A 144,179-nucleotide genomic window follows, 5' to 3' on the forward strand; every position below is an offset into this window, starting at 1 on the left:
GATTTTGATTAAATACAATTTTAATTATAAAACACAAAAGCATATTGTGTTTTTTGGAAACAGTCATATTTTGTAATTGTGACTGCAGGACAATAATCAGAATTTGATAAAATATATAATATGTATGGTGTATTTTATTTGGTAAGCAATAATTAGCTATAATTGGCAGCACTATACTTTGAACATGGTGAGCTGATCTGCTTGTAATTAGTATTAATACAATTATTTTTTCCGGATTTCATGTTATTTTTGACAAAAATACAATAGAATGATTCGTGCTAGTTCATTATAATGAGAACTGATTTATGTTTTACTGGTGTATTTCCTTTTATGATACTACATTAAAATGTTATGTTTTTATTTATATAAATTGTAATTTAAAATCCTATTAGTTAAAAAAACTAATAAAGTATTGTATATTTATTATATTAAATTATATTTGTTCTAAATTATTTATTTTAGAACTCAAAAATAATGAGGTCTGAATGAAAGAATGCAGTAAAATAGAAATTAAAATGTCTATAAAGTCAACAGAAATATTTGGAAATGAAAGTTATTACTATATTGCTATAAAGGGTTCACCCTTTGCAATGGATTGCATTGCATTTGGATTAACAGATAACGAAAATCTGGCAATTTCCAAGAGATTTTCTTATACAGAAAAAAATCTTGTAAATGGTGTTTTAATCAATGGTTAGTATTTTATTAATTATACAAATTTTATAAAAATAATATATATACATAGTCCTTTGTATATCGTTAAATGTACAAATTAAATGTTCAAAATGAAATAAATGTAATATTTTATATTTTATAAAAACTATATTAATTAAAAGATTTTGATATTTACGTTATTATAAAGTTCATTTTTTTGTTTTAATTTCGATATTATAAATTTGTACAGTATAATAAATATACTAAGAACCTTTCTTAATAGCATTCTGTTTATTTATAATTGATATATAAAATGGTAATAATTTAATAATTATAGGACCACCGCTTAGTGTTATAAACGCTCTTTCTGAATTGGGTTACAGAGTTATTTGCAGTACTGGTGATACAGAAATTTTATGGACTCTTCAAAGAGAAACTTAAAATATTTTGATTAATATTTTGTTTTAGGGAATGGTAAAACAAATATCAGAGTATTATAATGAAAGATATTTTATTATTACACGATATATGAGAATAATGATGATTATAAGTTTTAGAAAAAACATACTTTATTTTCAATTTATTATTATATAATATATAATTGCACTGATAAACATATTTTTATAATAAATATCTGATAATGAATTTATGTTTTTATTTTATAAAAATAAAATAGAACTTTTATTTTTAATATGACAACATCTAATACTTAAGATAGTGAAAATAAAAAGATTATACTGAATATTTTTTATAATTTTAAATGTTTTAAAAAATAATTTATCTCAGAATATACTTATAATAAAAACTTGAAAGAATAATCTAAAGGAAATTAATTAAAGTAAAGATTACTATATTACCTATATGCATAAATAAAAGTCAAAATATAATAAATTAAGGGCAATATATATTTGTGTAATAATAATTACATTTCATAAAAATATTTAAAGCATATAATTTTGAGGTTATCACAAAATATATAATATAATAAATATAATGTATAAATTAAACTTATATTTTAAATATACGTATAAGACTTTTATAGATTCTTCCATTTGTCATTAGTTTACTAGTTATTAATATATTAAAAAGTGATCTTATGTCAATAAATTTTATGCTAATATTTGAATTCAGTTATTTTGTTAATTATTAATTTTGTACTATTAAATCGTTGATAAATCTTACAGAAATTGTAAATAGTTGTGCGCCTATAACATTTGTAGTTAATTATTATAAAAATATAAAGATTATTAATGCAAATTTTTTTATTTTTATCTTTTCTTACAATATAAAGTCAAAGGAATAAATGAAGATTAATGAATTTCAGATAGTTCGTTATGGAATCAACTACCCATGTCCACCATAACAGCTCATGCTGTAGCTATAATTTGGGAAATACATTTAGGCAATCTTTATCAGAATTAGATTTTGAACGTGGTATATGGTATGCAGGTACATATTACAATTTTAATACAAATAATTCGATATATTTAAATTCATATTTTGAAAAATATAATATAAAATACTACTTATAAATTAAATATAATTAATGTTCTTTCATTGAATATTATATTACAGCTCAGTATAATGATCTAGACAGAGTAAGATATCTTTTAAACAAGGGTATATCTCCAAATGTAGAAGATAATGCAGGATACACTGCTTTACATTATGCAGTTCGTAATGGTCATGATGAAATATGTAATGAACTTTTGAAACGAGGAGCTAATGTCAATGCAGTCACTAGATCAGGAAGAGCAACACCTCTACATAGAGCAGCAACTCAAAAATATATTCATATAGTAGAGTTATTATTGAATGCTAATGCAGATACAAATATGCAGGATGTAGATGGTTTTACTGCATTGCATAGGGCATTGATAGCAAATTGTGATCAAATTTCCAGGATGTTAATTCCCAAAACAAGAATGGATTTAATAGATAAATTTAATTATACTGTAAAGGATTTATCAGAAAAAATTGGCAAACAAGATTTATTTTTTTAAATTAAAACTTGAAAATTTGAACTTAAAACTACAATTAGTATATTTTTATTATTTAAATTTTATTTTGTTTCTACAATATAAAAGATTTTTAATATCATGCTTTTGCTTATATTAATATAAATAGCCTTATATTGTACCAAATACTGTAATTTATTTTTAAGTAATATTTTTTTAAAAATTAACTTTTTTTCATATTATATAAGTTTAATAATTTCAGTAACAAAAAGAAAATGAATATAAATTTTGATTAAAAAAAATATTGACATAATTTATGCTTTCTTGTTTTAATACTTACAGTATGTGAGTCAAGGATAAAAATCATAATTTATGATGCACATAATAAAGATTAAGTATTATAAACAGATTTAAAAAATGAACCAAGATGTATTGATCCCTAAATACTTCTTTTTCTTAAAATATAAATTAAAAAAAATGTATGCTGACTGGCATTGAACTGGGACATATAACTTTTATATTATTCGTGATCAAATTACTAAACAAGTCAAAAGGAATCTTGATCGAGCAAACTTAATAGATACCATATAACCTTTGCTTCATTTCACTTGCGTTTAATAACAAATAAAGTTGCGTCAGCCATATTGACGACTTGTGCTCTTGATATTCTTTTACTAGTGTGACATGAGAGGTATTCTATAAAAATTTATAAAATTTTATTTACATTTAGTGTTTATCAGATTGAGGGAAATGGCGGGCAACAAATTGAAATCGAAGTCGTTTTCATAAACTCCCAGTCCTCAATTCGCTTGTCGTGACTCCCAACCTCGCCATGAGAAATACAAATGCATTCGCTCACTTCTACTCGGTGCTGCCCCCTAACGTAGACAATTCTTCGTGGCATCGCGGTACGCGTCGACACACAACTCGTAACTCACATCGCAAATCAGGTCGCAAACCACATCAGTGGCCCACTACGATATCTGATTGTGTCCACGCGTACCACAGGTACTGGTATGGCCCGACATGCACACATAACTTCCTGTTGGACATCTGATCACTCAAAGAAGACCTACATGAATCCTATACGTAGTATACAAGTTACGGTAATACCGGCCATATATCGATGGTGTACGATCGAACGCGTGTGACGTCGTTGATAAAGTGTACACCGAATCGTATCAATTAAAAGTGTCTTGCCGTAATTATTGACTAGCCTAGTAAACAATAGAAATAAAAAAAATGCAGCATTGAATAAAATAAAAGGTAAAGTTAGTAATAACACTGTTTAACAGTAATAGCATTAATAATAATCTAGTGCTAGTATGTAAACTGAGTATCTTGTGTTACTGTGGTATATATGCGCATCTACATCTGTTCAAATTGTATCTCCTTTCAATCTTTTTACTTGTCAAGGCTAATTTATACGATTAAATATTGTTCATAAATGTATGCAAGTATAATACTACAATGAGAGCTTCATAATTGTCAAAGTGCATACGATACGTAACTGGTTTGTATGACGTCACACGGTTTTCAATCAAGTACACACAGCCGTATATAAGAGCGAAAAAGATACAGAAAGAGGAGTAAGGGAGAAGAGAATCGCCAAAGGCAGAATCGAGCGAGCGGGATGTGCGCCACGTAAAATCCCCGCGCGCATACGACGCTCCAACGACTGCGACGTAGATGTTAAGCAGAAGGGGAGAGAAGCAGAAAGTGGGGTCATCATAAAAGTAGCAATACACAACGTAATAATAAAATTAAGGTAAGAAAAATTGTACCTCGGCAATTTGTGCCACCTATTATTCCTTGTATTCGTATCTCTAGTGTTTTATGTTGTACATATTTATACAACAACAATTATTAATCGTATAATTTAGATATTCAAAGCACACTTGCTTAAATGCCACGAATGACTGCGTTTTTAAGATATCCTTGGGACTAGTGATTAATATTAATTGTAGCGAAAGATTATCGCTACATTTATCTTCTTCTATCAAAATTACTTAAAAACTAGTTATCTCCGTGAAAAACAGAAGGAAACAAAAGATATGATTATAAAAGAGCTAACTAAAAAAAATTCGAGATTTTGTTAAACATAACCTCAACTGTAACTTAATTGACAAAATGGTTTGAACGAAACATTCTTTTTGTTGTCGAAAAAAAATTATATTCAAAATATTATCACAGGATTTAGTATTATAAGGTTAGTGTTAGTCTGATTCAATTATGCTGCATTAAAATCAAATATTAAGTATCGAGGTTAATTTAAAAACTGTCGTTTTATCTAGACTAATCAACAACGACTAGCTCTCGCGTCGAGCATATTTGCCAGCCTCAAAGAAAGAAGCATTTCATACATGAAAGTTTGCTTATAATTTAGGCAGACTAACATACATAATATAGGAAAGGAACGAACATAACAAATATACACGTTATACTTAAAAATCTTTTATTTTATTTGTTTTTCCTACCATAGAACACAAACACCTTTTTTACACAAATGTGAATAGTAGTGTGTTTGTAGTTCATCTCAAAGTTACATTTAATTAAATTTTGTACATTTTTTTTGCAACAAATTTCAATTAACTAATTTTTTATTTGCAAAGTAATAAAACTTTGTTGTTTTCGGTTTTTTCATCTTGTTGATTGCAAAATCATCGAAGAGTATTGTTCTGTACCAGACTTCCATTATCATAACCTATAATTGCGTCATGCTTTCTCTCTTTTTTATTTTGCTCATTTTGCTGCTTCTCATCATTTTCGTTTAACATTACAATTGTAAAATAACTTATAATGAGATAATGATAATATAATTGTATGTTCGATTTTTTATGAAGTATGTATGAAATCTACTCATGTTTGTTAATGCCCATAACTGTCCGAACAACTTTATTAAACATGAATTAATCATTTACTTTCAAATGAATCTTCCAGTACTTTTAACATATTTTATTTTTACATTTATGAAGTTCAGTATGCGCTATTTTTAGTTGCAAAAAAATATGAACCACTTAAGTAAAATTACTATTAAAACTTCTTATAAAATATTAAATTAGATAGATTTTATTAAATTATTAACTAGTTTCGGCAGTGAAAAACGAGTTGCTTAAATTGTAAATTATATAAGTAGTATACCAAGCTATACATGATAAAAAAAATCAAGTAATCTTAATTAATCTAATTAAGTAAGAATATCATTTATAACGAAGCGTAGATGAAAAGTGAACGAAAAATTAAAGAATTTACTTCAGTAGAGTGCAAATGTTATAACATAGTGAAAGCGTTTCAACATTGTAAAATAAAAATACTTCTCATATTGTGAATTTTTCTTTCATCATACTTTTACTAGTCTTATATTTATATTTCCACCTTATTTTCTTGCGTCCTTTCGTCTTTCAATTTTCTTGATCTAGCTAACCACATTCGCGTACATAAAGTAAAGCGCTAAGTACAATAGGTATAAAGCAACATAAAAATATGATAGTTAACGCGCAATTATTTCTTTTTTACTTGCAGGTGTCGACGCGCTAATACTAGCAGCAGTAGCGACATCAACAACACAGTGAGAGCAGCCACGAAACGAAGCAATCAGCGACAACGGCCAATCAATGTCGCAACGTGATTTAGACGATAGTAGAGTGCGTGTGTGCATTTGAAAGAAAGACAAAAGAGTGGCGACCACATGAGTTCCTTATCAAAAACCTTCTCTCAAAAATAATGTAGTGCTTTTTTCCATGCGATGACGCAAATTTTAGCCATAATGTTTTTGCAGACGTTAATGAAGAAAAAAACAACTGCCATTTCGGAAGCTGATACAAAATAAAATTTTGCTTCATTTCATCGAATTAGAAAGAAAAATGTAATGTGATTGGTGGACACATAAAATAATAAACAATTTCAAGAGAAGGAATCGACAAATTACAGCATAAGCAGAAGCAGAAGGAAAAGTTTGTTTTCAATTGTCTTCAGATTTGGTAGTAACAAAAACTTACTGTGATATTTCAGATACAGAAATCTATGTGAGCTTTATACAATTTTAAGTGAAAATCTGTACGAGGAATAAATATTACATGTCAAATCTTAGTTTATTACTTTTTTGTGCTTACTTTTCTTTATTTTTCTTGTGTCTTTTCGCCGTTAGTTCTTCATTGTGTTTGTTCATGAAGTGATTGATATGTTTTTCCTTATCTTTTTCATATTTTGTTATTTATTGTAATTGTCATATGTATTCAAGTCTTTCATTTGCTAAGTGACGTTTGCAGTTAGTGTCAGTGGTGTTTTATTCCTTCTTAAAAACGTGTTTATAACCAAGAGAGAGTGAGAGGGGGGTGTGGAAGAAAGATGAAGATGAGAGAGATTGAATGTAAGAATACATGAAGGATATTATTTATTTAATTCTAAAAGTGTTGAATATAACAAAAGTAGTGACAGTGTTTTATTCATTTCTGTGGTTCACAACTTACTTTGGTGTTCCACTACTACTACCGGCATTATCACCATTGTTACTACCAAATAGAATCAAAGAAATAGGAAATATTGAAGAAGAAAAATTTTTTTTAAAAAAATTTTGAAGGAGTGAGAGCGTTTTCAAAGTGAGCATCAGTGTGTGCTCTTGCATCATTTTCTTGCAAACTCTGCTTTTATTACAACGGATCATCTTCAGCAATTCCTCACCGTGCCTATCCTCGATGAGAGGAGGCACATGTCCATTGTTGCCACCGAAAATGCAGGGTGAGTCACCTTAACAGATCATTATTATTCATTTTTTACATTTTTCTTAGAAGTCAGCAGATTTTCTGTGCTTATACATTTTATTTTTTCACCTTTTGGTGACATTTTGTTCTGTCTCTCTGATCGCGGCCGCATATTGATTTTGTGAGTTCGTTTCGATATATAACCCAGTCCAGAAAACAAAAGACATGGATTTACAAAAAATACTAAAAGTACAGCTAATATCTGGATGTGATTAGTTAGTAAATAAAAAGAAAAACTAAAATTTTAACTCATACTAATTGAAACATCATTAGATTAAACCTTGATTACACGCTGTTTTAAGACTTTATTCGGTGGCCTAAAAGCCTTATTCTTTTCTCCCTTTCTCACTTTGAGCCTTTTACACGATGTGTAAATATTCGTATCCATTATTCAGAGAATGTAATTAATTGTGTTATTTTTCTAAATTTTTCTTATTATATAAAAGTTATATATGTAAAATTAGAAGCATACAAAAAAAACTATAAAATTCGCATGTAATCAAAAATTTTGCTTACCGTTTATTTGAAAAATAAAAAAAAGTATCGATTATTTTTAATGAAACGATGATCTTACCTCGTATTATTCAATGATGAACATTTCAATGAAAATGGATGACATTCTTTAAAGATATATTTAGCTATAAAAGAAGTTTGAAAATGTATCATATATAGGGTATAAATATATCATTTAGATTCATAAAGTAATCCTATCAAATAAATATTAAAAAATAGTAACCAATTGATTAGTATATAAATTCAATGTGACATCAGCTGATATTTCATTTATTATCGTTATTGGTATAGAAAACAATATGGGTCATGAACGAATGATTGTTGTTTTCGTTTTATCGTTCATAATTCGAAGTTTACAAGTCATGTTTCAACGCGTACAGTAGTTTTGAATTTTTGTTTATCAAATAAATTACTTCGTATATAATGATAAAGCTTAAAGTATTATTAATCATTAATGTTTTCGGATATTAAAAACGTGCGCATTTAAAACATTTATCTTACTTAATTATATATTCATAGTCACTGAAAAATATTAAATAACTAATTATGTAATTTTGTATTTGTGTAAATATAGAATATATTTCATTAGCATGATTAAAATGAATTAGTAATATCCATAATATTGTCACTATTGTTACATATACAATATAATATGTATTTATAAGCATTTATAAGTGTATAATTTTTTTATTGTATTTTTTTATTAATTTTTTTATTGTATTTTTTTATTAATTTCTTTATTGTATTTTTTTATTAATTTTTTTATTGTATAAAATTACATGTATAATTTTTTATATAGCACATTTTGCAAGTTTTTATAACACGTTATGCTTTAGGGAAAATAAAGAATTACAAATGTATACATCCAAATGATTCACTGGAATAATTATAAAAAGTAGAGTAGGTGTTTTCTTTAATTAAAGAATACTTCATACATATATTACTCCGAAGCCAATAGTGAATAGTATTTACGCCTTTGCTTTTTTTCAACAGATGAAAGATAAAGAAAGTGTATTTATGTACATATGAACCTTTGCCATCGTAATTCAAGGTAATAACGGTAATTAATTTGTTCAGTATTTATTTATCACTACCAACATCTAATACCATTTTCACTTAATCTCTGTACGGTTCTAGTATACTAATTTTTATAATGACTTTCACAATTGCTTTATTATCTAAATATTTTACATAGCCTTTTCAATGCTTAACAAACGTGAGTAAATAACATAACTAATCATTAAAATTATAATCCATTTATATAGTTACGTGACTTGTATCATCAAACAAAAAGCATTTTCACGAGATTTTAACGAACTATAGGCACATGTTTTTACCCTATTTACGTTAACTTTAGCATGCACAATCATTATTCATATTTTTGTCAATACATATCACATCACTGATCAAATATTTTTATGAATTCAAATTTAAGGTTTAATCCACATCCGGTATCATAATTTTCTGTTTATAATAGTAAGTTTTGAAAGCCTTTGTTAATTGAAAAATTTTAATATTTTAACAAACCTAGTCTTACTAACAACATTTTTGAGATTACTATTGATACGTCATATTGAAAAAAAAGAAAGAAAGGAAGGAAGCGAAAATAAAGTTTTATTCATTGAATTTTTAAATATTTGTTGCTACAGTAACTACCAGATACAAATTTATGAAAAACGAAAATTAATATGCTTGATATAATAATTTAACTTCTGATCTCTTTTATTTATCCTTAAAGTACTGACAGGTTTCTAAATATGGAAAACAATTGTATTGTATGCCGAGCCATATCATAATTCTTATGAAGCAACTCCCGATTGCGTAGCTTTATGACGTCGAAGTGGCTTCATGGCACAGTTTTCCTCCGCCATTGTCGAGTTGATCGCACTTATCTTGTAACTCTTTACAAAATTTATATTTTACTCTATATTACTTTAATTATCATTGCTACTGCTTCTATTTTGGCGAAAAATGTCTTCTAATGCAGTTGAGATAAAAATCTTATTATATACAATGATCTAAGCATCTTCTGTATTCCATTCTTATATATCGTTCATGTTTTTCTAGAGTTAGAATCGCTTTTATTAAAGGATTGATAAATGCGTAATCTTAAATTTGTTTCAACGATAAACTTTTATTCTTATAATAAAGCGTTTTAATGCCAAGATGTTCTACTGAACTACATTAACTCCCACCTTTCCATTTGCTACTACTTTTGAAATTTTTGCATATTTTTTAAGACAAAAGTTTTGATCCGAGATGTAATAATTGTATCAATATTGCAATACAAGTATATTTTTATTTTTTATATTTTAAGTTACATTGAAGTATATAAATTATTTTTTCTTAAACGCGCATGCGTATTCATTATTGATTTAGGTGATTTGTTATTAAATTTAAATTTATTAACTACAATTTAAATTATTATTATACATCCAAGGCAATTACTTTCACATTGTTATTTATATTAATTTATTATTTTGAAATAAAAAATTTTTATTGCTTTCTATTACTCGAATTATAAATATTTTTTTTTGACAAGATTAAGTTTATTATTACAGATAATGATATAATGATTTTTAAGTGATAGTTGTATATCTTAAATCACTATCTTTATTTTTAATTTAGTATTTAATGATTTAAAATTGTTAAAATTCAGTAATTTTAAAAGAATGTTTTTATCAAATAGTATATAAGTAAATCAATAAAATTATTCATTGGCATATATATGGCAAAATTATTGGTTATGGCATTGATATGGCATGCTAATTGGTTTAATTAAATAATGATTATGTTAATATTACTTAATGATTTAGAAGTCAAATTATTATAAATAATATTGAATTTTCATAGACTCTATCTTACAAAATTGAATATGACGTAAAGAAATACTGGTTAAGTCGAACAATTTCAATTTAAAATTATATTTTCTTATTTTACAAGTAGATAAAAGTAAATGTATTATTAACACTCATAAGTATTATTCAATATTTAATTAATATTTACATTATAACATATTTCTTATCCTTTAAACTCAATTAATTCGGTAAATTTTAATTGCATTTGACTTGCAAACATGTCTCTTCTGAATATTTATCGGATGGTAAAATTTAAGCAAGACAATTTATGTTTTTCAGAATTTAGAAAATTGACAGTATACACTGTTGTTAGAATAATAACTTTCTACTTACTTAATTTCTTGACTGTCTATGTTGAACGCGATTGCGTAGGTAGGATTACAAATAGATGAAACACATAATTACAGAACCATAAATAAAACCCATGTGCAAGCGAAGCTTTATATTTCATTATGAAAGAAAGATTCGATTGCTATATTTTATTGAATAACGTATAAATTTTAAGCATTTATATATTTTAATAACAGAGCATTTATTTAAATGATTACATATATGATTTAAGGAACAAGTACTTTTGTTATATTGTATAATCCTCGTCGGTACAATAAAATATTTTTTTAATCATATGAATTAATGAAATATTTATCTAATTAAATAATTGTTTATAAATTTTGATTTTAATAATGAAGTCAGATGTAACGTATTTTTATCTTTATCCTTTATCAATGAGCACTAAAAGTCAGCTTTTATATTTTATCAATTTTTATCAACTTTTCAAATTTTTATATCAATAATACAGTAGAACATTCATTAATATTTATCGTGAAAATATCGCCCGTATAGCACACTTATAAAATAAACTAAAGGAATATTTTTTACAGTGAAAATGTTAATCGTATATAAATTTATAAAATAAAGCAAATTAATATTATCTAAGATAAGTAATTATAAAATACTTGTTAAAAATTATCGTAACCATTAGCGACATTTTTTATGATTTTTGTTTTTCCATATATAATTAAATTTTCACTGAGAAACTGAGATAAATAATAAATAATACTCTTATCGTTGTTGATTTGTTGAGAAAAAATAATAATCATAAATAATAGAATACACCGAATGGGGGGAATGAAAATATCGTTGAAAGTTTTCTTGCAACTGCTGCGCATGCCTTCTCTTCACCTTTCACATTCATCTAAACAAATGACCAAATGTTCATGCGCACGAGCATGATTGTAAAAAATATCGATTTTATGAAGTACTATTTTTCTTAGTTGGGGTTTGCTTATTATTGTTTACAATTATTCTTTGAAGTTATTTAATACTAAAGTTGAACTTACTAAATATAGTTTCTCAAATAATCCTTTTTCTAAAAAACTAAATATCATCAAACTAAATATCATCTTAATTATATAAAGATAAAATTAACATAATTTAAAAATTTTTTTGACTTTCTACTATTTAGTTGCACTGAAATTGTTGATATATTCTTTCAGTAGGCTCCGATTCATTATTTCTGTTAAGTTCATATACTTTAATTAGTCAATCAAACGCTCTAGTTTATATTCATTTAATTTTTATTCTAATTTATTACTCTATTATATATATTTATTTACATGCTCGTTATTGAAATAAGATTTAAAAATATTCATAAAATTTATTTAATTTATCAAAATTTGCTATTTTACTTTAAAAAGTTTAACTTCAAAAATAAAATTTTTAACAGTACGTAAATCATACACATTTGATAATAACTTCTTATTCTTATTGCAAATTGTAGGTAAATATCTATTTGCACCCACAGTTCATTTAGAATTAAATTTCTTTGCATTGTCGTTGCTATTGTTAAAAAATTTATAAAATTACAAACTTTCTGTTTTGCATTCCATCAGTTTGTACCTTTCTTCGTTTATTTTTTCAGAAATCCTGTGTTCTACTAATTCTATTTTTCTGTGGTCTCTGTTTCTCTAAAGCGTTTCACTTTTTTATTTTCGGTTTTTTTTTCACTACTATAGCTTAATACTTTCTTTTAATCAAATTTGTACAAAATTATATATATCTATTCTTGTATTTATTTGACTGTGAATTTATTATGACTATTTATGAACTGTAACAATTAATTTAATTATTAATATCTGATTTTCTGTTATAAATATATTTTATGATTATCTGATTTTTGCTAACAATATTAAAGTGTTAAACGTATAATTTTTAATTTTTTAATTTATTAAAAATTATTATTAGAAGATAATATAATATTTTTTTCAATTTGTAGTCCAATGCTTAAAACAAATTAATACAAGAATGGCAATACGTATCAAATCAGAGAAAAAACTTAAAAAGGCATAGCGAAGTAAACTTATAAAGTGAAAGCTTATCCGTATCCTCGATTATATTAGCGCGATAACATGGGTCACGACATCGAACTCGTAAATTCTTCTTCCCTTACTTTTCAGCTGCTCAAGCTATAAGTACATTCTTTGAGCAATCTATCGCACGATTTTCAAAGTGAATTCACATTGATTTTGTCGCAATTTCTTCTATAAATTCATATGTAACTATTAATTATCGTTTTACATATAGAAATGAATAAAATAGATTTTTCTTTGATTTAACATAAATTTAACATAAATGATTAATATTTAACATAAACAATATTTAACATAAATGATTGTGATATATTGACAAATTTAATTACTATTTTTTAAAAGATGATTTAATAGTCTATATTTGAAAATGATTTGGTAATGGTATTTTATAAATAACAAAAATGTTATACGCTTATCTTGTATAGTAAAAAGTGTTATTGAGCTGAAAATAATGTGCTTACCCAGTTGTTTGTTGTAAAAGTATTATCTACATTGATATACAAATATGCTAACATTCAATATCTAAACGTATAATTTTACTGTGTTTTAATAATTATATATTAAGGCATGGGACAATAATCGTTACAATATTGTAAATAAATTAATGCATATTTAAATTAATGGTTGTGAATCGGTCATTCGAATTATAATTTAAAACCATGTTTTGAACTAGTATTGAACAGAAAACGTATGATTGATATCGCGATGAGAACGAGGGAAACTAATACAATCTAAGTCCAGAATGAAGATTTTTAATCGAAATTAAATCGTTCTTGAGAATTCTAATTATGAACATGGCTCGTTCCTATTGCAAAATTCAAAAACAAAATTCGTCAATTGACTTTCATAAACCCTGTTAATAAAGTAATTCGACATTTATTACTTCCACTGTTTATACTTACTACAGACACTTTAAAATGTGCACATGTGTTACTTTGTTTACAAATAAAACCAAAAATTGATTTTTAGAATTTCCTACACGAATTATAAACTTCAACAATTAACCTACTTGTGTAAAATTTACTAATATTGAAATATGTTTTTTTTACAAAAGTAATCAGTAATACTTTTAAGTAAAAATTAAGGAAAAAATTTATTTATATATAATTCAGTATAAATTCTTTTTATATCAACTGGATTATGTGACTTAAAAAAACATTGTTTAATCAAAATTAAATAATGAGAAATTAAAAATATAACAACTAACCAAACCAATAATGTTTCTTTCATGCGTAAATGCCGTTTTTTCTATATGAAAGTCGCATTTTAATTATAGAAGCCTCTATCACGGTTAGGATACTTCAGCAAGTGCTTTATCTCGCCTACAAAGTAAACGAAACAAGTGAAATTCTTCGTATTAGTGTTAGATTATATTGCTTTTCAAAGAATAGCAATTCTTAATGTTGTAACTATGTTATAATTATAAAACTAAAATAAAAAGATGAAATAATAAAAATGTAATATATTTTACTTCAATAAGTCTATTGTTCAAATTAATAAAATATTATAAAGAATTGTAAGCAAAAATTATATAACAAACATTTTAGCTTGTTTCATTTTCTTTATTTATTATATGATAGTTTGTTTATTTAAATTTAATTTTAACTAAAATAAATATAATATTTATTACAATGAAACAAATTTAGTTTTGAAATATTTTCTCTAATTAATTTAAAAGAATACGATAATAAAAAAAAATTTTGTTTAAAAAATTTATTTATTGGTAGAAGGTAGATTGGGAGTCTCGTTAATCCATTCATGCGCGTCACTATTTGATGACAAGGCATTTGACTACCTTAAGAGAGCCATAGTTACTCCCGCCGTTTACCCACGCTTGCTTGAATTTCATCACATTGATATTCAGAGCACTGGGAAGAAATCACATTGCGTCATCACCCGCGAGAGTATGATAAAGTTTATACAATTTATTTTAAAATCACAAACTTATTTACAGTGATTTAATTATATTCGGAAGAGTATGGAGATAATTAAATTACAATACAAATGATATTTTAAGCAAGGTGCTACAAATCAATAAATTAAAGTATATGAATTTACTTGAATGTTACAAACTTCGAGCTTGGTTATTGAATTTGTCTTATTTTATTATATGTACTAATTTTTTTTATTATTTTTCTATGTTTTTTATTGATTCAATAATAAATTTAAATTAATTGTATTACATATTTACTGTTTATGTATTGTATATATATTGTATATATATAAATTTAAACTTGGAAGTTCATTAAATAAATTAGATTTTGATAACCTTTTTCATTAACTCAAGTCTCTTTTAATGATATAGTTTTTTTAAAGATTAAAATATAAAATATCAAAACGAAAACTTTAATTAAGAATCAATAATTATGATTCTGTTTATGAAAATAATTAAAATTAATGTTTTATTTATCATTTCCTAAATAATAAAACTTGTATTATTCTATATATAATATACATACAAATACTAATATACAAGGCATAAAATTCAAATTAATGACTTAATCGTTTATATACAGTTTATTAATATATCTAATCTACTTTTATTCATGTTCAATGCTATTATTCATTCTGTATTTTTACCAAGTAATTTATAAGTTTTAATATATAAGTAATATATGTAATATATAAGTATATATGTAAATATGTAATATATAAGTAAAAAGTAATTTATAAGTTTCATAATTTATTGAAATATGTTTAGGAATCTATTATTGTTTTAAAAAATGATCATATTATTAACTTAAAAAAATTGAATACTTAAAGGATTTAAAATATAAAACAATATTATATTATACTTACAATTACCATACCGTTTCTTTCTTTTTTACGCGAATATACAATATTCCAATAGATTTAATCTTTATACCTAATCTTTATACCTAAGACATGAGCTTCATAAACTATTAATCTTTTTATGAACTTTTTATTTTTATACATTTATAGATAGCTTAATAATTACTTAAAATACCTTTTACGTAATTGTTATACAATTTTCATTTATATAATTCATGCAATTATTTTATTATATAAAAATAATAAAAAATTATAAATATTTTTTCATAAGTACTGGTTGAATTTTCTTCACATTTTTCATTAAATATAAAAGAATTTAATTTGTTTTTTATTTATTTTTTATTATATGTGTAAATATAAGAATTAAAAATTATTAGGTATTATTAGATATTTATAGTATAATATTTAAACATTCATGATTGTGTTTTTAATGATCATAAAAGTATTAATTCGGTATAAATTATAGTTAATGAAATTATATGTAAATTGATGATAGAATTAGGTTAAAACAATTGGTTATAAATAATGAGTTTGTCGAACTTTAAACAGTAATTTCATATTTTTACTAATTTTTGTTATTTTTTTCGATTTTTAGTCAATAATATTACACCTATGAAACTATAAAAATATAAATATAATTTATGTGTTTAATTTATAATCATTAAAAAGTATTAAGATTAAATTAGTTTACTTATAAATGTACTTATATATTTACTTATATTGTACAATTTTCATATCAGTATATGTATTTTTGGATTTTTTTCAACAATTATTCAATTTATTGTATTTAAAAAACATTTATATTGTTATTACTATTATTATATATATAACAATACAACATTATTAATAAATATTATAGTGTCGATATTATTAGCATAACTTTTAAATCTAAAAAATACCCTTTACAATATATAAACTGATATGATATACCAATAATATGCTATTTACCCAGAAATTTTTTTCAAAATTACGTTCATCTTAACGAATTTTTACTAAAATTTTTTATATTTGCTTCGCTTAAATTCAATTATGTTAAAATATTCTCAAATATAATAAGTAGAATGAATTCATGATATAAAAAATCTTCATACTAAAAATACAACAAATTTTTAATTTTTTGTAATAAATATTTAATTTTATTTATTTAATAATCGGGCACAATAATGTATAATATATTCATATATAACAATAAAAATTGGTGTTTACATAATAATTTTAGAGCATTTTCTATTATACTGATAGAAAATAAAAATACAGGTTAACAGTCTTAGTTTGTAAACTACAATTTTTTATGTAAGTAGACAATTTTAGATCATCAACTTGGAATCTAACTTATTATTATTCAGAGTATTCTAATATATGATTTTAGTTATTTAATCCTTTAAACTGAAATATAATTCAAAAGTATTTTAGGAAGTTTTAACATAAAATCGTTTCATTTTTAATTCATACGGATTGAAATATTTAATATCATTTAATGCTTGTAATTTCAAACTTTTTATTCAACCAAATATTAAATAAAGTATGATAAATGATAAATGTAACGTTTTTATTTAATCAATTTTTTTTATTATTTTACTCGTATTACATTATTATTAATTAAGATATAATGTTTATAATATATATTCTATATAGATAATATAGACGTTTTTCTATCTATTACCTGATGGTGATTTTGTTTACCATGTATGCAAAAGAATAAATAATTAAATATAACATCTATATTTTGTTCTTGTAAAAATTATATATTAACATTTTTTACTGTTACTTAAATTTTATTTGCTAATACATTTTTGCTTGTATTTTTGTTCAAATTTCCTTAATCCGATTTCATCTTTTAGTACAATATTATTACTTAAAAATGAATATTGCTTCTTTGAATAAATAATTTGTATTTTTATCAGAATAAATAATTCTTAAAACATTTGTTGGCTTTTCCTATTTATTTCACCTTGTTAAACATTGTTCAGTTAAACTTAAACAGTCTACAAGAAGATGCATTTACCCTTCCAACCATACCTTGAATGAATTCTCGCCACATTACCAATGACGAAGATTCAGACCTTCTCAGCAAATCTTCCATGGACAAAATACGAATTCACTTCCGTGAAGCATTCAACAAAAGTACAGCAGATAAAAGTATTGGAAGAATAATTCAAAGGGGCTACAAGGGACAAAAACAAAACGTACCAACCAAGGATAGCATGTTGTATTTGTTACATCATCGGAACTCGCTCGCAGTCATTTGAGAACCTCTCTCAAGGAATTACCCAAGTCTAAGAAGAATTATAAATCTATAAAAAACACACGTCAACTCTGTCCCAACAAAGGCAGCAAATCCGTTAATAAGACATACTCAATTCACCTTAACACACAAGCAACAGCAGTATTGGATCATAGCGGACGAACTTCAATATAATTTCACACTCGACGATGCATTGCATATGCATGACAGAAAGTGAATCCATGCTCAACATTTAATGGGCCAATAACCTCTGTCTTGATCATCAAACTGTTATCAAACACAGGTGTTGACTATGCCAGTCGTTCTTTAACCATAAAACTCTAGACAGAAAGAAGTAAGATTTCGAGAGACGGAGTTGTCGTGGCATTCCGACACATTTCAAAAGCATCCTACAAACTGTACACAAGGTTCATAAGAACAATAAAAGATAGTTAAGATCACATCAAATGACTACTCTCTATGGGAATTCAATCAATCCGCTAAGCATCACATGGGAGGAATTTGGGAAGCAGTGGTAAACTCCACCAAGAGACATAAGGCGCACCATTGAAAAAACGATAGTTGAAGAAATCACCACACTGCTTGCCCAAATTGACACAACCATCAATACTGGCTATTAGACTGACCATTCAGCATTTACTGGACATTCGTAATTGGGAGTCCACTTACTACTATCCTAGATCTATTTCTAAAGGACTTGTCAATTTCAGGAACGACCCGCCGGAAGCCTATGAGCAAGTGCAGAACAACTCTGGTCACAGTGTTCGATACACTACAACTCTTAAGTTCAAAACGGCACTACCCATGGAATAAATCCCATGGTGGCTCATTGGTGCTCATTACAAACGAACGATTACTTCCTTGCAAGTGGCCACTCACCAGAGTGAGAGCAATTCACGAACTGGCAGTCCGACCTAACCAAAAGAATGACGGGAATCATCAACTATAGAGCTGATGGCGAGTGGAATGTTCAGGATTGAACCACCCAACAAAAAATAAGAATTTATTGTTTGTTAAAATACGATTTCGATATATCACATTTAGATTAAGGCGCAATATTCAAATTATACGTTACAAAAATTCACTGGAAATTTAGCCGCGCACTTTGTTCGCATAGCAACAAAAGAAGCTTCTCGAATTTATCAAAGCTTGCTTCTAGAGAATTCACTAAAGCCTCCAAGAATTTATAACACTAAATGTACGTAATCGTATTTAAGAAGCACCAAACGGAGAAGAAAAACAGTCTTGTCGAATAACTCAAGTGAAACTAGTGCCAGTCATATCAGTGAAAGTTGAACTCGTCTAAGGGAATCCGTGCAAGGTATATTCATTATTTACATTGATTATTCTATTATTATTATTATTGCTGACCAGCTATCGGTGCGTCCTCCGCAACGTGACGCTAGTCAGACCGCATTGAGGACGACGACATAGACTGGCATCTCCAGCACCTTATTCATACTACATGTAATTTTCGCAGCCTACGTCTACACTATCGGTTAGACCCTCACAACTTGTTTCTTATCAGACTACTAAAGAGGGCGCCGATACTGACTAGTGGTCCCCGCCAAATTATCATTACATTCGCGGCCCGCACCTACACTATCGATTAGGCCGTTGCAACTTGATTCTTATCAGACCGCTAAAAAGGTCGCCGATACTGACTGGTGGTCCCGCCAAATCATTACTGTGGTACTGCGATCATATTATCGATCACGCCGCAACGAGTGGTTCTGATCCAACCACATAAGAAGGCGTCGATAATTCGTAATAGTCCCCACTACCTTCACGAGCCGAATCTTGCTCAGTAAAATCTATCGCCGATTCAAACGCCTAAGCAGTCGCGAGCCGGACAACGCTCAGTACAATTCTAGCGTCGACTCAAGCGACTAGGCATTCATGAGCCGAACAACGCGACACTAAATTGATCGCTGATTCAATTAACTAGGCAATCGCGAGCCGAACAAGGGTTCTCCGAAAAGCCATGGTCGAATCTAATGTTTAATGATTCTCTAACTTGAGAGACTTCTTTAATTTAAGGACTAAAGCACGTGCCCAGTACTCCCAATTTACCTTCTTAGACTTGCACTTCTAGACGACGTTCCAACGTAATGGATAACTGCCTAGTTACTGCAAACTCAACAATTTTCACTACAATCAGTAATACCAACATCATTGTAAGAAGTACTTGAATAAAGGTCACTAAACCCAATTGTGTTTGCTCTAAGTTAATGTATTAAGCCCCCCCCACCCCCATCACGATTAAACCGGTGGTACGATCTAATCCATCCACCGTGATTTGCGATCATACCGGTCATCATATGAAGTTAAATTACAATTATTTGACATTAAAACTTTTTATGGTAATCCGTTTCGCTTAAAATATGTTTGCCTTTTATCAATTTACATTAAAAAATATAATTTATTATTTTTTAAAAGATAATTTATATTGGAAATTTAAAACTATTGTAAATATAAAAGGTATGCATGAAATTAACTACAATTAGTTGATTAATTAATTTTTTTAATCTGTACTTTTTGTGAAATCGTATATTTTTATAAAGATACATTCAAAATAGTTATTTAAATATCATGTAGAAAGTATCTATTTAAATTTCGTATTCAGCCCTAAAATTGTTTGCCATAATAATACATTAATTATTATATTATAAAAGTATTTCCAAAAATAAGGCAATCAAAATAAAAATATTTTGAGTGGATATATTCTCTACAAAATATTTATTATTTTAATTTATGTACATACATTTTTCAATTATATTTAGTAACACCAAATGAAAAATAATATATAAAATTGATACGATCAAATAATATTTAATAAAATTTCTGTTAAAATAGTGAGATTTGTGAAGTATAATATAAATCATGGTGCTTTACAGTCATTTGTTTGATATTTATATATTACTGTTTTTAATCATATTCAGATATTCTCATTAATCTATTTAGGAATAATCTTATCTAAACTACTGTATTATCACCAATTTTAGATACACAAAAGTGACTTGTACATTGAAAATTAATTAAATTATAAAAAACATGCAATTACTACACTAGCATATAACAGTAATGTAGTACATACTGACAACGAATTTCAGAATACAATATTATGTATTCACTATCACCGTATGGTGATGTATTCAATATCACCGTATTTCCATTAAATAAGTTATTTTGTATTTAAATTGTTGGTTTAGTTTTATAATTCTGATATACATATTTAGTAATCGATATGTGTAATCTTTTATTTATCTAAGTGGAAGCGTATTAAATATCTATTTGTGTTACAAATTTTCTGTCATTACTGATATTGTGTCATTGTTTTTGCGATATATATTTGAATGTTAATATGAATATGTTGATAATATAATATATTTTTATAATTTGTCTAAAATATACTTGTCGATTACGTTACCTGTTCGAGAATTTAATTTCTTTATATATTTTATACGTTTTTATGTAATTCATACATTTATAAAACAATTATATACTCTTGGCATTATTTCACTTTTATATGTTTGTACTTATTTGATTTTGGAAATATTTTACATATATGCAACTAATTTGTTTTTCATGTTTCTAGTCAGTTATAAGCATTAATTAAGATTTAATACCTTCCATATTCATGAATATACTTTTTTATATCCATTCAAATATTAATTATATGAAATATATATACATTGATTGTATAAGATGCTATATTCAATTGTTTCTTTTGTTATCAATGTTGTTCAATCGGTTATTTTATTTATCTAAAATTAAACATTTGAAACTCTATAAAATTATTTAATTTAGATTTAATATTAATTTCTAATTATTAACGTTTAATACTGACAAGTATAAGGACAATTATATTCAAGAAACTTATAAAAACCTTTAAAAATATATTCTTTAGATAATAATTTATATTTAAGTACGTATTGAGTACATGATAATTTATACATCATATTATTGAATTCGCCTTTAATAAGAAGATATGATTTTGATAAATAAATTTTTAAGAAATAAAACGACTAAAATGAAAGTTAACAAAAAATTTATTTAACTTTGTTGATTAAAAAAAAATTACGGTAATATTATTTATAGTATTATTATAAATTACTTTCCTAAGGTCTATAATCAGAATTAAATGTCTTAGTACAAATCAAAAATTTATTCCTCTAAATAAAGGAGTAAAATAATATTGATAAAAAAGTGAATATGTCCATAATGATTAATAATAATTAATTAATCATTATCAAATAATTTTTTATTATTTGTTGGTTAAGTTATATTGTACTGTTTAAAAAGACCAATTTGATATAATTGTAACCATTATAATTATTATAACGTTAAAAAATAATTGTGCTTTGTTTATAATCGTAAAGATCATGTTTACACTTGTTACTTTTACACATTTACATTATTTCATAATATTGGATATAATATTTTATTACCAGTATTTTATTACCAAATAACCATAAATGTCATAATTTTTTGTCCTAAGTTTTAATGTTATTTTTAATACATAATTCATATTTTTCTAAAGAGAATATAAAAAAGTCTACTTTCTTGCGATAAAGTAATCTTAAGAAAAGAACACAATGTTTAAAAAAGGTAGTGCGTAAAGGAGAGTAGTTGGTATTAGCAGGGTTGGTATAGTACTGGTACTAGCAGGGCAATAGCGACACGTGCAGCTCCTTTCCCATTCTCGTACGAACTGGATGCGCCGATAGCGCATCGGTGGCTGTTACTATGCCGCTATTTGTCGTGACGGCAATAGGGCATAGCTTTGTCGGGTTCATTTGTTATTGTTTCTCGGAATTATAGTCGTATGTCGAGTTTTTTGGTTAGAAGCATTCGTTGAGTCCGTTGACCAATGTTTACCAAACAATGCTGCACGCGCTCATACCTCTCCCACTTTGTATTCCGCTTAAAACTGTTGTAATCCGTAACAGGAGTGCTAGAAAAACTATGGATTTTTCTTATGTTTAATGAACAGCAGAACACTCCTCCCATTCAACTCCCATTCAAGAAATTTTGGTAGTTTTAATTAAGTTTTTTTAATTAAGTTTAAAGCAAATTTTAATTGTTTTAATTAAGAAATATTCTGTTTTATTCCTTCGCATTCTATAGAAATTTTATTTAAAAATTCTTTTTCTTGTAAGTTTTATTAACAATACAATGGTTTCATGTAAATTTAATATTTATTGAATAAACAAATAAATATTTGTTTGAAAAAATTTGCTTTTCTCTAATATCCGATATAGACATTAACAGATTTTCTACTATTATTATACTATTATTATACTATTTTATTGTTATATGATACTTTAAAACTTATTCCTACAAAGTATTTTCGTTTTATTATATTAATATGTGTTAAACTTTGATCAAGTATTTAAAGATTTTTTTATATAATAATGAAAATGTTTTATAAAAAACATAAAACAGATATGTACGTTTGAGAAAGAATAAAACAAAGTGGAAAAAGGAAAATTAAATTGTAATAAATGAGATAATTTATTTAACTTGGAAAATTCTTTTCAAAAGTACAGGAACTCATATTCTGCTCAAAAACAGTTATTGGATACATCGAAAATTCCATTACCTATTTTGTTTTATGACTTATGTGTATTTATCTTGTTATCATCGTGATAAATTTTACACTTCCATCTTTTTTACATTACGGTACTTAATTAATTATTAATATTAATAATTAATCTATACTATTTATTTAATTTCTGCAAGAATCAATGTATATTTAAAAATGAGTCATCATTCATTTTTTACATTAATCACCGAGGTTACTTTTTTTCATTTTCTTTTTTTTTAAATAAATAAGAAAGTAATTGAATCATTATTGAAATTAACATTAAATAATATCTGTATGATCTTATTTAATATTACATTGTCCTTCAAAATACTTAGTTACCGAAAATAATTTTTAAATAATTTACATTGTAAATAATTAATCACTAGAAGAAGAACAAGATAAAATTAATAACTTTCTTCTTTATCTTTAATGAAACTAATACAGACAAATTATTGATAAATTCATGGTTTATGGATTCTTTAAAATTTCTATTTTATTCCTCAATTGAAAAATTTTTTTAAATTTACTCATTCTTTTTTAGAAAAAATTTAAAAGCTTTAAAAATTATTTCTGTAACGTAAATGATGCTACATGATTGTTGCGGTAAAAATAAATTAAATTTTGAAGTGCACAAAATTTCACAACCACAGTCGCAAATTTAAATCGGGTAATTAACTGATTATATTCTCATTTCCTTAAATTATCCCGAAAATGGAATTAGATATTTTTGAAGTTTGAAAAAATAAAATTATTTATCATTTATTTTATTTTAATGTATTGAAGTTATTTATTAGAACACCTGAAATACAATTATGTATTTAAGTTTTGTATATTTATTAAGTTGTAGAAGCAATAGATGATTCCAATTCAAGAAACGAAATAATGAAAATCATAACTTAACGTTATTTTGCTCATATATATATATATATATATATATATATATGGAATGTGAAATTAAGTTCAAATATTTTTAACTGCATAAAGCTTGTATATTAATATATAAATTGATGAAATAATTTAATATGAAGTTTATTGGCTACAAAATATAAATTTATTATACTTCATGTAGACTTCATATTTTTAAAAATCTTATATTCAAACTCAAAGTTTGAAAGCTTTATATAATTTTTAATATATTTGATTTTAATTAAAAATGTTTATTAAAATATATTTTATCGATTTAATTTATAGTATTTATTAGAATTAAAGAAAATATATTGTATTTTATTTACTACAATTATTTCTATATTATGGTTTGTCATATTTAAAACATTTATGTTATGGTTGTAATTAAATTAATAGTTTTAATTCATGATAGATGTCATTTGCAAAACAAGCGATCGTCCGCAATCATGCTGATAAAAGTAATGAATATTAATGATTGCGAATTACGAAAATTGATTATTATAATGTTTGTTAAAAAAATAATTCCACAAATCTGACTCGTCAAAATCGTGCAAAATCAACTTAGAACAAAAAACCACTAAATGTGTAGGAAATGCTGGCAAGTAAAGGGTTAATACACTGATTCAATAATTAATACATGTCATTATTACTGCTGTTTATTCCATTTATTTTACTTTATTTCCAAGTTGAAATTATTAACCGTGATGAAATTACAAATGACCTTTATATTTCTTAATAATCTTGTGGCGTTGAGATATATCTGTTTATTGGAGAACTAGACGATGATCAATTTCTTATTCTTGCATATAACTGGTGAAATTATGATTTACTGTAAAAAGAAATAGGTTATAATCTATTGAATATTATCACTTTCGAGGTTATGGTTGTGTAGTGCTCTGATCGAACACTACAATATTATTGTGTTTTAACTCAACACGTGTGCAGTTGCCTCTAAGGAATGGCTCGTGTAAGAGCCTAAATAGAGGTTATGCGAAGCTGTGCGCCACCTGTTGTGGGAACAACTTATCGTTGGAGGAAGTGAAAAGCCACTTCGGAAGCTTCGGTAGTTGGACCTTTATCCGTCAGTTTTCAAGGTAAAGCCGAGAGATCAAGAATCAGTACTAGCGGTAAGGATTTACTTGCAGTGTATCGTGAATTTTCCAGTCTCTCTTCGTTGGCTTGATGTGAAGTTCCCTTTGAACAATTGCAGCTCTTAAATTCCTTCTTTGTCTCCAAGTGAGATTACAAGTGGTCTAGTCCTATGCAATCTAGTCTTGATGAGATCAATTTCAACCGTATACTAATTCACAATCGTAGAAAGAACTTCTATTAGACTCAGCTGAACGACTTGTCTCTCTGGTCCTCCTCCGTGAGAGTAAGTCGTGACTTATCCTTTAATTGTGTGTGAAGGTTAGAAAAGAATAAGTGGTGGTAGATTACGTTGTCCTTTGTTAAATGGTTCACTGGTCCCGTTCCACTTGGGACCCCTTCTTCTTATATTAATCAACCAATCAGAGGTTGATCTTGGGCAGCGCATTAGATTATGCACGCCTTCATTTCCACTTCCTTCCGGGCTCAGTCCCGAATATACTAATCGGGAAAGTGTCGGAAAGTGGGGTGCCTTTACCATTGGTCACCTCTCCTTGGTCGCCTCACCTTTCTCTGGGACTTGGATGTGGATGTTCGATGGACCAGATGTGGCATAGCCAAGAACAATGCAAGCATTGTCTTAAAGGCCGAGTGCGTACATATGGCCATGGCAGGTTGTTGCACGTGCGGGGTTTTTGGGTTGCAGTGAATTTAGGAAATGTTTTGTACTCGATGCTTTACGCATATCTGATATTCGTTTTGAATCTACTTTAGGGTTCTCCCGGCAATAAACCCATTAAGTTCTACTGCACTGGAAGCATGAGCACTTTTCACTGGAGTTTTCCAGATGTTTTATGACACTAGTGCTAAATAATTATGAGCAGGAAAGTTTTGAAGTCTTAAATACAAATTTCACGATGTTACTTGCCAGATGTTTTATTGCATTAAAATAGAGAGTCTCGCATTCTCAAACAGGGTTGACTTCCTTCGGGGATTATGTTTGCCGTACAATATTAAGGATATTGCATGTGATGTATTAATGAAGTAATACTTAAATTCAATGTATTAATAATTATTATTGTAGTTTGTATTACATTGATGAGCATTTTTTTTTAATATTTCAGAATTATTTGCCTTGTTTGTTATACTAGAAATTATTTTATGTTTAAAATCATTTTTACATTTAGACTTATTACACATAATTTAGTTTGTATGAAAATTTTATTTATATATTTAAATTATGAAATAGGGAAATCATCTTATTGTAGAAAGGTGAAATAATTTTTTTAATTTGAATTTATAGAAAATAATTTTTAAAAATTATTTGCAAATATTCCAGAAACTTTTAATGAATATTTATAAATATATTAATAAAAGTAAATAAATGTTAGATTATTTTTATAATGAATAAATATTATAAATAAATAACCTATATTTATATAAATAAATATAGATATATATGTATATATATATATATATATATATATATATATATAATATCTTTAAATCGAAATTGAATTTATATCTCCACTTACCTTATTTTTGAGAAGCTATTTAAATAGTAAATGTAGTGTCTACTGATTTCTCGTATTAATTGTAAATACGATAGTGCAGTTATTAGCAGTTTCATTGAATGCTATTTCGTGGTTACATTGTAAGTAGAATTAGATTGAATATTTTCTTTAATAGTAACGGAATATAATGTTTTAGTTGTACGTATGAAACACGAGAGAAAATAATACTAAGGCAATAAGAGACACGCAACCAGCTAGAATGTAGATTCGAAAATTTACACTTTTGCCAAATGGATGTTTTTTACTATTTTTCAATTTACCAACCTACTTATTGAGTTATTATTGAATAATGGACCGTATTATGATCTAAAAAGTTTTTTTATTTTATTTAATACGTTTATGTTTATTGAAGAAGATAATTTATAATAATGATTTTTTCTTTATTTATTGATATCATTGTACTTTGTTAATTTTGTCGTTTAAATTTTGTTGTATAAGAATACAGCGGTGAAATCTTTGAGTTATTGCGTACTGTTTCGTTTATTCTTGCAAAAAACTGAAATGTATTCGCATTAATTTAACTGATTTTATATTGATATATTTATAAGTATTTATTAGTTGAATGAATATTTCTGAGATATTTATAATGTAAATTATTGTCCTATATCTTCACTTTATTACTTCGTAAATTAGCTATTATAACTATATCTTATCATTTTAGGATTCCTTAACATTTATATATTAGATAATATTAATAAACGTGAATCTAAAATAATAAAAATGATGTTCGCAAATGTTTTCTTTCTGTTTCAAATGTATAAATGAAAAGTATATTTGTCAAATATTACCGTTATTGTTAAATCATTTAAAATTACTAGCAATTATTTTTCTACAAATTTTACACATAAAAATGTATGTATATGTATAGTTTTGTTAAATAACCACAAGGCATACATTTGTTTTAATAAACTTTTATAATTTTTATTAATTTAGCAATTTGCTATAATTGATTTATTTGATGAATTCCTCAATCGTTTATATCATGTAATAGATAGTAAAAATGTGCTCTTATTATCTAAATTTCGAATAAATTTATTCCGGATATAAAAAGAAATCCAATAAAATAGTTGTATCCGTGATATAAATATGTACAAATAATTATACATGTATTTGTTCGTTTCTATATGTACAGAAGTAAAAACGAGCAAAAATTCTTTAATATAGATAATACTAATCTCGGTATTAAAAAAAAAGGAACTCATCAACAACACTAAAACATAAATTTACTGACATTAAATTTATTTGAGATATAGAACCTAGAATGAGAAATTTTACCTATCACATAAGACGAATGATTAGCATAAAGTTATTGTATAATAATAATACTATTATTATATATAATATTATTGTTATTTTTATTAGTATATAATTAATTGTTTCTAGAGAAAATTGTTTCAATGAAAAAGGATTTAAAACTTTTCAAAATAAAAAGTATCAAAGAATTTAACAAATGGCATTACAAATTTTAATTGGTCTTCTAACCGAAATCGTCAACTTTAATTATAAGGTGACAAATTTATTTCCTTTATTATCGTAGTACACATTCATTCTACTTTGATTTAATGTCTTAAACTGTATTTTAACTTATACTTTTAAACTATAAATGTTTTTATTTGAAATAAAACATTATAAAGATGTAAAAACTGCAATTTATATGATATTTATAACAGATATTTATATGTGGATAGTTATTAATATATCTTTATACAAAATTACAAGTATTTAATTAAATTAATCAAATTACAATTTATATGTTCTTAAAATACTACAAGTTGATATGAATAATGTAATTTGTAAATGCAAAAATTATAGTTTTTACACTACCATGAAATATTATAATGATACCAAATATGAATAAAAATAAATGAAAGAATAATGGTACACTTAATTAATTTGGACTATCAATTTTAATATTATAAATATTTTTATGGTTGTAATAATATAATAAATAAATATAATATCTAGATTATCATTTTAAATGAATAAAAAATTTTTTGAACAGCATTATATAAGTTAAATAGCTAGCTAGATTAAAATGTAGAAATATATAAATGATTATATGAATATGAATAATTAATATATACATTAATTAATGGTCAACAAATATTGATTTAATAGTAGTAATTATATCCAAGTTGGACATAGATAAAATGTGTAATAATTAAAATTAAAGAGATACCGATTTAAATGCATACATACTATGAATGTATCGAAACTCTTGCAAGCGTTACATCATTTTTAACAGCTATTTAATAGCTCTCTCAGTCCTTCCCTCTCTTCCTCTCACCATTTCCTTTTTAATATATGTTTATTTCTATTTTAATTATATTATTATAGCCGCAAGTATATTTTAGTATATTTATTTATCAGAACAGGCTTACTGTAAAATTTTTATTAAACATACTTTCAATAACAACAAAATATTAAAACTTATTTTAATTATTGTTTGTGATGTAAGTTAAAAAAAAATTTCATTTAATAATCAATATAATTATAAAACATCTAAACTTAATGTGACGAATTTATGAAATGAAGTAGGCAAAATAAATTTTTTAAACCAAAATGACTATTCAAATACTGGTATATATTTAAATTTGGTTAACAAATGGTTGATATTGTAAGTCTTATTGAAAATCAGCTATAATGATTAGAGAAAATGTATCAGAGTATCATGATTTATAGTGATTAATAAAAATACTTTATTCTGGAGTTAAGTGTCAAATGACAAAACGCATTATCTGTCTCCTGATTGTAATTGAATAGCTATAACTAATATTGACTAATTACAAAAGAACTAATATATTTCACTTGATGTGTAACGTAGGAAATTTCAGCTATCTTGATTCTCCAACAATGCATTTAAAACGAGTTTCTGGAGTAAATTGAAATTTAAGAAAAATTAGTTTGCTTTGTCAAGTAAATATTATAAAGATCTTTATTTTATCAATTTTAACATAAATAGAATATTTAAAATAATTAAGTTAGATATAATAAATGAGAAAGTGTTGTTAATACATCAATGGGCCTTTTATTGCCTAATTTCATTTGCAGCATGTCATAAATCTTTGCAAAATACTATAATTTTTTGTAATCAATTCTTTGCAAGTCATGTTTTAACATTTTCCTTTTTCTATTTTTATAATATATAGTAAATATAGTTTGTACTGGTTCTAACTAAATGAAAAGAAACTAAAACAAGTTTTCGAAAATAACTAAATTATGAATTACACCAGAAACCTTTGTTTTTATGTCAAATGTTATTTACGATTGCTTACGAAGCTTAAAATAAGATTACTACAATGATGATTTACACATTCAAAATTTTCCAAAAGAATATGATTTTTCGAAAATTATTAATTATTTTACACTCGTTTCCTATCACTACATTTTATTTTACATATTGCTTAATTAATAGTTTTGCCATTAAAAAATTCTCAAGCTTTCACATTATTCTACATTGCGTAATTCTAATTAATAATAAATATTAAGATAACTAAAATGTATTTATAATATAATCAGATTATAATTGTCATTGCAAATCCTTCTCACACTTGGAAACATTTTTCAAACTAATAAATTAATTTAAAAGAGCAATCAAAGGAGTATTGGCATGTAAATTGATTTAATTAATCTGAAACTATTGGCAGTTGAAACAGCTGTTAATGTTTATTAATTTTTGGGTGTAATTAATTTTTTACGTAATATCTAATAATAATGTTAGTAAAAAAAATATAAATTGTTTCAATTTTTGTTAGTTATCTTGTTTTCATTTTTTAGAAATATAGGTTTGAGTTATTTTTTAAGAAAAAAATGTATAATTTTAAGGGAAATAATTATGACCAATTTAATCGTTGAGAAATAATATGAATATAATAATAAATACTACTGATATTTAATTTAATATTTGTATGAAATAATATGTATATGTAGTAAATAATATATATATATATTAAAATATGTATAATATTAATGTGTATTCAAACAAAAATATCTCTTTATTATAATTAAATACGTATGCTATATATTTTATTTTTTTCATTTGTTTCGTATTCAAATTTATCAGTACGGATATTAAATACGTAGCGTATTATCTGTTGATATATTAAGTAACTGTATATTTAGATAAAGTATTAAAATAATTTTAAGGCAAAATATGCATAATATTTTTATTTAATATATAATAAAATTGTAAATGAATTCAAATAAATGAGCAAAAATATATTAGTAAATTTATCAACTATATAATAATAAAAAAGCAATATAATTTTTATTTTCATAATTAATACTGTATAAAAAAAATTTAAGATTTGTGAAATACGAATTATTTCATAATTAAAGAACATTTTAGAATAGATTTTAATTTAATAATTTAGTATACATGCTATATTAAAAATGTAATGAACTGTTAATAACGTACAATTATTAGTGTGTATTTAAATACAATTCTAATTTAGTGTCTGAAGATCATTTCACTATAGTGTATTGATCTTTTTATCAAAATATTTAATAATTTTTTTAACAGTTTCAAATTTTCTTTCTCCTGAATTTTCATTCATTGGTTTTTATTTCCTACTCTTCAATTTCTTTTTGTTTTGCTTTGCTAAGAATGTTTGAAATTTCCTTTTATTTTAGTATTATAAACGAATATATAAAAGTCATAGAATAACGAAGAGGATTCTTCACTAAAATATGTATGTAGTGAAATTGTGAATTATTCAAATTAAAATATATTAATTATTTTAATATTCTATCTTCTTATCCTACACTTTTTGTAGTTTTTTATCGGTAAATTTATATGTAAGACTAGCCAAGTAATTTTTATTTGTACTCGATATTATTTTTTATTTTATATTTCATTGAGTAAAATATGTTATAAGTTATTATTTTAATCAATTTTATCAATAAATGTCATAATATCCAATAAATGTGTATCTTGTTTCATTTCTCTTTTTTCACATTTGTCTTTACAACGTGTATATTTAAAGAAATTTTTGGAAATAGTTTATACAATATTAATACGTAAAAATTATCCGTGTATTAATTAGAAAATTCTTTTTAAATTGAATTTACTAAGAGAAATATTATTATTTTATGAATAAAATTAATTAAAACTAAATTATAACTATTTATTAGTTGTGTACATGAAAACAATCTTTTTAGTAGAAATTATTTCATTTAAATATATTAACGAAGATCTGAATAAGATGGTAATAGAGAATTATATTGGATTTGATTTCAGGGCACAAAATCCCCAATATTTGGAGTTAAAAACGTTGAATTTCTCTGAAGTCAGCACACTCATTATGTACGCATTTGATCGATAGACATATCAAGGAAAAATTCAGAAGCTCCGCGAAAATTGTATTATCAATAATACATTAGAAGGAAGATGGTCCAGGCAAAGAGCAAAATAAAGACTAAGAGTTAAGGGTAAGGGTTCATAAAACTAATTTTCTAAAATGTGAGCCTCAACAGTTAAATGTCCTACCACCTTATTGTTCTCTATATTGGCTTGTGTGCGCATATACTGATGATGCAATCTCTATCTACTGCTTTCTAGCGTTTGATTTATCCCTTTTCCACTCTTACTTTTCTGTTGGGATTTCGATAAATTTCGGCACAAATTCAATCAGGAGTTGGCACAAGTCTTCAAGTTATTAGCAAGAAAGAGAAATAGTTCATCGTATTATATACAACTTCCAAATTCATGCTCCTGCTAACTCGCAGCATCTTTTTTAATTTTCTTTTATTTATTTCAATTTTGATTTTGATTCTTTTCCCTTTCGGATTACGATTTGACTTGTCACTAAATTTTTCTATTTTTAATCTATTTTTAATGCACTAATTAATTTTCTTTCTTGTACATCTCTAATTATATATACTATATAGTGGATTTGATCAATTTTAATTTTACATTTAGCTTAAATAAATTGTTTTAATAGACTGATTTAAATGTTTAATAACTATTAAAGTTAATGTTTATTGGATTATATAATAAAAATATTTTTATTACGTACTATGAAAAATAAATGCAATATTGAAATCCTGTTTTCAAATTGACATTTTTAAAAATTGTGTTCAAACAGAATTAAAAAATAAATTTTAGTATATTAATGTATCGAAACAAATATTTTATATATTTATGTTCATAAATTTGTTAAAACTATAAATTATTTTGAATCTATTAAAATGTAGAAAACGTAGAAAACGTATCTTCTTCTTTGACTAGTAAATTAGTTAATTGTAGTATGAAATTATAATAATATATCTTCACATGATATTTTCATTTATAAGTACTAAAAACGAAAAACTAGGTAAATTTTTATTTTAACACAATTATTATAATTTTATAAAAATTTATTATTATTATTTTTTATATAATATACTCCACTACATTTTTTAGAATTTAAATAAAAAATATTTTTTTAAATATTTCTCGCTGTTAGAAAATTAGATTCTAAATTATATAATCTTATTATATCGATATGATATTGCTTAACCTTTTTAAATATACAATTTATTTAAATTCAAAAGTAATTGTCTGATTATTATATTTTATTCCAGGTACAATACAATTCGTATTAAAATTGATATTGTATGTCATTTTAGTTAATACAAACATATTTTATATATTTGATATTTATTTCAAATTTGATATAGAATAAAAATTACTTTACTCGCGTTTATCTATATTAAGTATATATCAATTTTTTAAATATATTAAAAATTAATTACATTTTATTCCGATTAAAATGATATGATTTATATTCTGAGGGAACTATATTTCATGTTAATTTTTATGTTTAATTTTTATTTATGTTCTTGTACTTGTTTAAGTAATAAAAAGATTAGATTTAAAAAAACGCCATTAAACTATATTTTTATTTAAATCAAATATTAAATTTTAAACAATCATAGATTTAAATACCGATTCTTTTAGTTTATTATTTATTATTTTTATTATTTATTACTTTATTAATTTAAAAAAGTACATTTTTTTAAGTACGTTATAAATAATTCTAAAAATAAATGATCATGATATTAAAAAAATGTGAAATAATAAATATACAGATACATGTAGCATAGATATATAAATGCATATATAAAGTTACCACCGTATTTTTATTATCTATGAGCAATAAAACGATAAGAAATAACTATCCGTAAATGTCGTCAAAGCTTTTAATATAATTTTCTATTTTTTACATTAACTATTGCGATAAATATCTCTGTCTCTCTCTATATATATATTATTATAATTTGGAAGTTTATAAGAGATAACTCGTTTATTTTAATAGGTGTATTTATATACACTTGTAGAATAAAAATTTCTCTTATTAATTTTTTATTACATATTTTTCAAATTGATTATTTATAGCCCTATCTTTCCCACTTATCATTAAAATTATTCATTATGTTTTTTATCAGTCTAGAAACAGTCAGATATATATCAGATATCATACTAACGAAGTCATTATGTAAAAAAAACCGTAATGAATATGAAAGCCATATTTTATTTTTAATAAGATTGTTTTCGAAATAAATTCACTCTGCTTTTACAAACATATTTGATTCAATAGTAAATATATTAATATACCCTTTTTCGTATGTGCATATATGTATAATTTTTCGTACATGCATAATTTTAAGGAGCCTTTCTTATGTTTAACAAGTAAAGTTATTCATATGAGGGTTGATGCTGATTAAAGTTTAATGTCTATTGTAATTTGAGTATATATTTTTGACAACAAGCAAATTTGTAATTTATCTAAATTTTTAATATGAATTTTTAAATATAGTGCATGAAAATAGTTAAGAAAAAATAGATATTGTTTTTATGATAAGAAAATAGTGTTTTAGTTTCATTAATGTTAATGTCATCAGCAGTGTCAATGTGTTGGCTTGACAAATCCTTTTCATGAATTCGTGATCTTCTTTCTGTTATAATATTATTACAATAATATATATATATATATACATATATTAATATAAAATTTATCATTCTGTTAAATATCACGTTATTGCATTAAAAATGTATGGATCTGACAGGCGTAACTTAACGTGGAGTTGCTTATACATTTAATTGATGACTAATTTCTTTTCACGGTCATTGCCTCTTGTTCTTTTTAAGGTATATTTTACTCGTATATATTATGTGTAATGTAAATTGATCATCAATAGTAGAACTAAATCATGTTTTGCTTTATTTTTCTTAATTAAGTATTTTCTTTTAATTTTTAAAAAGGAATAATTAAAGGAAAATATGTTTTGTCGGAGTTTCCTGAAAATTGATCAATACATTGCTTTTTACGACAGATCATTGATTCTTAAGTAAAAATTAGGATTAGGACTGTTATAAAAATATATGTAAAAAATTTTCATTTCTCGTTGACTTTACTTTATGAATTGAATACCTTGTAAATAAGAAAAATTAAAAATATTTGTGTATTAGAGGTTTTATGATCTTTCATTGTTTCTAACTGATTCACACTCACACATATCGTTTTTATTCTTAATTCCAGTTTCAACATTTTTCATTTATCTTACCTTAATGATGTATTATTATTCTACAACCAAAAGGATGCTTTTCCACAAATTTTGTTACTCTAAACAATGTAAAATTAAAACTTGATATTAAATACTGTTTGATAAAGCTTTTTTTCTGCATGCATTCATCCTTAATTATATTGCTATTTAGGGAAAGCTCTTTATTTAAACAGAGTTTCCAACTGGTCTATTATACATTTCATTTCGATCAAATGCCTGCAACATAATTTCAATTTTATAATGATTATACTTTTTTTTAATTATTTTTAAATTTTAAATTGTGTATTCTAATACTTCAAAATTATAATTTTTTTATTGCTTTTAAACAAAACTTTTGTCAAATTCATTATAATAATGGGCTATTTACGTATAAAACATATAATACATCATCAATCCTATGTCCTACTAATTAGCCTTGTAAATAACCAGGATAGGGTGCTCAGTTTTATATAAGCTTGTTTATTTATTCCTATCTTCCATGCGAAAAAAATTTTTCCATAAGCGTATCTTTCGTAAGTCAGTCAGTAAGACTAATCCCGATGAAACATACGAATTACATCATTACAAGGAAAAGTATCTGGGGAAGGAACGTAAATGACTATAAGACATAAACGAGAAGAATAACGTTTTGTTTAATTTTCTTCACCTTTTTCAGATGATAACGTAATTTTTTCTGTGCTATGTATATGCTAGAAGATAGTAGAATTTTAAAATTTAAGGTTCCTGAAGTTCAAAAATGAATTACTTAAAGAATTAGTTACTTTTTTCAAAAGATAATTGTTTTGAAAATGGATCTTTATCATAACTGGCATATTAGCGACTATATTGATTTTAATAAGAAACTTTATCTAAAATAAGATTCACAAATTATGTTTCATAATTTGGTTGATTTAATTTTTTGTGGCTTAGAAAAATATAGGATATATTATGGTTTTTATCATATATGTTCTGTCATCATATATGACAGGGTTATTTTCTGATCAACGTACTATAATTGCACTAATAATTACAGAAAATTTATTTTATTTATCTACATGTAATAAATTTATTTTATATTTCTATCCAATGTTTGTGATATGGTAATAATTTTATATTATAAATTATGGTATGAAATTTATTTGATAAAGTCGATAACAAACTCAAAATAGTAATATAACTAAAAGCAGCTTTAATGGAACATAATACATACGCATACAAATTTTAGAACGAATATAACTTTTAAGTACTAGCATAAATTTTTTAGTAAATATTAAGTGTTTCATTATATTAACAGCCTTTTTATAATGATTGCAATAATGATATTATTGTGTGAAAATATAGTATGATTTCATATTGTACAATTTTTGTTTATGTCAAATTGGGTCAAATAACTTGAAAAAGATTTTAATTATAGTCTATTTTGTAATGATACAACTGTGCATCTCAACTGGTATAATTAAAAATGTTTTTTGATGAACATATTTTTTTGTAATTCCGTTCAATATTTTGCCTATAATTGTACATAAAAAATTGTATATATAATTGCATTGAGTATGATGATATTGATTTGATGTCATAAAAATTGATTTCAAAAGAGATTTATTTATCGTACGAACAAATTATTTGAAAATGCGTATTCATTAACGGCGGAATGCTTACCGTTTCCAATAAAAATAAGACACACATAAAGTACTAAAATATTAGAAGATTTTAACGTGTATGCATTGAATAGTAGAACAATAAAGAAATGTCTATTCTCTTTAAATACATCACATTATTGTATCAGAAAACTGACACTAGAAAAATTCTACATGACTTTAGTTATTTGAAAGTTGTTAATGATATAAAGGCATAATTTATTATTAAGAATTTGTACTTTGTACGCTCCTTTATATTACACTATGTTAACTAAAGCAGAAGTTTCTTGATAAAATAATTATACCGTAATATTATATATTTAAATACTTAACTATTATTATTTTATGGTCAAAATTTATACTCATTGACGGAGTGAAAAATAGCATTGTAAACAATTTATATAACTTTATAAAATGTTGATTGCTTAATTTAAGAAAAAAAGTATTTCTCAAAACTTCAAAATATATTTCAATAATAAATAACACTAAATGATCAATTGATTAATCAATTCATTAAATAATCCATATTTGGTAGAATGATTATATGTATTTTAACAATTAATTAATACATTTCATTTAAGTATATAAATAGTGGTTATGTATTACAAAATGAATTTGTAACTACAAAGATTTGCAAACACAAATAATCGATGTAATTATGCTAGCTTTATGAGAAAAAAAAACGATTTTAGTTTCCTGACATTCATTAGTATTTTTTGTCATTCGGAAATTATATCGACGACTTATTAGGATAATTAGTGTCATATTGAAGTTTTTCTACAAATAATTTTGAAAATTATGAATATTGTTTAATGTAGTAAAAGAAAAAGCGATGCTTTTTTTGCTTTTATAATTCAAACTCCGGTAATACGATCGACTTATTAACCTGCTATTATAAAGACAGCTAATAAATATTCAATTATATATATATATATATATAATCTGTTTTAGTACTTTTGTTGGGAAGAATTTTTATTTTTACTCATTCATCGAATTTACAATTTTAAATTTAGGTTGATTACTTCACTAGCAACTTCGTATCTTGATCATTTATTATATAATAGCGTAGTTTGATTTTATTAGATAAAATATTCAAAACAACCGAAATATTCATTAATTAATTTTTAAACTTACAGTGAAACATGTATTTAATTATTAAATTTAAATTTTAAACTATAATAAATATAAGGTTTTTAAAATATTTATATTACGTAATAAAAGTTGGATATTAAATAATACTTGCATAGTTATCGTATTTACATCTTCATAATGAGAATTATCCTTTCCTTTAAGAATGTTTATGTGTGTTAATATTGATTTTTTATGTTGTTATGAAACATTTGACTTTATTATTTATTTATCGAATTTTATTTATGTAAATGATTAAGTTACAGATATTGTAATAAATTACAAAAGTGAAATAATAATAATTATTTTAACTTTTGCATATGCCCATTATTAAACTTAAATTGTTATTTGGATTTATTGAGATATTTAAATTTTTCATGTTTCATCATGTTCATTTATCAGACTTAAGTAAAATATTTTTTATAATTAGATTTTATAATTAGTTATAATTAATTATATATGACAAATATTTTTAAAGTAAGTATTTTAAAAAATATATCTCTGCACGTATGATAAACTGATGATATAATAAATCAGAGATATAACGATATTTTCTAGTTTAAATTTATATTTTGTATATAAAATATTTATGAAGATGTTGAGTAGTATTTTTATATAAGAAGATTATAGATAATAATCGTAGAATTATTGTGTTAAAAAATGAAGTAATGCATATCTAAACGTGCCATAGATATACGTCAGTTGTAATATAATTGGATATTTTATAAAACTTTTAATAGATTGAATAAATAAATTGCATAGATTTACATAATTAATATTTAATTTTTTCTTTGAAATTAGATTATAATTATGCTATTAGAATTATAATATAACTGAGATAGCTTTTATTAAATATAATATAGAAATGTATAGTTTCTTTAAGTGGATTATAAAGGTACTATATTTAATAAATTTATAATAAAAAATATATTGTACCTGTAAATAATATGTAATGAAAATGTAAAACTGTTTTCAATCATACGCGAAGCCCTTACATTTTAAACAAATTAATTGACTTAATTTTTATTTTATTAAAATTTTTTGTTTGTTATTATTAAAATAAATAAGTATAATAATTACAATTTAAATAATATTTGTATATTAAAAAACCTTAAATTAATTCTCTTTAAAATAATTTATGATTAATGGAACATTTAGAATATTAAAATTTAAAATATGAAAAATTCATACATGTTTTTAATTTAAATTTAAATTAAATTAATTAATTTTGGATTAAATTAAATTTTTTTAATAGGTTATTTTCTATTTTACCACAGTTTAATGTGATCAAATATAAATTGTAAAAGAAAATATTATGTCACGAACTGTGTAATACTTGAAGTTTGCTTCAATATTTATTATGAATAAATAAGAATATAAATAAGTTTTTGATTTTATAATTGTACTGTTTTTATTGGTTTTGAAAATATTATTATTAGTAACTTTATTTACTCAAATGATAATTTTAAATAAAAAGTAAGCAAAATATTTTGATTTTACAGTAAATAAATGCTAAAATATAATTTAAAAAATTGTATAAAATTTCATTTATATATCGTTATACTTTGTAAAAAGTACATATTTATCGAACAAAAATTTAATATTAATAAAAATTTATTATTTACCAATGTTAAAAATAGTTTATATTATTATTTATCAGCTTCCGTTTCTTAAACGAGATATGAACTCAAATATAGATTTAAAAATACAATTGGTTGTACTTTATATTTTTAATACTCATTGTTTTTAAATTTAATTTATTGCTTTGAAAATAGTTTCTATGGTCTATTAAAGGTAATAATAAGAAGAATAAATATTTTATTTGTAGATGAATACTGAGATTCTTTTTTTATAAGCTTATTAAATTAGGTTATATCATAAATAATTGTATAAATATTACAAGATTAAAAGTGTTAGATTTTAATATTTCATGGTCGTTGAATCGAAATAAAAATAACATAAGAAAAGTATAATAAACATATAGTATTTAAAGATGTAAAAGAAATGTTTAAATTATTATACTAAATAATTCAATGATTAAGTAATAATACGTAAATAATAAGAGAAATTTAGTATTTGGAAAATTTAAAAGAAGTTAAAACAGTCTTCCATAAAATAATGAAAACAAATATAATTAGATCGAAGAGCGATTGGTTATAATTGGAATTAACAGAAACAACTAAAAACAGAGAGAAAAAGTTTAGTAAGCATAGAAAATTTACTCAAAGGAAATTTTTACGTCTACTATTATATTGTACAAATCTAATATAAATTATAAAAGAAAACAGAAAGACATGTACATAAAATTCAAAAAGTTGATCTTGCGGAAAATAATTATATAATAATAATAAATCATAGCTTATAATTTATGTAGAAATATATATTGATAGTATTACAAACTGTACACAATTTATGTCTTATTACTTTTCATTACAAACAGAGGTACACTTGTATTCAGCCGTGAGATCAATAGTTGAATCGCAACTTCTATTTATTCGAATGCAAAAAAACAAAATTGGGTAGGCCAAGTAAAAATACGATTATAAAGAAAAAAATTAAATTATAAAAAAGTGTAAAGAAAAATATAAATAAATACAGAATAACGAAAGAAATAAAACAGATAATACATAATAGCGTAGAAAGTGTGCCTGAAACGTGATACGATTATTAATGTGACGGTAAAGTCGGTATTATATATAAATTATTAGAATATATAAACATTATTTATTATTGAATTAATGAAATACGGTTAAATATAATAACAATAATATAAAATAATTTGAATGACAAGAACGAGCGAATTGTTAATAAGAGGATATTAAAATAGGAAACTATTAAAATATCATTTCAAAGCAATAAGATAAAAACAAACTAACTGTAAAAGTAAAAATAGTAGAGAAATCGACAAATATATATAAATGAATTAAAACTCATTTTATTCTAAACAATACATTTATCGAATAGATGACAATATAAGAAATACAATTGTTAAAATATAATAAAAGTAAAAGTAAATTAGAAATATTTAAAAGAGTTTATGTAGATGAAATCGTGTGAGAATAGAAGAAGACGAAAGCTAAAACTAGAATTAAACATTAATAATTAATATTTATAATTTATTTTTTGGTTAATTTTTACATTATAAAATCAATTTTTTAATTCCAAGTCATTATTATCTTGAATTTTATTCTTTTTGTGGTTACACTAAAAGAGTATATACAACTACAAGAGTATATAATTTTGAAGGAAAAGAGCTTTACTTCGTTTAGAAAGAGATCATTTGCTATATTGTCAAACTCATACACGAATTTCAGCATAATATGGTGAAATATACCTAAAATCAAATTCATAAAGCGTATTAATATTCATATAAATTTGATTCATCATATAAATTAAAAAAATCATATAAATATTCATCGATAAAGTAGGATACGTTTATTATGAAAAATTAAGATTATCTAAAGTTATGCAATAATATAGTTCATATATTCCTCTTTGGCAAAATTATTATAATAAATAGATTGAATATATTTTTACAAAATTAGTATCTTTATTAATTTAATTTAATATTTTACGTACTCTGTATTTGCTTATATTAATATTATCAATAAATTTATACTTAAAATAAGTTATATTTAACAAGTTATTGGCTAGCTATCATTAAGGCATATTTATATTAAAATTAAAAATAATCCTTAATAAATTTATAGAATAAAATTCATTTAAAATTATGTATTTTATACTATAGCTAAATAATATAGTATAAAAAATCAATTAGAGTGTGAGTCATGGCAATAGATTAAAAATAATAAAGATAAAAAACTATTAAATTGTTAAAAATTATATTGAAAAATAAAACGAAGTTTCCACATATAAAAAAAGAATAATGTATAGAAATGAAAAAATATAGACAGGTTTCGCACCAAATATATAAAAAATATATATGAAGTTTTCAATTACAAAGCTATATATATCGGTGGAACTTGCTACAAGTTCCTCGAACACATGGCTTGCCTGGATAAATATAAATCAAACTATGAAGCTATGGCGAGAACAGACACCCACGTGCTACTCTGCTCTAATGCTAGCTCAGCTTTATTTACACATGTGTGCGTGACCCTGGCTCGATTCACGCGCATGCCTGCGCCATTGCAAACGCACAAGATCGCCCTGGCCTACTGACCTATATTCAAGTCAGGTGCGGTCTTCTTTTACCACAGGTCGTCTACGGGCTTACGAACGAAGCGCTGATGACGGTATCACGAGGTAATACGTTACTGCTCCCGGTTGCATCGGATCTCATTTCTACAATAAGTCCACGTGTTTCTCCGAGTGTTATAAAAGTGATGGTTCCGGATATACTTGATATCACGGAATAAATGCGGCCAAAAGTCAGAGTATACAATGACAGTCAACTGGACGATGACGGCGATATCGACCTTCATCTTCCTAGCTTTGATAGTTAAACGAAATGTATACATTGACCTCTATTTTCTTTTGTTTAAGTAATTTCTAATTCTGCAATCTCAATGATGATGAGTTACTATTTGTGTTCATAATATTCGAGCAGTCTTATTATTTTCTTTAATTTCTGAACGACAGCTACGTTTTTAATGACCTATGGAGTTTCTTGATGACTTACAATGACTTACACTATATTGATCTTGAACAAAATCTAAATTTAATATATTATAAAATAAATAGTCATATAATTCATAACAAAACTCAATTAATAATGTCTGAAAAATCTAATTATTCGTGAATTCATGGAACTTTAACAATTAATATATATTCATTTATGTCTTAAGAATATCAAATTATTTATAAATAAAAAGTAATTAACTTTAGGTTAAATAATAAATTAACTTAATACAATATTATTTACATAGAAATCTATAATATAGATTTAATATAACACATATACAATATCTTCACTCAATAATATAAAAATTATTTACTAAAAAAGTATTAAATGAATAAATTTGTATTTATACAGTATATCAGTTATAACAAATAGTATCAATTTGTAAAACTTTCGAAACAATTTTATCCATTAAAACTTATAATAATATTTCATACTGAATCGCATAACAATAATAATATAATTGATCTAATAATATAGATGTTCATAATTCACACTATTAATAAATTTTTTATTTCATGGATTTTTATAAATATGTTGATTACAAAATATGTGTATTAAAGTAATCTGATTTAAGAAGTGATTTAAACAAAATATTCATACATTTTGAATTTCTTATCTTTTTTTAAAAATAGTAATTTTTTTATTGCAAATGTTTGATTCGTAATTTTGTATTAATTTCTTTTTCTTATATATTATAATCTTTTTAATATTCATTGTCTTTACTGCAGGGTCAATTTTTACAAATCAATTTACTTAATATAAAAATAAAATAATAACATTATCATAGTTTATAAATGATTTATAAATGAATGATATTGTAATGATATAATAATAATAATAATGATAATAATTATAATATTATAGTGATACAAATGATATAAATGATATAAATATAATGATATAAATATAATAATAATAATAATAATAATAATATAAATGAATGATATTATACATGATTGATATTCAAAGTAACAATAGAGACTTTTATTTTTATATTAATATAATAGCTATGTAGATATTTATATTATTATATTTAATATTTCTAACAAAAATTATCATTATACTAATATAAAAAATACAGAAATTGTAATATTTTATTCACAATGATCAGAAACTTTATTTAACGTAATAACCAGAAAAAAACTATAGTAAAATTTAATTCAATGTGTAATTTCATCAAATATCTTAACAAAAGGAATTAGTTTAGTTATTATATCTTATACAAGATAGTGTTGCATTGTTTCATGAATAACATGAGTTAAAATTATTATTGTGTATGGAATACTTTTGAATTTTTTTTCTGTATTTTATATATTCTTTTATATTTTCATTAAATATATTTATTTAATTATTTTTAATTTTCTCCGTTATTCTCTATATAATTTCTCTTTCATTTTTAATTATGTTTTTTCAGGACGAAAACTGAATTCTCTTATTATTTATATTTTCCTCTTGTTTTATTGTTTCTTTTATTTTTTTTTTATTAATAAATGATGGTTTTCGATCAATTTCCATTTTTATAGCTCTTGATATTGTTTCATATCCAACCGTTAAATAATATATAATTTTAATTTTCGAAGTGAATGATTTTGAATGAATGATGTCTTCTTTATCCTTTAAATGTTTTGTTTTTTAATTTTTTTCTGGTATATTTTTAAAAGCTCCATTTTTTATTTTATATTGTATAATTGATTCGTGCATTTTTCATTTTGTTGTTTAGTTTTTTTGTTTTATGATTGCTTTAAAACCGTCAATTTTATGTCCTTTATTTGACTATATTTTATTATTATTTTATTATGGGATTTAATCGCTTTACGTTAAATCTTTACAAAAATTTATAAAATTTCTTTATGCTATGTAAATAACCTTTATTTTAATTTTATATTTTGTAATAGAAATTAACTATATATTATATTAATAGTATATTAGTTCATTTTTCTTTATTCAATATCTGAAAATTTTCTTTCAAATGTTCTTACTTTCTTTCTCTCTTTTAAATATTATTAATCAATTGATTTATTGTTCCATTTTAAAAATAATAATTCACTGTTTTTTTTAACATTTTCGGATTTTAACGTTCTTTCTTTATATTGTTTTGATGTCTATGTTTTTCATAAAACAATGTTTTTTATCATTGATAGTTTTATGAAATTGTTTAATAAATACTAATAAATGAGACGTCTTAACAAATTTCTTGGATATATTTTTGGATATATGTTAAAAAATTCTTTTGGATATATAAAATATGACGAATCCATTCTATAGATTTAAATTATTTAAAAAATTTTTATTTCTTCCGATACTGGAAAATGGAAAAATATCTTTATAACTGAATTAACATTAATTTAAATTTATTCTGAAACCGAGATTATAAATTCATGATTCAATAATTTATATTTTAATTTAGAAGTATAAAAAGATTTTTTTTGTATTTCTAAATTTATATTAATTTAATAAATAAATAGAAAAACATTTTTACAATCAATGTGTCTATTGTAGCACTAAGAATAATCAATTTCCAATTTTGTTTTATAATTTAGTAACTTAAAATATACAATATAATACTTATGTCCTTAAATAGAAATTATCAGACTTATTTATTATATAACTGATTCATTAAAAATAAAAATTTATGAATAAAAAAATGTACTTTTGGATTGTATATTGTAATAAAAGAATATGAAGGCAAAATTTATAAAATTTCAGATATACAATATAATCTCCTATTGTAAGTGAAATGATTGAATGTGATTTATGAGAATATAATCACATTTTGAATTTGAATTTATATTTTATTCTCATAGAAATAAAAAAGTCTTGAATCAAGACAATTATGAATACGAGATTTTTTCATTCAATACAATAAGCATTCATTTAATCAATTGAATAAAAAATTACTTTGTACATTATAATTTTAATATTTCTTTTGTATTCTCCTCAAATACATGTATGACTCAGTATTTTCTCATAAAGTAATTGATAGTGAACAACGTTTTTTTTGGTTTTATGATTTTATTTTACTTAAGAATATTATATATTACTATACAAATAAAGAAATTGTATTATGTAATATTCGGAAAATGAGTCGTTATAAATGATATATTTATAATTAATAATTTTAGAATTTAAACAAAAAGACTATTGTATTTATAATATTAATTTTTTGAAAATGAATATACGAATTGAACATTTTAAAGCCAGTTAGTTACTTTACTGCAAACATAATCATAATTTTATCGATTGAATGAACATTTCTTTGATTTTTTATCCGTAAACATTGTATTAAAAACATCGTGACAAATAATGTTTTACAATTATAATATATAGAAAGTGCATTGCTACCCTCTTAAACTGACAATTCGTGATCAATAGTAGTAAAAGTTGGTACCCAGAATATTGATTTTCACATTTCTCGTTGATTTTTATGGGTACACTTTCTATATAACGTAATATTATCTTTTAACCATTAAGGACTTTCTGTTTCCTTCTGATATTTTGTATTCGAATGATTAATCTTGTTTCAATATACGGAGAAAAAGAAAGTTATAAACTGAGTCTTTGAGAGGAGTAAAGAATTTTTCATTAGCGACCGATGGTGTTGCTCATGGTCATAATAATTCATAATATTGAAAATTGAACGAATGGAAAGGCTCATCCTTATCATCGCCTTTTTGTTCCTGTATTTTGGAAAATGATCCATTTCGGTTAAGTACACATAAGCGGAAAATAAATATTGGAAGAATTCTTAAATTATATTTCATTTGTTGTTTAAACTGAGGTATTTATCGATTTTTGTATCTTTAAAAAAAATGTTTAACAGAATTAATTTATTTATTAAATTAATTTAAATATTAATAATAGAGTTGCCATTATTGTTAAAACATGAATTAGAATCAATTTGTAATTTTGTTATGAAAAATCAATTAAAATAATTAAAATAAGCTGTTAAGGTATTTTTCAAGGATCTATTACGAATTAATTGCTGTTTATTTACAATTATTTTTAAATTATTTAATTTATTAGTGTATTTTATTTTAAATTATATTTTTTATATGTAATATATTTCATTTATTTAATGTAATAATTTATGTAAAGACGAAAGAAGAAAAATTCACAATGAAAAAGTGTATAGGCTAAAATAATACAAAACAATTATAAAATTTTTAATATTTATTAAATATATTTTTATTTAGAAGTATATTAAATTATAAAATTTAATGTAAATAATTTATTTTAAGAAACTTGTATATATTGGATCATAAAAGAACTTATTTCTATTTAAACGAACGTTTTGTTTTTTATACGAAAATAAAAAAATTAATAATAATTTTATTCTATACATCTAAGAATGTGTATGTAGTTTGTATAAAAAAATTATTATAGTTATTTCGTGAAGTTCATACAGCCTATAACTAATATATAATACCTATGTTTTCATTTTATAATAAATTATGGATCATACAAATATTTAAATATTAAATGTAACAAATGCATAATCTTAATATTCTGGTTATTGTTTGAATTGTACTACCTACAGTTAGATATTTTCATTATTATTTATTTACATTTAGTTTTTTATGTAACAATAATTCCAAATAATCTTATTTTACTCAAATATATTTATTGCGAAAAAGATCTGTTTCATTGTGAACATTATTTAATTATTATGCAATACAAAGTTTTCATACTAGCATTAAATAATTAAAGTAATTATTTTATATATTTTTTGCATTGTACATATAATTCCATTCAAACTAAATTTTAATTATGAACCAATGTTTTTTCGAAAAATTTCGTTAACATGTTATAAGTAAGAATATTAATAAAAATCCATATTCTATTATCTAATTATTTCGATATATGCTTTTGAGTAATTGGTCCATATCATGATAATTAATGTAGTGCAACGATAAGCGCTAAAAAGACAATCATAATAACTAAAAGTAATTTATTATATTTCAGTCTTTGTTTCTAAGTATAAAAATATAATTTAAAAAATATCTAAACCTATTAAATTATTCATTATTCAACTTTAAAATTAAAATAATACATGCAACAAAATTAAAATAATAAATAATAAGTGAAAGTATTTAAATATACAATAAGAAGGATTGCTAATAAAATTAAAATTGTGTTTGCATTGATTAAATTATTTCTCGTAAAATATTATGTACAGTAAATTATATTTTCTGATATCAGAAAATCCTTATTAAATTTTTAAGATGAAAACGAATCACTGAGTAATTTAATCATTATTGTAAAAGTATGTTTAAAGAAACTACTGTTTGTACCATTATAATATTTTTAAAAACATCTTGTAGAAAAGCGTAAAAAGAAAATTCATTTTCTCTAAATGTTATGATGTAGTAAAAATATAATAAATAATAAAATTATTGGTATGACGAATTATTTTTTGTCTTTGTATTGATTACCAACAGTCCTAGGATGATAGTAATTTTGTGAATTATGGGATAATAATTATAATATCCCAAATTAGATTTTTTACTTTAATAAAAATATTACTCAATAAAAATTGGCATGTTTACAATAATTACTGCATTTTTAAAGAAATTATATAAATAGTCGGTTCAGTCAAAAGTAATTTATTGAAAATAATAAAAAATGGTTCTGATATTTGGAATTTTATTAGATTCTAAAAGAATTTATTCCTTCTACTTCTAAAACAATAATATTAAAAAATATTCATATTAAAAAAATTAATACACTAATCTGAATTAATAAGTAAAAAATATATTTACCCTATTTAAGTATATAATTTTAAATAAAAATAAATAATATTAAGAAACACTTTATAGTCTCATTTCAAGTTTAAAATAAAACATTTAACTTAAAAAGTTTTAATAGACCGTGAAATATAATAATTTATAATACAGCATTATGCTACATATTATGCTTATTGTACAGCAAATTAAAGAAAATACTGTAAGAAAAAAATACAGATAGAGGGGAATGTACAGACAAGTTTTTTTAAGAAGAAACGATGTATCAACTTAAAGAAATATCGTATTATTATTGTTATTAATTGTAAATTATCGTACATAGTAAATTGCTGAAATACTGAAATTAACCATTTCCAATGAAGCTGAATGAATTAAACTAGAAGATATTTTTTAAAAAAAGTCAATGACACAGTTAAAATTTTATTATTTAATTAAACCGATTTCTTCACGTGTACCGTAATTAAACCGATTTCTTCACATGTACTCATAAAAATATATAGAAAACTATGTTTCAATAAGTTGCTACCATTAATGTATAAAGTTAAATTTTTTTCTTTTTCAGGCTTGCGAAAAAAAATTACTTTAAAACATTTTTATATTTTATTAGTATAACTCAATTTATTGTTATATATTTATACTTTTTAAATTTATATATATTTTTAATTTATAAATTTTTTTAATTTAAATGTTTTTATATTATTTCATCCTAGTATTTCACAAATATATTCATTATATCTTAAATATTTTAGGCCCAGTCCATGTGAGCTACAGGGCCCATTGTGGGTCAAAATGAGTGCAATTACTGGTAATATTACCAAAAAAAGAAAGAAATCAGATGCAAAGCCTCAATCGCAAATGTGAGTATGAGATTACAAAAATAGTATTTTCTTTAGTTTTTCTATTGCTAAAATCTATGAAATATTTAGGGATTTCATTCATTAGTGTATATGTAAAGTATAAACGTTTATTTTATACTACACATTACAAATTTCACTACCAATTTAAGTATAATTTATTTTGTATATTTATATCAATTACTATTAATTGTTTATAAATATATAAATTTATTTATCTCTAGAAAATTTTCAATGTATTTATTATTACTTTTTACCCAATAATTCTAATTATTTTTTATGTAATTAGTGTTAAAATATTAGACTACAATTTTTACTTTTAAATTCTTTTAATTTTATAAACATTTAATAACAAAATAAACAGTAATAAATATTTTTATTTTTAGTTAATAGAAAAAACAAATACAAAAGTAATCTTTTATATCAAATTCTCAAATATAAAATTTATTTTTAAATTTTTAATATTATGAATCAAAATGTCAGTATAAAATGTAATTTCATAATTATTAATCTGAAATTATACAAATCGTAAATTCCGGCGAAATATTTAACCATATGAAAAAAAAAACATTTATTTTAAATAGTCTCTTGAAAAAAAATTAATTTTACTTTATTTTACTTTATTAAAACTATTATATACAATGTTTCTAGATTTTCATCTTTGATTATGTAATTGTTTTAATTTATTTATCATAGAAATATATTGATTGTAAATATTATATAATTAATGTTATGTATTAAAAATATTTATTGTAAAAACTTGTATCGGTTTTTATTTTTATTAATATAAATAAAAGCTAAACTGTTTTCGTATTCTATAATGTATTCATTTTATTTAATTTATTTTTATAAAATGTACATTTCGAAATCTGACTTAAAGGTCTAGATCTTTGGAGATAGACCAAATTTGAAAATCATGTTTTGATTTAAAAATTTTAATTTTTGAAACTGATTTGATTATATATTATTAGGAGACATATAAATTAATTGATTATGAAAAATATTATATTGAAAAATAATATTAATAAACAAAGGACGTTTGACTATATGTCATGGATGATGTATATTCATAAAGAATATTCATTAAACTGCGTACTTTTTTATTATTCCATTGAACTATGTATATTATTACTGTATACATATTTTATATAATTTTTGCATAATTATGTGATATAATTACTTTATATCATTATTTTATAAAAATGAATGTTTAATTTAAACTTATGTTTTGAATGAAGGATGTTTGGAATTACTTTAGTTCATAAACAAAAATTTTACTCATTATTTATAAAATATATAGACCAATCTAAATGTAAATGTATTGGTTGACTAAACACATAAGAAATCAACTTTTCTAAAATATATTTATAGCTTATATCTAACATATTTAACCACTCGTTTAATGTTTAACCAGCATACTGCTTAGTTTATACATAATATTTTCTCAATAAATAAAATATAAAAATTCTATATAAATTTCTACACGTATTTTAATGTTACTTTTTAACTGACAGTGAGAAACAACTTTAGCTAATTTTTATAAATTCATTTAAAATTTGATATGTTCAAACATTAAATTATTTATAGAAGTATAAAATCTGTATTACTTACTTTTGTAATTTTGATTATCGCAATTATTAAATGTCATTGTTTACAAAAATTTATATAATTTTTCATAATTTTATTACATATCAAAATTTGTTTGATATTTATATTAGTACACTTATTTTAGCATCTATTAATCTGTTATTTATGGAACATTAACCATTGCATTAACAATTTCTCGAATCTTCTGGACACACAGTTCGTATAAATTTTGTATATAATAACCAATATATCTCTAATTGCATATTATGATACAATTTTATCATTTTTTATTTGATCAATCTTTCTTAAAATTCGACTCATTGGAAATACTTTAAAATTAAATTTATTATTAGTAACATATGCAAAATTAATGAAAATATATTGAATTTTCCATCCATACACTGTATACGACTGTATAATTACAATATTAATTACAAAATTAATAATAATATTCAATTAATATATTTCGTTAAGAACATTTATGGTGCACATCTAAATTATTTTTTGAATATGTACCTTATTATTAAATATACGAGGAAAAATTGAAGGTAATGCCTGGTTACTTTAAAATAAATAATATATTAATAGCAGTATGTGTAAGAAGTTTTGAAGTACTGCAACACTTTTAACAATTTAGAAAATTGATACCTTCAATTTCTCTCTTTATCTCTCCTTCTCCGTTTATGTATCTACCTCTCTTTCATTTCATACAGTTACTTTTGGTTCGTTTAACAAAAATTATCTTTAGTGTGATATATTTATATTTAATATGATTGTATATAAAATTATTTTTTATAAATTATATTATTAGATATTAGTGATTCTATATTAAAACAGGAAATAATTATAATTATTATAATAGTATTAATATAATAATATAATAATAGTAATAATACAAAATTGAACTAAATACTTATTTACAGAAATAGTCAAACTTTACAATAATAAATTATTTGTTCATTTGCAGACCATATCTTTATTATAATAAATGGATTTCTAATATTTATAAGAATTTTTTATGTATTTTGTATTAAGATGTAATATATTTTTGAAAACTGATTATAATTTTATCAATTATAGATTTGGTGTAAAAATTAAACGTTATAATTGATGTATGTTTATAACTCATTATTTTTGTAATTAAAATATAAGAAATTGTATAATTGTGTATTATGTAATTTATGTTTAAAACAATTTTTTTTGTTTCAAAATAGAAAATGTAATAATTATTAGAACTAATTGAAAAATATGATTTTTAGATGAAAATCGGTAATTTTATTTATATAAAAATTTTAATTTAGTTGAAAGTGAATGAATAAAATATTTACAAATTTTAATAAATACTGTTCAATTTATTTTAAATATATTATATGATTTTGATATATTGGAAAATGTATTATAAACTGTAATACTTATTCATTCATTTTTTATAATTAGTCAATATTTATGTGATATATGATAATATGTAAATAAATAATACCATATGTATATTCTAATCTATACTTGTTAATTATTTATATGTCAAACTATATATTTTCTGCTATTATTTTGTCTATTAGAAAATTATATTAGTAAACTAATGAAGATATTTATTAAATTAGAATTTTGTGTGCATATCATAAAGCCACGAAATAAAAAGTATGAATTAAGAGAATATAGCTAAGCATCATTTAATAATTGATAGATGGATTAGAAAATAAGTTTGTGGTAGAGGGTAGATTATTACTCTGTACAATTTGACTATTAATTTTTAACTAATCGCGCACGCATTTAATTTAAAATAAGCACTGTTTATAATTGGCTAATTATGTCTAAACTATTCTCAATTAGTAATAAAAAAACCATTGTATGTATAGACGAATTCGGCTAAATAAAATGATATGATGAAAAGACGCTCTAAAGTGTAGAGGCCTGTCATCTAATGTTAGTGAATCTAGATTTCTAGAAGTTATATTTATGTCCTGAAATGATCTTCGCGATTGTACGATTTTGGTGTCACCATACTCGCATATTTTATTTTCATCGTGATACATATAAATAGCTCTCCCTCTTTCTTTCCCCCCTCTTTCTTGTGAATCACACACTTGCCTTTTGGCCTTTCGTGTGAATAAAAAGTGTATTTTCTGAGTTTCGTGAGTTGTCAAGTGATGATAAGGTCATCGTATCCTTCTTTTTGTCTTTTTATGTTCTGGATGCTGCAGATTTCCAAGCACACTTCGTAATGTCCATATAAAAATCTATATGGGTTCTACGACATACGCTCTTGCAGATCCACGTATACATAAATATATTGACAACGATGCATCTAAATTACACATTGAAGTTAAAGTAGTGAAATGAAGTATTCAATATTTATAAAAGCATGTCTATCTCTAAAATTAACAAAAAGAGGGAAAATAAGAGGGACAAAGATAGGGCGATGAAGAAGGGGCAAAAATGATAGCTTAAGACAAAGTGCTTGCATTGTATAAGCTTTATAACTTCGCATCGTAGTACTAAGGATTTTGAAGCTGTTATTTTAGTATAACAAATCACACTGCTAAAGAAAATATTTAAAAATTCTTTTCTGTTGCAGTAATAAGTGCCTTAATGAGAAGCGTCGGCGAACTCAGGAAAATCTCTACATTGATGAGCTTGCTGAATTGATTTCTGTCACGGACATGAGCTCTGGTAAAACTGACAAATGTCAGATCCTTCAGAGAACCGTAGAACAGGTAAGTTGCACTCTTGACTTTTAAAAAGATAGGGAAGTTAAAAAAGCGTAAGACGAATAAGTGTGTAGTAAAAAGAAAAAAAACACAAATACACTTACCTAAAATACACTAAGATATCGAGAAAGAAGTCCCTAACAAAAATCAAACAGTGATCTATATCAAGTAATAGATCTGCATAGATGAAATAAAAAAAGCAAGATAAGGTTACTCGAAAGCAGAAAATTTAGAAATAAGGACGAATAGACCGTAACTAGAGCAGTAATAGAGCAGTAATAATAGTCATAACAACTGCAGCAAGTAGTGACATAAATAGTAGTAAAGCAGATAGCAAAGAACGAAAGCAAAAGTATAATTTGAAGAGGCTGAAAAAATTCAACATAATTATATACTGTGCAAAATAACTCACAAATCGAATATCTAAGCATACAGTCGACAGTAGTTTACATTGGGAGAGGGAATTGCGTAAAAAACATTACAATGTAGTAGCAGCAACGTTGCACTAATTGTTTGCGAAATCACCGACTCTACGAAACCACATGTTAATTATTAATTTATTGCGATTACGACGCGATCTGTCGGCTACGGAAAATGTTCAAGGTCATTCTTTAGTATGAAGCAAACAACTGACCATGAACTTCAGTTGGTAAAGCAGAAACTATTATTAACGATCACAGCCGTTTTTCTCAAACTTACCATATCTTCTCTAACTTACTGTTTCTCATACTCTTTCCTGCGACAAACTGTTACATTTATTGTCAGCTTGGCTATTCTTTATTATTGTTGAGAAAACAGTTGTAAGAAACAGGATCATTAATACATGCGTGCGTACGTATGAGAATTTGGATTACCAAAAAAGGAAGAGAAAAGTCCAAGACATGAAAGATTATTTAAAATATGTCATTAGTACGATTCATACACTGTTTTCATTAATAATAATAACAATATATATATATATATATATATATATATATATATATATATATATATATATATATATATTATATTACAATATTATATTACAATATTTAGTATTTAATAATGTTTTTGTTAAATATACATACTTAATTACATATCTTATGTGAATTAATAAACGAGTTTTCAAAATCAAGAAAGAGCATTAAACAACTTTTATTACAGTGCAAGATGTAGCAAGTACTGATTATAAAATTAAATTTGTGTTTTTAATTTATTGCTTATAGTAACTTATAGAAAATATGTAATCATTAGAATTTGATTAAAATTTAAATGAAAATAAAGATTTTCTCCAATTTATATTTTTTGTTTAAAACAAGTACAATGATAACCATTTAGTCTTATACTATTTTGTTAATGACATGATATGATTCAATACTGTTATTGCAAGATACCAAAATGCAAGTCTTATTATTGATAAAATCAAATAGGTATACCAGAATTTTAATAAAAGTATAAGCTTATGTTACTAATAGTATGTATGTAAAACATATTGTAATGATAGTTTAACATTGTTTATGAATTGTAACGTATAATAAAATTTTATCATCATATTAGAATTCAAATTTGCTAAATTATTATAACATAATGGATATTTAAAATTAGAATTTATAATCTAATCTAAATCCATATTACTATTGATACTATTTTTAATTTTTTAACTTTTTTGTAACTTTCGATTGTCGTATCAAATAATATTCATTGAATGCAACTAATAGATTTTTAAACATGCATATGTAATAAGTTAATTATATATTTATACTCCTTTAAAGTATATATTAGTTATAACAATCGTGAAATGTAAAGTATATTAAAAATATAAATTACAGGCAGGATCAACTAATAGAAGATTTAATGTTAATATTAGAATTTCTCTTTCGTTTTCATAGATTCGGCACATTAATCAACAGACAGGTTCTAATAGTCATGCTGTACAACAAGGAGAAGTATCATCGTCGAATCCTAACATACTCTCCAATGATCAAGTTGGTCCTATTTTGCTCGAGGTCTGTATTATTTTCATGTTTATTTTTTTACATTCCAAATATTTGCAATCAATTATACTACAAAAAAATTATAATTTTAAATAAAAATTGGTTTAAAAAGAAGAGTAATTAATTTTCATTTTTTATTTATAATTATTGATTAATTTTAATATTTCTAAATAACTATTTTAAAAGTTTAAAATAATATTTATTGCTTTTATGCCTTAAATAGATTCGGGTTTTGAAATATGAACATTGACAAATATGTATTTTAATTTGAATACATATTTTTCTCAAATAAAATAAATTAAAAATTTATTAATAGATATTTTCATTATTATTAATTTTTTAGTGTAATATACAAACTTATTAAATTGTATATTTGTATTGTGATATATTCAGCTAAATCACTTAAAAACTGTTATAATTTAAATCAATATAAACAAGAAATTAAGTTGCAAGTTTTTAAACTTCGATAAATAATTTTTTTTTCTTTTACATCCTGTATTATTATATTATATATTCATAGGTAATCCATAAAGAAAAACAAAATTTAAGATATACTGTAATTTTTATAGTAAAATTTTGTAATAATAAAATTAATTAGAAATATTCTACATTTATATACCTACATATTTATCTTTAATTTGACATCTGTTTTCGGTATTTTTTTCTTATTTGTTATTATCGATGAACAAGAAAATATTTATAAAGTTTGTTTTAAATTACAAGTAAATTAGGAGGTGCAAACAGAATTCTTGCAATTACATTACATTGATTTGTTGAGAAATGGTAGTTCTCGTCATTCCGTTCTTTTTATTACTTTTTACTTATTTCAAACTTCTATTAAGTTTCATCATATGGATGAAAACATAATTAATATGGTAGAGTTTATAAATTAATTTTAATGAAATTGTAGAGACTAAAAAATATCTCTAAAGATATATATTCAAGAATTTATTTTGTGTTTAATTTTCATTTTGAAATAAAAGACTAGATTTTATACGAATGTAACAAATAAAAGAACTTTTTTCTATTTTATAGGCTTTAGATGGTTTTTTATTCGTCGTAAACACAGAAGGACGCGTGGAATACGTAACAGATAATATAACAGAATATATAAATTATACCAAGAATGATGTACTTGGGAAGGATATCTATAATATTATTCATCATGGAGATCATAACAACTTCATGCCTAACATTCTTCCCATGTCAGTAGGTAAGTATTATTATCTAAATTTTTTATAGAAGTTTTAATATTTTTCTTCACAAATTTAATATGATTTAATATTTGAAAAGATGAACATTATTTATTTAGACATTTTTTAATGTATTATTATTAATTATTGACTTAAAAATTTAGATTTGATAAGAAAAAAGATATTTTTAGACTCTAAAATATCTTTTTATCACACTTATATTTACTTATATTTTTTATTTATATGCGCATGCGATTAAAATCATTTAATGCAGTCACGCCTCGTACATTTATCTCTCGTATATTGCATTTTGTTTAAACCTCAGTGCTTGTTTGTGCTGATTTGTATATATTTTTATAGTCGCATTTGAGTTTAATTGTAAATTCAAATAGTTTATTTGAAAATCTATAAGAATAATACTGAAATTGAATTAATTTAAAATGGCAAAATTTGTAAAATGAGGAGGTACATAAGCTTGAAAGCAAATAGCACTGGTGGTGAAAATCTAAGGCAATTTGCGAAAAATAGGTGTCCTTCATTATTGCGCAAAAGTACTTAGCAGAGTCGTAAAACATTCGCCTTCCCCTCTCCTTCACTTGTGAGTTCCAGATTATGTGGGGCAATATTAAAACTTGTATGTCCGTATTAATAAATGCAGCAGGTTGGTCGAGTGAACCTCAACCTCAAACGCGGAATCGCATCTTCGAATGTCGCTTTTTGGTCAAGCCTCCCGATGACAAAGAAGAAACTATGGAGGAGAAGCAGCAACGCGTATCAAGGTATGAGACGATGCAAATCTGTTCGGCCCTTCTCCCAAATAACGGCGCCAGTAGCAACGATAGACTTGATATCAGTGGTGGTAGCATCGGAAGCAATACCGGCAATGACGTATCCGAGTCTTCAGACATTGGACCTTGTGTAATGTGCGTTGCACGCCGTATTCCCCTTGATGAGAAACGCATTGGTCAATTTACCTTCAAATTGGATACGATTGGCAAGATCCTTGCCGTTGATACAAGCTGGCTGTTGCCCTCTTACTCAATGTACCTAAGCAATGAGGTGAGCGAATGATAGTGTACGCATGTATATGTGCAAATAAATTAGGGAGTGGGTGAGAAAGAGAATGAAAGATTGTAATGGAAGTTACTGTTCTTTGCTCATCAGTCTTCTGATGTTTGACTGCATATTCACAAAACCATTCAAGCCTCATAATTACTTATACTGATTTTATGTATCAGGTTGCGTGATAGGCAGGCTTTTCTGTGTAATCTTGTTTATTACTAACTAAACATGCACGCTCTTATCCTATATCATCAATCAATGCATTAAAGAAAGTGCTTATTTACGATCTCTCTTTTGCTTTTATCACCTTTGTATCTTTCGTCCCAAAACGTATTGTATGTTATTTATATATTTTATTATTTTCAAATACATTTATCCTCGATAAAAAAATTCCCTCTCTACACTGATCTACATCATTGCACGCTCAAATATATTTGATCTAGTTACTGTCGATGCCATTTTGTAAAGCAAAAGTTTTAAACATATATTAGAATATATAATTCATTTTAAATAGAAAACTTATCAAATATCGTTTCATAAGTATTTTTAGAATTAGTTGTGACATTTATTCGACAACAATATATTTTTTTATAAAAACTCACATACTTTACTTTTTTTTCATTTTAAGAAGTATGAATTATTTTAAATGTTTTTATACTTTTTATAACTGATAATAATGTTTAAGATAATAAAATTTAAATTTTGTTTTTTGAATTATATAGAAATTTATAGTATAGGCAGGTACTACTTTTTGCATATTTTCTTTTAAGATTTTTGTGTAAGATATAATCGTACATTGAGCTGATTTAAATTTTCGTCAAATCATTCGAACTATTTATTTTGAATATTAATAAGCGTCTACCTGTAGATATACTTAATATTTATAATCAGTGTCAACATCTTCAAATTTAATTGTAAAATATTCTTTCTTTGATCAGTTTTAAATTGTCATTTCTAATGTTTATACATTTTTATGCTGATAGCGAATGTAATATACGTTTATTTATTTCAGACTTAAAATTGTTTAAATAAGTAACTTGTATAGTACTAAGAACTGTTGCTTAGTCAGTTTAGATGCAGTATGACAATACAAAATTTAATTATTAAAAAACTTTATTTGTTGTATATTTGTATTATTTAAAACTTTTCATTTTTAATTTAATAAATTATTTTTGAGCAAAAAATTATTTAATTTGTTATATAACAATGATTTACTACATTTTTTAAATGTAATTTTATATTTTAATTTTAATGTTTAAGTTGTTTAAAATTTCCACATTCATAAGTAAAATGAAATCTATCAATTCGAAAAAATTTTATATTCATACCAATCTTATAAATTAGTTTTTATTTAATGCAGTGATAACAATATTTTAAATTAATCATTCTTTTTATATTAGTATCGTTATAGTAATGATTCAATTTTATAATGATCATAAATTATTATTTTTATAATATAACTATTAAATTGGTGTTATAAAAACAAAAGATTTTTATTAATTAATATTTTTTTACTTGTAGAATAATAAGAAAAAGTTGAAGGTATATACATTTTCTCAAGTATTATCTATGTATAATCGAATTTATACTTTAGATTATATATCAACATAAAATATTCATATTCGAATCAAAGTTTGTTTAAAATTATTAACTGCTTTTGGGCGGGTGTATATATGTGTGCGTGCGTGCGTGCGCGCGCGCGTGTGTTGCAAAGTATCCTATAGGAGTTAAATATATTATCACGAGAATAATAGATAGAATATAAATTAATGATTATTTAAGTTGATAAATAAATATATATTAAATAAAATAAGATAAATATATTACACACATTTATTTAATAACATATATATGAAATATAATTTTAACAGTTAAGTATTGGTGTTCATTATAATTTACTATTTAATAAATGAAAGGGTGAATTCATATTTTAATTTTCAATCATTTTCATATTTAATAAATATTTTGCTAAGAAGTAAAAAAAATTATAATATATCTAATATAATAAAAACAGCAATTTTATAAAAGCTTGTAATCATCACAATTTTAATACAAATTCGTAGTAATGTATTATCTAATTTAAATTATTGTGAATATTCCTTTTCAAGTAAAAAGTAAAAAAAACAATAAATACTTATTATTTACAATACGTGTCAATATTTGATAATTGAAATTTTTTAATTAAAATATTCTATAATAATATTTTTATAATCTATATATAATATATATAATACCGTAAATACATCATTTATATTTTTATTCTATTAAAATAGTAAAATAATCATAATATAGTTATTAATTTTTTATTAATCTTCGCTTGTATAACATTGGTCTCATTTATAATTAAAAAATTTCAAAATTAGAAAACATTTTAATAAAAAATGTATTTATGTTTTGCAATATAGGACCTGATTAATACAAAAATTCAGGACTTGTGCCATCCCCATGATCTCAACAAATTAACGACTCATTTGAAAGATGTACTTCAAGTGGGCGAAAGTATGAGTCCGATATATCGGCTCATGACTTCAGATAAGTTCCTTAATGTTCAAACGAAGTCAAAACTGTTCAAGGCTAGCGTAACGAATGGACGCGAAACAGATTTTATAATGGCCACAAACTCTATATTTAGGTGAGTTGCAAACGATGTAAGATCCAAGAAAGTGATTATTTTTATTTTAAACTGATTAATTAGTGATTGATATATATTTTTTTTGATAAACGAAGTTATGATTATATAAGTATAAATTTAAATGATGTCTTCAATTGTATTTTTTCTTTAAAAATTCTCTTTCTACTAATATTTGTTAAACTAAAGTTTTCACTAAATAAAACTCATTTATACAAGATCTTTTTAAATTCATTTTTATTGCTTTTGTGTATATAAAGTTTCGAAATCAAGTTATGATATGAATATAGATATTTTGTATATATTTTAGAATATTATTAAATTAGTAAATATAAATTATTTTCGAAAATAATTTTATTTTATAAAAAATATTTTATTGAGCAATCAAGAAATCGATCCTGTAGAATGAAAATGAAATTTTTGTAAACTCTAATTATTCAACAGTTATAAAAAGAATATCGATTAATATTAATTATGATTTTAACTCTTTCGTTTAAAAATAAATTACAATGAACTTTCATGTTGTCTATTAAATCTCGATTTTCATCATTTATTTTGTGTAATTAATAATAAATATTAAAATTATTAATATACCTGTTAATATATTTATTTTCAATTATTACAAGAGAATTAAACTATAGAAAACTATAGAACCTTTTGTTCTGTATTCATTTATAATTATTTTTATATATTTTTAGAATTATCTTTCAATAATTCTTTATTATTTTATCATTCAGTCTTAATGTTCATAAGTAGTTAATTAATTTAACGATAATACGGCATTTAATTTTATATTTTTTATCAACATGTTCATAACATTCTAAATGAATAAATTTTTGTACAAAATAAAAAAGTGACTTTTTATATAATATAAGTTTAAATATGGATTAATATAATTTTAAAAGGTTTTTGAATTAATTTCAAAATTACATTATTTTTTTGATAAAGTAATGAAAAAATTATTTACCAAACATTTTCATATTTGAATTAGTATTTTAAAAATTATTTACTGTATTAGGAACTGAGACATAAGATCATTTACCTATATAGTTGTAGGAACTGCGACGAAAGATTTGACATTATTTACATATGTAGTTTTAGGAACTCAGACGAAAGATCTGAAATTATTTTCTATCAAAAGATTAATTTTGTAGTCACTTTTATTTATAGTTTATCAAATAAGTTAAATAAATTAATAAAACATAAGTCTTATTAATTTTTAAACCATTTTCTTGACCGTTATCTGTAATTTAATGGTGCTTCATTTAATCAAATAAGTTTTAAAAAATTAATTAAAAATTATTTACTTCACTGAATGTGATAGAATTAGTTTGGTCTGAGTTTTATATATGAGTATAAAATATATAAAATTATTTTGTACCTGTTTGTAATTGTTCTAACTATTAGTAATAATAGATAACGTTTCTATAATATTTCATAATATAACATAAAGCTTTCCCATTATCATAATGTTTATTATTATTATTTAATTATATATTTTATGGGTGGTAATTTAGGATATTAATTATATATTCTAAAGAAAAATAATATATTAAGAAGTGGTTAGTCATTAAAACTTTATCGAAGAAAAATTAATTATGTATTTAAAATTTAAAAATGAAGTTGTTCCAAATAATTCTTTGTATGTAGAAATAATTTAATTTTTAAAAGATCTAATTATGGAAAAATATATTTATATGTAAATGTGATTTTTACTAGTAAAAAATTTGAAATATTCAAACAACAAAACATGTAATTCTACAAAAACGGAAATTTTAAAAAACAGTACTATAAAATATTAACAAGAAGATAAATAAAATATTTTTATTCGAAATATTTTTTTATTAAACAAAATTTTTAATTAGTTATCGAAACTAGTGTAAATAGTTCATAATTAATACAATACTTTATTTTATAATAAATTATATATATATATAATTATTTTTTTAAATTCTACTTTCTCAAATACATAAAAATTTAATAAATTAAATAAGTTAATTATTCATAAATATTACTTATTTATATTTACTTATTATACGTGTATATTGTATGTATGTATATATGGATATGTACATACATTTATATTTAGTTAGTATGTATTCATATATATGTATAACTATAAAAATAAATAATATTACGCATAATACGTATAGTACGTATAATAATTAAATCTAAATAGTTCGAAATTGCTAACTACTTTAGCGATAAAGTATTACTGTGAAAAAGAATAATTGAAATGAAAATTATATAATACAAGTAGTTTTTGAGTATTATAATTAGTATTGTTTTTTTACGAACTTTCTGTTTATCAAGTTCAAATTGTATTTTCTTAAATTATTTTGAAATATTTATTATTCGTTAAACAATCCATTTTAAATAATTTATAAAATCTGCATTACAATCTTTTTGGAATAGAAAGTTAAAATTACATTTGTAAAATTTAATGAATTTTCAATAAATCAAAAAATGTAACGACAAATTAAAATCAAACTATATAATAATACATTATTATTAAAAAAAATCCATAAATTAGATATTTTATTTATTATATATTTTTAAATATTAATTCAACGAAAAATTATAAATATAATTTTCATAAATCATCCAATCACAATTAAAAGTTTAAGAATTTATTTCTTTTCTCTTATATTAATCTTACTTTAAATTAATTTTAAGAAGAATATTTTTATATGAAATATATAAATAGACAAAATAATTATTTCTTAAAATATATTACAATTAAATGTATTATGATTGAATATAATATAAACAATTTGTCTAAATTATTTTTTATTTTAATTGAATAAATTAATGCAAAACTGTTTTTGTTTTGTTTTTATAAATTTATCACACTACTAATATAATATTCATATTATTAATAAAAATTATATAACGAGAAGGGGAATTTAATAGAATTAATTTTTATTATTTGTCGTAGTATTACAATATTTTTTAAAACATGAAGAGAGTCAAAGTGAAAAAAATTTTTTGAACGTAATGTATTAAAGGTAAAAAATAATGCAATTTATAAGTTTTTAATTAAAAATTAGATTTTAAAATCATAAATTTAAATTTCCTTCAATTTTAATTTATTACATAAACGTTGTTTAATTTTTATTACTAACATATTTAACTTCACATTTTGAAATTTATAATCTAAATATTTTGAATTATTTAAACATATAACATTATATTGACGGATAACATTTTTAATCGCATAAGGTTTTGTTATTATATTATATATTATAATATAAATTGTAATAATAATATTAATAGTAGCGATGATTAGCATTGTATTATTTGTATTGTTATAATATACATCGAAAAAGTATTTATGGGTTAGTGTGTGTATAGTTATGCGCGGGAATTTATATTATTAAAATAGAATGAACAAATTATTATAACTTTATATTTTTCAAGATTAAAAAAAAGTTATAAATATCTGCATATAATCGTAATAATGATTAATTTTATGTCCTTTAGATATTCTAGTTAATATTTTTATATTTATATATGTTAAATTTCTATTTATACTTTGAATAATTATGTTTTTTTTGTATCATTTATTCTAATTTATGAGTTTTTAAATTTGAATCTACTTTGAAACACAATATATATATACAAGTATAAATTTGTCTAACAATTTTTTATCATGTAATTATAAAATAAAAATATTTAACTTGGCAGAGTAATTTATTTATTTTATTCTTGGAATATAAATACTGCATCATTTCACCATTATTTTATAATATTCTTATAATTATCTTATAATATCTTATCTAATCTTATCTAATAATCTAATATCTTATAATTTTTTCATCGCAGGGACAATGACTTAATGCCTCTCGAGGGTGGCCAACTTTCCAACAACTCGAAACTCTGCTCAGGACATTCTAGTATACGTAGTGCAAATAATAGTAACAGTAACAGTAATAATAATAACGTGGGTGGACCGCTAATGTCGGTAGCGGGTCACGTCAACGGTCAGACGAGTGGTCTCAACATGTCATCAACGTCTTCGAGTGGGGGTCGTTCGTCCGTCGTTAATTATCCCGGGTCGAACTCTGAAGTATCTACTGCTTCTGCTGGTTTCAACCAATTTCAACCAGGCAGTATGGACCTCGAATTCGATCTCTTTCCCAGTTCAACTCTTGAGCTCGATGGAACCCCAGGTTTCTGGGCAGTTGAAGGCGGGCGATCTGAGTCGCGAACGAGTCAAACTGGATCATTGTCACAACAACAGCAACCTCAACATCAGACTCAACAGCAACAATCGGGCTCAACACCGACATCGCAACCAAATGCTGTGTCAACCTCTCCAAGTAGTCAAACAAACGCAGTTGTACCTGCACATTGCAGTCCCCTGAGAGCTTTCAGTCCCAGTACTTCGCACACTTTCAGTAATTCCTTCCCCTTCAGTCCACTGCAAGAGTCGCAGACGACAAATCTGGGTACTGTTGGAGTGTCTTCAGCTTTACAATCCAGCCCCATGGATCATCGTTCTAACGGTCCTAGTCAACAGCAACAAGATTCGGAACAACAATCACAATCACAAAATAGCATAGTATCGACGGAATCAGGTCGGCTTAGAAACTTGCTGACCAAGGGTAACAGTACAAGCGATGACAATGGTCAGGATAATGTTTCAGTTGGAAATAGTGGTCAAACGGGGACTGAGGCTGATAAACCCAGTCAGACCAATAGGATACTCAAAATACTATTAAATCAACAAGATGAAGACGACTATCATTCGGCAGAGCATTCAGGTACCAAGAGTATGCGCAACAGCCCAAGCCAGCTGATACAACCAAAACCCATTCAGCATGAGCATAAGTCTAATGTGGGACCTAGCAACAATATGCTTCTCCAGGTTTGACTTTTTTCCTATCTCTTCGCAGTTCTTGACTTCATTTAGTTTTATCTCATTTGTAGTTGCTCAACGAGAAGAACGACGATGATGATGAGGAATCGCGAGCAGGCTTGAAGAAGAGGAATGAACTTCTTACGCAACTTTTGAAGGATCCTGATGACGAAAAGAAACATCATGATCAAGTAACCTATTAGTTTTTAATATCTGCAAATATTTTCGAGTGATTTTTATATTCTTAATTTTTTTATACTAGATTTAAATCAACAAGTTTTTGAATATGCAATAATTGATAACAATGTTTTTAATAATAATTTTAATAATTTGAAAATAATTGAAATACAAAAATACAAATATTATATACAAGTTTTATTTATAAATCAATAAACTTCTTCAGTTATTTAATAGAAGTAATATTTTATTTCATACTCAAAATTTATTTTTAAAGTGCGCAATTTCAATTAAAGTAAATTTAAATATAATTAAAAAAATTAAATATAATTCGAAAACAAGATCACTAAAAATGTCTAATACGTTTACGCAGAAAAATCGCGAGGACGATCCTCTGCTACGAAGTCTTGGTTTTCGTAACGCTTCTCCATCATCATCACAATTGGAGAACAATACTAGCAATAGTGTCAGTTTGAGTGCTGGGCAAAAAAGGTCTGTTGAGGACGGCGAGTTGAATATTGCGGTGAAGCGTTCTATGGATGGATCTCAGGTAACCTCCACTGGAAACAGTAGCAGCGGTAGTAGTGGTGGTTCTGGCAGTAATCCGAGCAAGCTGTGGGAAAAGAATCGAATGTTGGCCTCTTTATTAGCGAAACAACCAACCCAACCTGCAACGATACCACCTATTCCAGCTTCCGTAATATCAGCTACTCCACAAGACAAGTTACCCCGTGTTCTGGATCGGAGCAAGCAACATCAACAACAATCTTGGGCTAGTATACAAACCGTTTGCAGTAATTCGACAACGACAACGGCAACGTCTGCAAGAACTACACAAAATCAAACTAGACAATTACCTCGTCAAACAACCAATATCTATCTCACACAGTTAGTAAGTATCGTTTATTTGATATAATATAGTATTATATATATAACTTTTATGATCCATGTGATTAAAGTTAGCATTTGTAGCTGTAAATTACTGGTTTTAAAACTTAATACGTAGACTCATTTGTAAAAGAAACATATGTTTGTAAATATTTAGTCAAATAAATAATGAAATAATTTATTATTACATATTTGTAAAAAAATTTCGTAAAATATAACATTTTATATTATTCAGACTTTATATATTATAATATAATGCAGTACTAATAGTAATGTAATTAAAAATTAATTATATCATGAATATTTTTTATAATTAATTTTTTAGTGAAGGCATCGATACTTTATTTTTATTCATGTTTTCTTAATATGATCAAACGAATATTTTTTTAAGGAGAACACATGTAGAGACAACATGTATCATTTTAATGTAAAGTTTTTTTTTGTTTTAAATTGTATGCTTATATGCTTATTTTTCAGATAACAATATTTATTATAATGTGATTTTTTACAAATTACTATTCGAATTAGCAAGAAAACGTCTATTGTTATCATAAATTATTATGTAATATTAAATAGCAACATTTTTCATTTTTATTAAAGTACATTAATTCATTAAATTATATTATTTGACTACAATAAAATCAATTAATATTTCAATATAATATAAACATTGTATATACATTTTATAAAAAACTAACTAATTTAATTGAAATTATCAGCAAATATTAATATTATTTATATTTGTGCTTTTCAGTTATACAATGATTTATCGATTGTTTTAATTTTCAGCAACAAAGAACTCAAATAGAACAGGTGGATTCCGATTTTATAGGAAATCGAGAATATAGACAGTCTTCAGATCCTTCAACATGGGATATTCAGTCTGCTTCTGATCCAGATTTATCAGATATTTTAGATCAAGTAATAGAAATTGTACCAGAAGGTATTGCAGGTACATATTTTATACGTACATACAGAATATACTATATAAATATAAAATATTTAGAAAAATTTTTATTTCAATATAATTATTTTTATCATTTAAGATAATACAGCTATAGCTAGTTTGTTAAATGCAGTTGAAGCACAACGAAATGAAAAATTGGCAATAAATGCCATACAGGAATCATTAATGCAGATTGAGACTGCTGTTAATCCTACTTCTTCCAATCTTACAATACCTGGTACTCCTCCAGCTTATTCAACAACTGTAAGTTTTCCAAATTTCAAAACAGATATTATTCAATAAAAGCCATATATTTCATATGGAAAATGTAATAAATTAAAATGTACATAAATCTGAATGTTTGGAGAAATTATTTAAATAATTCACATTAGTAGATCATACCAAAACTATTAACTTTGTTTTTAGAGTTATAATTGAATTTGTGTTAATAAATTAATTTTATACTCATATTTTTAATGAGTACTTATTAATTCATTTATTATTTTTTAAATTTCATAATATATTTTTAAATATTAATATCATGATCATTAATATCATTAACAATGTTATTATTAATAAATAAGAAAAATTATAATACTGATATACAATTCAAACAATTTTTTTTTAATAGTTAGTGAATACATCTGTTACATCAAGTAACAATTACCAATCTTCATCTATTTATCAACAACAATCGTCACAACAACAGCAGCAACAACATTCTCGAATACGTCTAAATACGCAACCAACAAATATTCGACAAGTTACTACACAATTTACTTCCTTACAACAGCAACAACAATTGCAACTACAACAACGTAAATTGATACAACAACAACAGCAGCAACTAAAACAAAGATTGTTGCAACAGCAACAGCAGCAACAATTACTTATACCTTCAAATGCAACAGCCCCGGACCAAATAGCGACTGGTATTCACAACATCGACAGTCTTTTAAATAATACTGTTGCTCCAAACGTTTCTTTACAGGTGAAAATACTTGGGATACGTATTTTGTTATATTTTTAAGTTTTAGACAATAGAAATGTGATTTGTTGTAGCGATCTAGCGTGCCAGATTCACAAGTATCGCCGAGTTATGGAGGATCCGTCCAAATGCCTCAAGGGCAGCATCGCCTTACTCACCCCTATTCTCATTCTTCCACATTATCTCAACAGTATGTATATATAAATAAATTAATACAAGTAATTTTTAAAGTAATGAGTTTGTATTTATATATACACAATCATTTTTATAATTTCTTATAAAAATTAATATTTTTAGCTCTGCTGTTAATAACAATTTCAATACTGGTCAACAAGTTTCTGCTACAGCTAGGCTTTCGCCCCATTCTCCAGCTGGTATATTATCTTTTTCACATCCACAACCTTTATCTCCTCGTGTGACACAGCAAGTAAGTATATTTTTTATTTTCTACACAATATTTTCTACAATCACTAAGAAAAATTAGATAGTCTTAAACACAATATTTCATTACAAATAATTTTAGTCGTTAAATCAACCAATGAAATAATTATTCCTTACAAAATACTAATAAAATGAAGAATCAATAATTCATAATTATAATTTTTTTAAATTCAGATATCCAAATTTCTATATAATAGTAATTCTCTTTTTCTCTTAGTATAACTGGATATTTTGACTAATAATTTTAATTAATAAATTAATTAAATCAAAATATATTATAGTTATTATTTAAGATCAATCAATTACAAAGTTACCAAATAAATTTTAATTTTTAAAGTAAGTATAACAAAAGTTATTCTAAACAAACATTTTTTAGGGAAATTACGCGGGTAGTCCACGGATGTTTAATGTGAATCAGGTGCGGCAGCAACAGCAGTCTGCTCAACAACCAGTAATGCAACAACAGCAGCAACAACAACAACAACAACAACAACAACAGCAACAAAGATCGATATCATCACCGGGTACGCCGGTCTCAGCCCGGCAGTCTCCTTTTTCGGCAGAAGCCTTTCCACCACCCGCGTCGCCTACGGCCAGTCAATTCTCACCAGTTCCAAATTCTAATGTTACGAACCAATCGACACAATATCGACTACAGCGCACCTCGTCTAACGCATCTGCAACAACGCAATTATCAGGTAATGTAAAACAATAAAGTATTATTATAAAGAGGATTAATATTTTTATTGTACGATAGGCATAAGTAATAATCAAATTTACCATTGTCAAGAAAAAATAATGATTCTATTACTTATGAATATCTATTTGTGGTATAAATGCAAATTCGATAGATAGAAATTATTGTATAATTATTCATCATTACAACGCAGAAAAAACGTTATTTTTTTGTTTTTTATATTACATATATACAGATTTTTTGTTATTCAGTTAATATAAAATTGATTTTCATACTAAATAACTTGTGAAATTATTATTATATAATAATCGTATTTAATTATATGAATAATATTTCAGTATTTTATGTTGAGTAGTATTATTTCAGTAAAGTGGATTTTTTAATATTGCTGTAGTAATAGCAATGAAATAACTCAATGAAATTTCTTTAATATATGCAGCTGATTTATACTGCCCATTTGATTTATAATTTATACCCTTCATTTAATATTTTTATACATTAAATTATTTAATATTGTTTAATATATATATGTGCTAGCTAATATTTGTCTTCTAACAGTGCAAGCAAATACACCACCAGTCGTTCTATCGAAGAGTAAAGCAGCTTATCGAATAGATAAAAAATCACGCAAGAAGCGTAGCAGCAAGATCCTAGACACGATTAATGTTGCAGGTGGGGTTGGTTCACCCTGTCATTATGGCGGTGTGAGCAAGGAGCAACCTCTATCATCACCTAGTCATCCTCTCTCAGGTTGCCCTGCAACACCAACTCATAATCAACATAATGCCAACAATACCCAACACTTTTCAAACCATCAACACTCATCTATGTTATACCACAACGCCGCCTGTGTACAGAGTAGTCAGTACTGTTACGATCGGACGTCTGTTACTCTCTATCAGTCAGGCCCGGGAGATATGCAAGAAATTAGGCCTCCACCTTCCAGTAATTCTGCTAGTCACCAAATAGGTGGTAAGTCATGTGACCTCTTCATGTCATGTGACGATCACTACGCTATCATCCTCACATTACCCCCTGTTACATGACGTGTTTTTACTGTGTACTACTTACTTTTATAAATATAATTGACCGACGATTAATAAAACTATTTTTATATCTATTTTCTCTGCATATACCCGAGGTACGGAATTAGTTATGGGAACATATTTTAATAATCACAAATATGTCTATTGATTCTTTGTGTTTTAACGTCTGCCTTCTTCAATCTTCTTTTCATTAAATCAGTCTATAATGACATCTATAAGAATACACGAATCATTGTCATCTATAAGAATACATGAATCATTATCACTAAAGCTAAATTTTGTAAATATACTATATTTTTCATTCTTCTTTCATACATAATCTTATGTTGGGAGCATGCTGATTTTCTTCATATAAAAATGATTTATTGTTAAACATTAATATTAAAATGTAACGTATTTTACATAATCGAATAGTGACTTTCGACAATAATATACTGACAATACTTTCTTTTATCGCCGTCGACATTCATGTACTGCATGGCTCTTCATTGTTACAGCTCATCAATGGCACCTGTGTAATATTATTCATGTTTTTCTACTCATTTTAATTTTATTCAGTCAAATTAGTGGCTTTGAATCAATAGTATAGATAACATAATCATATACAAACATGGATTTGAATGTTGAAGTCTTCAAAGATAAAATAGTAATAAACAATTTTGTTAACGATATACAAAAGATCTTTAATTATTATTATTGCTGATAGATATATTTGTATATTAGATTAAAATAAATTATCAAACAATTAAATTTACGAATTAGGTTCAATGGTATGAGTAATAAATATTTCAAGATATATATTTAGAGTAAAATTAATAAGTTAATCTTATTAAGTCTAACAGAATTAAAAATTACAATATTAATTATTATAAAAAATTACTATAAACAATAATTTGTTTTAATAATGCATATATGATTAATGTTCTTAACACTCATAATCACCAATCACATTTATTTTATTTCAATATAATTTATTTGAATATCTTCTAAAGCTAATCAGTCTAATTGGTATTTATAAATATAATATTCTTTTGTTGCATTAATGAATAAGAAGATTTTTATAAATGCTTATTTATGTGAATTAAAGTGTATTTTCATAAGAAGATATATTCTGAAATATAGTCTCTTTTATCTAAGTGACAATTAATATAGGACTATCTTTATATATGTTTCTCAATATATAATAATTAAGAAAGTATTAGAAATTGTGAATGTAAAATTTAGTCCGCAATATTTGATAATTAAAATCGATGTCATATGTCATCTTTTGTATATTAATCCCTTGGCATTCTTTAAGAAGAAAATTAATAAGTAAACTGTCCATAGGCAGTACTCTGGCAAATAATTTATATTTATTGAGTTGTTTCATAGTAAAGACATAAAATTCTATTTTTTTTCAGGTAATGGAAGTAGTTCAGGTGGTATAAATTCGGAGTATGTTCGAAAAGAATTAAGGACAGTAGTTGATGCGAGAATACAACAGCAGCAACAACAACAACAACAACAACAACAACAACAACAACAACAACAGAGGATACCGAATAATCTTCAAAACAACATTTCTGGTCAGGTGTCTCAAGAAGATTTAGAATCCCTTGGTTTAAATTACGATATTGCATCGGGAGGTATGTATCTATTATGTTTTTAATTTGTTTTTACAAACTATGTATATATTGTACTACTAATCCTATACTATTTATTGTTTGTATGTTTTACTTAAATTGATTAATTTCTAGTTCACGCGCGACAGACTAAAATTTCGTTAAGAGTTACTTATATACACGTTTAGATAAAAAGAAAAATTATCACAATTTTATTATTTACTAAGCAAAGCATATAAACCAGGCTGTGAAAAAGTATTGCAGACTGTATTTAATTTGATAAATAAAATAATTAATAACAATTGTGTCGCGAATTCAATTTATTAGTTAACTAAAACTAATGCGCATTTTCCGTAATTGCTTATGAAAAAAGGAAAGATAAATAAATTAAAATAACAAATGAAATACAAAGTTTTTTATTATAAAACGCAGTAATTGATTTTGGTAATACGTATATCGTTGTCGATGTTCTAACTAGGTGATGCGTTGATTAGCGATGGCTCTGCCAAGAGTTGGGCAATTGGTAGTGCCGGAACCACCCTCTCGTCCTCCAGGGTAAGAACCCACTTCGACAATTATTTTACGTATTTTTTATTTGTATGCTCTTTGTCTTCCCTCTTTGCTTGGCTTCAAATTTTATATAATGCACGACATTCAGTTTAAAATTTTTTTTTTGTATATTACTTTCTTATTTAATAAATATTGATTGTAAGACTTAGATGATATATACTAATTTATGTGCATGATTAAAATGTTTATTTCTGTTTTTTTTTTTTAATACATAACTGAGTATTTATAGTCCTTTAATTTTTAATTTAGTATATTGTAATGCTCCACATTTACGATTGCAAAATATAACTTTTACGTATTTACATTTGAAATATAATTTGTAATATACAATAAAAATAAAATTTTCATAATTTTGTTTGAAATATATTTCGAATATATTTTTTTATAGATTATGTTATAATTGATTAAATTAAATGCTTAAATAGTATCATGAGAAGTGGCCTTCATTGACAGATTTACGTTGCCAAATATCTTTTTATCATTTTTAGATTTGACAGTTATTGATTTTTGAAAAATTGTTTATTTTTTTTTTATTTCCAAACATGGTGCTGGTGTATGAAAAACATATTATGTAGAAATTTCTTTAGTTATTATTTTCGATGTAAAAATACTGCCATATTCAAATAATTTGTATTTCTTTACGGTCCTGATGCTTTTTCACAGTTGAGTGAAGTAAAATTTTTATGCTTAATGAATTATTTTCTTATTATAAGAGTCACTTTTATTTAATGCATGAATAAATTGAAGAATTAGTTCTGTCTTAATTAAGATTTTTTTATAAATTAATAAAAATATATGTAATAATACAATGATATAGAAGATTTACATTTCCACAAAATTTTCTTTTCATTTTTATGTTTATGTTCTTTTATTTTATTTTACATTTTATTAATTTCCGTGTTTAAAATAGCATTCATTCTTAAATTATTACAAGTTAATCAAATTTACGGTTTTATTATAGACTACTATGGAAGAAGTGGCTCGAGGTGATACAAAATCATCTTTATTGCAAAAGCTGTTGTCAGAGTGACTAGTGGGTGGCTCGTGTCAAAAAAAAGAAGCATATGTAATATACATTTGATTTAAAATAAAAAGTGGAATACATAAAAAAAAATATATATATATATATATATATATATATATATATATATATATATATATATATATATATATATGATAAAGCACATATATAAAAAAATGTTCTATATGTTATGAATACTATTGTATTATATGTAATATTACGTTAAGGTAGCACGCAGCGTGCATGACTAAATACAATGAAAACTGTTATGTAATGCATTCATTGATTTTAGCAAAGCAATACTATTTACAATGAACAAGGATTGCGTATATTTTATTCGACTATCCAGTCGATATCCGAGATGTGTATAAGATGAGTTCCTTGTTCATTTAAGAATTTACTATCTGGCATTAAATGTATAAAAGTAAGGCGATGTGTATGGATCCGCGGAAAGTAAAGGTTATCAAGCAACCGAACTTCGATATATTTTATTAAATCGCGATAGAATTTTTGAAACAAATTATTTCAAATATAAAGCATAATATTTTTTAATCAACTTTCGAGACGACATATATATTTATCAATTAATTTGTTATTATTTATTATGAATAATATAGTCGATTCTCGAATTGTATATAGAAATGACATTCATGTACATGGTACAAACAGCGAGATCGAGGAAAATTTTTGTGCATCTAATCGGTGATGATGTCATTTGAATGCTGGTTTCATTGTATTTAGTATTATTAACGAAAAACAAACTACGTAGGTACCTCAAAGGTATACTTTATTATACTACTGGCTGTTGAAAATAGAATAATTATAGATTTTATTATTGTATACATGAAAAGAATAGAATACTATGACGTTTTTCTTAATTTAACATCTGGAATTATATTATATTCTGAATAATATATTTGTGATTGTAAGAATCTGCAACCAAATTGTGACAAAGAATACTTGTTATTGTTATTATAATTGTAACTTATAATAACAATTATTTTATTATTTTATTATTTTGACATCATCATTATCATTATTACTGATAAAATTGTTACTTTAAATCTTGTAATAATAATATTAAGATTTATTATTTGATTATTGAAATAATACTTATTCTATTACTATTACTGTAATTATTATTACTATTTCTATTAAAATTACAATAATGATAATAATCATTATTATTGCATTAATTTTAATATTGTCAAACCTGACGTGTGCATATTTTTACTCTAAACAAGAGTACTTATGGGAATATGTGCTGAGCAATTCGACTGTTGTAATTGTAATCAATCGAAAATACGTTTCTTGCACCAATGTTAATGGTAAAAGAATGAACGTATCAATTTATCTGTAAAATAATGTAATTCCATAAAATTCTTTTTGCATGTTATAGAACAAAAAGGTTGTATGAACGCATTAAACGCATCGTTCTGTAAATATTTGACAGACCTAAATAGAAAACTTAAATGCAAGCATATATTATATACATGTATGGATGTATGCATATAAAAATATGTTTAAGTGAATGATTTAGCAAGTGAGTAAGTAAATGAATGTAAAGAGCAAGAGGGCCTGTAAAATAAAAATAAAATGAATCTTGTTTGCATAGTCCTGTCAAGTAATTCTTTTTAGGATTTTAATTGCACACTAAAAATTTATACATAATGACATCTATTGTTATAAAGATGAGACAACATTGAATTATTACAATGTACGATTGATATAAAAGTCAGAACACATGAAAGAACTGTACAATCATTACATTATTTTTATTTGTATTTGTTTGTAATGTCTTGAGTTTGAGATGTTTTAAAGAACTTCTATATTTTTTAATCTTACACCAGTTTCTGTAGAGAATTAGATTTGCATGTGTGTGTGTATATATATATATATATATATATATATATATATATATATATATATATACGCGTATGATACGAAATCCATGTATTTTTGATAAGAAATGTATCGATAAAAGTACATGCTAGATCAAGTAAATATTCTAGAAAATTGATAAAGTTCAAATTTTTGTAATATTTAAGTTGTTCTGTATCTCCAAAAATAGAATTTTCAGACAGAAAATGTCATGCATTCTTTTTCTTATATTAGCAAATGTGTGATTTTTTTAAAGGCCATTGCGTGTCACCTATTCTCTTTTTTGTTACTTAATAAAATAAGTATTTTTTCGTTGAAGTTTAATAACTCGCTGTTAGTGTTTAATATAAATAAAAATTCACAGTATATGTACCATGTGATTAAACAAGCTGGAAATGTTATATTATTCTTTTTGTAAGAAGTTTTTATATTTTATTCTTATATATGATGTGACTGTATCGATATTTTTTATAATTGGAAGATAATTTATGATTCCATTAAGGTACATGTTAAATCTTAATTCTTGAATTATTTGTTGTCCACTATAATTGATTTATATTAAGTATTGAATTCGTATTATTTTTTACACTTCTTCAATATAATGTATTGTTTACAAGTAGATGGTTGTAATGCAAATCAAATTCTGTTATAATTATATATGTAAAAATGAATAACTTAAGAATTATATGTACAAAATTATGAATTATCTTCTAAGCTTTTTGTATTAAGTTATTCAAAATAAAATATTTTACATGACTAGAACTTACTGAACACAAAATAAAATTATGAGATTTTCTCATTTTAATAAAACATTCGGTCTGTGAATATCCCTACTTTTATTATTAAATTTAATTCGTATGTAGATATATAAAATTTTCAAATGTACGTAAGTAAATAATTTCTGTAATAATTCACTGTTCATTAAAAAGAAAAAAACAAGGAATTAAACTATAATTTTCGGATGGTTTAGTTACATAAAAAAAATAAAATAGTTATCATTTCCTGTCTGTAAATTCACATTTTGTTTTTAATATACCGATTATTAACCGCTTCAGTTATTGATAGTTATAAATAATTTGTTACAGTCGATGCGAGCAATAGTTTATGTTTGATTGGGTTTTTCATGCTATGATTAATTCAAAGTTCAATGTTTGGTTCCATTATTTAAAAAATAAAAATTGTAAAAGTGATCTTTTGTTGTATTAATATATTTACAAAATTGGTTGGAATTATGATATGTATACATGTCTACACGCGCGAGGAAGCACCTATTTGAAGTGCGAGTCATTTTAGTAATCTTACATGTATCTAATTTTAAAAAGAATTGAAATTGTTATGAAAAGAACTTGTTGATGAGTTTCGCGCGAATGCTTACGAATATGTAGACTTATGCATACTGTATACATAGATAATTTATGTCATACAAATAGATCATATGTGCATCTAATGACAATTTAATAAATATATCTATACAGGTGTTAAGTGATGTTTAATTTTTGTTTGTATTCATATATGCACATATGCATATTGTACAAAAGGAATTACTAGAGATAGTGGAAAGCATGAACAAGACGGAACCAGTAGAGAGGGCTAATTAAATGAGCTATGGTTGCTGCATGACATTCTAGTAACAAAAGAGGGTAAACAGCAGAGATAGATGTCTAAAAAAAATAGTAAGGCAAGAAATGAAATAAGATATAACACACATTTATGTATCGATAAATTGACCTACGTAATTTTTCATTGTTAATGATACGTTTTAAGGTTAAGGTTGTATGAATGAGCGTGCAAACACATTCGTTAAATGTTTATACGAAGAAGATTCGATGCAGATTCTTTGTAGTTGCCAAGACTTGTAATGTTTCATTTAAGTTTAGTAGGTTTTGTATATGGCACAGAGGCGTACGACGTTCTTTTGTGATCAATCCAAGTCATTGTGTGTAAAAAATGCATTGTCTATTTCTTCGCACTTGATCAATCTATTTTAATTAAAAAATATGCTAATAAGAACTTTGAGTTTTATTTACATGTTCTTAATTTTCAATAAAATAGTTCTAATTTATATTTGGTTATTTAGTATAATATTATTTACTATTAAATTGGAAATTAAAATATTAACAAAAAAAATATGAAAAAAGTCATTTTAAATGACAATAATCATGTACATTTATTTTTTAAAGAAGTTGAATAGCAAAAATTGTGTTTTAAATGACCTGTGATATAAAAAACAAAATAAAATGGTGTATAAGTAATTTGAAATCAAGTAATTGTAATCAGTTCAATGATATTGAAATTTGTTCAAACAAATTGGTCTATTAAAAAAAAAATTTAATTGGGTTTGTAAAAATAATATAAATTGTAAAATAATATACTAGTATACTAGTAATATATATTGTAATTATATAGTTACTTGAGAGTTAAGAAAATTTAAAAGAATTTAATTTTTTTATTTATAAAGATTTCGTTTTATGCATAGAAATATTTATTATTAACAAATACATAAGAATATAAAAACCACATTTTTATTTTTCAATTGAAGGTTTAAAATTAATAAAATTGAAAATTAATGAAATAAAAAAAATGATTTTTGTTTGTTAAAAACATATTTATGTTTCAATTTTTGAAATTTAAATTGTGAAACAAAGAATATCATACAGTTCCTTCTTTAATGCACAAAAGATTCTTATAGAATAATAAAATTAATAGGTCAGAATTCGTGATTATGCGTCATTGTACTTAACAGTCAGAGATTGCTTGAATTTATTATTTTTGATTAATAAGAGAATATTGTTTCTTTAATGCTTTTATCCTTGATGGTACATGTGTACTTATGCATTGTTTAAGAATTTATGTATTTCTGGTAGCATGAATCGATGAAAATTAACGATGAAAATTAGTCTAAGATTTTGATAAAAAAATATTTTATTCTATATCAACAAATTTTAGTTTTTAATTTATCAGAAAAAATATATTTTGTTGTTATTGTTTATTTGATGCTTAAAAAAATTATTGTCTTACTAAATATAATTAAAAACAAACTAAGATTCACTTATTTTATTTTTTTGAAACATTTTGACTTTATATTTTACTCAATATTATAGTGAGTATCGTTGAGTAAAACAGATGTGTACATTACTGGATTTTGTGTGTGCAACAATGAAGTAGGTATATATAGTACTTATATGTAGATGTTAATCGAAACTAGTTATTTTCTTTTCAATTTAATGATTCTTTTATTTTTAGGGTATATTAAAATTAAAGTAAAGTTACGTATTCATTTATTTTATATTATATTTTATTTATAGATTAGTACATAAAGGTACAATTTAGTAATACAAATATTGAAAAGATAAAAAATATAAAATGTGAAATAATTATCTCTTGATTTGATAAATATCTATTTAAAGCATAATTAATTGGCTAATAATAAATTGAAATTGGTAATAGTTTGAGAAGTATAATATAACATTATAGTGACTGCTTTGTTTTTATGCTAGTCAGATTATAAATATTTAAAAAAGTATACCTATGGGCATAAATTTGATATAAAAAATCGAATCATAACTTATTTCATTTATACACATACATTTGTGATTAAAAAATGCATTACTTTGAAGGATTTTTTACATAAATTAAAAAAAAATGTTTATCTTAGTCAATCCAAATAATTATATATAACTGAGATTATACTTTTTATTGTATAAAAACTTGGCAGTTCTTCATATTTTACAAATATAAATATATTATTATAATAATTAGTTTGTTATACTGAAATTGATCAATATATTATAAAACTACAATATTATCATACAAAAAATTATAATTACAGTCCTCTAATTAAAATATGTAAATTTATTAACTTAAAATTGATTATAATAATTTTAAATTAATTAACTAGGTTTGTTTTATAATAATCTATGTACTGTTATATATTAAATTTCATCTGTATCAAAATAAAACGGTGTCAATATAAATGAATTTTATGTTTTGAGTGTGATAACAATTTTTTGAAATTGTTAATTGTCAGTAGTATTTCTAAAAATTATAATCTATTTTTAGTATAGCATAATGTACTATTTTTTAAAGGCAATCTTTTTGAAGTCATTATTTAAATCGTAATTAGTTAAGATAATATTTGTTCATAATAGTTATTTTACATTGCAAAGTTTATTAAGTGGTTTTATTTTATTAATAAAGTATTGATTTTCAATTTCACGTATATTAAGACAAAGTTTAAGTTACTTAAACGTTCTTAATTTTCTAAAGACAATCAATTGATGAACAGAGGTTGATAAAATATAATATTGTGTAAATGTAAATGTCTCGGTTCACTAAGAGTTGATGTTCCATTAACGCTAGAGAAAGAAGAGTTATTAATGAAACAATTAATGCCTTGTTTAGTTTTCTATTACTTTTTTACTTTTTAAGGCTTGTGGTTTTGTGATCTCCATTTGAGGCGCGCTTGGGGCCGCCTATATGGATAGTGCCTACTGGAGTACTGTTCCTGATGTTGTTTTGACTTCAACCAGTTGGTTGTGGAATTGCGTTGATGTTGGTAATAGTAACTTTGATTTTCAGGGTTAATTTCAATTTCATTGCTGGTGTTCTCTGCATAATATTTAGCCGTGGGTTGACGCAGATCGTTGTGGCTACTAATGTGTGCGTACCGATTACGATCGACTGGCGATTCAGTCACACGTCGTCGAATGCACACAGCGCAACGAGAGACGCGTGAGGTATGATCGGTCTTAAGTGTCTGTTGAAGTGGCTTGCGGAACATTTCGTAATCCTTCACGGTGACTAGCCAATATGAAACAGCAGTGGAAAAAAAGTTACATGTGCCAAGGCCACGGCACTCAATAAAAGGTCTAGCACGAAATTCTTCGAGACAGGAACCCGGTGAGGAAAGGGCTTGGCCTCCACCTGCTGCACCAGCATCTCGGTGCTGAAAATCAGATTTAAGCATTAATAAAAAGATTGTCTTTTATATTCAAATTTTTTTTCGACTACTGTAATAATTACTGGTATAATAAATACATTAATAATAAATACTTTATTTTAACTTATATTTTATGAATAATTTCTGTAATAGATTACGTATCTGCATCTTAACGTTTTGTATGAGTATACTTACTTAGGACTTAAGACTGTTAAAAATTATTTCTATTTCTGTTGATTTTAAATATTGTTGATACTTAATAAAATATTAAAATCATTTAAAACAATCTGTTTATATTATAATAAAGGAAACATAAATAATGAAATATTTTTTTATATTCTAATTTATAAGATATAACAAACACACTATAAAAAAATAACTTAAATAACAGGAATTGAAAAATAACAAGCGAAGACAAGAATGCCTTTTATAAATAGTATCAATGATTTGCTAAAGATATATATATATATATATATATATCTAATTTAATAATATCTATATTTAATTGATTTCGCGATAAAAATACTATTATATATATATATATATATATATATATAATAGTATTTTTATCGCGAAATCAATTAAATTTGCAATAAAATAGTTTTAAATTATTTTATTAAAGGAACTCTAATTTATTAATGCTGTAATAAAATTAATATAAGCTGTTATATATATAACTTATTTATTCACCATAAATTTTATAATGTTGTTTTTTTTATCAATAACATTAAATTCTCTATAAATTATAATCTTTATTTATAAGTTTTATGTAAATTATTATGTAGATTAATTGCAAAGTTTATATCATTCTAGTTGTTGATTTATATTTGATAGAATTTACATTCATAGTTATAATTATGTAACTATTATGCATTTATTGTGAATTTAATTATGTCATAAATTTTAATCTAATATTTATCAATTTTATTATCTTCCATAAAATAGTAGCATTTTAATAAAGTACAGATTTGAAAATGTTTTTATGAATATACTTTTGAATATAAGGTATAACGGTAATACATATTTTTATTAATAATTATCGACTAAATAAATTTTTACTTATATAATTTTAATATTATAATGTATCTAATAATTTTAAAATGTAAAAATTAATAAAAAGAAAAAATTTTAAACTGTAGTAATTTATCGAAAAGATTTAAACGTGTATTCTTAATGGAAAATATAAAATAAATTGAAAGGCAATGAAGTATACATACCATAAGAAAACTATAACCAATCCAAAGTTCTTCCCAACCACCAGGACATTCTGGAACCGCCATGGATTGACTGTGCAAGACGATAAGACGCGTAGGAGCTTCACAGACTGAACAACGTGATATATATGAACCTACTTCACGAGATGGTATAGGTGTCATCGACATCGGCATTTGTTCATTAGAACTTAGCCAGTAACTATAATCATTTCGATTTGCATAATCACATACATTGTTTAAATTGCAGAACATAAATGGCATTACTGAAAACTTTTTTACACAACTTCCAGCAGCACCTATTTATAATTATTTTTAATATTTACTTATTTATACGTAAAAATATTACAATTTAATTAAATATTTCATATATCGAAAATTTTTTAAATTTCATAAGAATGTATTTGTAATAAAATTAAGTAAAAAATATTGTTTACCTAGATCTTGAGCATGTGCATAACTATTACCCATGATATGTAAAAGTGAAAATCCATCCCACAATTTGATTGTATTTTTTGGACAAACTGGAATCATTGCAGATTGCGAATGTCTAGCAAAATGAAATCCTCGATTTCGTGGTTCTGGACCGAATGGTGCAGGTGCTCCAGGATTACCAGGGTATCCTAAAAAAAGGTTAAAATATAAATATAATTGTAATTTCTACTTTTAATAATTTGCAATTTACCTTGCAGTCCAGGCAAACCTAATGGTCCACGTAAACCTTCTGTACCATCTGATCCATTCATTCCGGTTATTCCTGGAGCACCAGGAAGTCCAGATTCACCTGGTTCTCCTTTTCGACCATGTAAGCCATCTTTTCCTTTTTTTCCCATAATTCCAGATAAACCTCGTTCACCTAATATAAATAAAAAAATCAATTGCTAGCGAATATAAACAATATTATTAACATTATTATTATTAACAATATTATTCTTTTAAAATAAATAATTGTTAATGTTTATACCTGATAATCCTATATAACCAATGGAACCTATTATTCCTTTTTCAGATTTCGGTTGAAGAATATAATAACCTGCATCACCTTTTATACCCTATAATGACAAATAAACAAAATAGTTAAATAATTCTTTGAGAATCTCTGGTTTTTATATTTAAATAAAAATAAATAAAAAACAAATAAAAATAAACAAATTTCATCTAACATACATTATTTTTGTGTATAAATTTTATTTTTTGACACAACATTAATCAATAATTGTTTATAAAAGCGATCATTTTAAATATTTTTATTCTGAATAGAAATTTATATTAGTTATGTAAATGTTTATTTAAGGTGCTTATAAACTTATATGAATAAATGATGATACATTTATCGTTTCATTAATTGAAAGATAATATAAAAAAATATTTAAGTGGAAATAGTATAAATTTAAGTAATTAAAGAGATAAATTAAACATTAAAGCGTGATTTACTTTATGTATTTGAATTTTATAATCTATCACATGTAAAATGTTACATTTTAGAGATAAGAAAATATGACAATGGCACTTAGTGTAAAAATCATACTAAAATATTTGTCCTTAAATGTCCTGTAACTAAGTAATTAAATACTTAAGTTAAGTTAAAGGCTGCATTAGTTATTCCTACAGTTTTTTTTTAAATATACATTTTATTTATTCAAAGGGGATTTGTTATTACTAAGATTTATTTTATTTTGTAGTTTAAATAATGAAAAAAAAATTTATTAATTAAAAATAAATAATTTATAAATCATCATAAGGTTTATTATTTTTAATTTTCATTTAAACCCTTTATTTACACTTACTTTTCGACCTGATTTCCCTCGCGGACCAGATCGACCATTTTCACCGATATCTCCTCTTTCACCCTTTAATCCAGGAACTCCTATTAAACCAGGCAATCCATCATCTCCTTTTTGTCCCTGAATTCCTAATCTACCACTATATCCAGATAAGCCAATATCACCAATTTCACCCTTGGCAGTAAAACCTGAGAGGCCAGGTTCACCTTGGAAACCTTTAGATCCTTTAGGCCCTGGGAGACCAGGTCTTCCTTCAAGGCCTACAGTTCCAGGGTAACCAATATATCCTCGTGGTCCTATAAATGAATATTTTCACAAATGCTTGATCTTAACAATTATTTACAGGAATCTGAATGATGAAAGTACATCATATAATAGAAAAGAAGAGCAAAACAAAATAAGACATCACAGATCTTTACTTAATTCCAGTTCAAATATGAATGAAAAAAGACGTTATTAATAAAAATACGTAAAAATTCAAATTGAACATTAAAGAGAGAATTATTAAATTAAAGTATTTAATGAATTTAAATTCAAAGTAAATAAGTATTAAGCAGCAAGTAATATAGCGAGGAAAGTTGTTTCTGGATAAGTGAATATAAAACGTTATCTATCTAAGTATATTTCAAATATACTTTAGAATTATATGTAATAGTTTGCAATAGAACATATCCTAATTAATAATAGGTTTAATGTTATATTTATATATAAAATTTAAATAATATTGTATGTTATATGTATTGTATAATTTAACATACAATAAATTTATACAACAAATTTTAACAATAAACAATACACGTTCTATAATTACCTTGGTCACCTCGTTCTCCCTTTGGTCCAGAATAGCTAATACCAGGCTCTCCTGTAACACCATCTAGTCCATTGTATCCATAATCGCCTGGAGAGCCTTTGAAACCATGGCGGCCTGATATACCAGGTCGGCCATCTAGACCAGGATTACCAATTTCTCCCGGTTCAGCGAATTTACCTGGTAATCCTGGAGGACCATCTGGGCCTATATCGCCAATCACACCTTTTTCTCCAACATAGCCAGGTAATCCATCTTGTCCAGGCTTACCACATTCACCACGTTCACCCTATTTTATTACAATTTATTAATGTATTATTTATTGCTTCAAAGTACAAAAACCTTTTAAATTAAAATATATATTTAACAATATAGTGCATCAACTTAATCAACACAACAAAAAATAAGGGGATTATTTCTATTATTATTATTATTATTATTATTATTATTATTATTATCTTTATTTCAAAGGAAGAATAAGAAATATATCTAATATCTTATATTTTATAAACTTGAAAATGAATTACTACAATTTTTTCTTATTAAATATAAATGCTTGTTACATATAATTTGATAAATTAAATTTTTAATAATTTATCACATGGAAACAAATAAGTTTTATATCTGAATTCATATTTTTCCTTTGTTGGACTTAAAATACGTGGAAATAATAATATTTAATATTTTTTAAATTCTTTAAATTATTAAGTTTAAAGTTATAAATCTCATCGATTGTTTTCATAAATTTTTCGTATAATTTATAAAAAAATATTTATATACATTTTTTAAGTCTATTACGTTATTATATCCTAAAATAAAATTAATTAAAATGTTTCGTATAGAAATAACAGTATTAATTAACTCATCACATTTTTCATTTTATTTTATTAAATTATAATAAGGAGAAAAATTAATTAAATAACTAGACATTGCAGTGAAATAGACACGTATTATTTACACCACTATAAAAAAGTAATACCTTTTGTCCTGAAGTTCCAATGTATCCTGAGCTACCTCTTTCACCTTTTCTACCTGATAATCCATTAAATCCAGGGTTACCTCTATCTCCAAAAGTTGCATTTGCAAATCCGGGGTACCCCGGCTCACCAATCGATCCTTTTAAACCAATAGGACCTGGTAGACCTGGCAAACCAGGTGGGCCTATGTCTCCTGGGATTCCTATATATAAATATATATGAAAACTTTGTAATTTTATTGTTATAATAAAATTTAATTAATGATATTTATAATATAAAAATGAGTATTTGAAAATTTTATGCATTATTATTATGAGAACGTATTTTCTCATAATATTTCTATTCATTAGTAGTATAATATACGTTTTTCTCAAATTCCATATAGTGGTATATTATTAGTATTAGTATCCTTATTTGATAATTATCTTCCTGATAAACTAGATCATACCGATCAATGCTATTAAATAGTCAGTAATTATTGTTTTTTATGTATTTCTAAATGTTGCAGCTATTAGATGAAGATTTTTAATTATTTATTTAATTAGTAAGTTTAGTGCAGGTTGTTTTTTTAAGAATTGAACAAGAGAAGAACTGATTTTGTTTATAATGTTATTTTCATCATCTCTCATGACCTAGATTAATTTTATCACTGGTATTTTCTGTGATTTTTTAAATTGAATTTTATTTACCAAAAATTATTTTTTTGAAAATAAGGGTATACTTGCTTTATTATTCTTATACATCTATTAATATTGTTTTAATAATTTTCACAGCGCCATACAAAACACTTAAACTAGGGTTTACATAATTTTTGTAAGTTCAGATAAATTACAGACATTAACTAAATGTAACAGGACTGTTATTCCCAAGATATTCGGCAATACAAAGTAAAGGCAAAGGAATTTTGAGAATAGGAGATATAACTGAAATTGTATATAAACTCCAAATAATGTAATAAATCGGTCAAATTAAAATTAATATTGGATACAATCTAAGTTATTACGTAGTATAATAACGAATTATTATATTAATATTGCTAGTTTTAATAAAATCTTGATAATTAAATCTATTTAAATCTTGTTTTTATGATGGTATTGAATGATTTTATTCAATTTCTAAAATGGTAATTATTTTATTTATACCAATGCCAGAATATAATATTTTAATTAGTATAAAAATCATACTTTCGAATTTTTAATAATGTAGGTAGTACTTTAGACATTCATTTTACATACTGTTCTTTAAAATTTATTTTATAAATAAATAAAAGTGAAAACAATTAAAAAGATATAATTGTCTATTAGATTGTAATTTATATTATATATATTTATATTTATAACAGATGTAATTTTTTTTATTAAAATATTAATAAGTTCGATCAATATTTTAACCATATTTTTTCATTATAAAGCTTTTCTAGGATTAATTGTTGACAACGCTATAATTATATTTATCTTATAATATTTTAATAGTATAGTTTACCTGGACGTCCTATTATACCAGGATCACCGTCAGGGCCTCGTTGTCCTTTAATACCTTCTGCACCCGGCAAACCTATGGTTCCTATTTCGCCTTTAAATCCTGAAAGTCCATGCCTTCCAGAGATACCTATGTTACCTTTTTTACCTTCATATCCTATCTCGCCTTTCGATCCATAAAACCCATAATCACCTTGATCTCCCTAATACGAAATATTAATGTAATATATATTATCCGACTTTAAATTATATATCATATTTATTTAAATATGAAAATTACTTTCGAATTAAAATGTCCTGATTAGAAGTTATAATTATAGTCTTATACTAAAATTACAATCTCTATTAACCTTTTAATGTATAATTAATTTAATATAATCTTAAAATTAAAATTTTTTAAATTCTAATGATTTATTAATATACTTGTAAAGCACATAACATACAACATATATATTTATAGCTATTTTGTAAAATAGTTATATTGAAACTTACCTTTTCTCCGCGAGTTCCGTTAAATCCAATATATCCATAATCTCCTTTTATACCTTTCAATCCCATAGATCCATCAATAGATAATCCAGGTAATCCAGGTAAACCCGGTTTTCCATCAACTCCGGGTAGACCATACGATCCTCTTCCTCCAATGAAACCAGATTCTCCGACATCACCTTGGGGTCCACTGAAGGAGTGTTCTCCATTATTGCCTTTTAGTCCTAAAATTCCTCTATCTCCTTTGAGACCCGACCGCCCTGGTATGCCGGGTAATCCTTCAAGTCCCGGAAAACCGATATTTCCTCTTTCGCCTTTAGATCCCAATTGTCCAGGTTCACCAATTACTCCTGGCCAACCAATTGGACCAAAGTCCCCGACTTCACCGATATCGCCATCTTCACCAGGAACACCAGGAAATCCCATCTGACCATCCATACCCGTGTAACCCGGTTGACCATCATCACCACTAGAACCTGTATGACCAGGAGGACCTGTATCTCCACGTACACCCTTTATTCCATCAAATCCAAAGGTACCATCAATACCTGAAATTGTTTATATAATATAATGTTATATAAATATAATATAAATATAATATAACTAATAAATTTGTAATTTTTCACTACAGTTATATAAAAGTAAATTTTTTGACTTTTTAAAAGAAAATTTATAAATTCAGCATATTTACTTAAAGGAATACTTTTTATGAAGAATTAGTATAAGTAATAATTTTCATTTAATTTATGATTTAATAATTATTGTCTTTAATGTATCTCGAATTGGTTAATCGTGATATTATAATTTATTATTAATAGAATTTTCACGAATATTATTCATAGTCTTCATAATATGATTTTTTCAATATAGATAAATATAAAATTTTTCAATTTAAAAAAATCTAAGAAATAATAAGAATAATCTCTATTCAATAATCTATATTGAAATATTAAAATAATATTAAAATTTTTATTCAACATAATTGGGATTTTCATTTACACCTTTGAAGCCCTTTTCACCAATTATTCCAAGCTGTCCAGGAAATCCAGGGGCACCAGGTACTCCTCTCCACCCTTGAATACTGTCACCTCGCGGTCCTTTAAATCCAGGTGTACCAGGATATCCACTATATCCAATCGATCCTTTAAGGCCTTTTAAACCTTTTATACCATCTTTGCCAGGTGGTCCTCGGATACCTGGGGGTCCAATATTACCCACTTCACCGTATTCACCTTTTAATCCGATTGCTCCAATATCACCATAATAATAAATGCTACCGACTTCACCACGATCTCCCTTTAAACCAAGTATACCCTGTAATTGTATAAGCGTTATATAATCTTATAATAATTACAATTTAACTTTAATAAATATAATTTAATTATGCTGAACAATAAAAAATTTTGAGATAAATAAATCAGTTTTATACTAATTATGTATTAATAAGTGATATATTCATGCCAATATATTTTGTAAATAATTATTAATTAGATATTAATATTTCTATTTTTATAAATAAAGTTTAATAATTCTTTGTTAGAAAAATTACGTAAGTAATGAAATTTTTAAATAGTTTCAAAATTTTAATATTTCAAAAAAGAATATTTGCCTTTTGATTATTGATAATAAATTAGGAAATTTAAACTAATATAAACATATATAATTTTAAATGCAAAAATTATTCCTGAGTATTTAAAAGCTCGAATGCTAACGATAGAAGATAACCATTACTGAATTCAATGGTTATTTTTGTTAAATTTTATTTTTTCTTAAATATATAGCATTTAATATGAATTTAATTTATTTGAATAATTTATGAATAATTATGAATGAATAAATATGAATAATAAGATAATGAATAATTTAATATGAATTATCTCTTTTAATATTATATATTAGAATTTTAAATAAAATATTTATAAAATAACTAATAAAATTGTAACGTCATCTTCATATTGTATATCTTTAACTTTATAATATGTAACTAATAATAACATTATCACTGTATTGTTATCATAATTAGTTATTAATTTTTTATTTTATGTTGAATTATATTTTATTATAATATTTATATTAACATACTGGAGTGCCTTCTGGACCGATTATACCCGGAGTTCCAGGTACTCCTCGAGGACCTTCCTCTCCTGGCATTCCAGGATATCCTTTTAAACCTTCTGGACCTTCAGCTGAGAAACCTTGTGCACCTTGTTCGCCAGTTAAACCAACGAGTCCTCTCAGACCAATATCACCTACTTTACCTTTAAAACCTTCAAATCCTGAAATAAATTAATTAAAATTAAAAAATTCTAAATTATCAATACATTCAATGCATATTATAATTATTAGTTTTAAATAAAGATTGTTTCAATTGTATGAAAATTAAAATGTCTCATTTAAACGGCAATTAAAATACAATTTGATGAATTTGAAGTTCAAATGATACAGTATACAGAGTTTGATACACACTAACCACTATCTCCTCTTAATCCTTTTATGCCCTTGTCACCTCGAAAAGGTAGCAAATCGTGTTGCGAAGCATCACCTCGATTTCCTTTTAAACCAGAATTTCCTCTTTCACCTTTAGAACCTAATACTCCATCATAACCTCTATTTCCTTTAAGATTAATTTTAGATATATGTGCAGAGTCTCCTTTTATTCCATCTACTCCATCCCAACCAGGTTCACCATCACGACCAACTTCTCCAGGAAGACCAAATTCACCCTTAACAACGTCATTCAACAAAGTAGAGTTTTTATTTAAAAAGTTTATAGTTGTTTATATTAATACATAATTCACTTATTATTATTAGTAAAGATAATTTATTTATAATTAAAAAGTTATTTAATTGTGAATAGGTATTAAAATTAAAGATAATACTAGTAATTTAATTTTGTTTTTCAAGGAATTCATTTTTTTAAAACTCGTATATTATGTTACTTTGCTTAAATTGATTCTGAATTTATGATTAGTTTGAGAAGAAGTTTTAGAATTCATGATAAAATTAATTTATAAGCATAATTTTCTAAATATATTAGTAAGGTAGTTTAATTACCTTTTTATTGCATTATATTTTTCTGTATTTAAATTATGATTTTGAAATATTAAAGGACTTAAGGAATAGTTAATATATAAATATGTATCATATTTAAAGTAATTTACTTTTTCTCCTTTTGGACCATCAAATCCTGAATTTCCTACTTCACCTGGAATTCCACGTATACCTCTTATACCCACTGGACCAGGAAAACCTTTGTCTCCTTTATCGCCGTGTAAAGATTGTTCATGCCAAGAATCAGGCAATGTAACGCGGCCAGGTGAACCTTTTGGGCCTTGAATGCCTACTATTCCGGGAAGACCATTTTGACCAGGAATACCTGGACCACCAGCATTGCCTAACTGACCTTGTATGCCTTTAAATCCTCGAGGTCCTGGTAAACCCGCGAAACCAGGTGCACCCTGAAATCCATCGAAACCTGGTGTACCTGACTCTCCCATCTCACCGTTAATTCCTGAAATATTAATATTAAATTCCGTTTTTAATTTATTTTTAAAAAATATATGCTTTGTATATACATTTATATAATATTAACATATTTAGCTTAGAAATAATTAATAGAAAGTTACATTTTTTTAGATAAATAATAGTTATATTATTTGCAATTTTTTTAGATGAATAAAATTTTCAAAATCTATTAATTTTCTTTAATTTGGATATTAGCAATTATAATTCTGAGCTACTTTTTACACATATTTTTTACCCAAGTTTTAATTTCAAATTACTAACTGTATATATATATATATATATATATATATACATATAATATACATTGAAACTTGCTTCATGTCATGTATGATAATTTTATAATTAGTATTTATATATTTGAATATATAAATATTGTATAAAAGTTTATTCACAGGGATACTTCATTTATGCACGCACTTACTTGTTCATAAAAAATGTGAAAATTGATATTGTCTTTAGAAAATTATTAATTAATTAGATAATGAAAAGATATATACATAATTTGTAAATTCGAATATCTATTAATTAGTACATACCTGGGATGCAAATACCACAATCATCACCACGAGTACCTTTAAATCCATCCAGTCCATCATTACCTTTTCTTCCATATATACCCGATATTCCAGGTATGCCAGGTAGACCTGGTTCTCCTGGTGGACCGATAATTGGAGTGCCAACGCCAGAAAATCCTTTAGGGCCTAAAAAAGGATATAATATTAAAGTACACATTTTAAATTTTCTTGTGTTAGAAATATTTATAAAAAATGAAATGATTCTTTTTTTGTAAATCTATATCATATACATTAAAATTATTATTTAAAATAATATAATAATTCTACTTGGAGTTTATCAAATGAAATTTCAAATATTTCAATCGATTATAGAAAATTATTTGATTACTTTTTATACTTAGTCTGACATTAATTTATAATTAATTATGAAACCTTATTTTTGATATTCGAAATTAGCATAAAGTAATAATAAAAAAGTGTATCATTTTAATTTTGCAGCTTCAATAATGATTTTTTTTTAATAAAATTTTCAATATTGATAAATAACGATACATTAATAACTATTATAAAAATACGTGCCATTTATGTATATTACTATACAGCAAGGTATTTTATTATCAATTATTAAATTGAAGAGAAAGATTCTGCTGTTGATTTTTTCTATAAATAAATTCATACTCTACATTATTATAATTTTATTCAAATAAGGATCAAAGTTTAATAATGACTAAATACATTTAATTTCAATATTTATGTTATTAATTTATATTATTAAACATACGGTATTAATATTAAATTTAAATAAAAACCTGGAGCTCCAGGTTCACCACGGTCTCCCATTGGTCCGTCATTACCATCCATACCAGAATAACCATTTCTACCCGTTGGCCCTGTAATGCTGATTCCAGGGAAACCTTTTTCACCTGGTAAGCCAACGTCTCCCGATAATCCAATTGACCCTTGTAATCCAATTGGTCCGGGGGAACCTGTAAATAGTAATGGCTTTAATTTCTTTAATTTCAAAAGTAATGTTTTTCACATAAAAATTAAACTAATTAAAAAATGAATGAATAAGTGGAATGATAAAAATATAAGTTCTGAGTGTATATAATAATAAGGAAAATAATATTTAATTTTGAAATTTATAAAAAATATTAAACATATAAATTTACATTTCAAGTAATTTGAAGAATTTTTAGCTAGTAAAAATATGTTTATTAAGTATGAAATATAAATCTGTATACTATAGCAATTTCTGTCTTAGAAGATAAATAAAATTGTTTATGATTTCATTTTAGACTGATTGAGTAAAGTTCTGTATATAAACTAAAGTATGATCTGATATTTCTAATATTGACTTATACATCAGTATAATGAAAACAACACTGTTATTATAACATAATAATCTTCAATAAAATTCTAATAATGTTTAGATTAAACATTTAAAATATAAAATGTATAATTAGAGGTAATATTCCGTTGGATATTAAGATTTAATAATTAAAAATGGTATTGTTTATGAAATCAAATAAATCATAAATTTACCGTCATCTCCTTGCTCTCCTTTAACAGATGTTCCTTTAGGTCCTGGATTTCCTGATGGACCTTGCGGTCCAGGAGGTCCTGGTGGTCCAATGTATCCAATTTTTCCAGAATCACCAGGTGTTCCCGAGGGTCCTATTTCTCCTTGTAATCCTGTTTATATTTGAAAAAAATTTTAGTTACTTACACGAGATAAATTCAAATTTATGTTCAAATTATGTAGTGTATAATATTTATATATACGTCTACATCTCATAGAATATAAAAGATAAAATGATTTTATTTTCTAGAACATACCAATATCACCCTGAGTACCAATACTGCCTTTGATTATTTCATCAAGCTCGGGAATATATTCACCCTTTTCACCGATAGCGCCTTGTCTTCCAGGAGAACCTTGTCTTCCGCTATCTCCAATTGCACCCTATGAGTAAAAATTATTTTTATCTATTTTATACATTTGTATATAATAAAAAAATTATTATAAAAATATATTAATTCTTAATTAATTTAAAATTATGAGAAAAATTATCGGTTCTATTGCAAATGAATATAAAATTCCAAGTAATTTTAAAAGAAATTTTTATTCATATAGTTGAAATCACTAAAGATAAATTAATAATGAATTTAGAAATACTTTGTCTCCTTCGGGTCCCTGTTTTCCAAAGTATCCAATTGCTCCTTTTTGACCTTTGTCTCCGGCCGGACCAGCTGGTCCTGTTACTCCTTGTTTCCCTCTAGGACCGTCTTCCCCTTGCTCGCCTTTTGTTCCTTTCAATCCATCTCGTCCTGCGTAACCCTACTTGTTTTTATTAATATTATTTTCAAGTATTTATATTTGTGTTTTGGACTGGACTTAATTCTAAAATACTGCTCAGACGCTTTAAATTATTAATTTAAACATTTATATTTGTGGAATGGAAAATAAGTTAAACATTAAAAAGAGACTAAAAACAGATGAGATAATTAATATATACAGTTTGGTATTCTATAATAACAACTTTTATTTGTCTGCATGTAAAGATGTAAAAGAAGATAAAAAGAAAAACAAGGTGAATTAGTAAGGGGACTTACCGGCAGTCCTTTTTCACCAACTTCGCCTTTAAATCCACGCTCTCCTATCTCACCCTTGTAACCTTTTGGTCCAGTAGGACCCGCACGAGCTGTTGTGTTCTTTCTGGTACTTCCTCGAACTGCAGCAATACCTTTCTCACCTCGGTCACCTTGCTCACCTAGTTCACCCTTAGGCCCAAATATGTTATCACCTCGATCTCCTTGTATACCGGGGAGTCCTGTTAATCCTTGTACACCCTAGATATAGTAACATATATTTCTTTCTTATTTTTTTCAATTAAGTGATAATTTTGTTTATAATATTTTTACAAATAACTACTATAAAGCTACATTTTATTATTTAGTACAATAAATCTTTATTTTTAATTTTCTTACTCATATTTTGTTAAACCTTTGATATTTTATTGATTTACATTAGTGTTATATGTACAAATGTTGATATAATGAGATAAAGAATAAACAATTTATCGATTTTAATTAAAATGATAATTTAAAATTTCACCGGGGTTAAATTCAATGAGTTATTAATTTTATGAGTTATTAATTATTATCAATCGATTAATATATTTAGATCATTTATTTTGTTTTGATAAATAGTTATTCTTTACTTTAACTGAGATATTACAAAAAATATATATTAAATATTTAATTTTCATAAAATAAAAGTAAACTGTTATATTAAATAATATGAAAAACAAATTTTTCAGTTTGTTACTTTAGGAATTGGAGATTTATTATTATTATTAAACCTTCAACGTTCTCCATTTTATACTGACGTAAAATTAAGCTTTTAAATATTTTAATAATATAATATTATATTAAGTTACTTGAATTTATATATTACATTTTTATAAATGTATGAAAAACGAAGTTTACAGTGACAAGTATTGTTACTTACTGAATTTATTAATTCCCATTATAATGAAATATCTGTACTGGTTAAACAAATTGTAACTGCAATTTGTTAATCTATTAAAAATTTATGAATAATTTACTAATTTTCAACATTTATTTTGAATTTTTTTAATTAATAATAATAATTATTCGATAATATTTGAATGTATATAAGTTAAAATGTTTAAGAGTGATTTAAAATTTAATTGACATTGATGTTTAATGTGATATAAATTATATTTGAAGTATATATACAAATTGCAAATTCTTTTGTTTCTTTATGAGATATAACAATTTTATATAAAAAACATTCGAATCGAATTGTACATTAAAATAAAAATATATGTACGTATTGACGTAGTTTAAACTCTCAATATTTAGAAATAAGATAGCAAAATATGTCGGGTGCGGACGTGACACTATCGAAATTTGAGTTTTTGTCGCTTTCTAAGAGTTGAGTCTCTGGCCCCTAGAATTTTCTCAAGAAAAGATTTGTAGTAAATTGCACACTTATAATTAGTATACGTCAGCAGTTATACTGTATGAGTCGTATGGCTGCTCAGCAAACACTCATTCCACTAGCATCGTGTTACTTACGTCGATAAGGCTACGTATGTAAATGGTGTATGCGACTAACACACTTTTCATGAGTATCAGAATCGTATAGCAAAGACAATCGCATCGAGTCACATTTATCATTTTTAGAATTGTTTGAAAAGCTAGCTTTTACTTGAATAATAGAAGACGAAATATTTCAAGAATTAATCTTCCATCCTTTTTTTCATATCATATTTCTTTCATATTTCTTTCATATTTCTCTTTCTCTCTCGTGTTTTTATATTCTATTTCTTATCTGTAGCTTTGAAAAAAAATTATTTACTGATTACCTAATAAGTTTTATTACCTCTAGTATTAGTCATATTAAACATATATGTCTAAAATTAATAAAAATGAATCGTGCTATTACTTTTATGGAAAAAATAAGATTTATAATTAGTAACATTATTAATAGTAAAATTATATAAGATTTTCATTGTGAAATGCATTATCCAATTATTCTTAAATATAATAAAAACATATAAGTTACTTTTATTTCCTCAAAATAATTAAAAAAAAAAACAAATATTGAAGGTAAATACACATAACGCAAAAAATTTTTTAAAAATTATTTTATGAATCTGCTATAAATTTAATTTTAACTATTTATACATAGCTAAATTAAATATGGTGATATATTGTATTAACTTTATAATCATTTTTAATGTTTTATTATATTGTTAATTCAAAAATATTTAATATTTAATGTTATAAGAAGAATTACTAATTGCTTCAATGAAATTCTTATTTTCATATATTTATATTGATTTACTTTGTTTATACCCATAGATAATTATTTATAAATATAAGGACGTTAATAAATTTTTAAAGGATTATATATCGTTAATTATACTTTTATTAAACTAGTATATAATAAATAATATAAAACAAAATAATATAATACATTATTTAAATTAAAATAATTGTATATTAGTTGAATGAAACATACCATATCACCCGTTTCACCAGGATATCCATCATCACCCGAAAGTCCGGTAAGGCCAGGAATTCCCTAAATATGATAATTAATTATTAAATCAACAATATCTTATAAGGTATTAAAAATATTATAAAAGAATTAACAGATACACGTTATGTTTAATTCGAATATTAATATATTAATTTATTAGACTTAATACTATTCAAATTTATTTGGATAAAGCAAGAATATGAAAAAATAAGATGGCTCACCAATTTGCCGTCGAGTCCATGTTCCCCACGTTCTCCTTTGACGCCCTTAGTATTGACCCCACCTTCACCGGCGTCACCAGGTGAGCCTTGAAGACCAGGTGGCCCAAAAGGACCTCGCTCACCATGTTTTCCAGGGTAACCCGGTACACCGGATTGACCATCTGTACCGTTGCAACCATCAAGGCCATCAGGCCCTCGAGGCCCTGTGGGGCCTGCTCTTCCCTATAAGAAGAATAATTGTTCTAATATTTATTTCACTTTTCTATTTCAATGTTATATTCAGATTAATTAAAGTATAAATAAATTTGTCTAGCGTATATCTTCTGTTTACGTTCATTATCAGTAAAGACATATTTCAACATTCGTGTTATATGAATAAAGTGAGCAGTGTTTCTCTTTCTATCAAAACACTTTTGTTGATATTTTTACCGATTGTGTTTGTTTATATGTTCATGTATTTTAAAATATGTTATTTGCATAAACACTATAATTTCATTATCCTTAACGGTAAGCTGCTAAAAAATGATGATGTAAAAGTAAAAATTAAATACAAAAGAGATTTGCCGACATTAAATATAAATAAAGCCGGGTTATGATTTTGTAAAAAAAGATGTTTCTTTATTTTTAAGATTTTAATATTTCTATATATTTATTTCATTATTAAACAAGTACTTTTATATAACTATTCTTTTTATCTATTTTATGCTCACAAATGTGCTAAATTCAGTAATGCATGTGTACAAATTTGTTAATTAGTAACATATTTAAGAAATGGTATAAATTATTATTAAGTAGTAATTATAGAAGTAAGCAAATGAAATAATAATTATAAATAATACATTTAGATTAAGTTTGAAAATTACTGTATATTTAAATAATCACATATTTAATTAAATTCTCGTAATATTATTTGTGTTATAAACCATTATTTAAATAATAGTTAATATTATACTATTAAAATGATACTTATAACTAATAAATATATAAACTGATTCAACCTACCGATTCTCCAAGTTTACCGACAAATCCTTGAATTCCCGCCTCACCCTAAAATTAAAGATAAAATTATGTGACAAAGTATCATATTTTCATAGTAATCTTTTTTATTAGTACTTTTTAAACTAGAGTGATAAAATGGTAATTTTTATCTATTTTTCTTAAACTTCGTTTTTTTTACTTTTTAAAAAAAATTTATATATATCGCTTACAAACATAATAAATGGTATTTTTAATATTTATTTGGAAATAAAATTTGTTATGCTGTTACGTAAAGTAATAATTTTCAATTACAATTTGTATATGTAGTGTTGGTCTGTATTAATAGTTTTGTTATTGTAGAGCGGTTAATATCGTTTAAAAATAAGAAAATAATAAAATGCTTCTTACAAAATAAATTATTTATAAAGTTAAAAACTTTTTATATACTTAATCATTAAATTGTTTCAAATTTATATTTGATAGGAAACATATTATAAGAAATTCAATTATAATTTCTGAAGGTACAGCAAGAGAAATCGAAGAGCAGAAAAAAAATTTTTAAATATAATTATTTATGGACAACTTCGATTCTATATCCATGTCGCTTTCTTCAGAAAAGTGAGAAACAACAATTTTGATAGAAATATTTGCTTTTTATGATGCTGTTAAAATTCTACTTAAAAAGGAATGCTTATTTTACAATGGCGTTTAAAATACTAATATTTAAAATAATTTGAGGTTTATTTATTACTACCGAATAACGCTTTTCAATTGGTTTGGCAAAAACAATAAACTTATTATTTGGAATAAATAAGAAATAAATGAGGTCACATGAGATTTATATTGATGATATGAAATGATATTGATCTTGTGAATTTCAACATATTATTACTAAGCTTATTTCAGTATTATGAAGTTATTGCTTCACTAAAATTTAAATTTAAGTCTTAATGAATGAAGTAAATAATAATTTTAATTCTTTACATTCACACCCTATTTTATATTTTCATTTAAGGAAGAAAAGAAATATAGGAAAATATAAGAAGATGACCAGTTCATAAATAATAGTTATTTCTTTTATTTACGGAGCCTTGTATGAAGAGATAACGACAGGTAGAAAAAAGAAGTAAAAATGTTACTATTAATTATTTTTTAAAAGGTTGTTCTTTTTATAAACTTGCAGTTGCATGGATAGATAACCTTAAAAATGAGTTAAATACAAAGCACATATGTAACAAAAGATACGATAAGAATATAGATAAAAATAAGTTAAAGATGACGATTAGTTGATAAACATAACAATCAATGAAAGATCATTAAACTAAGTGAAATGTGGGATTTAAAAGAATTATTAATATCCGCGAATAAAAGATGCATTTAAAAAAATTTTATTCTAATCCGCAAAAAATTAATTGCTTGCCTTAATCGATAATATAATATTTACAGAAAATTATTGTACATACTACATGTAATTCATAGAAAATATTTATTTTAAATTGATAAATAATTTTAATAATTACTGTACTATAATGTTTACTTAGTCTTTAAAAATATATAGAGTAAATATATTATTAATAATATTTTGTAAATATAAGAAAATAAAAATATTTTTTATTATTCTTCATACATTTGTATATCTTCAAGTATTTTAATATTGTTTTTTTGTAAATTATTATCTTCATTTTATATTATTTTTATTATAAAATCTAAAAAACATTTGAAATTATGTTAAAAAATTATATTTATACGATTTTGATAAACATTCTTATAAATTAACAAAACAAGCAAATTTTAATAACAATTTTTATTTCTATCATAGTTAAATAAAATATATATTATCGTCATGTAATATGATCACAGTACTAGTTAATTTCATTAAATTTGAATTATGGTTCATAATTCTTTATTACTTAAATAATTTATGTTCTGTGATTATCTATTTCAGCTCTTATAATAAATTTATAAATTATTCTCTATCATTAATACAAATAATTTATTTAATAAAGAATAATTAGTTTAAGATAATTAATTTTAAGGACAATAAATGGACTGCATAATTTCAATGATTATATGAGATAATTGAGAGTAAAGTGAAGTATAACAAAAATAGTAAATTAGTATTAGAAGTCAATAGTGTAAAAGTTAGTGAAAAATATTTTTCGATTGTATATCTTCCGGTATCGATCTCAGAAACAAATTTTGTGTAGTTAAAATACTTTGCATGGAACAAAATATTGGTTGAACGGTTGTTGAGGTCCACAGTAATGAGGAGAGGTAACGGGTTGAGACCTAGAAAGAAAATGTGATATCTAAATATTAGATTACCCAGCACATCCGGTGGAGCGAGAGTATATGGCGAGCTAACGCTATTTGTCAATGGGAAGTGTGTTATCGAAAGGGTATGCTACTCATCTCCTAGTCACTGCTCCTTCCTTCTCTTCCTCTGTAGTGCACATATCTCCATCCCCATTTTATTCATTAATCGATTTCATATTTTATGCCTTTGCCAATAATAAATTTTATATGTGAATATAAGTTTATAATAAACTTTTTATTAAAATAAAATTTGTTTTTCTTTCAGAATTTGTTATAAAATGAAAATTAAATAACATATTTTTATATATTTTCATAAGCACTTATTTGCATTTAATGATAATAGAAAACTTTTTTTATTTATATCTCGTCATCTCTAATTTTTATTTCAGCTTTATAGACAAATAGTACTTATTTTATTATAACTAATAGCGGTATTATTAATGAAATTGTTCTCGCTTATATAGTCTGTTTATATTGTAATTACAGCACCATGTTTAATCATTTTAATTCAATAAAATTGTAGTGACGAGTATTATAATAACGAATATTAGCGGTATCTCGTATTTATCTTTATAAAGTTTATTTATAACAAAATTTGACATAAAAAAAAGATATTTTATAGTGGTAAATATTTTTAATTTATATATTAAAATTCCAAATATGTTTTATTGATTAGCTGTGAACAAGTTTAAATATAGATAGTAAAAAAAAATCTTTAGAATCATTTGATTGTTTACTGAATTTATTTGTCACAAATAATTATTGAATTTCATCTTTTATATAATATAAAATAAATCCCATATTTATATTGTTGCAGTAATAGTTGAAATTATAAATCTATAGAAATCTCACTATAGTTTATTTTTATAAAGGAGATGAGGTATACAATTAAATTAAATTGAATATCAACAAAAAGGATTTATTTCATGATAATTTAATTCAATTAATCGTTTGAGTTTTATTTATAATATTAAATATATTGTGTTTTAACATTTCGCCGTAATACACATTAAAGATATAGAAGTTATTATTAACATGTTCAACTATGTAAAACTTATGCTAATCATGTAGATTAAGATGTAATATTCACATATAATATTCAATAATAAATTGTAGATTTAAATAAATAAATAAATATTTATATATATATATATATATATATATAAGTTTTAAAAAATTTTAGATAGTTTAAAGAAAAATGGAATATGTATAATAAATAAATTAATTAAATGTTAAAATATATATTATTAGTATTAGTATTACTAATGCTGAGAGACAATGAAGAATTGGCAAAAAGAAAAAATATATAATGACTTACATTAATTAATCAACATCAATTATTTATGAAATATGATGAAAAGTAATTTTAAGTTAAAAATAACAAAGGTGTCATTTAAATACTTATAGTTCGAACGCTAATCATACCAGGCACAATTTTATTATCCTTTCAGAAATTTACGAATATGATTCTATATATACGTATATTTATTAGTAAGTAATTACTATCGTTAATATATAATTGAAATTAATAAGGCTTTCATCGTATAAATTTTATTGTACGTATTTAATAAGTTTTTAAATTGAGTATCAAAGAATATTATTGTCACTTCAGTTATACATGTTTGAAACAGACTATTTATTAATCTACAATTAATTATTTTAATTCTAAAGGACCTTGATTTGTTATGATTCTTGCCGATAAATAATATGTAAAAAGTGTATAGAATTCATTACACGTATAGAATTTAGTAAATAATCTTGCTGACAATACATCATTTGTATGAAAGTATTATTGGGTTTTCATTTATTAAAAATTAAAAAATAATATATTGAAAATATCAAATAATAACGTATAATATTTAGCTTAATTTAATTTCCAGGATTTCAGGCAGTTATACATACATGATATTAATACTTGCATGTATGAGTTGATGGAGATGACAACAGGAAATGCGACGACGGTCGCCTACTCTTCCGTAGTTATAAGTATGTAGTGATAAGGACGCGTAGCTTACATCTCGCTCTTCGGAAATAATACTTTGTTGCATGAAAATGATAAAGTAACGTTTAACACAAGAATAAATTTAGCACGTGTATTTTTAAAAATTCTTTGTTAAAATTTGAATTACGGCATAAATATGTTATAATGATATATAGAATATCTAAGTATATTGAATAATCCATAATTTATACATATATTTATTAAATTAGTAAAATACAATAAATATTTTATATTAATATTATTTAAAATAATTTTTATTTTATTTATGATATTCTACTTTTGTCATGTTAAATTTCTATTTTATTTTGCAGTATTTTTAAAAAGCATTATTAATTAATAGTTATAAAATAATAATAGTAATTTATATATTATTTTCTACTAATAAACATATATAATAATTATTAATCTTTCGAATAAATTAACAATTTGAAATGAGTCGATTAATTACATAATTATTTTTTAATCAATATTTTAAGTAATATTTAGTATCGTTTTTAGTTGTTCTAAGAATATTTTACTTTTGTCTTATTTATTATTTTTGTTCATATTCTATTTATAAAAAGTATTATAACATTTTGTATATGTAACATTGATCATTAATATTTTTTAAAAACAAATTATATACTTAAAAAATATTATATTAATATTTTAATAATAAATTTTGTAAATTAATAAATAAGTATTAGAACGTCAATATTTCATCAATCAATATTTATTTTACTTTAAATTTATATTTTAAAACTATAATGTATTAATTAGTTAAAAATGCAATTAATAAAAGAATGATTAAAAAATATTCGAGATAATTTAATTTAACAGAAATACTATCAATTTTTTAAAACTATTATTCAATTCAAATTCGAATGCTTTACATTATAATATTAATTAAAAATATTATTAATATTATTGATTTCAAAGATTTTTATTGTTGCAATTTCATTTATAGTAGCGTTGAAATCTATCTTTAAAATGTTATATTTACTTACTAAATAGGTATAGTGATATTTATCAAGATCAAAATCCTTTTTACATTTTAACTTATTAAAAATGTTTATAATCTGTATAATTATTTATACTGTATATGAATATTTATTCTGGAGCTGGTAAGGCATCGAAAGAAGTCTAATTCTTGCATTTACTAATAAATCTAGTAGACAACTTGCTTTATATCATTTTATATGCAGTTGACAGCATTGTTACTATTCAATTACAATGAATTAGAGTTTTTTATTTTTTTCATTTCTCATTTATTGTGTTATTTTTTTAAAGTAAATTAGAGTATTTAAAATGTAGACAAATTTTTTGTCATTTGTTGATATTTATCATGTGTATTGACAGTATTAATACTCATATATTTATATAGACGTTGTTTTCAAAATAAAGTGAAACTTCGAATGCTATTCTAATTTTCAAATATATATTTTATTTATATGTTTAAATTATGAAAGGACACCAAGATATTTTAAAATCTCATAAATGTATCATTATTTATTGTCCCTTTAATGTATTAATTTCAATGATTCAAAAATATTTTTTCTATCAAATTTTCTATCAAAAGATCTTATAATTTTCAAGAGAATTAATTTCTTCTGTGCATTTAATGTTATATAATATTATATAAAATATTATTTCTATGTATAATAATAATTATTTTTTTATATCTCAGTAATATTCAATTCCTATAAGATTGTTACATTTTACAAAATTATATTTTATTAGTAACTTTATTATTTTTACATAATTTGAAATTATTTTTATTTATATACATAAAAATAGTTATTTATTAATAAGGTTTTAATGTAGAGAAACTTGTATACGTTTGATACAAATGAATCAATAGTTTCAGAAATAGTTGCAGCTTAGTTAAAAGTTTACGGTGTATCAACAATAAAACACATATAAATTCTATTTTAAGACACGCACAGCCTATTTTTATTCAAAGTTTTTGTTTAAGACATTATTCTCTCTATAAAAGTAAAAAGTTCGAACAATTTTTTAACATATAAGTATAGTTAAAGTTTCCCAAAGCTGTAAAATATAATAAGTTAATCATTTAAAAAAGCATAGTCGAAAATTAATTTCCAACTTAGTTACTAGTTCTCATAATATCGTATCAACTTATCTAAATTCCAGAATGAGAATATAATAAATTGCGGTATCTATATTGGCTTCTAAAAGTTGTAATTTAAGGTAAATACGTCAAAAATTTCGATTGAGGTAGGTACCCTCAACCGCAATATTACATATACCACGAAATCAAATTTCCGGATTGTGCTCTGAAACTTAACTGTCTAAAAATTTAAACTAACTCCTTATGTGTCTGAATATAAAGATAGTTTAGCATGTTTGTCTAGAAATCTCTTTTATAACTGTACTTTTCAATCGAATTTGTGTGAAAAGATTATTTTTCCCCATTAAACACCGCTCAATTAATTTTTCTTATCGAATACATGTCATTTATTGTATTAGAATTTTACTTTGGAGTCTATTTAGCAATAGCTTTGTAAATTTAAAAGCTGCTATATTATTCATGCCTTTTATGTTAGATACCTTCTTTTGTCTTAAATTAAAGTTTTCTAACTAAACCTTATTATATATAAAATTGATATTAGTGTGGTATATGGTAATTATTATGGTATTATTATAAATATATTCAATTTCATTTTTTACTATTTATTTTACATTTAAATTATAATAAATAATATTATTATTATTACATATGATTTTATAGTTATAGATTTTGACATATACAATTTATTATACAGACTGTTGTATATAATAAAAGCGATTGAATGCATGATATTTTATAATTTGTGTAGTGTTATTTTCTTTTTTAAATGAGTTAAATCTGACAGAGTTAAGATACATAAAACTCATAAAGAATTTATCTTCCATGACAATTTTTACCATAGTTAAATATTATTTGTTAAACAAATATTAAATATAAATGCTATTTTTAACATTTGTAACATAATTTAGGAATGCATTAAAAAGTATTGTATTTTATGAAATTAAATTACAGAATCCACTCATCAATTTATATATCTTATTTAGTTATTTAATAATTATAATATTAGTTTTATATAAATTATATAATACTTAATTAAATAAATAAAACATAATTAATACGACGATGTTACATTTATATCTTTAAAACGATATACAAACTCATTAATGTAAATTGGAGTAGTAGTATTTATATATATACATTAAAATTTTTTTTTTTTAATTTTTAATTTAAGTAAATTAATAATATTTTTAAATATTCTTATGACAATAGCTTGATAACAGTATATTATCGTAAGATAGCAAAGAATTGCAGTTACTTAAGAAATTTGGGGCAAATTAATTTCTTGAGAAACTCTCATAACTGAGGGCCATTTATTCTATTTAATAATTTCCAAAGATCAAATTGTATAAAATATGACCATAAAGATTGGAAAGAAGAATTATTTATTATGTACCAAATTCACGATTCACTTTGATATTATAAAATATTAATCATTCAATAAAAATCATTTTTGTATACACAATACAGCGATTTGTTATACTTTTTCATTCAAATTTAGTCAGAATATTTTGAAAATTATTTAAAGTAATATTAATGATCTTGATTAATTTTGCACTTAGAAATTTATTTGATCTTATTAAAATTTCAAGATATGAAATTTTATTTTGTGAATGATTGCATTAAATATAAAAAATGTATAAAAATCGAATACAAACAGTTTACCATAAATAAAGAATTATTTGTATATAAACTTATGTTTATAGCAAGGAGTGAACTTTAGTAAAAAGGGGACCATAAGTTTGTGTTAGTTATTTACAGCTTAACATTTAATTTAAAAATATTCTTAAAATAAATAAAATATAAAATAATTAATAATTAATGAAATATTAAATATACATATAATAATTAATTAAATTAAGGTTGCACGTAATAATTTCTTATAACTATCTAAAAAATCAATTTTTTTAATAAAAAATAGAAATATTAATAAATAAATTCTTTTATATACGTAAAGAAATTTCTTTTTAATAATTATATGATTATTATTTTGTCTTTATTCTTTTCTGTTATGAATTTATATATATATATATATATATATATGGAATAACATTAATACTTTTAAAAATATGTTTAAAGAAAAAGCTTGTTAAAACTGTTAAATCAATCAAGCTTGTAAGAATAATAATAATAGTATTAAGATCTTAGGAATATCTTACATAAAATTGTTGGTTTAATTCGAGCATATACCTATATAGAAATGTATATATGTATATATATATATATATATATATATATAGAGAGAGAGAGAGAGAGAGAGAGAGAGAGAGAAAGAGAGAGTTAAAAAAATATGTGGCTAATGCCGTCACATATTTAGGTAATTGTTACATAGATAGGATCAATGCCAAACGCATTGAATAATATAATTATCATTAAACACCCACAATGAATTACCAAGTGCCGTGTGTACACGCACGTTTCTTATAATACTGTTGCACTTCCCCCTTTTCCTTATCTATTCTCTTGCTCATATTTTCATTCTCAATGGTTAATTCTGCATTTATATTATCATTTGAGCCATACAGAAGCTATTTTTAATAATATAAATTTAATTTTCATATCTATTCTATGTATGTGCGTATTGATTCGAAACTAGTTGGAAATAGTCATAAGAAACTTTTTTTACTACATTAAGCTTTAAGCAATGGCATTTTTTAACTTTTTTGCCTTCGCACAAATTGATAAAAATTAATTGATAAAGGCACAAGTACTTAGAGATGATATTATATGTTATTATAAGTGTGTATACATTTTATTTGGATTAAAGTGCACTACCTTAATTATATTTGTATTTATTGATCTTAGTTTTTTCGCCTGTTTTACGAACAATTATCTATTGGGTATATATAGATTTACATAACTTAATTCTTTAATCATTATGCTATTTATACTTTTATATCAATTTATTTAAAAACTATTTTAATTAATAAATAATTAAACACAAAACAGTTATATTTCTTACGTCTATTTTAACTATACTTTACTTATTTACAAATTTTTTGAATAGTTATTTTCAATTGTAATTGAATATTTATAAATAATATAAATATATAAAAGTATATTTAACTTTATTTATAATAGTAAAAAGTAAACTAAAAAAAACACAAAATATGAATCGAACTCATAATAAAAACTTAATATTTATAAAAGCAGATAAAATTAATTCGTTTAAAAAAAAATATTTCATAAAATAAAATACACCAATAATTTCACTGCACATCTTTCTGTATTTATATAAACTAAAATTTTACTAATTTGATTTAGTTTTTATTTTTTAATTTTATTAAAATTCATATTATTTATAATAATTAATTAAAAATTTAAGATAAAGAAACTTTATATAAATTAGTTACCGAATAATTATATTATAAACATAAAATGAATTTATTTTTATATAAGTTGATTAATATAATTTTTTATTTCAATGAAATATCCTTATTAAAATGTTTTATAAATATATCCAGGAATTACTATAAAATATAAATTTTTGGATTTTTTATGTAAGAAGTACAATTTTATAATTTTAGTGATTGAATAATTCAGTATTGTACACGGTGGGGTTTTATTTGAATAAAATTAAATATTCTTTATATTCTAAAGTCATTATTTTTATAATAAAAAGTTTTTAAAATATGGTATTTAAATGTCACAGTATCTACAATGATATTGTTTAATTATGAGTGCGGAATAAACCTGTGTTTTTACTTTTATGATTTACTTTTTTCTACTTTGTGAGATACGACAATATAAAATGACATTTCTTAGATATTCTTATAATAATATAATTTACATATATTAATACTATGTTTGATTCATAAATTTGTTTTCGAATTTTTAGCAATGTACACCTATCAATTACAACTTATTTATTTAAAGTACTCAATTGATATTTCATAATTTGTTTTTTAATTATTTTATATGAATATTTTTTTACATAAAACCAAAAAATTAATTTGATTTTATGAATATTTTTATTAATTCATGGAAATTATTAGAAAAAGTTTGTAATTATGTAACAATTCAAATAAATTAATTATTTATAATTATATTCAATTTTATGTTTAATTTTTAAATTATTTAATCATAAAAATAATTTACTCTTATATCGTTCAAGTTAGTGAAATTTCTGCAAAAATATTTGTCATAATATTATTAAACCGAATAATTAATATTAAAAAGTTTCATAAATATTAAAAGTATATTTTAATTAAATTTATATAAAAATATATTATGAGAATAGTTTTCCTTAATAAATAAATCAATTTAATTAAAACTTAATGAAATACTAAAACTAATTATATAAAAGTATTAACTTACTTATCCATGAATAAAAAAAAATTGAGATAATATCTATCGCGATAAATATCAATAACAATTAATATTAATATGTATTATAATGTATTATATATAATGTATATAACAATATGTATTATATATTTACCAAAATTTAATTTATCTTTTGTCAAGTTAAAATTGATAGAACTTATTTTAATTCTTTATCCTATTACAGATTAGACATCATTAATCAATGCACAATATGTGAATATAAATATAAATTTTGAAACGTAAAATATCAATACTTTCTCGCGTAAAATGTTTTCAAAATTATATTCATCTATGCATTAAAGTTAAAATCTATCTGTGTAGATCTACCTATATAGAATATATATCTAATTAATTATTTTTTATTTATATTTACGAAATATATAGAATTTTACGCCTCTTGAGGTTCTTTTAATTGATTAATGATATTGACATTTTTTTTTAAAGAAATTGCTAATGCAATTATTGGTCTTGTATGTAAATAACATAGATGAAATGCAATATTTTGATGTTTTTGTGGTTGAACTGCAAATGTTCTTGTACTCTGATTTATCCTAAGTTACAAGTGTAGGTATAAGAATTATTTAATTGAATATAATTATTAATATTTACGATTACATTACATTGTTAATATTTTGAAATTGTAAAATTTACAGAAATATTAACATGAATATACACTTGCAATAGATTTTGCAATCTTTACTTTTTAAAACTTCACAATTTTTAAATTAATCGTTGGAATAAATTTTTTTTGTTTACAAACTTTCATTCAATTGTTAAAATATATTTACTTGGATATGCATATTTTAAAACTCGATATTATTTTACTGATTTTAATAATATGAAATTGTTTTATATAAAAAAATTAGGGATTTAATATAAAACAGTTTTAACTATTCGCGGAATATGTAAGATTTAACATAATGTTAAACATAACATAATATTAATTGATTTTTAAAAATTGATTTATTTTAATTAATTAATTTTATATGGTAAGCTTTAATACACGAATTTAACAAGTATTATAGTTATAAATTAAATTACAACATAATTTCTTACAATACAGAATATTGCAAATATAGATGCTATATTGCCAATGCTAAATTTTCTTATTTAATACAATTCAATAACTCAATATAATTAATGAGCGTACAATAAATCAAGTTAAATACCGAATTTTAATAGATGGCATAATTTATTTAATTATGCTAAAGGGTCATTACAAAATTTGATTAATAACTTACCCGAAGGCCCTTTTCTCCAGTTAGACCAATCTCTCCATATTGTCCTTTTTCACCTTTAGGTCCTTCAGGTCCATCAGAACCAATCTCACCAGGCTCACCCTCCGGGCCTTTTATACCTCTTATACCAGGTGTCCCTATGTCACCCTTAACACCCGTGCAATTGCATTTGTAGTCGATACATGACTAAAACAGAAATTTACGAAATTTTACTGAAAATTGCTCTATAGAAAAATAAAGATGGATTATGTCATTAACATTATTATATTGAAAATCCATTAAAAAAAAATTAAAAAATGTTAATAATCCAACTTTATTAATTTATTTGGTCATTTATATATGTATATATATCTTACTTAGTTTGATATTTATAATTTTAAACACAAAGGTATTTATAAAATTGGTTAAATTAATAATATTTTTGATAAATAAAGTTGATAAATAACATAAATGTACAATTAGTAAAACTAAATTTCATCTATTTTCAACAATCAATTACACATATTTTTAATTTTTTATTTAAAATATATTATGTGTGAAATGAATACATATTTAGGATATTTTATTAAAACATGGGATTATAATATTTAATTATTTTCATCCTTGAGAAGTATGACTTTTTTATAATACTGAAAAATAGATAGCATTTTATCGTAAATTTTTTTAACAGTATTTTAATTTTATTCTGTTTATAATGATTATGTTTTTAAGAAATAATTAGAAACGTATGGATTAAAGCATTTTTTAAACTTATTAAGATATTAATATAACAAAAATTAAATATTTAAAAAAATAAAAAAAATACTGTAATTATTTTTGTCCACATGTAATTAATTAAATACATATCAAAGTGTATATTTCGTTAGTTATATTTGATTATGTGAACTCACAAACACATATATAAACAGTAATATGAACGATTGGAAAATACATAAGGACGAAAATCATAAATTTAATGAGTTTCATTCAAATCATAAGTAAATAGTCTACTTTATAACAGTTACGATATATACATTTGTTTATGATGAGCTAATGGAATGTAAATATAAAACAGAAATATCCTCACCATCATAATAAACAAAGAAAAACGCGCCAAAATAAGAAGTATAAGAATAAGAAGCCAAAATAAGGAGGAATAGGAAGAAAAAGTGAAAAAGAATAAAAATTTCAAAAAAGACGAATTCTTTGCCTTGTTAATGCTTGTTTTCTAACTTTACATATCAATATTATGGTTTTTCTCATTCTGTTTTTTTATTTCCTTATCAAGAGTCAGTTCATAAATCTGTTATTTATTATTTTACGAATATTTAGTGTAATGATGTCATTTTTTTGACAATAGCACGACATCGAATGACTACTACCTGCAATTCCCGGTGATATAATTCAAGAGAGTTTATGCATGCATATGAAAAAGAAAAAAAGCAATTTTGTAAAATTCATCCATCTTTTACGTTACGATATTCTTTTTGAGTTATATTTAATTATATTTTTTCGAAAAAACCTAAATAAATGATATGTGAAATAAATAAATGTGACATAATATAATAATTCTTTCTTAACTTTTTAAAAATTTTTAGATAGTTTTGAAACTTGAGATAATAACTTGAAATAGTTTTGTATTTAGTTAGATTGTTTAATTATTTTAATATTTTAAATTATAATAAATAAAATACAAAATTAGAATAAGTAAAAAATAGTAACATAAATTAATTAATTGATATTATATATTATAATTTAAAATATTAAAATAATTAAACAATCTAACTAAATACAAAACTATTTGAAGTTATTATCTCAAGTTTCAAAACTATCTAAAGATTTTTAAAAAGTTAAGAAAAAATTATTTTTGTTACATTTTTTGTCACATTTCTTTATTTCACATATCATTTATTTAAACTAATAAAAACAATTGGAATAAAATAAAATATATTTGTTATCTTGATGAATATACGATAAATTAAGATGAAATTTAAATCCGATTTTAAATTTTAAAATTTTAGAATTTTATGAATTTTTTTACCTACAGGTATTTAATATAAAATATTTTTTTCAACTTGTATTACTTTATATCACTCATGACTTTATAAAAATCAGTAATAAAATCCATTATAAATTTATAAATTGAAAATATTTTTGTTGAAATATTTTATATTTTATTCCAATTGTTTTTATTAGTTTTTATTCAACTTTTATTAAAAAATGACAAAAATAAGATTGTATATTTGAATTGATTTTAAGATTTTCTAATTATTTAGAAGGCAGACTGAAGATTTGAAAAGTTAACTAAATTAATTTTAATAATTATTTTAAAAATAAAAATATTTACTTATTAAAAATGTTATAAATATATTTATTTTTAATAATTTAATCATATTTATTATAAAAATAATAAAATTATAAAAATTATAAAAATATTAGAAATTTTTTATTAAAGAACAAATTTCTTAAGAAATGAAGGATTGTAAATAAGTTTTAAATTTTATTTAATACTTATTAAATACTTTCTCAGGCATGGTTAAATAAATGATATATCAGTTATAGGTAAATAAAAAAAAACTTAATACGATCATTATTATCTTTGTATTAACGTATATATATAAATTAGTAACTATTTTTTCATTAAAACAATTTGAGATCTGGTCAGTACTTCATAGTAGTACCTAAAATAGAGACGTTATTTTAAGTATTAAAAGCTTTATGAGAATTATGACCCTTGTCATAAAAAAGTTTCACAATATCCTATTGTGCACTTTTACGATTATCATAAAATTTCTATTTATACATCTTTTTCTATGATTCTAAATGCAAAAATAGAAATTATATCGAAGAAATATAACATATAAATAAAAATGTGCAATTATAAGCGAGTTATCATTGACTTATTGAACAAAATAATGGATATTGTTTAGTATTTTAAAACTTCAACTACTTCAATGTCTGTAAACTAAGAAAAATATATTTAATTGAAAAAATATTTATAATATAATAAAACATATTTAAAAGTAAGCTTACATGCAAGTTATTAATATTATTAATAAAAAGTGAACTTTTTCATCCGATATTTAAAAGATGAATATTGACGCATCGTAATGATATTAGCTTAATTTATTAAATTACTTATCATTTCCTGTAGCCTAGTTTAATTTAGCTTAATTTATTAAATTACTTATCATTTCCAGAAGCCTAGTTTTAATGTAGTACAAGATTAAAAAATAGAATACAGTTATATATCATTATGAAAACAGGAAATTTTCAAGGCACCCGACAAAAATGTGATTCCAACCATTTAGGTGGAGTCCTCATATAATATAAGGAACAAGATATAAGAAATAAAGTTGAAAATCAACAGAAAGGAACTGCGTAGGGAATGAATGAATTGCCTATTATGATTTTGACTTAATCATAAATGCAAAGTCCTAGTCGATTGTTCTTGTCGTATACGAATATATTTCATTTGTACGCGAATTACGTGCGCAATTAAGGTTTCTAAACAGCAATTGCTTTACGACGACTTTTATAAAGAACATCCTACATGGACTCTTCTTGTATCGTTGTCTTTCGCTCTTCTTCTAAGATGACTAAATTCTTGTAAATTAGATCATTTTCTTTACCATTAATTTTTCTATTTGATGTGATATTTTTATATTAGAATATAATTAAGTTTGAAGTTTTATTTTTTCATTTCTAAACTTCTAAAGTTAGTTAACAATTATTAATAGTTATTTTTATTTTATTGGAAAATTAAAGGTATAAAAACAGCAGTCAATATTTTTTAAGAACAGTAAATGTATATTTAATGTCACGTATATAATAAAATAATTACAACATGAGATAAGTGATAAAGAAATATTTGTACAGGATAAAAAATAGTACCATATATACCAAATAAATAAGACTGAATTGCTTGTAACTTTACAGTTGTTTAGTAGAAGAAAAATTTTAATTTCAATCGATACATTTTTATCAAATTATAAATACAAAATTATTAAATTAAATACATAATTGCATTAATATAAATATATTAAAATGTTATTCATTGAAATTATTTTTATAAATAGATAATTTCATACATAAGGATAAAATTACTTTATTATCCCTATTGCCTCATAATAAAGCAATTGTTTATCAGCGACATTAAGTTAATACAATTAACATCAAAAATGTACACAATTTAAGTGTAATAATCAAGTTAAAAATATACTAGTATTAGAAGAAATAGTATTAGAAGAAATTTGTAGTTTTCAGAGGAAATAATAGTTGTATGAGTTACTATTAAATATCGTAGAAGAGCGTGATGTTGGAAGTGGCTGATGGCTCGTTCGCTTAAGTGGAGTATTGTAGCACGAAAAGATGCGCGATATTGTTTTAAACAACATGTTTTAAAAAGTGAACATAATAGTTTATTCGATTAAAATTCTTTCAGTCTTGCACGCTGTTTTCAGTTTTAATCGGTTAGTAACATGTTACAGAATTAGATATCCAGACGTTTTCGCGATAAAACGAAAGTGTAATAATGACAGTGTTATTTTAAGTAATCGTATGTATATGAATTATTTGGAATTATCGCCAGGTTTTTTTGTTATTTTACGATTTATATAGAAATTAGTTAAAGAATTTGGGTTCAATACAACTACAACAGCTGTATGAAATTGAAAACAATTGTTATTATTATTTAATTATGAATACAATAATATCTACGATTTTTAAATTAGCATGTTTTATGTTATTTTAACATCTCATTTGTTTTATTTCAAAATTATTATAAATTGTACGCAAATTTGTGTACGTAATCACGTATTTTTTCAATTTTTCATATATTTTATTTGCAATAAGTTAAAAAGTCAAAATTCTATTAATTTTGAATCAACAAAAAAAACTAATTAAATTTTCTACAAATAGTTTACTAAATTAGTTTACTAAAAATAATTAAAAATAGATTATAACATATTAAAACTTTAATAGATTTTTTTGTAAGCATTTAAAAGTAATTCATTATTAAATTTAGAAAATATTTCGTTTATATTATAAAACTATTATTATTTTGTCTTTTTATTTTGTATTAGAACAATTTGAATTAGTAAATTTTTGCATGTATTACAAATGTAGATTAATTCCTGAGATGTTATTAAAGTATTATTGTTATTTAAAAATATTGGGGCATTTTTATTATTGAATAAAGTGTATGCTGTACTTTGTTTATTTCGAATTCATATAATAATTATAAAATATTTTTTAAATTAAGCTTTAATATTCTATTTTACTATTATTATTCAATTTTAAAATTATTTGTTGCATGGCTATTCTTATTGTTGCATTTTTAGTATAAATAGTAGTTTATTAAAAAATAGAGTTAAAATATTCACTTTTATAAGATAGATATGATAATGTTTAAATTGTAAAGTAAACACAATTTATTTTAATATTCATATATTATCTTTTCAAATACATTCTTTTTACAAAATATTTACATTTTAATTATTAAATAGTTATTATTCCAATAGTTTTGAATAGTTAGATTTTTCAAATATAAAAATAATTTTCTTGGTATAAAAAAATATTTTAGTATTTTACATTACTTTTATTTTTGGCTTTAAAAAATATTAATACAGTTGTATTCTATACGATATCTGATATTATCTAAAGCAATGTATTCATTCAAATGTAAAATTAGGTATTTAGGTTCTGCTATTTTAGAATAGAGAACGCTCAGAATATTATTTGAAATGAAAGAGCATCCTCGAATATCTTGAAGCAGTAGGTCAAGTTAATATAAAACTTTAACCTCTATGTCTTATAAAGACAACTATTCCTTATTAATATATTATAAGTATATTATATTATATTATAGTATTATAAACAAATAAATAAAAATAATTATTAAAAATAATTATAAACAATGAATATGTCAAAAAATTGAAAGAGTATTTATTTTTAACTTTTATTATAAACTTGTATTGTAAGGATTTCATTAATATAATTTTTTTCAATAATAAAATAATTAATAATTTTTACACATTTGACATTATAAAGTAATGAAATATTACAATTTAATTTGAAAAAATAGGAAAATAACAAATGTTATTATTTGCATTTATTAATTTAACAAAAAAATTTCATTATAGAATATATACATTTCTGATATATTAATATATTAAATTACGTTTTAATATATTAAATGTTAATCAAAGTGCAATTTAATTCTGATGGTTAAAATAAAAAATAGCATCAATTTAATAACATACGACGCGTAGAAAATAAATTTATATAAATTTATATTTCATTACTTTAATACCTTAGTACTGTGGAGTCGCAGATTTTAATGCAATTATTTAGAAAATTATAAGTATTAAAGAAATCATTATAAATGTCTCTGTTATTTACGAAGAAATTTTGTATAAATACTAAGAAAATGTTTTCTATACTATTTAAGCAGTATTGAATCTGAATTTTAACTTTAATTATTTTTTATGAATATTTAACCTTAAATTAGATTTAATATAAATTGTATTTCATATAAACTATAAATAACGAATGAATGGATGTAGAAAATATAAGACTAAAAACTACAATATTTTAATTTATAATTATAGTATAACAAACATTAACACAAATTAATTTAAATACTTTTTTGTAAATATTCATTAAAATAATACATAATACATTAATATATTTTTTTATTTGTAAAAATATTAAAATATATTTTTGTTGATAATTCATAGTGGTTGGTGTACTTAAATATATGCTAAATATAAGAACAACTTTTTTAATTAGCGTAGATAATTTTTTCATTTGTGCATAAGATTTTACATAATATTAATCGTTAATAATCTTATTTAAATTATCGATTTCTTATTTAAATAACGTTTACATTATCTTATTTGGTGTGTTTTGAAAATTTGAATGAAAATATTGATTTCGATATTTTCAATGGAGTCATTATAAAGGTAATAATGACATCAGTTATCATCGTTAAATAAGGATTTAGGTGCAATTTATATGTATGATATATCTCTATATTCTTTTATTATTTTTTGATAATTCTCTATAATTTAATTATAGCTTCTATATTTTGTTATTTCTTATTAATTTTTAATATTAATTTTATCATTGCTTCTTTTCATTTATAATATTTTACTATATATTAGAAATGAAAAGTAGTTATATAAACAAGGACTGCAATATTTGTATAATCTATGAAATACGAAATATACAACATAATTTTAATTAGAATTTTTAAGTTTATTCAACATTATTTTTATAAATTAAACAATATAAGTGGAATTGTTAATTCTTTTTGTTAAATATTAAATTTGCTAATATCTTAATAGTGGAATATCCTATTTTTATAAAAAAGATTATAAAACAAAAAGTTTTGTATATTAATTGATAATTTTATGTTATTATTTTATATTCTAATCAATCCTTATACTTTAGATTAAATAAAATAAAACAAGTATATTAACTTTAAAACAAATATATATTTGTAAATTCAATATTAATAAAAAATATTATTGTTTTTATTGAACTACTCATCTACATATTGGTTAAAAAGACGAATAAATGACAATCTTGCATTTAAAAGTACAATGGATCGAGCAAATAGTAATTAAATACAGAAATTAGTGAAACTATTGAATATAAATATTTAATTTTTTTGTCAAATTATTAATTTTAATAAATAACATAATTTAAAAATTTGTAAAATGTAGAACTATATAAAGATATTCATTTTCTATTATTATTAATGAATTAATAGAAAAAATTAATATCAAAACAGTGAAGATACGTAAATGATGAATCTAGAACAATATGCTAGTATATTGGAATTTTTTATAATTGTATATGTTTTGTAACAATTCTTTATTAGTAATATAGGATAATTGTATATGCAGATATGTAATTAAATTATACAGTTATTTTTGTACTAAAGAAAGTATTTATTTTATCTTAAATTCTTTTTTATTAAAATTAAATTAACAATACATAGTATGAACTTTTAAATTGATTTCTTATTATACTAATTATAATAAAACTTGTGCTTATTTAAATTATAATTTTATTAATTTTAAATAAAATTAAATAGATGCTAAAAAGTTATATTTGAATAAAAATATTAGAATTTTATAAAAATCTTCCAAGTTTCTTTTATTAATTTGTTCGAATAATTTTACATTTTTTTTAATAATTTGTTAATTAAGCCAATACAAAAGTAATTTTTATTAATTTGTTATAATTTTTATATTTACAAAAGAAATTTTAAATAACCATAACAACTTTTTAAAATTTATTATTTTAAAATGGAATATTGTTAAATTTCACTATATTTTAACAATTGAAATAATCAATTTAAAAATTATAATAATTTAATTGATTTCATATTTTAATTGATATAGATATATAATTGAATAGCTTACAAACAATATAGCCTACATTAAATTGTAATGTAATTAATGTAAGCCAATTAAATAGTTTTAAACAAAAACATATAAAATGAATATATGAGGAAATTATTCATCACTGAACCTGAAATTATTTCCTTATTCATTCGTATCATCTTATTCATTAGTGCATATCATACATAGCATAAAAATATTTTTATATCAAGAAAATACATTAAAATCTAATGTTAGCTATAAATTTTAAGAAAAAGGTTTAGTACAAGAAAATGTATTTTCAAAATAAAATATTGCGCACAAAAAATTCATATCACTTTAGTTATTATATACAGCATAAATATAATAATCATTTTCATTTCATAGCCACTTTCAAAAATAGTCAAGCGATACAGTTAAACTAAAAATAAACGATAGCAATGTTGAGCGACGATGGCGACACGGCTTCTGCAGCAGTAGCCAAACCCCTCAAAAAACGATATAAGAGTATAAAACTGTTTTATTGCGTACAAGACAATCTATTAATAGAAGATGAATTTTAAAAAAAAACGAAAAAGAAAAATGAGAAACAAGTACATATAATGATTAAACCTTACCAAATCTTGAAAGAAATTTATCAATAATTTGTTACTGTGAAAAATTTATTAGATAAATAAAACATGCCTAACATCTATTGAACAAAATAATTAATTCCAACGTTAAATATTAATTTTAATATGGTTTTTTTTATGAATAATTACTGATAGAATTGTGCCCATTCAATAAATCGAATAACATTAAAATAAAATATCTTCATATATGAAAATTTTTTAATATTATTATATGAACATTTTAGTTTCTGTTTTAATAAAATTTCATCAATTGGTCTAATAATAAGAAATAATTTATTCTATTACTTATTTAGGATTTTTAACTTAAGTTGTTTGAAATCTTAACACTAACTTAATTGCAAACTGCCGAAGCAAACTAACTGCTTATAATTTATAAAATAATTTTATAGCTTAAGAATTGTGTTAAAAAGGGATGAAATATTTATGGGAATATATACATGTGGAAACATATACGTAGTAATGATAACATTTAAATATATTGTGACATATACGTCTGGTTATAATGCTTAATAAAAAGTTAAATCCGTTTTTCGCGATAAATAATGATTTAAAATGATACTATGAGTAATTATTTATAATATTATAATTTTGCTTGCTATATTATGGTAAGTTAATATAATAAAATACAATAAATATAAGATATATAAAAATTTATAATTTAAATTTTAATCGAATTTATATAACCTACTTTATATATTTTTTATTTGAATTAAATACTATAAAGATTAAATATATGAAATTATACTAAATTCATTTGAATCTATTAATAAATCAAGTATATAATTTATAGTAGATAAAGATTTAATAATTGAAGCATATTGTATTATAAAAATTTGATATAAATTTGGCATTATTTATATAATAAATCAATTATGTTTTCTACAACATTATGTAGATTCTTTTTTAAGAATACATATGAAAGAAATCAATGCAATAAATTCTACCTCGATAACTCAATTCAGCTCACTTTTGAGTTTTTGTATTTTGAATAAATTTGTGCATACAGCGATACTAGAAAAGTAATCTTACAGTTATCATGTTCATTATACGTATTACAAAATTGAATTTTGTCTGGAATAAATAGAGGAAGTTTATTTCTTTTAGAATGCTTTAATGTTCGTAAATGAAAGGTGCAACTACTGACGATATACAGTATACTGTTTATGGGTACATCATTTATGGGAATCAACTCTCTCTCTATTTTTCTCTCTCTCTCTCTTTTCTCTCTTGAACTAATTTTGTTTATTTTTATTTCATACACTTTGTGAACATTATTTCAAAATATTAAAAAAAAATACGAATAATATAATTAATATAATTGCATAACATTAATAGTTGTTCACGATAAAAATTAATTAAATAATGAATAAAATCATGAATAAATCAGAAATAATAAAAATATTATTTATATTTTATTATTATCTAAAATAACAAGATATAGATAACAGTCATACGAATTTTTTGTAATTACAAAAGTTTTAATGTAATGTTTTAGTATAATATTACGGCATCAATAAATTATAATCTAATTCATACTAGTTATTCATACTAATTATAAGATATAGTGTACATTCAAGAAGATATTGTTATAAAAAGTTGTTGTGTTAAGACCCATTATTTACAAATAAAAGACCACAGTAAAAAATAATTGTTATAATTGAAACACTGATCTGTGTATAAAAATTGTTTAAATTAAATTAATTTATGAAAAATTCAAGCTTAGTAAAAAGTCTATTTAATAAATATCGTATTATAAAATTAATAATAGAATAAAAGTGAACATAAGAAGATGTTGTGCTTTTTTTAGAAATCATTCTTGTTTTGCAGCTTGAATAAAAAAAATTGTAAGTAATCTAGAGTCTGGTGGCGAAAAAATGTGCTACGTCTAATAACACCTAGTTGTCCGAATTTATCAGTTTGTGCATGCGGAGTTCGGAAGTTGCACACAACTAGAAGCATATCCGTCGTTCGCTGCAAGCAGGCATTGAAATCACCTGCTTTTTCGTATGTAGGGACTTTAACATATTCAATGCGGATAAATTAGTTTTTCAGAATATTTATTATATTATAATTTATCTATTCTGAATCGAGGTTTTATTATGTATTATATTTCGGATTCGTGTATTCTATTTGTCTTTTTATAAAGTATTGGTGTTTATAGATGTCCTCGAGTATTACAATTTATATTGTTCATTTTTTTGTTTTAGTTTTTACAATATAATTAGTATTTATTAGTATATAAATATTATATAATTATATTAAAAGAAGAAATATAAACATTTTTTAAATAAATAAATAGTATATTTATGTATAATTAATAAATACGAAAATATATTTTATTATAAAATATCGTAAGTTTTATAATATTTTGTATATATTAAAATGAACAATTAAATACGTTTTTATATCTTTTTAATTTTAATTTAGTATTTGAATTTAACTTTAAAGAAGAAACTTTGTAAGAATTAAAAATTGGTAGCAAGTTTATCGTAATATAAAATAATTATACAATAAATTTAATTCTATGAATAATTCTGATTTTATAAGATATATTAAAAGTGTATAGTCTTATAAATACTAGAAGCAAATTTCAGTGTGAAGAAAATTTTTTTACTGTAATAAATTATTTTTAAAAAAATGGGTATTTGGCTTCTATCCTTTTATATGATTCACATTTTATAGTCAATTAATAATTTATACGATAAAGTAATTCTTTAAATTTATGTAACATAATGTTATTAGTTTGTCTTGCCTCGTTTCAATAGAAACATATAGTGCGTGATATTGGTGATTGATAGCTTATAATTTGTAATCCGCTTGTTGATTATATTCTTATTATTATATTATTGCAGTGTTCATAGTATTTTAAGGAAGGTGATTATTTAAAAATCTGTTTAGTGATTAAATATGTATTCTTTTATTGAAGGAGTATTAAAATGTAAATAATAACTAAAGTTGATAAAATTTGATCAGTTAATATAAAAGTATATTTTTAAGATTTTCATGTAATTATTAAGGATTGCATAAATATAATACTTTCTCAAAAACTTTTTGAAATAAATATTTATTTCAATTAATATTTATGCTCGAAAAAGATATAATTAGGTTAAAATTTATATAAAACTACTGTAAAACTGTTAAGTATGAACATTTTCATACTCATCAAAATGCCAGTTATATTATTGACTAAACTTCGATTTTATTATCAATCTTATTTAAGTCATAGTTAAGTAGTTGAACAATGTTAATGTTTTATGTGTATTTATTCATTAATTTAATGAAATATTAATAAATTAATTAAAATGCTTTAATTATACATTTAAAGTAATATTATTCATGATTCTTTGATTATTTCTTTATTCTTTGTATTTTCTTCTTCAAATATATTATTTAAAACGTACCAAATTCTTTATTCCAAATTATTCATAGTCTTAAACAAATACAATAACATAACGTTGATTTAAACAATAATTTTTTATATCAAGTATTTATTATAAGATAATTAATTTGATTAAAAAATATGTAATTACTTCAGTAATTGCTGCCAGGAAAAAATGTATCTGATTAATACAAAATATTTATATCTCACGCTTATTTTCTGTTAAAAAAATATGATTTTAATAAATTTATTTAAAATTGATTATTATTTAAGTAAATTTTAATTTTTCTATATTTCAAAATTATCTACTTTTATTTAAAAATACACTTTTTGAGTTAAATACGTAGATATTATACTTAAATTATTTATTTATATATAGAAGGTTATTGTTAGATTAAAATTATTAGTTTTCTTAATTTATTTCAATTAAACTAAAAATTAAATTAAAAATCAAATAAAAACTTATTCCTCATTTTATTTATTAATTCTCTTATATGTTTTAATTATATCAATTATATCGAGATTTTGTTAAAATATAAATGACATCGATTTAATAAATAACTAATTATCTATAACTATTTAATAAAAATTATGTACAATATCTTTCCACTGATTTTCAAATAAAAAATACATATTTGGCATAATAATAATAATAATACTAATATTCAATTTACATACAATAAAAATATATTTTATAAATTTGTAATATAGTACATATAAAAATTTTAATAAAAATTTTGTAAATAGAAATAAATACTTTTAATATTAAAAGTTTCCAATTTATAATATAGAATTTTATTATGTTTATTTACCATTTAAACCAAATTTATATAACAATTTGAATATAAACATAGGTGATGTATAATATTATGACTAAGAAATGAATATGAACATTTTCATTCTTTGTGTATTTGTATTAATTTGTTAATATATATTTTGAATATAATATTTTAATATATTGCACTCTTCATTATACTTTTTTTAATTAAACTATGTTTAAGAGGTCAAATTTTAATTATTATAGGCTTACATATTACTTATTAAATTAATTTTTCAAGATGTACAAATTTTTAAGTTGTTTACAGTAGTCATAATAATTTATATTCTTATAGTTATTGTGTTGTATTTTATAAATTTTGTATAAATTGAAAATGTACAAACATACATTTAATAAACCGTAAGAATAGCTTTTGAAAATATAAGATATTTTAAATAATACATATAATTCAATTCAGATGAAATTTATTTAAGCCGTAAATAATTAATTAATTAATTAATCAAATCATAACCCAATTATGATTATAATATTTTTAGCTTTTTGCTTTTCATTTAGCTTTCATCGAAATACCTCCATTATTTTTACATTCATCTTCTCTTCTACAATTTATTCCTTTTATCTCTTTTGGTTTGTGTTCCTTGTCTCCCTCTCTCTTACCTTCCCCTTCTTATTTTCTTTTAGAAATTTAATTGCGATAACTTGAGATAGGTTCGCAAAAAATAAGATCGATGAAAAAAAAAAGATGACTAGAAATAGACTAGGCTTCTAAATAAGTATTATAAAACTTATACAAGTTTTAGTACTTACCACAGTTTGAACTACCGGCAGGTAGCTGATGAAGTTGATTAACAGGACATAGAGGCAGGCGATAGTCGGTGGAGTCCAGAAGTACTTACGGTTATCGCTGTGCCTGCGCTTTGAGACTTGCATATTATAGGCGTGCTGTTGCCTTTGTTGTATCATACTATCTTTCTTTTATCCAGATATATTATACACAGATCTTGTGCCCGGTGGCACGAGCTTTACGTAGTAATGTCCGAAGCTCTGGTAGTCGAGGTTTGTTTAGCGTTTCCTCTAGAAACAAAAAGACGGCGGCTACGAGCCTGGATAGCAGCGGCGATTGTGCGGTGTCGAAACGACGATTGGGTAGAGAAGCTTTTACGATATGAGGCGCGCGTAAATGCGAGTCACAAAATACGCGCGCGCGCACGTTTCGTCAGCGGGCGTTGCTTCTGTTTTTCGCTGTCGGACTTTACTTTGCTTTCTATTTCACATATACATATGTACACCCTCCTTCCCTTCCTCTTGTTGCGCTTGCTGTGACGAGTCGGGCGTTCTCCAGTAGCTGGTTCTGGTCTCCTATTTGATGTATACTACCTTCCGTTTTGCGCTTTTCCTCCGCCTTCTTTTTCTCTTCCTCCCCTGTGCATACTTACCATCAGTCTTATCTGTGCATCAACTTGCACTAATAGTTACTAAGGGTATCTTTGCGCCTGGTATTCTTTGCTTACCAGTCCCCTCTCCTGCATCAAGACAAATAAGAAGAAAAATTCGACGTAGAGACCGAGAGTCAAGCTAACGTACGCATGGTCGCGCAACAGTCAGGAGGAGATGTGCGCTCCGACTGTGTTCCCTCATCTCGGCGCAGGGAGGTTCGTCGTTCCTTTCCCCTTTCTGCAACGGTTGTCTTATGCGTGTGCTGTACATGCAGAGGCAGGCTTCTTCGCGGAGGAATTCCAATGGGCGCGTCACGTATCACCATCGCCGCCGCAAACGCCACCGTTGCCTCCACCTTCCCTCAGTTTTCATTGAGAGAGCTTCCCGGACGGGACGCGACGACTGTTGCCGTTGCTGCTGGCCCTGCGCCGGCTGCAAGAGAGCGCGATACTCTCTACGGTGCATCCATCTTCTCTCTGTCCGTCTGTCTGCCTATTTTTTTCTCTCTCTCTCTCTCTCTCTATCTCTCTCTCTCTCTGTCTGAACTCGATAACCGATCGTAAAAACGAGGGAAAGCTTTATTCACACGCGAGGAAGCATCGATAGAGGAGGATAGATCGAAGTTTAGCTTATTCGGCAGTAGGAAATTGCCATAGCTTTTCGAACGTTGGCACATAAAAACTCACCTGGCGGATCATCATGATCCGGTTGGGAGTGCGGTGAGTTTTTTTCACAATGCTTTTTCATTTTAGTTCTATCTTTTAGTCTCTTTACTGTGAACTAAATGTTTCATCCTTTTGGTGTTATGTTGATATTAACGTCATTATGAGAGTACAATGAGATTTTTTAAAAAGAACTTCAAACATATTCAAATAAGCTAATAGAAATAGTAATATATTCTAATTGTTTTTTCGTCTAAAATGAATGATATAAAGAAAACGCTTAATGGATGCATAATCGATTGATAACAGATTACAAAAAAGGAGCCTGTTGATCGATACAATTTTTCTTCTAATATAGTAAAATTTAGTCACATAACATAAAAGTTAAAAAAAAAGTAAAACAAAAGATACAAAAAAACGAAAAACAAATAGAAGAAAATTAGACAAACTAATGAGGCGTTATCTTCTTCACAGATTTATTACATTTCTGATGTGCCTGGCTGTTATAGTCAAAGGGGTAAGTTAAGAAAGACGTAATTAGTGGAAGTCACCGATTGCTTCACACAGATTAATGTTGGCATAGCAAGTGACGATCGATTAATCGACTGTTCGTTTGTACGTCTTTAAATTTTTGGCCGCGATTACGAACAAGGAAAACAGATTGAATTTCGAGATTGATTGCAGTGCTCTACATAATACATTCCAGAAGCCATTTCCAAATAGGCATTATAGTACTGTCTCCGGTCATTTTCAAAAGCAAGGATTCAGAATGGTGGTGACTGGATGTAGTACGCGATTAATATTTCGTTCTTCATAGAGTAAAATCGATATCAATGATTTCATTTACATAAAAAAATGCAGATGCTTCGTGTCATCAAAGTTTAATTTACTTTGGAATGCAATTAATCATAAATGGATACGGGTCCTATTTTAAAGCAAATATGATTTGCTATCGTAAATGTAAATAGTGCGCTGACATAATGCTTATTATTTTTTATACTTATTATTTTATTTTCATTGGTTTTATTTATTTATAGGTTTTAGTTAATTGAAATTATTTAGTTTAAATACTTGTTAATTATTTTTATGAAATAATTGTAAATTAAAAATTTATAATTATCTCCTATAGAATTTTTTTTACATTTTATTGTCTGAAATTTCATAGCATATAGATTATTAGAAATATATATGATAACAATAGTTCGATAAAAATTTATATTATGAAAAATTTGATCGAAATTGTACATTCGAAAGAATTTGTTTAATATACAGTACAAGTAAAGAAGATATAATATGTATAAAGTTTAAAAACGAACTTTCCATTCCTCTAGATATTCAAAATTACAATAGAAAATTATATTTAATATTCAATTAAACCCCTGAAAAATAAGAAAAATATATTCGTGTTTGCACGTTAATGTATAAATGTACTGATACAATCAAAATGTCCTTTAAAATCAATTAAAAATAGCACAATTTTACAGAATTTCTATAATATGAAACTTATATGAAAAATAAAAGTAATATGTACTTATTTTTAACATAGATACATAAAATTATTAATAATAAACTAATATTTTAAAATAAATATGTTGTAATATTTACAAATATATATTATAATTTACTTTAGGTGCATAATCTTATATAAATAACTGTAAGAAATATACATCTTGTACATAAATTAAAAAATCTATAAAGTAAATATAATATAGATCCTTTGTATAAAAACTATAATGTAAATTGAATTCAACAACTTAACAAATTTTATATTTTAATAAAAGAAAAAGAATATAATTTTTTAATTTCATAATGATTGTAGTTGTTAAAAATGATAAAGTAATGTTTTTATTAAAAATAAATTCAGTAATTTAAATTGTCTACATGCATATAAAATATTAACATTAACACTATGGAAAAAGTAGAGAACCTTATTATTTTAATATAGGTAAATTATGAATACCATATATTTATATTCAAAATAATATTATTTTAATTTGTTCAAATTTAATAGAAATCTATTAAGTTAATGAAATATAAATTAACATGTAATATATTAACAAAAATAAAAAAATTACAAACGTATTTGGTTTCGATTAAAATTTGTAAAATTTTATTATAAAATTTTAATTTGTAAAATATGAATCACCATTTTTTAATATAAATTATTATAAAAAAATTTTAATTCTTGTTTCGACAATTTCTCGGATGAATTATAAAATGATTTAAATATTCGAAGATAATTAATTACAATTTCATAAATCGTCAAAAGTATTTATTAATGGATGTAAAGGTAAATATAAATAGATGTAAATGTAAATTAATAAATATTAATATTATAATAATACATTATATCGTATATTATAATAAGATTTATTTAAACTTATTTTCTCAAAAATTTGTCTTCGATATGTTTCGTGTATTTCATGAATAAATTACGTGTGCTTATTGAACACACACGAAATGATCTTCTTAATAAAAAAAGGTAAAAATTATTCATGTATTTTTAGATAGTTGAAGATGCAAATAAAGTATATATTAATTAAAAAATAATAAGGATTAATATAATGTTTCCATAAAAAATATATATTATTAAGGTAGTCAATATATAGATGTTATATTTTATGACTTTTATTTAAGAAATAATTTTGTATTCTTTATAAATTCTATTTTGTCATCAATAGTTTCTTTTTTTCTTTTCTTTCTACTTATTGTTTATAATCTTATATAGAATCTTTAGACTGTTTTACATATATACTATAATGATACTTTTTATGTAACTAGTGAAAAAAAAGATTTACGGATTTAATTTTACAAACACTCTTAATCCCAAAAATGAATATTAAAAAAATAAAAGTAAGAAACCTACGATTACATTAGAAGCGAATGCATTATATTATAAAAGTAATTTAATTTATTTCCATAATAAAATATTTATACAAATGGATTAATATGGTTCCTCATTTTCAATTAACTTATTTACACAAATATTTTTAAATTATGGTACAATTATAGTATAGTTTCAACATTTTTAATGGCTTTATTCATTCAACATTAACTAACATTAAATACTATATGAAACAGGAGATTTCTGAATTTAATTTTTATAAAAAATGATGGGCTGTTTAATATGATTATTGTTTTTGACAATTTTTGTACACATTAATTACTAGTTATATATATAATTACTAGTTATATAAATATTTTAGTTTTATATTATAATAATATAATAATAATATATTATTATACTATATTACATAATTATTATAATCATAATAAAAATATATTAATATATATTATTGCATTATATTGGTTTTAAATCTTAACTGTACATTTTGTTGATAAAATTTTCTGGCTGTTTTTCTATATTAAATTAATACAATTAGATGAATTTTATGTAAGCATATGTTTAAGGTTAAATAACATTACTAATCTAAAAACGTTATTAAATATTTCTCTATATATGATAAAAAAATTTCAGTTTATATACGTATAGTTCAATAATAAATATCCCTAAAATTTATGCTCTCATTTGAAACTGAATCAATGTTTAAATATCAGTTTTATATATATATATATAAACTTTCGAACTTTCGCAAATTTTCAAAAATCTACCATGAAATTTTCGAGATTGCACAATAATTTTTAATAAATTAGGTTGATAGTCATAATAAAAAAAAATTTTGTTAATTAATTTTTAATTTGTTAATACAATTTTTTAAGTAAAAATTATGAAAATTTGTTGTATCAAATTATGCTATTACACTTACTTATTTATTAAGATTTTATTATATTTAACAATATAGAACTTCTTGATCTTTGTTTTCATATAAAATATATATTTACAAAATACTTAGAAGTATTCTTATTAATATATTAAGTAAATATTGTATTTATAATTTTTACAATAAAATATTAATAAATTATGTTTAAATTTAATTAAAATTTATGTTAAAGTATAAAAGTTATTTACTTATTAATGAAAAACATTTAAAAATTTTATTTTATCACTTCTTTGTTACTTGTGAAAAGTATATAACATCTTTTTCTAAAAAAGAATATTTAGTACATAAAAGTATTTGTTAATAATTTTAAGTAAAAGTTTTAAATAAATTATTTCAGGAAAAATCATTATCACTATGCGATAAATTATATTTAAATTATATTTATTTTGTTTAAGATTTTGTTGTTTAAAACTTATATTGTGGGAAACTAAATTTCATTATAAATATCTCATTTCTTTAGAGAAATCCATACAATAGATCACGCTCAGAATATAAGGAAGACGAAAATCCACAAAGAGGTGATTTACCGGGTACGTCTTACGACGGTAAAGACTACGGATACGAGAATAACTATCGAGATCAATATGGGATACTATCACCAGTGATCAATGAGAATGATGTCCTGCGTAACTATTCAAGTTCTACCTCATGGGGAGCCGGCTATGATTATGAAGGTTACAATCAAGAAAGTCAATCTAGGTCCAGCTATGATGATCAACTGAGCTATGATCAACGACATCATTATGAAGATAGAAACGATCATAGTTCTGGTTGGGATCAGCATGAGTCAGTTGACAAATATGAAGGTCAGAGCTATTCCAATAGTTATAAAATTCACCCAGCTCCAGGTATTGAAAAAAAATGCAATGGATCAAGCTGCTGTTATCCTAAGTGTTTTGCTGAGAAGGGTTCAAGGGTGAGTAACATGTTCAATTATTTAATCTTATTTACGTGCATTTGCTATTATATAATCCATTAGAAAAAGCTTTTATATCGTAATATGAATTTTTGTAATATTTTTATAAATATTTAATATTTTTAGCTATATGTAAATTTCAAATTCAAAAACTATTTATATAAAATTTTATTCCTTTTCATTAAATATAAATTTAAATGTAACAATTTAATTGGTACATATTTATAACTGCTCCAATAATAATTTTTTTATAAGTGCAATAAGATTTATTTCAAATAAATCATTTATATATTAATTATAGGGCCCACCAGGTGTAATGGGACCCATTGGGCCAAAAGGTGAACGGGGTTTTCCTGGCGTCGAAGGATTCTTAGGTCCTAAAGGCGATAAAGGTGATCCTGGACCCCAAGGTCAACGAGGAATTCGTGGAGAACGAGTATATTACATAAATTAAAAAAATATATTGAAAAATATTAACTATACTAATATTAACTATTATTTAATGAATTCATTAATTTATTTATAAATTAATTGTTTAATACATATAAATATTGCAAACTATAAAACTAACAAAAGAACTTTAATAGTAATTATATTAAACAATATTTTTAAAGGGAAAAATGGGTTTACCTGGACATGCTGGACAAAATGGAGTTCCTGGTATTCCGGGAGCTCCAGGACCCTCTGGTATGCCTGGTCGTGATGGTTGTAATGGAACTGATGTAAGCTTAAATTTTTATTTTTTATTTAAACTCTATGCAAATCATATATATATATATATAATACATTTATGTAGGGATCTCCTGGACTTCACGGTTTTCCAGGAGAACCTGGTCCACGAGGATTACCAGGTATACTAGGAAATAAAGGAGATAAAGGAGAGCCAGGTCATTGTGGTCGACTTTTAACCGGACAAAAAGGTGAACCTGGAATTGATGGAGTACAAGGAGTGCGAGGCATACCAGGACCTCAAGGACATCCTGGTGCACATGGACCAAAGGGTGAACAAGGACCAGTTGTAAGAATAAGTGTTTATTATTTTTATTGATAAATATTATATATGTTTCCCATTTCTATTAGTTATTTAATTCAAAATAAATTATTAATAACTTTTTCATTTAACTGTATTAATTTTTACAATAATTATCAGTGAACAAAATATTTAATAAAAAAATTTTCCAATTCTATGCTGTTATAATTGAAATTTATCTATGAAAAAATAAAATGAAAAGAAGTAAACATGAGTTGATACAAATTCTGTTTCATGAAAATATGTTTTATTTATATCACTTGCTTATATATACTTTTTTAAATTAAATAAATTGAAACTAAAACATATATAATCTAAGTTTTATTTATTTTTAATTTTATTAGGGTCTTTCCGGTTTACAAGGAATAAAAGGAGAAAAAGGTCACATGGGTGTTGGTTTTGAAGGATCAAAAGGCGATAAAGGCATAAAAGGTGAAATTGGCCCACCCGGTGAAAGTTATCCGTATTCATTAATCAGTCCTCCAGAAGAAGTAATAGGCCCCATAGGATCACCAGGAGCGAAGGGTGACAAAGTATATATATATATATATATATATATATATACATGTATATATACATATTACAAATTGGATCATCAATTAAAATTTGAATACAATGAAAAAATATTTATTGTCATTTCAAAATTTTATTAATAAAATAAAACATTAAATTATAAACACTTAATTTATTAAAAAATTTTCTTTATAAAAATGTTTTTAGAAATATGATTAAATAATATAATATTTGAATTCTTTAAAAAGGTACATAATGTTTGTAAATTATAACCATAATTGTACTATTAAATAAAATACTTATATTATATGTAAAATAAGTAAATAAATAAAATACTAATTACAAAGTTTTATAGGGTGAGTTAGGATCATATGGACAAAAAGGAGAACCTGGATATGTAGGAGATAACGGTTTACCTGGATTAAATGGAATGAAAGGAGAAAAGGGTCTTCCTGGAGCACCAGGAATTCGAGTAATAACAAACTTTAAATAAATAAATAACTATTTTACTTATTATTATTTTACTTAATATTATTAACGGTAAAATATAAAATTTGAAGAAAGAATATAATATTTAAATCATTTTTTGTTGATCCTAATTGTTTAAATCAATTAGGGTCGTGATGGATATTCAGGTCCTCCTGGGCCACCTGGACGTAAAGGTGATCGAGGTTATGATGGAGCTGATGGTTTACCAGGTATACCAGGTCCAAAAGGAGATTCAGGTTCAGATGGACCAACGGGAATACCCGGCCTTCGTGGTCCTCCAGGGCCACCTGGTGTAAGATATAATCATTTGTTTAATAAATTATGAATATTAATATCATTATTATTTATAATTTAATTTTACATATATCATATATAAGAATAAGATTTAATTATATTTGAATATGGGAAAAATTAACAATCTATTTATTCCATTATAATAATATAAAAATATTTAAAATTTTAATTTTTGAATAATTTTTATAAAAAGGGTGGTAAAGGGCAACCAGGTCCACCAGGAGAAAAAGGCCCTAGAGGATATCCAGGACCCATTGGTTTAAGAGGTGCTGATGGTTATCCAGGAACATCAGGCCCAAGAGGGCCAATCGGCCCTACAGGTGGTCCTGGATTAGCAGGTGTTCCTGGAACTGAAGGTCCGCCTGGTGATAAAGGTGATAAAGGTGAACCAGGACTCCCTGGATTTCCGGGAGATGCTGGACCTCGCGGTTTTACAGGATCAATAGGACCAACAGGCCCAAGAGGTGCGCAGGGTGAAAAGGGACTTTCAATCATAGTAAGTTTTATAAACATATTTATTTAAATTGTAAAATAGAGTAAATTTCAATACACTTATGTATCGATAGCAAAAGTTTACTCATATATTTCTGTACGTAAATAACGAATGGTATTATTAATACTTTCATATTTCAAATACTATAAAATAGTAATCAAATTTTTATTATTTATTAATTCTAACAGGGTCCTTCTGGGATGGATGGAGTTCCAGGGAGAGATGGTGCTAAAGGTCAAAAAGGAGAAAAAGGATATGGAGGACAACGAGGTCGTCCAGGTGATTCATTAGAAGGTATTCCAGGTTCACCTGGACAACCTGGTCTAAGAGGAGAAACTGGTCCTCCTGGTAGAGATGGTATACCTGGATTTCCCGGGATTCCTGGTGAAAAAGGAGATGTTGGTGGGAAATGTACGCAATGCTTACCCGGTGTTAAAGGAATAAAAGGAGATCGAGGATTAGATGGTAAAGACGGACTGCCAGGTGGTCGCGGACCACCAGGAGAACGAGGATTTATAGGTGCACCAGGTCTTGATGGATTACCTGGTTCGATCGGTCTTCCTGGTGAGCGAGTATGTATATATTTATATATTATTTATGCAATATTATTCATAATTTTTTAAATAATATGAATCACACAATCATAAATTTACATGTATTTTATTTTATATTTTGAATAATTTCAGGGAAAAGATGGAATGCCTGGTGCTCCAGGCCCACAAGGAGAAAAAGGAAAGGATTGCTTAATATCTAAAGAACAGTTTAAAGGTGAAAAAGGTCAAAAGGGTCAAAGAGGAGATGAAGGAAGAACTGGACCACTTGGATTAGAAGGTCCTATTGGAGAAAAGGGCATAGCGGGCAGTCCAGGTTTCCCTGGACCAAAAGGAGATATGGTATGACATAGATCGATTGCATTTTATTAATTTAATTTAATTTATTTAATTAGATTTGATTGAAAAATTAATTTTATGTTAAGGGAGATCAAGGTTTTCCTGGGCCTGATTGCATACCTGGAAGACCTGGAACACCAGGAAAAAAAGGTGAAATGGGGTTAAGTATCAAGGGAGAAACAGGAGATAGAGGGCGTGACGGATACTCTGGTCAAAAAGGAGAACCTGGTTTTCCAGGAATGAAAGGAGATACAGGTATACAATTTAAGTATTTACACGATAAAAACATTTTAAATTGTTTCATTTAATTAACTTTGATTAATAATAAATCAGTCAAATATAAACTTACATTTTAATATTTCTTAGGTATGTGTCCACCATTAAATTTGGAAGAGGCTATTAAAGGTCCAATTGGAGATAGGGGACAAAAAGGAGAACCGGGTATTCCTGGTCGCAATGGAGAAAAGGGTGATAGAGGTTATCCTGGTGAACCTGTAAGTTTTTATTTAAATTATTTAAGAAGAAATAAAGAATAATAATATCTTATTCATTCATATTTACTTTTATTTATGACATCTATTATAAATTTAGGGTTTATCTGGTCCAGTTGGTGCAATCGGAATACCTGGACCATCAGGTCCTAGGGGATTACCAGGTCCTAGAGGGGAGAAAGGAAATACAGGTCCAATGGGATTTCCTGGCGAGCCAGGTCACTTAGGACCTCGAGGATTTCCTGGTTTGAGTGGATTAAAAGGCATTAAAGGAGAATCTGGAATTTCTATGAAAGGAAGTCCTGGAATACCTGGACCTCAAGGTCCGAAAGGTGATAAGGGATTATCAGGATCTCAAGGGAAGGAAGGTTCAATAGGATATTCAGGTCTACCGGGTTTTGCTGGAGAAAAAGGAGATATTGGAGAGCCAGGCCTAAATGGTATTCCAGGTGTACCTGGAGAAAAAGGAGATGTTGGTCCAATTGGACCGCCTGGACCAATGGGAATAACAGGAACTCCAGGAACCCTTGGACAGAAAGGTCGAATAAATCACAAAGACATATTATTTATTATTATATAAATAGAAGAAACTAAGAAATTTTTTATCTTGATAAATAAGGTGAAACTGGGTTGCCTGGAGAACCAGGACGCACTGGATTACCTGGTTTACCTGGATTGAAGGGTGACATCGGTGTACCAGGTATTGATGGCTCTAAAGGATTCTCTGGGCGTAGAGGCCCTCCTGGATTACAAGGTACTTTTTAATTCATCATTTTTAATTTTGTGTTATTATATATTAATAATATAAAATTTTATTTTATAAAAGTTTTTGTTCATTTAAATACATTTTGTCACAATAAACAAATTATGAAATCATTCAAATTATAAAAAGAATGAATACGATAAAATATTATAAATATTAATTGCTTCATAATAGTTATGTATTTAAATAAATTTATTATATAAAAATAAACAAATCAATTTTTTTATTTTCTTTTTTAGGACAACCTGGTCTTGATGGCACAACAGGACTCAAAGGACAAATAGGTCAAAAAGGATCGCAAGGATTTCCTGGTATGCCTGGAATGGATGGGAAACCAGGTCATCCTGGAGAACCAGGTCCAAAAGGTGATATTGGCTTTCCTGGAGAGTCAGGATTAATGGGTGTTATGGGCTTACAAGGAGAAAAAGGAAATCGTGGAGATCAGGGATTTCCGGTAAGTAAATATACAACTTGGAAAACCCCTGTATTACCCCTTGCCATTTTCATAAACCTTCATGTAACCTAGTAAACGCTGAAAAAATAAATATTAAATGTTGGTTATCAATTACAATTGTTATTTACCTGATAAAAATATTCAATATTTATGTAATTTATTCATGCATACATTTATAAATTAATTTATTTAAAAAAGGAAGAAAAATGCACTTATATACAAAAACAAAAAGATCAGTAAATGTTTTCTTTAAGTAGTTAAATTTTTTAATTCTACAAAAATAAAACGATACTATGCATTATTAGCAGTTATTAGCATATATTTATTGTTATTTATAAATTATTTCAATTTTTATATTCATGTATTTATATACAATGTATCAATATATAATAATAATCTTAATAAAATATATTTAAAAAACAGGGACAAAAAGGAGAGCCAGGTCAAGTATCAGAAAAAGGTCAAAAGGGTGAACCTGGCATGCCTGGAATTAGAGGTCCACAAGGGTTACCTGGTCGTGATGGTACTGATGGTGAAAAAGGTCAACCTGGGTTAATCGGATATGGGCGTATGGGAACCCCTGGAGAAAAGGGTGAACCAGGTTTACCTGGAAGAGATGGAGTAATAGGTGATAAAGGTCAAAAAGGTGATACTGGACTTCGTGGTTTCATTGGACAAAAGGGTGACACTGTTAGTATTTTATCTAAATATATATATAACAGAAAATAATTAAATTACAAATTTAATTTATAAATATATTATGTAAAATATACAATTACTTTTTTTTTAAAGAATAGTTTAAGTTTTGTAATTATTAAATTTAGAATAAACAATATAGAAAGTGAAAAAATTAATAATAACATTACAGGGTTTCCCTGGTCCTGTTGGTGAACCCGGAATTCCAGGATTAGATGGGGTAAATGGAGCAAAAGGTGATATAGGACCTCCAGGTATTCCGGGTTTCCCTGGTTTAGATGGGGATAAAGGTGTTTCTGGTAGACCTGGATTAGATGGACCAAAAGGGGAAGAAGGACCTGAAGGTGCAATTTAAATTATAAAAAATTATTAATAAAACATTAGTATTATGGCAATATTAAACTTTTTTTACAAATATATAAAAAAAATTAATATTAATTTTATTTAAATTAAGGAGAAATATTGAACTACTAAATTACAGATTTAAATATATAAATTAATAATATACCTACAACAATTATTGTACAACGATATATTGTAATTTATAGACTTATATAACATTTCAATTCCGATAATATATGAATATATAATTAATTATGTTAATATATTAAACAAAATAATACATGTATTTTTTATTAAATATAAATTAAATTAAATTAAATATAATGAATACACTGGATTTGCTTCAGTAAAAATTGTATAACTGATTTTATAAGGAAAATGATGTGTATAGTGAAATAATTTTTTTAATAAGTTCTGCTAGATTTAATCATGTTAAGTTAAATGAATGAATACCAACTGAATGTTTTTTACTATTTCAAATTAATTTTTTTATTACATTCAAATTTATTACATATTTATTTTTTAGGTCTTGAAGGAAAAAATGGATATCCTGGACCTCCTGGTGAACCCGGTGAACGTGGTCCTCCTGGTTTAACTGTTAATATTAAAGGTGAAAAAGGAGAACCAGGATTACCAGGACATCCCGGACGTACGGGTGAAAAAGGTGATTTTGGGTTTCCTGGACCTGTAGGTTTTACTGGTGAAAAGGGTAATAAAGGAGATATAGGAAATTCAGGATTCCAGGAGAAAAAGGTAAATATATATATAATAAATAATCTACTATAATCATTTTTTTTTGAAAATTTTTATATATTTAAATTCCTTTTGGAAAAAAATAATGTACTTCATCCAAAATTGTTTATATTCTCAAATTATTAATTTTCAACTTATAGCAATAAACAATACTTCATTTATAACAAATATTAATTTATTATTGTATATTAGTTTTTCAATAAATATATAAATTTTAAAAATCTTATTGCATACATCCAAAATCATTTTATTTTCGTAGAGTATAAATGATGAAAAATACTCTTACACATTCGTAACGAGCTACATTTTTAATAGATAATTCATTTAAGACATAATATTGCATTGAGTTAATTTATAAAATAGCAAGTAGAATGAAAATTTATCAACTCAAAGATAAAGTATTATTATTATTTTTGTTTTAATAAGATCGTTTTTACTTATATATGATAAAATTATTTTATTTATTAATTATACAATAATTTTAGGTGATCGTGGACCTTATGGTTTACAAGGTCCAATAGGCCTTACTATAAAGGGAGAAAAAGGACTTCCTGGTCTTATGGGTAAGCACGGTAGGGATTGTGCTCCTGGTTTATCAGGAGCTAAAGGAGAACGAGGTTTACCTGGATTACCAGGAAAAAAAGGCGAGGTTGGTTTTCCTGGTTTACTTGGATCTCAAGGTATAAAAGGAGATGTTGGATCTCCTGGTTCTACTGGACTACCTGGGCGAGATGGAAGCCCCGGTATAGATGGTATGCCTGGATTGATAGGTGAAAGAGGTCAAAAGGGAGATCAAGGTCCACCAGGACTTTACGGTCCTCCTGGTCAGAAAGGAGATATTGGATATCCAGGTTTAAATCGATACTTTTATTAAAAATATAAATTTATTTTTTAAAACTAAGTTATAATAATTTTTATAAGGTCGTGATGGTTTGGATGGTGAACCCGGAGAAAAAGGCGAAAGAGGATGGAATGGAGAAGATGGTTTGCAAGGAATTCCAGGAGAAAAGGGAGATAGAGGTTTCCCAGGCCTTGTTGGTATCGCTGGAGAAATTGGTTTAACTGGAGAAAAAGGAGATAAAGGAGAAGATTGTATAACCTTACCCACGGAACAAGGAGAAAAGGGTGATAGAGGCTTCCCAGGTGACATTTTTATCAATTATTACTAAATAATCTGATTTGAATAAATATACAAAAATATATTAATGCCATTTGTAGGACCAATTGGACCCCCTGGTTTACCTGGTGAAAAAGGTGAAGTAGGATCCCCCGGATTACCAGGAGCAGATGGCCCTAAAGGTGTACCAGGACTTGATGGACTTCCAGGACCACCAGGCTTAAGAGGGTTATCAGGTGTACAAGGAGCTCCAGGACCAATAGGTCTTACAGGACCAATCGGTCCAATAGGGGCTCCAGGTGAACAAGGGCTTCCATGCGAGGTCTCTCCTGATTATCTCACTGGGATTTTACTTGTAAAACACAGTCAAAGTCAAACTGTACCAGAGTGTGAGCGAGGCCACGTGAAACTCTGGGAAGGTTATAGTCTTTTATACACCGATGGAGATGAAAGAGCACACTCTCAAGATTTAGGTATAGATTATTATTTGTGATTTCTTAATATTAATATATATTTTGATAAAATAAAATATAAATTTTTAATTAATCATTGAACGATTGTATGTAAGTGAATTGTATATAAAATTATAAATGATAGAATTTTTTATAATTATATATATAATATATACATGTGTTTTAAAAATATTAAATAAATCAGTATTCCTTTTTGCAAAATTAAAAATGCTTAGTATCCATATTTTCTTTTTTTACCTATGCTAATTTATAAAATATTGTAAAAATTTTATAAGGAATATAAATTGTTTTATATTATTTTTAGAATGCCATAATAGGTGCTTATTTAATAGTAATTGGTATTTATTATTTGTATTAAATTGTTTTTTATATTTATATTTTTTATCTATTCATTGTTGAATTGTATACGGTAAAATGATTCAAAAAATAGTTTATTACTTATTTTAAATGTAAAGTTTCACAAAAATTATAATTTTGTAAGCATATAATAAATTGCAACTATTTTTTTGTAATTTTATCACATTTCCCTTGTAAAATTTATGGAAGAATTTACAAATAATATCTATTAAATTATATATAAAATTATTTAAAAATTGTACATCTAACATTGAGAAATTGATAAATAATAAGAAGAAAATTATCAAAAATTTGTATAAATTAAATTTAATTATGTGTAAATAATACGAAACTATTAAATCATAAGTCATAAATTCAGTAATTTACCATTTTTTTATTTGCATTATATAGATGTTTATTTAAAATATTAGGTATTATTTTATAATTTTTGTAATAAATTATTTTTACTTACAATTTAAAAAAAATAAATAATTATTATTTATTTAGTATGTATATGTTTCATCAGGATTATTAGTTTTTGTTTGAAAAATGATCTAGAAATAAAAAAATATAATAGAGATAAATCATTTTTCTATAGAAGCTAGTCTACTTTATGTATTTTATATTGATCTTCTTAATTGCATTTTATAAATTTTATGAATAGGTTACGCTGGCTCTTGTGTAAGAAAATTTTCTACGATGCCATTTTTATTTTGTGATGTAAATAGTGTATGCCACTACGCTAGCAGAAATGATCGATCCTATTGGTTATCTACTAACAGTCCAATCCCTATGATGCCAGTTGAGGAAACTGATATTGAGGAATATATTTCTAGGTAATATTGACTTGAATATTTGTTATATTTTATTTAGATTATTTTAATTTTTTCCTGACTAGTTCGTAACGATTGTTTAGATCATGATTGCGTTTTGTGTAACAAAATTAATTATAAGATATAATTAGAAGTTCATTAACAACATTAACATTAAAATTAAAATTAAAAGCATATAAGTAAATGTTATAATTTTTATTTTGTGTTTAGTTTTTTATTTATAAAGAAGTATTATAATTAAAAGTTCAATTAAATAAATTAAAAATACAAGTAAGTACTATAAATATGAATTTTAATTTTGCAAATAAGTTTTTATCATTTATATATATATAACGATAAAAATTCAATAAAAACATAATTTAATAATAAATATTAAATACATTGAAATTTTTTAACGTATTGTACTGAAATAAAATTAATATTAATTTTTTTTAAACTAGTTATGTATAGAAATCGTATTAAATAATTATACATTAAATTGTAACCATATTAAAGTAACAAGATTATTTGTAATTGTAGATGTATTGTATGTGAAGTGCCAGCAAATGTTTTAGCAATTCATAGTCAATCACTTAGTATTCCAGAATGTCCAGATGGTTGGTCTGGTCTTTGGATAGGCTACAGCTTTGTAATGGTTTGTATTAATTTTTTATTTATTTTTGATAAGTAGCCATTTTATGTTCAAATTGGATATATATTATGTGTATATTATCATACAAAATTAATTTATATGTGATTAAAGCAACTTTATTAATTTCTTTGTCAAATTTTATTTTTTTTTTTATTTAAAGGTAAATTTAAAGGATTTAATTAATTTTTTATATTTTAAAAATTTCCTTTTTTTAATAAAGAAAAAGTATTTTATTTTATAAAATATTATTTTTTTCCAATTTATTCTTAATACTTTAAGATTTTTTTACAAATTTTACATTCATAAATACTTGTTGTTAATAAATAAGTACAGTATAAACACTTTTATTTGTTTATTAGAATAACAAGTTTTGCATCTTATAAATATATTCTTTTTTTTTATTTCGAAATATTGTAAACATTTTTATGGTTATTAATAAATATAATTAATATTAATATTAATATTTAGTTTCTTTTTATAAATAAGAATGACAAGTAGAATTATTATAATGTATAAATAAAAATTATAATTATGTAAATTTTGTTTAATTTCTTATATCATAAATATTACAGATTTATTATTGAAAAAACATTTTTCAAAATAATTCAAAATATGAATTAATTTTTTAAATTGATTCATTTAATTATGCGTAGCACACTGGAGCAGGTTCACAAGGTGGTGGACAGTCACTATCCAGCCCTGGATCTTGTCTAGAAGACTTCAGGGCCACTCCATTTATTGAGTGTAATGGTGCTAAAGGACATTGTCATTATTATTCAAATGAATTCAGTTTTTGGATGGCAACAATCGAAGACCGTGATCAGTTTCAAAAACCTGATAAGCAAACATTAAAGGCAGGCAATTTGCGGTCACGAATAAGTCGTTGTCAAGTATGTCTAAAGAACACGTAATGGGATTGGGTGCAAGCACTCATGCAGGGAAATATTGATTGATGAACTTATTTGTTGAGTTAATAATTAAAGTTTTAGATAAATAAAATCATAGATATATCGTTCATGATAATACAAAGACAATGATAATCTTTCTACTGTCCAAAGCTTTAAAAAAATTATTAATTATGAGAGAAAAAAGATCCAGAAGAAGGAGGGTGAAATAAAGTTAAAAAGTTATAAATTAAAATATCTGCAGATTCTTCAATTTTTATTAGTTTTTATTTTTATATATGTTATTAATATCTTACCATTTGTACTTTTAATTTGTCATCGGTATGCCTCCTATATATTTTTTTTAGTTATTGATTCCTCTTAGAGTGTACGATTTCTATATGCCTTTTTTAACGTTACCATTTAATCCTTTTGTTATTTTTATAATTGCATCATTATGTGTCTTACAATATTATTTAACATACGAAATTAAATGTATCCATATATGTTCAAGTATATTATAATCCAGTCTGGATTTCAAACTCTATAACGTGAAAAAAATTGCTAAATACTATTATGCATTACTTATATCATAATATGATATATAAAATTTTGTACATTAGAATACAAATATTACACAGTAATCTTGTGATGCCAGATATTTTATTATATAGATATTTTACTATATAATCGTAGAAAGTTGACATTAAGTAAAGTTTTTGTTATTTAGCTTGATTATCATTATGATTTTTTTAAGAAAAAAAATTAATTTATTTGAAATAAGGAATTGGATTTTAATCCTTTTACCATTAGATAATGCTTATTTACAACAGAGCTGCTTTATATCCTATGCTTTACATTTTCTCAATTGGAAAATTAATAATAATAGTTAATTTATTCTATTAAATTATTAATCTTTATTTTAATATGAATATATTTGTTATATTAAAATTAATGTATTTATCTTTATTATATATGTATAGGTATCAATTTTTGAACTTCAAATAAATTTCTTTTTCTGTAAATTCAAATGAGTTATTATTTATTTTGTGTATCTATAAATAAAAATTACATTTTTTATAAAAAAAAAGTTACATTATAAAAATTAATATAAATTATTAATTTTTATATAATTAGTGATTTCTATGCAAATGTTTATTACTTCAATAACATAACATGTTCATTTGTTGACTCTTGGAGATATTAAAGTTGAAATTTTATGTCTGTTGAGAAACTATACTTTTAAATGCAATTTATTATAATGTATAATGAAAATTTTGTAATATAAACATATAACAAATAAGTGCATTAGTTTCTTTCACATTCAAAATTAAATTTTAGTATTTTGAATATGTACGAACCATATATTACGTTTTGATTACGAGACAATCTTCGTAGACGTAACTTAAAAGAAACCGAATATATGGGTATATATATATAGTTTTGATTTAAAAAAAAATTCTGTGTTTGTATATATTTTAAAAAATGTAATTCAAATGTTACATTTCGTAAAGATCATTTTTTGTCAATAAATTTTTAAAAACGTATTTGTAAGTTCATATCCATTATTGATGAGATTTCTTTTACTTTGATATAATGCATTTTATTTAAGGGATTCATAATTAAAGTCAAATTATATTGTCTAAAAATATAGTACCGGGCTAGGAGGGCCAAATATCTAGAGTTAGGTGTAAACTCCCCGATGGTGGAAGGGAGGATTGCAGGCAAGTGGACAGGATAGTGCATGTATTCAATAATAAATAGCTTTGGTATTTGTTGTAGTTTATTGCGATAATTGCATTAGTTATATAATAATGATTTTTAGTTGATGTTTGAATGCCTTCGTTTCTTGAGTTTTGTATTGCTATTGCCACAGAGCTGTAATGTGCGTTGCATGTCCAGGTAGAAGGTCCAGTAGAAGCCTTCTGGTCCTCTATATGTAATGCACGTGGTGGTGGTGTTATATACGTAGAAGAACAAGGTCGTAAACCCCCGTGCTTCCTTGTGCAGTGGCACGTTGCAGTAGCTTGAATTTGCCTTGGTATTGTCTTATTGCTTACGTTGAAGGCTCTGCAGGTGCGCTTTTGGTGGCACTTCATCTTAGTCTGCAGATATTGCTGCGTACGGCGCCTCCTAAGTCTTTCTTGTGGGAGCTAAACTTGCCCCTTATGCGTTTGCAGATTGTGTTTGTGGGAGCTAAACTTGCCCCTTATGTGTTTGCAGATTGTGTGAGCTTGGTCGCTCTACAGTTCTTTACCTTGTGAGTTCTGCATATTTAGTGCTCTTGATGGCAGCTCGTGATGTCTGCAGACTGCCTCGTGCGGCAGCTTGTAGTTTATGTTTGTGTTTTTCTGGCTATACCTCGTATTGTTTGCTGAGTTTGCCTCGAACGGCTCCTTATAGGTTGTGATTATGTTGTGCCTTGCGCACCACTGTTTACTTGTTCCTTTTTCCTTGTCTTGCACTGCTGCAACTGTATGATTTGATTTGCGCTTATCTTGCACTTGTCATGAGTTGAATATGACTAGGCTTTGCCTCTTAATCGGCCTTTACTGTGTATGTCTACATCCTTGTTATTTGGCGTTCCCTTGGAGAAGAAGCCTTGCCGGCAATTCTCTGGTGAGAAGTGACTATCGTGCGCCTTGCCGGCGTCTTTCTTGAAGGCATTCTCGGCTACC

General features: G+C 24.2%; 5 protein-coding genes across 7 annotated transcripts in view; 4 read left to right on the plus strand and 1 right to left on the minus strand.

The window, feature by feature from the left end:
* Positions 1–599, plus strand: part of LOC105359904 (uncharacterized) — a 2,288-nt gene extending 1,689 nt beyond the window's left edge. For all 3 annotated transcript variants that reach the window (XM_011496661.1, XM_011496660.1, XM_011496659.1), the window contains exon 4: positions 463–599. In XM_011496661.1, coding sequence (XP_011494963.1) covers positions 463–485 — 23 coding nt within the window. In that variant the 3' untranslated portion in view covers positions 486–599. The remainder of the gene's footprint in view (positions 1–462) is intronic.
* A 451-nt stretch (positions 600–1,050) lies between these two features.
* Positions 1,051–2,657, plus strand: LOC105360060 (ankyrin repeat domain-containing protein 39). Its single transcript, XM_011496836.1, has 3 exons — positions 1,051–1,128; positions 1,979–2,103; positions 2,230–2,657. The coding sequence occupies exons 2-3, from the start codon at positions 1,989–1,991 to the stop codon at positions 2,655–2,657; spliced, it is 543 nt and encodes a 180-aa protein (XP_011495138.1). The 5' UTR covers positions 1,051–1,128; positions 1,979–1,988.
* Positions 2,658–6,727: 4,070 nt separating this feature from the next.
* On the plus strand, positions 6,728–74,309 carry LOC105359905 (probable serine/threonine-protein kinase DDB_G0267686). Its single transcript, XM_011496662.1, has 20 exons — positions 6,728–7,349; positions 49,736–49,843; positions 54,003–54,141; positions 56,004–56,120; positions 57,144–57,321; positions 57,960–58,360; positions 60,769–60,995; positions 64,818–65,862; positions 65,925–66,044; positions 66,404–66,922; positions 67,708–67,870; positions 67,965–68,128; positions 68,496–68,855; positions 68,927–69,042; positions 69,150–69,279; positions 69,670–69,991; positions 70,663–70,962; positions 72,437–72,661; positions 73,116–73,192; positions 74,169–74,309. Exons 1-20 carry the CDS (start codon positions 7,321–7,323, stop codon positions 74,235–74,237), a joined length of 4,809 nt encoding a protein of 1,602 aa, XP_011494964.1. The 5' UTR covers positions 6,728–7,320; the 3' UTR covers positions 74,238–74,309.
* A 5,983-nt stretch (positions 74,310–80,292) lies between these two features.
* On the minus strand, positions 80,293–124,868 carry LOC105360061 (collagen alpha-5(IV) chain). The gene is made up of 25 exons (XM_011496837.1): positions 124,030–124,868; positions 110,065–110,247; positions 98,136–98,180; positions 97,134–97,355; positions 96,892–96,954; positions 94,452–94,688; positions 94,015–94,176; positions 93,675–93,801; positions 93,381–93,530; positions 92,645–92,821; positions 91,857–92,021; positions 90,957–91,306; positions 90,266–90,518; positions 89,878–90,071; positions 88,797–89,109; positions 87,799–88,343; positions 87,311–87,509; positions 85,831–86,030; positions 84,855–85,140; positions 84,047–84,339; positions 83,224–83,311; positions 82,945–83,115; positions 82,697–82,882; positions 82,266–82,558; positions 80,293–81,054 (listed from the first exon to the last, which is right to left on the minus strand). The coding sequence occupies exons 1-25, from the start codon at positions 124,183–124,185 to the stop codon at positions 80,533–80,535; spliced, it is 5,580 nt and encodes a 1,859-aa protein (XP_011495139.1). The 5' UTR covers positions 124,186–124,868; the 3' UTR covers positions 80,293–80,532.
* A 400-nt stretch (positions 124,869–125,268) lies between these two features.
* On the plus strand, positions 125,269–141,715 carry Col4a1 (Collagen type IV alpha 1). The gene is made up of 27 exons (XM_011496838.1): positions 125,269–125,378; positions 125,796–125,838; positions 129,564–130,019; positions 130,321–130,455; positions 130,634–130,741; positions 130,816–131,037; positions 131,394–131,582; positions 131,918–132,034; positions 132,179–132,343; positions 132,539–132,841; positions 133,027–133,410; positions 133,525–133,731; positions 133,815–133,983; positions 134,095–134,222; positions 134,320–134,758; positions 134,839–134,973; positions 135,222–135,436; positions 135,860–136,126; positions 136,305–136,476; positions 137,001–137,227; positions 137,487–137,526; positions 137,713–138,078; positions 138,149–138,370; positions 138,446–138,817; positions 139,818–139,989; positions 140,506–140,620; positions 141,271–141,715. Exons 1-27 carry the CDS (start codon positions 125,359–125,361, stop codon positions 141,526–141,528), a joined length of 5,646 nt encoding a protein of 1,881 aa, XP_011495140.1. The 5' UTR covers positions 125,269–125,358; the 3' UTR covers positions 141,529–141,715.
* Positions 141,716–144,179: the final 2,464 nt, after the last annotated feature.

Source organism: Ceratosolen solmsi, unplaced genomic scaffold, assembly GCF_000503995.2.
Source record: "Ceratosolen solmsi marchali unplaced genomic scaffold, CerSol_1.0 scaffold29, whole genome shotgun sequence".
Lineage (NCBI taxonomy): Eukaryota > Metazoa > Arthropoda > Insecta > Hymenoptera > Agaonidae > Ceratosolen > Ceratosolen solmsi.

Bases quoted from the DNA above. Each gene is read 5' to 3' on its own strand.
- LOC105360060 (XM_011496836.1), top strand. From the start codon at position 1,989: ATGGAATCAACTACCCATGTCCACCATAACAGCTCATGCTGTAGCTAT. The intron at 2,104-2,229 runs GTACATATTACA...ATTATATTACAG, and splicing joins ACGTGGTATATGGTATGCAG to CTCAGTATAATGATCTAGAC.
- LOC105359905 (XM_011496662.1), top strand. From the start codon at position 7,321: ATGTCCATTGTTGCCACCGAAAATGCAGG. The intron at 65,863-65,924 runs GTTTGACTTTTT...TCTCATTTGTAG, and splicing joins GCAACAATATGCTTCTCCAG to TTGCTCAACGAGAAGAACGA. The intron at 70,963-72,436 runs GTAAGTCATGTG...ATTTTTTTTCAG, and splicing joins TGCTAGTCACCAAATAGGTG to GTAATGGAAGTAGTTCAGGT.
- LOC105360061 (XM_011496837.1), bottom strand. From the start codon at position 124,185: ATGATACAACAAAGGCAACAGCACGCCTATAATATGCAAGTCTCAAAG. The intron at 91,307-91,856 runs GTATGTACTAAT...TTAATATTTCAG, and splicing joins TTGTGGTATTTGCATCCCAG to GAATTAACGGTGAGATGGGA. The intron at 85,141-85,830 runs GTATTACTTTTT...GTAATAAAATAG, and splicing joins TTGGAACTTCAGGACAAAAG to GGTGAACGTGGTGAATGTGG.
- Col4a1 (XM_011496838.1), top strand. From the start codon at position 125,359: ATGATCCGGTTGGGAGTGCG. The intron at 137,527-137,712 runs GCTACATTTTTA...CAATAATTTTAG, and splicing joins CTCTTACACATTCGTAACGA to GTGATCGTGGACCTTATGGT. The intron at 138,818-139,817 runs GTATAGATTATT...TTTTATGAATAG, and splicing joins AGCACACTCTCAAGATTTAG to GTTACGCTGGCTCTTGTGTA.